We start from the raw sequence: 143435 nt of genomic DNA, 5'->3' as shown, positions 1-143435 counted from the left end.
TGGGGTTGAGGTCAGGGCTCTGTGCAGGACAGTCAAGTTCTTCCACACCAATCTCGACAAACCATTTCTGTATGGACCTCGCTTTGTGCACAGGGGCAGTGTAATGCTGAAACAGGAAAGGGCCTTCCCAAACTGTTGCCACAAAGTTGGAAGCACGGAATCGTCTAGAATGTCATTGTATGCTGTAGCGTTAAGATTTCCCTTCACTGGAACTAAAAGGGCATAGCCCGAAACATAAAAAACAGCCTCAGACCATTATTCCTCCTCCACCAAACTTTACAGTTGGTAGTATGCATTCGAGCAGGTAGCGTTCTCCTCCTGGCATCCGCCAAACCCATATTTGTCTGTTGGACTGCCAGATGGTGAAGTGTGATTCATCACTCCAGAGAACGCATTTCACTGCTCCAGAGTCTAATGGCGGCAAGCTTTACACCACTCCAGCCGATGCTTGGCAATCTTAGTCTTGTGTGCGGCTGCTCGGCCTTGGAAACCCATTTCATGAAGCTCCCGACGAACAGTTATTGTGCTGACGTTGCTTCCAGAGGCAGTTTGGAACTCAGTAGTGAATGCCAAGAACAGACGATTTTTACACGCTATGTGTTTCAACACTCAGCGGTCCCGTTCTGTGAGCTTGTGTGGCTTGCCATTTCTCGTCTGAGCCATTGTTGCTCCTAGACGTTTCCACTTGACAGCCCTTACAGTTGACCGGGACAGCTCTAGCTGGGCAGAAATTTTACCAACTTACTTGTTGGAAAGGTGGCATCCTATGACGGTGCCACGTTGAAAGTCACTGAACGGTTCTACTGCCATTTTTTGTCTATGGAGATTGCATGGCTGTGTCCTCGATTTTTATACACCTGTCAGCAACAGGTGTGGCTGAAATAGTCGAATCCACTCATTAGAAGGGGTGTCTACATACTTTTGCATACAAAGTGTATTCCCAGATAAGAGATGAAAGAGGAGGATCCTGTCAGGCTACAGGAAACACAGGAACACCCCCCCATTATGGCTGCCAGTGTCTTGTTAGGTGGTAAAACTGTCTCTGGATCCACATCCTTCTCTAACCCACCAGCTCATTGAACCTCCAGGGCTGCAAACAGGGTCCAGTCTCCAGTAGCCAAGGAATTCCTATACATCCAGAGACACACCTAGACGCTCATCTAATGTTAAATGTCCCAGTATTTGAGGCACTGGCTCAACTCTCACTGACAGGGTTGAAGGAAAGAGAGGATGTCCAAGGTAGTCCATCTGTACTTCCTAATGGGAATCATCTCCTCCAGAGTTATCACTCTGGTCCTCACCTGCTAAGTGAGATAAATCATCACTAAAGGGACAATCTGCAGTTCAAACAACAACAAAGCAGCCACCCCACCACAGTTCTAGTTAGCAGCTGAGGAATGGGGTTGGGCATCACGTGGCATTTAGAAGTTATATTGTTCAAGGAAAGGAATTATGCAAGAAATGGCGGTGAAAACGATTTTATATTAGGGTTAAGTGTCTTGCGTAACGACAGATTGTTCACCTTATCTGCTCAGGAATTCGAACTAGCATCCTTTCGGTTACTAGCCCAACGCTCTAACTGCTAGGCCATCTGCAGCCTATTCAGGCTATATCCGCACTAAATGGTGGGCCGAAGTTGATCGATCCCAGTCGAAAGATGAGCAGATTTTTTTGTATATGACAGTAAAACATCCTTATGATGACTATAACATTTGTTGGCACTATAAATCCTTGCACACTTAAAAAATATATTTCAACACTGTCTGCTCAGGCAAATCTTCTGAGAGGCCACTTAGCCAATGTATTGAAAGCTAGCCAATGTTACAGTTTAACTAGCCTAGCTAGCTACTGTAAAATGTTGGTTTGCCTTCTCAGGAACCTAGTGTTTCATTAAATCAAATCAAATGTTATTTGTCACATGCGCCGAATAACACAGGTATAGATAGACCTTACCGTGAAATGCTTATTTACAAGCCCTTAACCAACAATGCAGTTGTTGGTTAAGAAAAGAGAAAAGAGTTAAGAAAATATTTACCAAATAAACTAAACTAAAGTAAAAAAAAAAAAAAAGTAACACAATAAAATAACAATAACGAGGCTATATACAGGGGGTACAGGTTAGTCAAGCTCTCTCTCTGTCAGTAAATTACAATTTTGCATTTTTTTTGGCATGGTTATATGTCTCATTTCAAGTAACTAGCTGCAGGCCTAAAGGCCCAGTGCAGTAAAGACATAATTTTCCTTCGTTTTATATACACTCAGTGGTCAGTTTATTAGGTACACCCACCACTCACAAAAATGGTTCACTCACAGACAGTGAGTCACGTGGCCGTGGCTTGCTATATAAAGCAGGCAGACAGGCATTCAGTTACTGTTCGATGGGAATGGGCAAAACGAGGGACCGACTTTGAGCGGGGTATGATCGTCTGTGCCAGGTGCTCCGGTTCCAGTATCTTCATAAACGTCCGAGAATGGTACGACAAACAAAAAACATCCAGTCAGCGGCAGTCCTGTGGCCAATAACAGCTCATTGATAAGACAGGTTGAAGGAGAATGGCAAGAATCGTCAAGCTAACAGGTGGGCCACAAACAGGCAAATAATGGCGCAGTACAACAGTTGTGTGCAGAACCGCATCTCGAAATGCACAACTCATCAGTCCTTGTTGGATGGGCTATTGCAACAGACGACCACACCGGGATCCTACCAGCTAAAAACGAAGAAGAAGTGCCTCAAGTGGGCACATGATCACCAACACTGGACAATTGAGGAGTAGAAAAACATTGCCTGGTTCAACAAATCCTGGTTCCTGTTGCATTATGCTGATGGCAGAGTATTGCATGGTTTGTAATGCTTGTTACTTTCAACAAATGTACTATCAGCCATTCTTTTGTTTGTGTTGATTTGAATAATTAATGCTATAGGTTCAAAATGTATGAAAATGAATCATGCATCAATATTGCAATGTTGCTCAACCACAATATGTTGCATTACAATATTCATTGGACTAAAATGGATCACATTATAGCTATATTAAACATAATTTTCTCATTTCACTTTAATTGGATTGTAATAGATGTTTTTTTTACCATTTCCAATGACTATTCATGCTTAGCCCTACCAGTCAGATGCGCTCCAGCTGTCATTGTCATTCATGCGCTCTCCTCTTGTCTTGAGAAAATAAACGTCTTCATTTTCTTCACAAGTGGCAAACTCATCATGCTTATCACATTTCCATGGCTTTTGATTAAGGTATAATTCTAACGATGTCATACGGTGCTTTTAGAAACTATTCACACCTTTTCCCAGATTTTGTTGTGTTACAGCCCGAATTTCAAATGGATTCAATTGAGATTTTGTGTCATTGATCGACACACAATACCCCATAATGTCAAAGAGGAATCATTTTGTTTCTTAATAAAAAATGAAAAACTGAAATGTCTTCAGTCAATAAGAATTGAACCATTCTGTTAAAGCAAGCCTAAATAAGTTCAGGAATAAAAATGTGCTAAACAAGTCACATAATAAATTGCATGGGCTCAGTCTGTGTGCAATACTCATGTTTAACATGATTTTTAAATGACTACCCCCTCTCTGTACCCCACACATATTATTATTATCTGTATGTTCCCTCAGTCAAGCAGTGAATTTCAAGCACAGATTCAACAAGAAAGATCAGGGAGGTTTTCCAATGGTTTTCAAAGAAGGGAACCTATTAGTAGATGGGTAAAAAAAAGCAGACATTGAATATCTCTTTGAGCATGGTTCAGTTATTAATTAACACTTTGGATGGTGTATCGATACACCCAGTCACTACAAAGCTACAGGAGCTCTTCCTAACTCAGTTGCCGGAGAGGAAAGAAATCGTTCAGGGATTTTACCATGTGGCCAATAGTGATTTTAAAATAGTTATAGAGTTTAATGGCTGTGATAGGAAATAACTGTCGATGGATCAACAACATTGTACCTAATCCACAATACAGTGCACTGGGAAAGTTTTCAGACCCCTTAACTTATTAGGTTACAGCCTTATTCTAAAATGGATTAAATATATATTTCTCATCAATCTACACAAAATACCCCATAATGACAAAGCGAAAACAGGTTTTTACACATTTTTGCTAATTTCTTAAAAACAGAACTGAAATATTACATTTACACAAGTATTCAGACCATTTACTCAGTACTTTGTTGAAGCACCTTTGGCAGCGATTACAGCACACCTGTATTTGGGGAGTTTCTCCCATTCTTCTATGCCGATCCACTCAAGCTCTGTCATGTTGGATGGGGAGCATTTCTTCACAGATGTTCGATCAGGTTCAAGTCCGGGCTTGACGTTGGAGGAGGCTTATGGTAGAGAAACAGGGCATAAAATTAACAACCTCCAAATACCTAGATTTAGGTACTGGTGCGTAGGAATGTCTATTTCACCAGCCATGTTGGCAGGTGGTCAATTTGCAGGGCTCTACAGTGCATTACATGTACAAATAAAAATAGTCAAGTCAAGTATGAGCATGTGCGAGTTGCAATTTATTGTAGAAAAATGCTGCAGTAGCGGTTTTCAAAGTATGTCTGCTGTTTTGTTTCATAGCTTCTAATCACACAAAGAAATATGAATCCCATATCCCATATCAAGCAGCTACACTGCCTGGCAGGAGAGCTGTGCGCTCTGAGTCAAGTGCTGATAGATTCATTTTTGGAGGTGCTACGCACAGGCATAAATTTGTTGGTCTTATTTACTCAAAAGTGTACAAAGTGAGGTGCTGTCCTAGTGTTTCTTGGGTATTTACATGGTTTTGTTCACAAGCTCAGCGGTTTTTCAACATTAGTATGAGTCTGCTGCTTCAGCTGATAGCGAATGGATCCCAAATCTCACGCATACACATGACAGACTTGAGTGGCCTCATTACCACAGTAACCTCCCATCCTTAAAGGGGCGAATGAACATTGTCTCAATCTGATATTCTGATTAAAAGATTAGTCACAAAATATTAAATGAAATTGAGAAACATACCATATTAGTAATACATTTGCTTTAGAAACATTACAAAGCATGGTCATCCATTTGTTTTTGAGGTAATTATGGCAAACAAAATATATTGTCTGGCCAAAAAATCAGTGGCTGGTAGATATTTTCATCTACCTGCCACAGTGGCTGGTGGACCAAAAAGTACATTTTAGTCCTTGTAAAGAAAGTAACATTCCATTCTCTGGCAACAGCTCTGGTGGACATTCCTGCAGTCAGCATGCCAACTGGGGCATTGTGTTTTAGAGTGGCCATTTATTTTCCCCAGCATATCGTGGACTGCAGGAAAAGCGGGGCCGAACTCGCCACCATTCACATTGACGCCGTTGTCATGGAGGGGGTCAAGAGCTTGAAGTTCCTTGGCTTTCCACATCACTAACAAACTAACATTGGGGTAAACACATCAAGACAATTGTGAAGAGAGACTGAAAAGAGAGACAAAGATTTGACATGGGTCCTCAGGTCCTCAAAAAGTTCTATAGCTGCACCATCGAGAGCATCCTGACTGGTTGCATCACCGCTTGGTATGGCAATTGCTCGGTATCCAACCGCAAGGCGCCACAGAGAGTAGTGTGCAGGGGCTCAACCTTCACTAGGGACGGGGGCATGCCCCCCCCATTCTGAAATTGCACATTTGTCCCCCCCAGTTTTATAATTGCAATGTGATGTACAACATGGCACCGGTGTGGTTTAGGACCATGTGGACGCTTCAGAGCTGGTAGGCTGTTTTCCGGTTTCAGCAGGCAGAATTTAGGACCACATGGACACCATAGAGCGTGCAGCCAGGCTGTGTGAAGGCAAAGCTTCTGAAAGGCTGGTGTATAGGACTAGCACGGGAGAGATGAACCGAGGCAGCTGCTGTCTGTGTTGTGCTTTTTTCTCTGAGTTGTAAAAGTAAGTAGAGCAGAAACTGGCTAGTCTTTTGTTGACTGATCTAGCTGGCAAGGTAATTGCTGACAGAAAAAAAGTATTTATTCCCAGTGCTGAGCTATTAGTGTAACTGACATGCAACGTTAGCTAATGTTTCATCCCCTCTTGACTGAAGTGAATGAACTAGCTATTAGCAACTAGTTAGCTAGCTAGTAGCTACCACATCCAGTTCAGCTCTAGCTAGCCTCTAGCTATCTGTCAGGTAGCAGTATCTAACAGCTGTTAAGTGTATGGAAATGCCTTTGTTTTGTCCCATTTCAACATGAGTAAATTTGATGATGTACCATTAGCTAGAGCTAGCCAAAAGTTTGCTAATGTTAGCTAGATCCCTAACTTTAGCTATTATTTTTGCCAAACCATGAAACCAAGACTGATATTCTTACATTTTTTTAAGCACAATGTAAGTTTTTATTAGTCAGTATAGCGATGTAATGTTATTGATCTGTCAGTTTCCCTAGCTAATTGGTAGCCTAGTGGTTAGAGCATTGGGCCAGTAACTGAATGGTTGCTGGATTGAATCCCCGAGCTGACACGGTAAAAAGCTGTTGTACTGAGCAAGGCAGTTAACCCACTGTTCCCTGGGTGCCGAAGATGTGGATGTTGATTATGGCAGCCCCTCGCACCTCGCTGAGGTTGGGTTAAGACACATGTCAGTTGAATGCATTCAGTTGTACAACTGATTAGGTATTCTAGTTTTCACACTGAACCGGTATAAACAGCTCTACAGCCTTCACTGTCATGGTGCAATGTCAGTGCTCATCATGTCTTAGCAAGATCAGAAGGTGACAGCTGTTCCTGCAGGGAAGACCAGTCTACGGAGCTCAGGTGTATTTTGCAGTATATTATAACAATCAGTGAATTCATACAAGTTCAATCTTGAGTTGATGGGTAGGGAACTGGGATTAATGGTCATTTCAATGAATGAGCCATTGATTCTATTCATGGATAACATAATGTATAAATGTACACCAAGGTAATTCTTTGTCATGCCTCATCTGAGCAGGATCAGATGGTGACGGGGGTCTCTTCAGGGTCAGGCAGTCAGGGAAGACCAGTCTGTGACAGGGGTCTCTTCAGGGTCAGGCAGCCAGTCTGTGACAGGGGTCTCTTCAGGGTCAGGCAGCCAGGGAAGCCAGTCTGTGACAGGGGTCTCTTCAGGGTCAGGGAGCCAGGGAAGATCAGTCTGTGACAGGGGTCTCTTCAGGGTCAGGGAGCCAGGAAAGACCAGTCTGTGACAGGGGTCTCTTCAGGGTCAGGCAGCCAGGGAAGCCAGTCTGTGACAGGGGTCTCTTCAGGGTCAGGCAGCCAGGGATGCCAGTCTGTGACAGGGGTCTCTTCAGGGTCAGGCAGCCAGGGAAGCCAGTCTGTGACAGGGGTCTCTTCAGGGTCAGGCAGCCAGGGAAGCCAGTCTGTGACAGGGGTCTCTTCAGGGTCAGGAAGCCAGGGAAGCCAGTCTGTGACAGCATAGAGGTGAACTTTTGCTGATACAACACTTTATTCTCTATGTGCAGCAAACACTGGACCAGCAAGAAGCTTTGAAAGATTGAAACTATTTTTAAGCCAGTCTGACAAACCTCTAAAGTTTATTTCCAAACTGTATCAAGGGTTGACAGAGGATTTTCCCAATGACACAAAACATGACCAACAAAAACATAAGGAAGACCTGGGAGACGCTATTGATGATGATGAATGGATGGCTACAGACATGTTAAATGTCCAGTCACGTTCATATCACCTCAGACATAAATCACAGCAGTTTAAGACCATCCATAGAACGTACTATATGCCAGTGAAACTGAATATCACACACTCAGAAATGGTATTCTTCTGCTGGAGGTGTAAAACACAAAAGGAGACATATTTGCACATGTTATGGTCTTGTGAAGGCTGGCTGAATTTTGGCAGAGTATGTTATTTTATCTCAGCATCTCTACAGATTTTCTATTCTCCCTATTTTTGTTTGCTTGGAAATGTTGTTACTGGAGACTTATCAGAAGAAACTGTGTAACCAAGCATTTATAGAGACTAAGAAATTGAGTGCCATTAATTGGAAGGTTGGTTATCCTCCCACAATGGATGGAAGAAATGTCAAGTTATGCATCACTTGATTTATTACAAGATTAAGGGATAATATACAACTTTCAAAAGGTATGGATGCGACAAAAGCAGTCTGTATTGAAAACATGCCCACGTCAGGGGAGATACCTATTTAGGCAATCCCTAGCTGCTGGGCTGCTCAGTCCTGGCCCCGGGGGTCTACCATACTGTTGGTTGTCACTCTGGCCTTGGCCTAAACCCCATGAAACCAATAACGAATGTTTCACAAAGATCCTAAAGCTGAGTGGGGTGTGTTGGGTTGGGATGCTGCAGGGCCGAGGACAGAACAGGACAGGGGCAGGACAGGGTGACCCAACTATATTGTTTGCAAGTAAAAAGAGCTCTACAGTACTATTAGGCCTATGATATAAATGACAGTAAACAAAAATATAGTTCAGTCTTATCAATCACTTACACATATTTAATAAGGATCTTTTACTTAGCTTGATGACTGTGGGCATTTTTGCTAACTTTTTGTTGTTCTAAATAGATGGCTGGAAGGGTTATATTAGATTGTGTAGAAATGCAGGAAATTAGCTTTAGATGCCCCCAAAAATGGGAGGACCCCCCCGCCAATATAAGTCCCCCCCCAGTTCTAAAATCAAAGTTGCGCCCCAGGTAGTGCGTACAGCCCAGTACATCACTGGGGTCAAGCTTCCTACCATCCAGGACCTCTATACCAGGCGGTGTCTACCCCCAAGCCATAAGACTGCTGAACAGTTAATCAAATGGCTACCCAGACTATTTACATTGACCCCCTTTTTTACGCTGCTGCTACTCGCTGTTTATTATTTATGCATAGTCACTTTACGCCTACCGACATGTACATATTACCTCAATTAACCTCTACCCCAGCACATTGACTCGATACCGGTACCCCCTATATATAGCCTCGTTATTATTTTATTGTTTTTACTTTATTTTATTTTATTAGCAAATATTTACTTACTTCAAAAAAAAATCAGCATTGTTGTTTAAGGACCTGTTGTATTCGCACATAAATCAAATTTGTCTAATGATCATGCTGTTTAAATCAGCTCCTTGATATGCCACACCTGTCAGGTGGTGTAAAGATCGTCGTCCTCCTCGTCTGAGAAGGAGTAGGAAATATCGGACCAAAGTGCAGCGTGGTACGTGTTCATGATGTGTATTTGACTGAACACTGAAATACAAAATAACAACGTGCATAAATGAAACAAACGAAACAGTCACGTGTGGAACAAACACTGACACGGAAAAATAATCACCCACAAAACACAGGTGGGAAAAGGCTACCTAAGTATGATTCTCAATCAGAGACAACAAACGACACCTGCCTCTGATTGAGAACCATACCAGGCCAAACACATAACCACAACATAGAAAAAGGAACATAGACTACCCACCCCAACTCACGCCCTGACCATACTAATACAAAGACATAACAAAAGAACTAAGGGTCAGAACGTGACAGGTGGATGGATTATCTTGGCAAAATGAGAAATGCTTAATAACAGGGATGTAAACAAATTTGTGCACACAATTTGAGAGAAATAAGCTTTTTGTGCATATGAACATTTCTGGGACCTTTTACTTCAGCTCATGAAACTAACACTTTACATGTTGCGTTTATAGTTTTGTCCAGTATATACATATAAAATTCAGATTTTTCAGGGTGCTGCAGCACCCCTACCTCCCGCGGCTACTTAGTCCCCCAATAAATTTGTCTGGCTGACACCAGCTCTCAAGTCCTGGAAAAGGACTGGAAAAGCGGTTTTGTTTTGCTCGCATGAAGCACCGTTAATAAAGAGGCTATTCCCTCAGCAAGGTAGGTCCTGTGTTTCTGAACCCAGAAGAGCTGACTGACTGGCTGGATCAATAGATCAGGATTCGTTCCATTCGAAACTGGGCTATCCAACCAGTGTTGTCTTGAAGTCTAATTAGCATAAAACTTTGGGCATCTTTTGCGCTTAACATGAATAGGATGGATAAATCATTACACACATTTTAAAATGTTAATACAACCCTACATTTAAACGAGTGACATATTAGACAAATGCAACCTGTAAAACATAATGATCTAATGCCTTGCAAGTATCAACTAATGTCAGCTAGCAAAGCTAACTAGCAATTTTCCTCCCAAAACTAGCCCGCTAATAACTTTTGCTTGCTATCAACCCAAAATCAGCTAGATAATCAAATGTATGGTTTAGTTATACATTTACCAATTAGCTAATTATAGGCTGAACATTTCCTTACTCAACCTACCAACATTACAACCAGGAATACGACTTTCCCGAAGCGTAACCTCTGTTTGGACCACCATCCAGGACAATGGATCAGATCCCAGTAGGCGACTCAAAACAACGGCGCCGCAGAATGGGCAGAAGGAGAGGTCAGGCTCCGTAGACGGGCACGTCGCTCACCACTCCCGAGTATACTACTCACCAATGTCCAGTCTCTTGACAACAAGGTAGACAAAATTCGAGCAATGGATGCCTTCCAGAGAGACATCAGAGATTGTAACATTTTTTGTTTCACGGAAACATGGCTCAATCGGGATACGAGTCGGTACAGCCACCCGGTTTCTTCACGCATCGCGCAGACAGAAACAAACATCTCTCTGGTAAGAAGAAGGGTGGTTATGTATGACTTATGATTAACGAGTCGTGGTGTGATCATAACAACATACAGGAACTCAAGTCCTTTTGTTCACCTGACCTAGAATTCCTTACAATCAAATGCCGACTGCATTATCTACCAAGAGAATCCTCTCTCCCCCCCCCAAGCAAACACCTCAACGGCCCTGAAATAACTTAATTGGACTCTATGTAAACTGGAAACCACATATCCTGAGGCTGCATTTATTGTAGCTGGGGATTTTAACAAGGCTAATCTGAAAACAAGGCTCCCTAAATTTGATCAGCATATCGAATGTGTGACCCGGGCTTGCAAAATTCTGGATCATTGCTACTCTAATTTCCACGACGCATACAAAGCCCTCCCTCGCCCTACTTTTGGCAAATCTGAACATGACTCCATTTTGTTGCTCCCAGCCTATAGACAGAAACTAAAACAGGAAACGCCCGAGCTCAGGTCTGTTCAATGCCGATTCCACGCTTCAAAATTGTGTCGATCGCGTGGACTGGGATATGTTCCGGATAGCATCGGACAACAACATTGATGTATACGCTGATTCGGTGAGCGAATTTATTAGCAAGTGCATCGGTGATGTTGTACCCACGGTGACTATTAAAACCTTTCCTAACCAGAAACTGCGGATTGATGGCAGCAAATCTGTAAGCGCGAACCACTGCTTTTAATCATGGCAAGGTTACCAGAAATATGACCGAATACAATCAGTGTAGCTATTCCCTCCACAAGGCAATCAAACAAGCTAAGCATCAGTATAGAGACAAAGTAGAGTCGCAATTCAACGGCTCAGACGCGAGACGTATGTGGCAGGGTCTACAATCAATCACTGATTACAAAAAGAAAACCAGCCCCGTCGTGGACACCGATGTCTTGCTCCAGAGTACCCTCCAAACTCGTCATTAAGCTCAAGACCCTGGGTCTCAACCCCGCCCTGTGCAACTGGGTCCTGGACTTTCTGACGGGCCGCCCCCCATGTGGTGAGGGTAGGAAACAACAACGCAAGGGTGCGTTCTAAGCCCTCTCCTGTACTCCCTGTTCACCCATGACTGCGTGTCTCCAACTCAATCATCAAGTTTGCAGACGATACTACAGTGGTAGGCTTGATTACCAACAACGAAGAGACGGCCTACAGGGAGGTGGTGAGGGCCCTCAGAAAATAATCAGGAAAATAATCTCACACTCAACGTCAACAAAACAAAAGAGATGATCGTGGACTTCATGTAACAGCAGATGGAGCACCCCCCTATCCACACCTACAGGACAGTAGTGGAGAAAGTGGAAAATTAAGTTCCTCGGCGTACACATCACGGACAAACTGAAATGGTCCACCCACAGAGACAGTGTGGTAAAGAAGGCGCAACAGAGCCTCTTCAACCTCAAGAGGCTGAAGAAATGTGGCTTGTCACCAAAAACACTCAAACTTTTACAGATGCACAATCGAGAGCATCCTGTCGGGCTGTATCACCGCCTGGTACGGCAACTGCTCCGCCCACAACTGTAAGGCTCTCCAGAGGGTGTTGAGGTCTGCACAACGCATCACCGTGGGCAAACTACCTGCCCTCCAGGACAACTACACCACCCGATGTCACAGTAAGGCCAAGATCATCAAGGACAACAACCACCCGAGCCACTGCCTGTTCACCCCTCTACCATCCAGAAGGCGAGGTCAGTACATGTGTATCAAAGCTGGGACCAAGATACTGAAAAACAGCTTCTATCTCAAGGCCATCAGACTGTTCCACAGTCATCACTAACATTGAGTGGGCTGCTGCCAACATACAGACTCAATCTCTAGCCACTTTAATAATTGGATGTAATAAACGTATCACTTAAACAATGCCACTTTATATAATGTTTACATACCCTACATTACTCATCTCATATGTATATACTGTACTCTATACCATCTACTGCATCTTTCCTTTGCCGTTCGGCCATCGCACATCCATATATGTACATATTCTTAATCATTCCTTAACACTTGTGTGTTAAAGGTAGTTGTTGTGAAATTGTTAGATTACTTGTTAGATATTACTGCATGGTCAGAACTAGAAGCACAAGCATTTCGCTACACTCGCATTAACATCTGCTAACCATGTGTATGTGACCAATACAATTTGATTGATTCAGCCTTGCATTCTAGTTACTGTAAGTGTTTACTTCTGGCAAGTTTCTTCTTCTTTAAAGTTTTATGACAGACAACATCTATTGGTGTATTGCCGCCACCTACTGTACGGGGTCTTGTTTTTTCATATTATTGCGGTCGGCAAACAAATGCTATAGATGCATGCCACCACCAGGGTTGGGTAAGTTACTTTCTAAATGTAACCTGTTAGTTTTTAGTTACCTGTCCAAAATTGTAATCGGTAATGTAACGTTTGGATTACCCAAACTCAGTAACGTAATCTGATTATCTTGTTACTTTTAGATTACTTTCCCCTTTAAGAGGCATTACACCATGCCCAACCCGTGCGCCATCATGCGCGAATTGATTGTCCCCCCCACACCAAACACGATCACGACATGCAGGTTGAAATATCAAAAACAAACTCTGAACCAATTATATTAATTTGGGGACAGGTCGAAAAGTATGAAACATTTATGGCAATTTAGCTCGCTAGCTTGCAGTTTCTAGCTAATTTGTCCTGGGATATAAACATTGAGTTGTTATTTTACCTGAAATGCACAAGGTCCTCGACTCCAACAACTAATCCACACATAAAAACAGTCAACCGAATCATGTCTAGTCATCCCTCCTCCTTCCAGGCTTCTTCTTTGGACTTTATATGGCGATTGGCAACTAACTTTCATAATAAGGTGTATTACCACAACCGACCTCAGTTCATCTTTCAATCACCCACATGGGTATAACTAATGAGGAGATGGTACATGGATATATGCTTCTAAAAGCCAATGAGGAGATGGGAGAGGCAGGACTTTGCATCTCATTCTGCATCACAAATAGAAGCAACTTCTATTTTAGCGCCTGGCAACGCAGACGCTCGTTGGCGAGCACGAGCAGTGTGGGTGCAGTGATTGAATAACATGTATGTGTACATTTATTTTGCAATGCTCGCGCACGCGTCCGGTTTAGGCAGCGTGTCAGAAGACAAAAATATTTGTTACCAATTGAACAACATCTATTACAGGATAAAGTTTACATAGTTGGTCATATGGATGTTAAATTTTACTTTATGTGTTGGTTGTGTTGGCTTCTTCCAACCCATCGCTTTCTACTACATATAATATAATTAAATTATCTTTACATTAATATATATCATGTATAAGTCCAAAAATGGATGGAGCAACTGCAGATTGCCCCTTTAAGCCTTTCAAAAGTGTGCAAGTTTGTGCATGTCCATTAGGCCTATGGATAAAAAAAATATCAGCATGAATTAGATTGTGCAATAAAAGCCCAACTTCTATTCCACAGGCTGGGATCCGCACTATACAGTTGTTGCAAGAGCGCATTTTTCACTGTCTGTCCACTAGTTTCAAAAACAATGATTGATAGGCAGCTTAAACTTCTTGAATTTAACCATTGAGTTCAAATACACATTTCGAGTTCTGAACAGCCATCCACAACAACCCGTAAGGCGCAAATAGCTAAATGTGAGAGCAGCAGTGTGAGTCACATCAATGCTCTATGTAGATATCAATAAGTAATATCCGTATCGCCGTAGAGTACAATGCTCTCATCCTTACCTCCAAGCGTTTATTGAAATTGGATAATCTTTGGATGCCGACAGCAGACGCACAATTAGAAGACGTACCTTGGTCTGTAGCCTACAAAAGCCTCTTCCTGCTCTTTTCCCGCGATCCGTCAAACACATTTGGTGTGTCATCATAGTGGTCTCTGACTTGGGGTCAGACACTATCACGTGGAACAAGCTTACATTTGCGCCTTTTTTCAATGTTGATTTGAATGTCATAAAAAAACAGAAGTGTCAAATATGTTTTTTCACAAACATCCTTTCTGGATTTAAAAGTAATCCTCGAGGTAATCCAGTTTTTCAAAAGTATCTGTAATCGGTTTACAATATTTTTGTTGGTAAGGTAACATTTACCGTTTTTTTGTAATCCCTTACATGTAATCAGTTACTCCCCAACCCTGGCCGCCAGCTACTGTTTTGGCTGTATACCAGTCCAAATAATTAAATCCAATGTACTCCTTTATTCAGATTCAACTGCCAACGCCCACCCCTACAGGCTCTGGGACCTGAGAAAGAAGAGCATCTTCAGACAGTAATCTTTGCCATGTTTCGGCAGTGAAGTCCTGGAAACCCCAAAACCTTTGAGCAGCAGATACTATTATGTCCAGTTTCTTAGACTTTTTGTTCCTTTGTGCAGTACAATTAATAACATGCGCAATAAACACCATAACATCCACCTTCTTCACAATCAGCATATAAGTTTCCCTCAACGGTTGAGCAACACTGAATCTCCACGGTCAGCGAAGCATCCACAGCCATATCTTCAGCTCCACTCACTCCAACTATTTCACGTGCCTCTGTGTAGGAGGCCTGCTGTATAGCCCTGACCCTTGCCACTTCATACTCCTTTACCCTAACCGGACACTCTGGGGAATTGGGAACGTGGTTGCCATCACAATTACAACATCGTACACCCTCAAACGTTCCCCAGTACCTGGATATTTTAGCCAACAATCTGGTTGCCTCTGCCAAGGCTGAAACTTGGCCGCAGGTGGATCTTCCAGCAAGATAATAACCCCAAGAAGTGGATAGTGGAGTGGTGGTGCCAGCCAGTGGCACTCCAAGGCTCCTACAGAGTCCATGCTGGATATCAGGGTAGGTTCCAGCAATAACCACACCAGTGAAGCCAAGAATTTCAGAGACAAGAACAAGGACTACTTCAACTCACCTGAGGGTGTAGTCAGCCGGCAGTGGAACCTTTTCCGATAATCATTGTCACACTTTAACACCATCTTGCTGTAGCCCGAATTGTTTCAGAAACTAGCATGTCAACTTTTTGAAGCCTATATTGATTATCTATTGAATTCCATCTCATGCATTATTTTATTGTTACTTATCCATTATCATTCAAATACAAAAGTATAGCGTAATGAGTCAGAACTGTAGGTTAATCGATTTAATAATGTATGCACAATGAATACATACAAACATAATTCACCATTGCAATATCTCTGCTCTCTCAATTCTCACTCGCTGTTTAAATCTTGAAACAGATACTTTAGCAGCAGTTGCTGGATGTCCACTTTTGGCCATCAAGTGAAGTCTTGGTAGCATCCCAAAAACTACAGATGGATCAGACTCTGTGGCTGTGGGTGCTGGTTCACGTAGGTAAGCAAGAACTTTGGCATATACCCCCTTCTTTGCCTGATTAGTCCCACTGGGATGGAATCTCCTTCTGGAGGACTGGGGTGTCTCTCCATCGGGACTTGACCGACTTTGTGCCGACTTGTGCCTGGTCCATTGGGGCTTGGACTGATGGTTGCACTGAGGAAGGGGGGTGGGTCTTCTGGAGACATTGTGCATTTTATCATGTTCCTGAAAAGCAAATCAAATTATGTTTGTGTCAAATACTTTTTTTTCTAAAGGCATCTTATAACAGTAGTTTAATCACATGATCTAAATTAGTGTTTGTCAATAAATTCTTAGAGGACTTCAAGGGTCGGATTTAAATAAGTTGTGGTGTGAAACTGCCATTTCCGTTTGCGATATTACAGAACAGCAGAGTACATACTACAACTTTTGTTTTACCACAACGCTGGATGCTCCTCTCCTCTGTTTGATGAACATAACAATAATAAATGCACCTGATGCGACCAGTGATGCTGTTTCACCTTCTGCAGATCTCAGCTTTAATGAAATCATAACTCAAAGCCTCCATCTTAGCTTGTCAATCTTATTGTGAAGCAACATAAATGATATATAAATAAATGCACCACAAGGTGGAAGCAGAGGATCAGGAATGACTGACTGTTCAGCTGCTTGGTTATTTGGTCCCCTTGGAATGGATTGAGACATTTGTGTAAACCTTGGGATTTTTGACAAGGAACACTTACTGGTCTTGTAGTTGGAGATGGTGTGGCCATATTGCCCTAGCTTTACCATGGTCTAAAAGTGTCCCCCAGGAAGTCCAAGATGGGTGAAGTGTACCCATCGTAGAGTGGAAGCAGCATCAGCCTCTGCGCCTGACCGTCGGCAGACCTCCATCTACTTGACTCGCCTGCTGTTGATTCATCATGATGCAAAATGTGTCCTTTACATCTGCAGCTGTGGCGAAGGAGAAGAAGAAGAAGAAATATATATAATATTTTATGCACGTACACACACACGCACACACACACACACACACACACTAGTTGGAGAGGCTGGATCAGCAACCACATTAACATACATAGGGGGTTGGCTTGGTTAGATTCATCTGACTATTATTTAACAAGTTACAGCAAATTTCCAAGCTTATTGGTCTTTACAGCTGCCCAAATGATGTAGCTGTTGGACGATGTCACATTTTTTTGTACTACTTTTCCCCACTTTAAACTGAGTTGGAGTGTGTATCTTTATTTGTCTGTTAAACAAACTCTAGGAGGCAGGGCACAGACTGGTTGCCAAAAAACAGTGTTCATATGTTACTTTATGGTCGCATGTTAACACATCTCAACATCTAGATATGGCTAACCAGGCCATGGCATGGGGTGAACAGTTGCTAGCACAGCTAGTTACATACCTTCATAAGAAGCCTGTTTTGTGCCGTTTTGGTTCCTCTGATGAAATAAAATGCAACATAAAATGGGAGATGGGAGAGGCAGGACTTTCAGCGTGATCTGCGTCAGAAATAGAAAGGAGTTCAATTTTACATGCTGACCAGACCGGATGCGTCGTGTGCGCAAGCATCGCAAAATACATTTAGAAATCCATTTTATTCAATTATTGCAGCTGCACTGCTCGTATGCGCCAACAAGCATCTGCATGCCAAGGGCTAAAATAGAAGTCCTTTCTATTTCTGGCGCAGATCGTGTTGAAAGTCCTGCCTCTCCCATCTCTTCATTGGTTTATAGAAGCAGGTACCCATGTGCCATCTCCTCATTGGCTATACCCACGTGGGGGATTGAAAGACAAACTGTTTTGCCGGGAGTCGTGGTAATGCTATGAAAGTTTAGATACAATCACCATATGACTTCAATGATGAAAAAGCCTGGAAGGAAGAGAGATGAATAGAAACGATTCGGTTGGCCGTTTTATGTGTGAATTAATTTGTCGGAGTAGAGGACCTTGTGCAGTTCAAGTAAAATAACAACTCAATGTTTATATCCCAGGACAAATTAGCTAGCAACAGCAAAGCTAGCTAAATAGGACAAATTAGCTAGCAAGTGCAAGCTAACTAGCTAAATTGCCATACATGTTTAATGCTTTTCAAACTGTCCCCAAATTAATGTCATTGGTTCAGAGTTTGTTTTGAAATTTAACCTGCGTGTCGTGATCGCGTTTGGTGTAGGGGGACAAAATAAATGTATGCACGATGGCGCACTCGCGCAGCTGGTTTGGGTTATGTGTTATCCCTTGGCATCGCAGACATGGCATCGCGAGCAGTGTGTGTGCAATAATTGAAAAACATGGATTTCTACATTTATTTTGCGACGCTCGCGCACGCGACGTGTCCGGTCTGGTCAGCTCATGACCGCTGCGGCACTCGGGAGCCCGTAAGATGTATCATTGTTCTTCTACTTTTCCTGGCTGTCCAAGTACCCAGATGTTGTGAGCAGTTTTGAATATGAATTTAGAAACTGAATTTGAAAACTATATTTGAAAACTGTATCTGAATGGATCTGAGAAATTATAAAACTTTGGTCAACTTGAAATAATAGTTTGTAAACTTGATTCCCAGAAAATGACTGTGATATCTACCATATTGAAACTGAATATATAAATATTGAATTTGAATATTGAATTAAAATATAATTTTTCATCTGAATGCAATATTCATTCAATTCAGTTTCAAATCATTCAAGTTCAATTTAGGAATTTAATGATTAAATTTCTGCATTACAAATTCAAAAATATTAAATTCAAATTCAATATCCTAATATCCTAGGACGTCTGAGTACAAAAATTGGTTAACCACCTAACTGAGGATCTTAATTTACCTTTGCGTAATACCCTAGATGCAGTTGATCCCCTAAGAACAAAAAATATTTGTCACAAAACATTTGCTTCCTGGTATACAGAAAATACAGAGCCCTGAAAAAAGCTTCCAGAAAACTGGATGTCTTCCGACTAGCTTGTAAGACTGTACTGTGCAATATCGAAGAGCCCTCACTGCTGCTCGATCATCCTATGTTTCCAACCTAATTGAGGAGAATAAGAACAATCCTAAATTCATTTTTGATACTGTCGCAAAGCTATCTAAAAAGCAGCATTCAACAAAAGAGGATAGCTTTCACTTCAGCAGTGATAAATTCATTAACTTTATCGATGAAAAGATCACGATCATTACGGACTCTACTTTGAATCTGCGTATTTCTCCAAAGCTCAGTTGTCCTGAGTCTGCACAGAACTCCCAGGACCTGGATCAATGGAGACACTCAAGTTTTTAAAATCCTGTATCTCTTTACACGTTCATGAAAATAGTCATGGCCTCTAAACCGTCAAACCGTCATACTGGACCCTATTCCAACTAAACTACTGAAAGAGATACTTCCTGTGCTTGGCCCTCCTATGTTGAACCTAATAACACATCCAATGGATGTGTACCAAACTCACTAAAAGTATCAGTAATAAAGCCTTTCTTGAAAAAGCCAAACCTTGACCTGGAAAATGTAAAACGCTATTGGCCTATTTGAATCTCCCATTGCTCTCAAAATGTTTTGAACAAGCTGTTGTGCAGCAACTCACTGCCTTCCTGAAGACAAATAATGTATATACGAAATGCTTCAGTCTGGTTTTAGACCCCATTATAACACTGAGACTGCACTCGTGAAGGTGGTAAATTACATTTTAATGGCGCCAGACCAAGGCTCTGCACCTTAATGCTACTATTGACACCATCGATCACCACATTCTTTTGGAGAGATTAGAAACCTTAAGTGATCTACACGGACATGTTCTTGCCTCTGTCTGAAAGATATCAGTTTGTCTCTGTGGATGGTTTGTCCCCTGACAAATCAATGGTAAGTTTCAGTGTTCCTCAAGGTTGCGTTTTAGGACCACTATTGTTTTCGCTATTTATTCTACCTCTTGGTGAGTTCATTCGGAAACACAATGTCAACTTTCACTGCTATGCGGACGACACACAGCTGCACATTTCGATGAAACATGGTGAAACCTCAAAATTGTCTACCCTGGAAGCCTGTGTTTCAGACATGAGGAAGTGGATGGCGGCAAATGTTTTGCTTTTAAACTCGGACAAAACAGAGATGCTAGTTCTAGGTCCCAAGAAACAAAGAGATCTGCTGTTGGATCTGACAATTCATCTTGATGATTGTACAGTTGTCTCAACTGACATTTACTCTTGAGGTACTGACCTGTTGCACCCTCTACAACCACTGTGATTATTATTTGACCCTGCTGGTCATCTATGAATGTTTGAACATCTTGAAGAACAATCTGGCCTCAAATGGCCATGCACTCTTATAATCTCCACCAGGCACAGTCAGAAGATGACTGGCCACCCCTATAGCCTGGTTCCTCTCTAGATTTTTTCCTACGTTTCTGCCTTTCTAGGGAGTTTTTCCTAGCCACCGTGCTTCTCCATCCTCATTGCTTGCTGTTTGGGGTTTTAGGCTGGGTTTCTGTATAGCACTTTGTGACATCTGCTGATGTAAAAAGGGCTTTATAAATACATTTGATTCATTGACTGATTGATTGAGTGTCCACATACATTTGACCATGTAGTGTATTTCCTGAGCTTTCTTATATCTCCTAGATATAGGACAGACACTTCAAAACCTTATTCTTTATAATATATTTTTTTAGTGTATTTTTTAACATTCATGAATGTGTTATTCAATGCCATTCTATGGGCTTGAGTAGTAAAGGCCGAATTCAATGTTTTATATAGATAATTTTTTAATACCTAAAGGAGTCCTAAAATTCAAGGTGATGTTTGCTCTCCAAATGGATAACTTGAAATAACATAATGTAGGTAGTTAAATAATTGAAAGAAAAACATGTTTATTTATGAGCCTAAGTATTTGTGAAATAGGCCTCATGTGAAATCATTGTCAAAAGCGCGAGAGGTACTTTTGCATGTAGGTCTAGATTATTTATGGACTGATCATATAGAAATATCAAAACAGTCTTATAACAACTCCAAAGCAATTGCATGTGGCGCATGAGGAACCACTGACTCACTGCATTGTTCTATTATCAAGACATCTGCTGGTAACTCGTAACTGGTTGCAAGAGATCATGTGGTCTCCTAAATATCTGTTTAACTTGGTGTGACACTGCATGGCTTTTATTTTTAACCAGAAGAGTAGGAATAAAATGTCTCTATTCTCAGCCCTAGATAGCCACCCCTGAGTCAACCTCTACCATAGCCTCCCCTCAGTCCTCTCATAGTGTTTCCTCTGTGGCCTGGGTGATCCTGGCATCTGCTTTTCTCCGAGCCCTGTGCCTCCAGAGCAGGACAACCAGTGAGAGGAGCAACAGGAGCCCCAGGGCCCCTCCGATCAGCCCAGCTTTGAGGGCCACACTGCTGTCCCCAGGGGGCTCGTACATCGTACAGGACCCCTCCTGACGCTCACTGACTCCTGCATTATTCACCGCCACCACACACACCTTTGCCCCCTGCCCCATCCCCCTCACAGTACCACTCCTCTGGTCTACACCAAACAGCAAGGGCTCCAGCGCACCCACCACCACCTCATAATGGGTCACGAAAGAAAAGGGTGCACACCACTGAACCACAACTCCTGAACCGTCCATAGACAGTCTCTTCAGGTAGGGAGCCTCTGGGGCCGCATGGGGCCCACTCACCCCCGGACACAGGCAGCCGCTGGAGGCTGCCAGCTGGGCACAGGGAGGCTGTAGCTCCCGGCAGGGGTCATAGTCACAGGGTTGATGATTGGTGCCCTGTGATGGGGTAGGTGGGGGCTGACTGGGTGGATCAGTAAACGCATCGTAGTAGTCATCTGAGTGGAGGCGCAACAGGTCGTACGTGTCTCCGTTTGGCCTCAGAGGCAGGGTGGCTGTGTGGTTGGTCCATGAGACGTCAGAAGGTGCGGCAAAGGAGGAGGAGCCATTAAGAAGGGCCAGTAAGAGGATTATCAGTAGAGGTGGACAATCCTTATTGGCGGACATGGTATCTGAAGATGATAGAAAATAACACTCCATTAGAGAGGGTTTGACAAAGGATCTGCTTATGAAAGGTATTCGGATGGAGACATACATTTGTATGTATATCTGTACAGTACCAGTAAAAATTTTGGACACACCTACTCATTCAAGGGTTTTTCTTTATTTTTTACAATTTTCTACATTGCAGAATAATAATGAAGACATCAAAACTATAAAATAACACATATGGAATTATGTAGCTACCAAAAAAAGTGTTAAACAAATCAAAATATATTTAATATTTTTCAAAGTAGCCACCCTTTGCCTTGATAACAGCTTTGCACACTCTAGCCATTCTCTCAACCAGCTTCACATGGAATGTATTTTCCAACAGTATTGAAGGAGTTCCCACATACAGTTGAAGTCGGAAGTTTACATACACCTTAGCCAAACACATTTAAACTCTGTTTTTCACAATTCCTGACATTTAATCCTAGTAAAAAGTCCCTGTCTTAAGTCAGTTAGGATCACCACTTTATTTTAAGAATGTGAAATGTCAGAATAATAGCAGAGAATGATTTATTTCAGCTTTTATTTCTTTCATCACATTCCCAGTGGGTCAGCAGTTTACATACACTCAATTAGTATTTGGTAGCATTACCTTTAAAATATTTAACTTGTGTCAAACGTTTCTGGTAGCCATCCACAAGCTTCCCACAATAAGTTGGGTGAATTTTGGCCCTTTCCTCCTGACAGAGCTGGTGTAACTGAGTCAGGTTTGTAGGCCTGACTCAGGGCTTTGTGATGGCCACTCCAATATCTTGACTTTGTTGGCCTTAAGCCATTTTCCACAACTTTGGAAGTATGCTTGGGTTCATTGTCCATTTGGAACACCCATTTGCGACCAAGATATAACTTCCTAATTGAAATTTTGCTTCAATATATCCACCTAATTTTCCTCCCTCATGATGCCACCTATTTTGTGAAGTGCACCAGTCTCTCCTGATGCAAAGCACCCCCATAACATGATGCTGCCACCCCCGTGCTTCACGGTTGGGATGGTGTTCTTTGGCTTGCAAGCCTCCCCATTTGTCCTCCAAACATAATGATGGTCATTATGGCCAAACTATTTTTGTTTCATCAGACCAGAGGACGTTTCACCAAAAAGTACGATCTTTGTCCCCATGTGCAATTGCAAACCCGTAGTCTGGCTTTTTATGGCGGTTTTGGAGCAGTGGCTTCTTCCTTGCTGAGCGGCCTTTCAGGTTATGTTGATGTAGGACTCGTTTTACTGTGGATATTGATACTTTTGTACCTGTTTCCTCCAGCATCTTCACAAGGTCCTTTGCTGTTGTTCTGGGATTGATTTGCACTTTTCGCACCAAAGTACGTTCATCTTTAGGAGACAGAACACGTCTACTTCCTGAGCATTATGATGGCTCCGTGGTCCCATGGTGTTTATACTTGCGTACTATTGTTTGTACAGATAAATGTGGTACCTTCAGGCATTTGGAAATTGCTCCAAGGATGAACCAGACTTGTGGAGGTCTACAATTTTATTTCTAAGGTCTTGTCTTATTTGTTTTGATTTTCCCATGATGTCAGGCAAAGAGGCACTGCGTTTGAAGGTAGGCCTTGAAATACATCCACAGGTACACCTCCAATTGACTCAAATGATGTCAATTAGCCTATCAGAAGCTTCTAAATCCATGACATCCTTTTCATGAATTTTCCAAGCTGTTTCAAGGCACTGTCAATTTTGTGTATGTACACTTCCGACCCATTGGAATTGTGATACAGTGAATTATAAGTGAAATAATCTGTCTGTAAACAATTGTTGGAAAAATTACTTGTGTCATGCACAAAGTAGATGTCTTAACCGACTTGCCAAAGTCATAGTTTGTTAACAAGAGTGGTTGAAAAACGAGTTTTAATGACTCCAACCTAAGTGTATGTAAACTTCCGACTTCAACTGTATACTGAGCACTTGTTGGCTGCTTTTCCTTCACTCTGTGGTCTAACTCATTCCAAACCATCAATTGGGTTGAAGTTGGGTGATTGTGGAGGCCACGTTGCCTGAAGCAGCACCCCATCACTCTCCTTCTTGGTCAAATAGCCGTTACACTTTCTGGAGGTGTGTTAGGCCATTGTCCTGTTGAAAAACAAACGATAGTCCCACAAAACACAAACCAGATGAGATGGCGTATCGCTGCAGAATGCTGTGCTAGCCATGCTGGTTAAGTGTGCCTTGAATTCTAAATAAATCACATACAGTGTCACCAGCAAAGCACCCTCACACCGTCACACCTCCTCCTCCATGCTTTTCGGTGGGAAGCACACATGCAGAGATCATCCGTTCACCTACTCTGCGTCTCACAAAGACACGGAGGTTGGAACCAAAAATCTCAAACTTGGACTCATCAGACCACAGGACAGATTTCCACTGGTCTAATGTCCATTGCTCATGTTTCTTGGCCCAAGCAAGTCTCTTCTTCTTACTGGTGTCCTTTAGTAGTGGTTTCTATGCAGAAATTCGACCACGAAGGCCTGATTCACATAGTCTCCCCTGAACAGTTGATGTTGAGACGTGTCTGTTACTTGAACTCTGTGAAGCATTTATTTGTGCTGCAATTTCTGGTAACTCTAATGAATTTGTTCTCTGCTGCAGAGGTAACTCCAGAGTCTTTCAGTTTCATCATAGAGATTGATTTTTTTTTTGTGACTGCACTTGAAGAAACTTTCAAAGTTCTTAACATTTTTCGGATTGACTGACTTTCATGTCTTAAAGTAATGAGAGACAGTCGTTTCTCTTTGCTTATTTGAGCTGTTCTTGCAAACAATATGGACTTGGTATTTCTTTCAAACAGGGCTCTCTTCTGTATACCACCCCTACATTGACACAACACAACTGATTGGCTCAAATGCATTAAGAAGGAAAGAAATTCCACAAAATGTACTTTTAACAAGGCACACCTGTTAATTGAAATACATTCCAGGTGACTACCTCATGAAGCTGGTTGAGAGCTGTAATCAAGGCAAAGGGTGGCTACTTTGGATAATCTCAAATCTAAAATATATTTTGATTTGTTTAACACTTTTTGGGTTACTACATGATTCCATATGTGGTATTTCATAGTTTTGATGCCTTCACTATTATTCTACAATGTAGAAAATAGTAAAAAATTAAGAAAAGTCCCATGAATGAGTAGGTGTGTCCAGACTTTTGTCTGGTTCTGTATATATTCCAAATGTGTTGTTATTCTTACATTTGTGAATAATGCTTGATTTCACGTGCTGTATGGGATATCGCACATGAGAATTTATTTCCCTCAACCCTTTTTATAAATCAGACCAGCATAGATTGACACAGGGCGGTTGGTAGCCTAGCAGTTAAGAGAGTTGGGCAAGTAACCAAAAGGTAGCTGGTTCGAATCCCCAAGCCGGTAAGTTGCAAAATCTGTCTGTGCCCTTGAGCAAGGCACTTAACCCTAACACTTCTAGATAAGATTGTCTGCTAAAACGTGAATGTGGAAGTGGTTACTGGCACCACCATCATTTGGGATTTAAAACACTAATCTGAAACCCAAAGCTTTGTAATGTAAAAAAACAGACCCAATCCCACAATGAATCCCCAGCCTCCATGAATGTAGAAATTGTAACATCAAGTTTTATGTTATTCATGATGCTTTAGTTTAATATTCATCATACAGTATGACCATACTGTACAAAAGTTCTGCACACACAGTTGCCCTTTTATGTTGAACATTTTGGGAACATTGTGAAGAACTGAGGAATACATCTGCACAGTGGGTTCGAGCCAGGCTTTACACATCTAGCACACAGAACAGCCCTGTCAGCTGCTCCCACTTACAGCAGAGCTGCCAGTGCAATCTCCCCATGATTCTATACAAATATATCTACCTGACTGATTCCCTAAATAAACAAGTATGGATTAATAAACATACTAATCTAACAGCAAGCAGCACACACCAAACAACCATATGTAAGGTTCAGTAGAACTACACTAACAGTGAGAGCGAGACAACCTGACCCAACCCAACTGTATGCCAGTAGTTACAGAGTTAGATGTGTGTCAATAGACTTCAAAACATTGTAGAAATGTTTTCTTTAATAATTCACATAGAATAAGGACTAGACAATAATTTTAGATTGATTCATATTCATAAAAATATCAGTTCACCTGATTTTTCGATAGTCCTTTATTGCTTTCGAAATCTTGCCACCAATGTTTCTTCGCTCTCTTTCTGTTCATTCACTCTCTCCCCCTCTCTCTGGCCCTCGTTTTATACATTCTTCCTAACTCCCCAACAATCACCTCCTTCTTTTCTCCCTCCCCCATCCACCCTTCCCTGCTTTCTCTACCCCCCCTCGCTATTATCCCTCTCTTCCCGCTGCACCTCTCTCTCTGTTCCATGGGGGTTTGGCAATATGTGTGTGTGTGTGTGTGTGTGTGTGCCTCTCGCTTGCTGCCCCTGTATGTGAGGTAACTGCCAGATTAACTCCTATTACATTCCATTGGCATGTGCAGTTTCTTTCAGAGCAGGCCCTGTTCATTAATAGTGCTCTTTCTGCCTGTCAGGGCTGGAGCACAGTGAATGGTTGGGGGTGATTCTGTCTGCTGCCCAGGCTGATTCACACACATCTCTCACCCTCAGACACGCGTCAGTGCTACCGAACACTTCCCCTCAATGGTTCACCTCTCCTTCTCACCCTTTACTGGCTGTATGACTGTCCCAAACACTGGCTGGTTAAGAATGTGTTCAGGGTTTGAATGAGGTCAGATCACCAAATAACTTGACTGGACTCGACCACCTGCTGCTCTGAAATCAAAGCTCAACAGAATAGAATACTTACTTATTTCCACTGAAGAGATAGGCTGAGCTTAACTGTCAAAAGAAAGCAACACTTTGAAACAGTTGCACAAGCTGGACCAAGAGAAGGATTAAGGAAGAATAGCCAATCAGGTTGAGTGTATTGTTTTCTTCTATATTTTGGCATTGTTCTATAAAAAAACACAAAACCAAAATGTTAACTAATGCCCCTATACACTCTTACAAGTAAAGGTGTCAAGAAGAACTGGGGGTTTAAAAGACACTGGGCCTATTGGCTCCGCCCTATGGAACTCCCAGCACGGCCGGTTGTGATACAGCCGAGATCAAACATGGGTCTGTAGTGACGCCATTACAATGAGCCCCTCCTGAGTGTACAAAACATTAAGAGCACCGGCTCTTTCCAGGACATAGGTTGCGGTCCAAACACTTAAAAGACACACCCTTGTCCACTTACCCTCGCCTTATGCCCTTGGGGGAATCCCCGTCGCCATCTTGGAGGGCGGTCCAAATGATTAGCCAAGCAAGGGAAGTAAGCAACATAAGCCCGCCAGCCCTCGTTTTTAGTCGTCTTTGCGAGTGTACAATGATGTTCACTCCGGGGCCGGAAACTCCCCATAATTCAATTCACGACGATTGTACATCCGCGAAGAAAAGTCTGCTTAAACTTAAAAACAACCTCAATAGAGAAGTCAACATACAAGTGTAAGTAAAATCGAACGCAGATAAGTTAGAAATTGTGCTACTAATGCACATGACTGCACAAACACATCGTGTAAAAAGTAAATATGTTTCTGTTTGGTTAGCTTTTGGAAATTGTAGAAATAAAAAAAATTCCTTCTTCAGAAGTTCCAGCTATGCAGGCTAACGTTAGTTAGCTAATTAACTTGCTCGCTATCATACATTAGGAGAATATTAATAATTATAAGTAGACACACGTATAATTGACTGAAGCGCATATAAAGCACCCACTGTGGCTGAAACACAATCATCACGGGATGAACGAGTGACGAATTTCTGTCCAAGGGGGAAAAATTGTATGTCCCTAACATTTATGGTTGAGATTGAATTAGTATAAATATAAACGGTGCATATTATGACTTTCATTAACACGAGAGTTGAATTAGTATAAATATAAACGGTGCATATTATGACTTTCATTAACACGCGACGCAGGAGTCTCGCAGACGTTAGTATCATGTCATGTCAGTCAGACACGTAACGCAGGAGTCTCGCAGACGTTAGTATCATGTCATGTCAGTCAGACACGTAACGCAGGAGTCTCGCAGACGTTAGTATCATGTCATGTCAGTCAGACACGTAACGCAGGAGTCTCGCAGACGTTAGCATCATGTCATGTCAGTCAGACACGTAACGCAGGAGTCTCGCAGACGTTAGCGTCATGTCAGTCAGACACGTAACGCAGGAGTCTCGCAGACGTTAGTATCATGTCATGTCAGTCAGACACGTAACGCAGGAGTCTTGCAGACGTTAGTATCATGTCAGTCAGACACGTAACGCAGGAGTCACGCAGACGTTAGTATCATGTCATGTCAGTCAGACACGTAACGCAGGAGTCACGCAGACGTTAGTATCATGTCATGTCATGTCAGACACGTAATGCAGGAGTCACGCAGACGTTAGTATCATGTCATGTCAGTCAGACACGTACGTAACGCAGGCATCACGCAGACGTTAGTATCATGTCATGTCAGTCAGACATAACACAGGAGTCACGCAGACGTTAGTATCATGTCATGTCAGTCAGACACGTAACGGAGTCACGGCATGTCATGTCAGTCAGACACGTTAGTATCATGTCATGTCAGTCAGACACGTAACGGAGTCAGGTCAGTCAGACACGTCATGTCATGTCAGTCAGACACGTTCACGTAGTATCATGTCATGTCAGTCAGACACGTAACGCAGGAGTCTCGCAGACGTTAGTATCATGTCATGTCAGTCAGACACGTAACATTAGTATCATGTCATGTCAGTCAGACACGTAACGCAGGAGTCACGCAGACGTTAGTATCATGTCATGTCAGTCAGACACGTAACGCAGGAGTCACGCAGACGTTAGTATCATGTCATGTCAGTCAGACACGTAACGCAGGAGTCACGCAGACGTTAGTATCATGTCATGTCAGTCAGACACGTAACGCAGGAGTCTCGCAGACGTTAGTATCATGTCATGTCAGTCAGACACGTAACGCAGGAGTCTCGCAGACGTTAGTATCATGTCATGTCAGTCAGACACGTCAGTCAGACACGTAACGCAGGAGTCTTGCAGACGTTAGTATCATGTCATGTCAGTCAGACACGTAACGCAGGAGTCACGCAGACGTTAGTATCATGTCATGTCAGTCAGACACGTAACGCAGGAGTCACGCAGACGTTAGTATCATGTCATGTCAGTCAGACACGTAACGCAGGAGTCACGCAGACGTTAGTATCATAGTATCATGTCATGTCATGTCAGTCAGACACGTAATGCAGGAGTCACGCAGACGTTAGTATCATATCATGTCAGACACGTAATGCAGGAGTCACGCAGACGTTAGTATCATGTCATGTCAGTCAGACACGTAATGCAGGAGTCACGCAGACGCGTTAGTATCATGTCATGTCAGTCAGACACGTAACACAGGAGTCACGCAGACGTTAGTATCATGTCATGTCAGTCAGACACGTAACACAGGAGTCACGCAGACTTTAGTATCATGTCATGTCATGTCAGACACGTAACACAGGAGTCACGCAGACGTTAGTATCATGTCATCATGTCAGACACGTAACACAGGAGTCACGCAGGAGTCGTTATCAGACATGTCATCATGTCATGTCATGTCAGACACGTAACGCAGGAGTCACGCAGACGTTAGTATCATGTCATGTCATGTCAGACACGTAACACAGGAGTCACGCAGACGTTAGTATCATGTCATGTCATGTCAGACACGTAACGCAGGAGTCACGCAGACGTTAGTGTCATGTCATGTCAGTCACAGACACGTTAGCATCATGTCAGGTCAGTCACGCAGATAATGTCGTTAGTCATGTCATGTCAGACACGTCACGCAGACGTTATGTCATGTCATGTCATGTCAGACACGTAACACAGGAGTCACGCAGACGTTAGTATCATGTCATGTCAGACACGTAACGCAGGAGTCACGCAGACGTTAGAGACACGTAACACAGGAGTCACGCAGACGTTAGTATCATGTCATGTCATGTCAGACACGTAACGCAGGAGTCACGCAGACGTTAGTATCATGTCATGTCAGACACGTAACACAGGAGTCACGTCAGACGTTAGTGTCATCATGTCATGTATCATGTCATGTCAGTCAGACACGTAACGCAGGAGTCACGCAGACGTTAGTATCATGTCATGTCAGTCAGACACGTAACGCAGGAGTCACGCAGACGTTAGCATCATGTCATGTCATGTCAGACACGTAACGCAGGAGTCACGCAGACGTTAGTATCATGTCATGTCATGTCAGACAGGTAACGCAGGAGTCACGCAGACGTTAGTATCATGTCATGTCATGTCAGACACGTAACGCAGGAGTCACGCAGACGTTAGTATCATGTCATGTCAGTCAGACACGTAACGCAGGAGTCACGCAGACGTTAGTATCATGTCATGTCAGTCAGACACGTAACGCAGGCGTCACGCAGACGTTAGTAAGGCGTTGGTATCATGCCATGTCAAGTGGTATGGTTGCCTAGGCTTATATATGTCTCTTATCACCCACCATACCTTTCTGCCTTGCCCCTTGCCCTGCATGTTCTCGTCAGACATCATGATAAGTCATCAGAAGTGTTCACATAATTTGATGGGATAGGGTGTGTCTTTTAAGTGTTTGAACCGCACCCATAGACTGACCCAGTGAATCCAGGTGAAGCTATGATCCCTTATTGACGTCACTTATACAAGCTTTATATGTCTGAACTCAGAATCAAATATGCTTCCTAAAATAATATGTGGGAGAACGTTTATTTTGATTGGCCATTTTCTGTATTTATCAGAATGCCTGATTTCAGATGTGTGCATGAAAACAGTATTATAAGGGAAATTGTTCTTGCAAAGCATGTAAATGTTTTAATCAAACTATTATATTAATCTGAGTACCCAGAGTAATCACATTATTGTATACATTTAACCGTACTCAGTGTAGATGAAGGGGACGCGGCAGGTTAAAGAAGGGTTTTTAATCCTTGAGATGCCAGGCGCACTGGTCTCTTGTATATCAAGAATGGTCCACCACACAAAGGACATCCAGCCAACTTGACACAACTGTGGAAAGCATTGGAGTCAACATTGACCAGCATCCCTGTGGAATGTTTTTGAGTAGAGTCCGTGACCTGACAAATTGAGGCTGTCCCGAGGGCAAAAGGGGCGGGGAACTGAATATTTGGAAGGAGTTCCTTATGTTGGATTTATTCAGTGTAATATTAATATTGTTGATTACAAATAGTAGATAGTAACTTTTCAAACTTTGGAAGTTGCATAGGCTCTTGGGGAACTTCTACACCTCAGTAAGCCTCATTGAAGCTACAAAAATGTCAGCTTTTAACCTTAACATGACAATAGAAATGAACAGGAATGACATTTACTCTAACGGGAAGCCCAAAAAATATACATTTAAAAGCCACTCCCCTATTAAGCCACACCTCCAGTCCAGGGTTCCTACAGGAACCCTTTGCTACATAGAAACATTAAATGTTCCTCCAAGAACCCCACAACTAACCAAAGATGCAGCTGTGAACATTTGACTTGTGATGGTTCCTTGAGGATATCCAGGGTTCCTCGAGTCACCACTAATTCTAAGAATGTAGGGCTGAGATTGCTGAGCCAAATGAAAGTGGCTTTGTAAGAATTGCGATTTGAAAATAAGTAACTGGTGAAAATGGAATTTCTGTGAGACTATGAAGGATTAAGCGCTTTACAATGGTTACAGTTGATCCCAGTTCTCCCATGCCCTCTTCCTCTGTTCTTTGGTGCCTGCAATGTCTAGAGACACTGTTCTACTCAGCAACTGTAAACAAAAACATCAGTTAGAGTCAGAAAGTGTTCATACCCCTTGATATATTCCACATTTTATTGTGTTACAGCCTGTATTCAAAATGGATTAAATTGAGTTTTTTTTTCTCTCACACAATACCCCATAATGACTAAGTGAAAACATGTTTTTAGAAATTTCTGCATATTTATTGAAAATTATATGCAGTAATATCTCATTTACATAAATATTCACACTTTGTAGAGTCAATACTTTGTAGAAGCAACTTTGGCAGTGATTTAAAGCTGTGAGTCTTTCTGGGTAAGTCTCTAAGAGCTTTCCACACCTGGATTGTACCATTATTATCATTTTCAGAATTCTTCAAGCTCTGTCAAATTGGTTGTTGATCATTGCTAGACAACCATTTTCAGGTCATAGATTTTCAAGTAGATTTAAGACAAAACCGTAACTTGGTCATTCAGAAACATTCACTGTCTTCATTGTAAATAGCTCCAGTGTAGATTTGGCCATGTGTTTTAGGTTATTGTCCTGCTGAAACGTGAATTAATCCCCCAGTGTCTGGTGGAAAGCAAACTGTACCAGGTTTTCCTCTAGGATTTTTCCTGTTCTTAGCTCTATTCCGTTGATTTTTTATCCTGAAAAACTCCCCAGTCCTTAATGATTACATGCATACTGCTAAGATAATGCAGCCACAATTCTGCTTGAAAATATGGAGCGTGGATCTCGGTAATACTTTGTGTTGGATTGGATTTGCACCAAACAAAGCACTTTGTATTCAGGACATAAAGTTAATTTCTTTGCCACATTTTTTGCAGCTGTACTGTTGTGCCTTGTTGTGAACAAGATGCATGTTTTGGAATATTTTTTATTCTGTACAGGCTTCCTTCTTTTCACTCTGTAATTTAGGTTGGTATTGTGGAGTAACTACAATGTTGTTGATCCATCCTCAGTTTTCTCCTATCACAGCCATTAAACTGTAACTGTTTCAATGTTGTCACCATTGGCCTCATGGTGAAATCTCTGGGCAGTTTTCTTCCTCTCCAGCAACTGAGTTAGGAAGGACGCCTGTATCTTTGTAGTGACTGGGTGTATTGATACACCATCCAAAGTGAAATTTACCCATCTACCCTTCTGTGGAAAACCTCCCTGGTCTTTGTGGTTGAATATTTGTTTGAATTTCACTACTCTACTGAGCTCAATTACAGATCAATCAATCAAATGTAATTATAAAGCCCTTTTTACATCAGCAGATGTCACAATGTTCTATACAGAAAGATACTTGTATGTGTGGGGTATAGAGATGAGGTATTCATTCAAAATCATGTTAACCACTATTATTTCACACAAAGTCGATGCAACTTAATACAGTTGAAGTCGGAGGTTTACATACACTTAGGGTGGAGTCGTTTTTCAACCACTCCACAAATATCTTGTTAACAAACTATAGTTTTGGTAAGTCGGTTAGGACATCTACTTTGTGCATGACACAAGTAATTTTTCCAACAATTGTTTACAGACAGATTATTTCACTTATAATTCACTGTATCACAATTCCTGTGGGTCAGAAGTTTACATACACTAAGTTGACAGTGCCTTTAAACAGCTTGGAAAATTCCAGAAAATTATGTCATGGCTTTAGAAGCTTATGATAGGCTAATTGACATCATTTAAGTCAATTGGAGGTGTACCTGTGGATGTATTTCATGGCCTACCTTCAAACGCAGTGCCTCTTTGATTGACATCATGGGAAAATCGAAATAAATAAGACCTCCACAAGTCTGGTTCATCCTTGGGATCAATTTCCAAACGCCTGAAGGTACCACGTTCATCTGTACAAGCAATAATACGCAAGTATAAACACCATGGGACAACGCAGCCGTCATACCGCTCAGGAAGGAGACGCATTCTGTCTCCTAGAGATGAACGTACTTTGGTGCTAAAAGTGCAAATCAATCCCAGAACAACAGCAAAGGACCTTGTGAAGATGGTGGAGGAAACAGGTACAAAAGTATTTAATTCCACAGTAAAACGATTCCTATATTGACATAACCTGAAAGTCTGCTCAGCAAGGAAGAATCCACTGCTCCAAAACCGCCATAAAAAAAGCCAGACCACAGTTTGCAACTGCACATGGGGACAAAGGTTGTACTTTTTGGAGAAATGTCCTCTGGTCTGATGAAACAAAAATAGAACTGTTTGGCCATAATGACCATCATTCTGTTTGGAGTGAAAAGGGGGAGGCTTGCAAGCCGAAGAACACCATCCCAACCGTGAAGCACGAGGGTGGCAGCATCATGTTGTGGGGGTGCTTTGCTGCAGGAGGGACTGGTGCACTTCACAAAATAGATGGCATCATGAGAAAGGAAAATTATGTCAATTATATTGAAGCAACATCTGAAGACATCAGTCAGGAAGTTAGAGCTTGGTTGCAAATGGGTCTTCCAACTGGACAATGACCCCAAGCATACTTCCACAGTTGTGGCAAAATGGCTTAAGGACAACAAAGTCAATCTATTGGAGTGGCCATCACAAGGCCCTGACCTCAATCCTAAAGAAAAAGTGTTTGCGAGAAAGGAGGCCTACAAACCTGACTCAGTTACACCAGCTCTGTCAGGATGAATGGGCCAAACATGTTGTGGAAGACTACCCGAAACGTTTGACCCAAGTTAAACAATTTAAATGCAATGCCACCAAATACTAATTGAGTGTATGTAAACTTCTGACCCACTGGGAATGTGATGAAATAAATCAATCATTCTCTCTACTATGATTCTGACATTTCACATTCTTAAAATAAAGTGGTGATCCTAACTGACCTAAGACAGGGAATTTTTACGAGGATTAAATGTCAGGAATTGTGAAAAACGGAGTTTAAATGTGTTTGGCTAAGGTGTATATAACCTTCCGACTTCAACTGTATGAGTCTTGTTCAGCACATTTTTACTCCTGAACTCATTTAGGCTTGCCATAACAAAGGGGTTGAATACTCAAGATATTTCATCTTTATTTTGTAATTACATTGTCAAAATTTTGAAAAACATAATTTTACTTTGACATTATATGGTATTGTGTGTAGGCCAGAGACAAAAAAATCTTTAAAAAATCTCAATGTAATTCTGGCTTTAACACAACAAATGTGGAAAAAGTAATGACGTGAATTCTTTCTAAAGGCTCTGTAAATGACAAAAATGTGGATTCCAAAGGTCAACCTCAATATTAACACGTCATTATGCTCTGAGCTCAACACACCAGTGTTCTACATGAATAGGCCTACCCTTTCTGAAGGGTTGAGAGGTGGATTTTGTTTCTGAACCTGACTTTGGCACGTTAGCAGTCATGTCAAGACTGTCAGTGCCAGCTTCCACCACTCCCTGCCTCAGTTTTATAACACTATGCTCTCTTTGCTCTCATCCTTCCTTCCTGTCTCTGCTCATCTGCTCCCAGGGCCGGTTTCAGGCATAAGCGGCATAAGTGGTCACTTAGGGGCCTCAGGCACTAGGGGGCCCCGATCCTCTTTTTCTTTTAGGAACTCTGTCAGAGTCTTAGCTTACTGAATACACAAGCTGGATGTTCGAAATGTTGTGCATCGGCAGCTTTTATCTTATGTTAGTCACTAACAGTCACTCTATTAGCCATGTCAGCTAACAATGTTTTGATTTGCCAGTTAGTCTAGTCAGCCTTCTAAATGTGTAGTAATCATGGTTGAATCCTGACCGGGCATGCAGGTCACATGCCCAGAGGCTCTGACTGGGCATGTGATTTTGTTAGTCACTTTAACTCAGATATACTTAACATGGCATAAGTCATGGCAAATGGGTAGCATTGCAGGAAATGAGCTGTAAAACGGACATTTTCTCTCTTTGCCCCATGGCAAAATTAGTAGAATTACAGTACCTGACATGTTTTATAACATTTCAAAATTCTCTCTACTCACCAGGAAAATGTGTAGAACTGCAGAAAACATGCTTTAAAACTGCAACATTTTCTTTATACCCCATGGCAAAATATGTAGAATTGCAGGAAATTAACTTTAAAACTTCAAATGTTCTCTCTGCTGTCAAGAGGGGGGGGGGGGGGGCACTAAAATGTTTTGCCCAAAAGGCCCTTTCTGCTCCACACCCCCTTCATCTCTGCACTCCTTCCTTTCTCCATCTCTATTAGTCCCTCCCTCCTCTCTCCACATCTGTTTACGGTTACATTGTGTGGTAATACGGGCCGAGACCAGCTGTCGGGAAAACCAGCCCATATTTCCTATACTACATTTCTGAGAGGTTGCTAGGAACATAGCAGCGCCCTATTCTACACACTTTCCCCTGTCAAAATCCTTTCAATTCTATCATCACTTGTCTCAGTGTGTGTTCAGTTGGGGTATTTTTTTTATCGAGAAATGGGTAACCACCAGGTTACTAGCAAACAGTGTTGAAGAGTAGTGAACTAGTAATGTAACTACATTTTGCAGTAACTTGGTGATAGTTGAATTAAATTCAAATATAGGTAGTGTTTTCAGTAGTTAATTACTTTGTTGCCATGCAGCAGTGTAGCTAACTACCAGAACTACACACTACTCTTTGCAAAACGAAAAGAAAATATGGGTGAAGTAGGCAATAATTTCCTTTCTTTTTTGGCACGAGACCCACCTTATTCTTGTTTTTGTATACTTCTTGTTTTTGTGTTTAATAGGCTCAACTACACATGCTGTTAACATCTGACCCCAAAGTGACCCGTCCTTGCAATGTGAAGTTTATGACATTTCAGATTTACATATGATATTTTTTCACAAAGTAGTTTGGATCTAGTGTACTACTTTTTCAGCTAAAGTGTAGCTTAACTTCTTACAGTGTGAAAAAAATCAGCAGCCTGGTAAACTGTAAATTTCAGAGTAGCTTCACCAACATTGCTAGCTAATACTGCAGATTAATATGAGTAGCCTGACAGGAAGAGGACATGCTCAACTGGGTGGAATGCACAAGCTGTCATAGAAACACCCTCCTCCCCATAAACATAGGCCAGACACTGCTTCATCACATACACAGTGCTTTATATAGGGTTTAATTTGCTTTAGAATTACACTCAATCTGAATAAGAACAGCTAAGACAGTAGACACTCCCAGATGTGAGTAATGCAACCAGTCAATGTAAGGTCTGGAGGATTAGTCAAGACTGGGGTAGAGTTTTGATCAGGTATTTCTCTGTCAGAGTAATTTGCACAATGTTCATTGTTCAGTTAGTGTTAGTTTACAGAGTTAGACAGGAGAGGTGGACTGTTATTGTAGCTGCTGACCAGTTTATTGATTGCAGTGGATCAACAGGGATGAATGTTGACAGGCTCCATCCTCCAGTCTTACCTAGTTCGGTCAAGTTGAATCACTCCAATGAGCCCCACACACACTGACTCCCTAACTCACTGCTCAGACACCCTGGAAAACATCAGGAGAACATTCAGAAGAAGTCGCTCCTTACAGTAACAGTGATTCAAATCAAATCCAATTTTATTTGTCACATACACATGGTTAGCAGATGTTAATGCGAGTGTAGCGAAATGCTTGTGCTTCTAGTTCTGACAACGCAGTAATATCCAACGAGTAATCTAACCTAACAATTTCACAACAACTACCTTATACACACAAGTGTAAAGGAATGAATAAGAATATGTACATTAAAAAAAATATGAATGAGTGCTGGTATAGAACGGCAGTGGGATGGTTAAAAAAAAACATATTTCTCAAGCATGGAGTGTCTGGGAGTGGTCTGAATTGGAAGGAAATTCACATTTTTGACTGCACTGGGTCTTTAAAAAAACAAATTCCAGAGCTCATTCCTGATGTGTGCCGGTGCCGGTGCCGGGCCACAAAAACCACAGCTACCATTTGGAATGGATTGACATCAGACTGAGACTGTGTGATCAGTCACTGAGAGAGGGACAGGGACAAGGGGTCGGCAGCTTCTTACTGAGTGTTGATCGGCAGGCTTGTCGATCTGCATTTGCAGTGTGTAACATTTCTTTATGCAGTTCAGTATACAGCCTCCTGGTGTCTCTTTAGTCACCAGTTAGGGGTGATGAGGGAAGCACAAGAGAAAAAAAAACTATGGCTAATTAGATATTAGCTCAACTAATTATGAACACTACAAATGCACACATCAAAGCCGTACAGAGGGAGAAAAAAGGACTTAGGGGGAATAAAAGCTTTTGAACACCGGGGCTCTGTGATGTATCGTTTTCAGAGGCATTCCATAATGCAAATATTATGGAATGCCTTACGATTTTGAATAACCACACACATGACATCACAGCCATAAAGTGACGGCCTTTGGCTGTATGTCGGGGCGGCGGGGTAGCCTAGCGGTTAGAGTGTTGGACTAGTAACCGGAAGGTTGCAAGTTCAAACCCCCGAGCTGACAAGGTACAAATCTGTCGTTCTGCCCTGGAACAGGCAGTAACCCACTGTTCCTAGGCCGTCATTGAAAATAAGAATTTGTTCTTAACTGACTTGCCTAGTTAAATAAAGGTAAAATAAAAAATAAAAACATAAACCTCCCCGTGGCTTGGCGATGTCACCTGCAGCTTTCAACATGCAGAGCAATGTCATGACAGGCATTGTGGTTGCAGGAACATGCTCCTACAAGGCAATGAGAAGTCACGGAGCAAATGTACAATGTGTGCCGTAAAAAAAAAGAGGAGTAAGTGGAATTAAAATAAAATTGGATTAATGCTCACCGGAAAGCATCACGCTCTGCACCCATCAGTGAGGGAGTGTTACAGTGTTGTATCTGACACCTGCTTTTCTATCTACCTGTTCAGCACAGACCGTAGCCCCAATTTGAAGGTGTTGTGGCCGCACGGCTTCTTACTTACTAGTCGCCATGGAAAAGCCAGCTAATGGGCTGAGGAAGTTCCGCGTCTTTGGCTGACGTTCAAATCAACTCATCAATACACAAGACTGGAGACTTCAATTGGTAATATTATTTCTGTCAGATATGAAATGATCTCCGCTATTTGGTGGATGTGCGCTTCAATGCTACTCATGGAATGAATACGATAAAAGTAGTGGAACACAGCTTTCATAGAACGTTCTTTAACCTTCCCACCCGTCCCAGGCCCCTGGCAGTAGGAGCCCCGTAATGACATGGTCACATGGTTTCTGGGAGGGCTTTTCAGTGTAATTCTATCCTCAGAGTCCAGTGAGCAGAGCAGGTTTAGACTGGATCCCCGGGTGGGCCACTCAGGGGCACACAGCTGGCCCTCCCAGAGACATGTCACACAGCAGACTGAGGGCCTCCAAATAGGAAATCCTGGCATGGATGGAGGGGAAGGGGAAGGGAAAGGGGATACCTAGTCAGTTGCACAATTTAATGCATTCAACCAAAATTCTGCATTTAACCCAACCCCTCTGAATCAATGTTGTGGATAACCGATCCTCAGGCATTCTATCCTGCTCTGACTTCCTGTGTGGTTTAGGGCTGTTTATCTCGTTGGTCTCTCTTCTAACACGAACCACTTCCATAGTGCTGTCTCACTAATTCCAAGAGGAAACAGTCGCTCCAACAGCGACATTTGAAATGTTTAAAATGTTGACTAAGAATAAATGATCAATTCAAATGTACTAATTTCTTATAAAGAACAGAATTTACTGCATTGTAGACCCCAGGTCACAATCATAAATAATTTAGTATTTTGTTCAAACAAATCAGAGATATTGCAATAGTATGTGTTTTACAGTTAGTATAAGAAAGATCTTCAGTATCCTTTATGAACGTTACTGACTCATGGATGTACCAGCGTTCTCATGATTATCCTACCACTAGATGTCATCATGTTCTGCATAAAGAACAGATTTGTACATTCAACATACCGGTTAATCCTCTCTCCTTAGATCCTATTGATTGGTGTGTTCATTAAAAAGAGGAGTTAAATGGGAGAAAAGCAAACAAAAGGACTAAAAATAATTTCCTTTTTAACTGATAATATGAGGAGCTTGGTTACCACGGCAACCAGCGGCACTGCACAGTTATGCAGAGGAGAGCTAAGGAGGCTGATTTTGAGTACTGTCAGGAAGAGAGCAGTATAAAGCACTATTGCCCACACTATGTCAATTTACATATCCTCTATCTACCCCCTCTCGCTCAGCTCTCTCTCAGCTCTCTCTCGCTCAGCTCGCTCAGCTCTCTCACTCTCTTGCTCAGCTCTCTCTCTCTCAGCTCAGCTCTCGCTCGCTCAGCTCTCTCACTCTCTTGCTCAGCTCTCTCTCTCTCAGCTCTCTCTCTCTCGCTCAGCTCTCTCCCCATGGTGACGCTATAAATGAGCCCATCCTGTCTGTTAGATGCCTTTCCTTATGGATCCATCACATGCCTGGGAGCATGCCAATACAGAACCATGTTGTTAATGCCCTTGTCAATAGCAACCTAAACCACTCTTCTCCAGAGAGGGATAGTCAGCTTCCCCAGCTGATGATTACAGTGACCTGGAGAGGGGTAGGGGGTGAAGTTAGGAAGGGGTTGGACTGGAGCACATACCTGGCAGATACTTCAGCGTGTTCTGGGCACCAACACACTGTCTGGTTTGAAAATAAAGCCCCTCTGAGTGAAGCCAGGGTTGTTGTGATGCCCTCTGTCTGATAGGGGTGGCAGGTAGCCTAGTGGTTAAAGCATTGGGTGGGTAACTGAAAGGTGACAAGGTAAAAATCTGTCGTTCTGCCCCTGAACAAGGCAGTTAACCCAATGTTCCCCGGTCGGCCGTCATTGTAAATAAGAATTTGTTCTTTACTGTCACGAACCGGCTCGAAGTCCGTAACAAAAAGGGAGACAACGTGGAGATAATAAATATATTTTTGTTATTCCTTAACTGAAGTAACCTAAATACAATTAACAATGGTGTGTGTAGTCAGTAATCAGTAGTGTCAATGAGTGGTTGCGTGCATAAATATGATAATGAGGGGTGTTGAAAGGTGCCAACGCAAGCAAGCAAACAAACAAACAAACAAACAAAACAGCCACAAAGAAAATCTAACAGTGTGACTGCATGGAGAGAGTCTCCTCAATGAATGGAGAAGAGGTGTATTTATCCTGGGACACACCTGGGCCCAGGTGTGTCCCATGTCGCTGACGACCCTCCCAGCTCCGCCCACCTGTTAAGAAAAACAAGAGCAAAGAGAAAAGCAGAGAAAATTGCAGGTTTTCCTACTTACATCAGAAAAGCAGAACTTAATATTTGGTACAGAAACCTTTGTTTGCAATTACAGAGATTATACGTTTCCTGTAGTTCTTGACCAGGTTTGCACACACTGCAGCAGGGATTTTGGCCCACTCGTCCATACAGACCTTCTCCAGATCCTTCAGGTTTCGGGGCTGTCGCTGGGCAATATGGACTTTCAGCTCCCTCCAAAGATTTTCTATTGGGTTCAGGTCTGGAGACTGGCTAGGCCACTCCAGGACCTTGAGATGCTTCTTACGGAGCCACTCCTTAGTTGTCCTGGCTGTGTGTTTTGGGTCGTTGTCATGCTGGAAGACCCAGCCACGACCCATCTTCAATGCTCTTACTGATGGAAGGAGGTTGTTGGCCAAGATCTCGCGATACAAGTCCCCATCCATCCTCCCCTCAATACTGTGCAGTCGTCCTGTCCCCTTTGCAGAAAAGCATCCCCAAAGAATGTTTCCACCTCCATGCTTCACGGTTGGGATGGTGTTCTTGTGGTTGTACTCATCCTTCTTCTTCCTCCAAAGACGCGAGTGGAGTTTAGACCAAAAATGCTTTGTAAGTAGGAAAACCTGCAAAATCGGCAGTGTATCAAATACTTGTTCTCCCCAGTGGAATCTGAAGGTTGACTTGGTTGCAGTTCAATACTCAGGCTGACAGGAAGAGAATGGGCCATACAAGAAGCATTTTCAATACAAAACAAAGCATTGCGTCATAGAAAGAGAGAAAAAAATAGAAAAAAATAGAAAAAAATCCCTGTGCTCTCACCTGCTTTAGCTGATCAATAACATAGTCAACCTTTCACTGCAGTCTTCGGTGCAATGTGGAACTGTGCACGTGCTTATGGCTTTTACCGGATACAATGCTCATCAACCTCATGCCCAGTTAACCGTTGAATAATTAACCACCATTTTGTCACGCAAGAGGGTTGGCAGCCAAGAGCCGGGTGGCCCAGAGGAAGGCGTCACGGCAACATTTTATTCTGAGAAGTGTTGGCTAACTGCACTGCCCTAGATCCACGGCTGAACACAGCGAGACAGGCCCAGGAGGCTGTGCTGCGCTGCAGCCAGGCTGCCACAGTTTAGTCCCAGGGCTAGGTAGCAGTGAAACCGGTATAAGTGGGCCCCGGCACGGTCCAAGTCATGTCAAAGAGTTTTCAACACTAAATATTAAACTGTGAATATTTAGCATGTAGTGCTCCTGACTCTTGTTATTGTCTAAAACATAATTAAGTGATAATGCCAGACCAAACCCTGCCAATATCCTCCAAACATCGGCTCTGAGGGCAGTATCACTTTTATACAATGGGTTACTAGCATATTCAAATAATGATTGAGGTAAAAATGTTAGATGAATTTATTCATACTATTTCATCCTTCCACGAGATATAGGCCCGACACAAATCTAGGGTTGCTACCCAAGCCGGTTGGTCGTTCGTTCGGTTGCCAGAGACACGACCCTGTCGTTCAGTCTTTCGTTCGTTCTAAATGTTCAATTGCCATACTGGCTGGCAATGTTCTTATCCGTTGCTTGCTAGCTAGTCAACTACGGCCAACTTAAAGATTTCACCTGCCATAGAAAATGTTCTCTCTCGTCATGACACTGTTGTTCAGAGAAGCTAGCCAACAACACAGCTAACACAACCGCTTCAAACTGAAGCTAGAGAGACTGACATCTGCAACATTGTTTCAATATTGAAATTGGATCTCCAGCTGTCCCATAGTAATGAACGTGTAGGGGTCGGGAGGAGACGGACAGGCAGGCAGCTTTTCTCAGCCAGTCGAAATCATGAATCAGCGTCCTTTTTATGGACATACACAAAGAAATGTCAATAGAAAACAGGTCAAACGAAGCGAAATGCAGACAGCAAGGTTATTAACACAAATCTCCGCTGTTGAAAACCAAATGCTAGTCTCAGAGAAATGGGAGATAATGTCTAGATGCTTTTTATGGTGGAGATCAAGTTCATTAATGTTCTGGCTGGGCTGATGAGGCAGTGGATTGAGCAGTGAGATGGAACAGAGTAAATAGGCATTTCGACGTTATAGATTTAGCCGGGTGGTAACTTGTGGAATAGACACCGCCTTGAATGCGGTTTTAACCATTCATCGTCCAGGATTGGACTCAATCGTTGTATAATTTATAAATCATATTCCGGACGCATTTTCCGATTGGAACAAAATGGAAGGAAGAGATAGAACTGTGTCAGATGGGTCTTTGAAATATGATGGAATGAGACAAAAGCTGCTTTTGACTGAACAGAGATGCCAGTTGGAGAGGTAGAAAATCATGACATATGGAGAAATGTGGGTGACACTTGTCAGAATGATTGAAAATCACAAGAAACCCCATCTGATTTTGTCATAACATTAGTGCGGCAGGGAAAGTGGTCCCAATGGTTGATGAAAATGTCAAGCAAAGTAATCATCCAGAAATCATGGATTGCAGTCGATTGTCCTACATGCCCCCCCTCCCCCTACAAGAACAATTAAGCAATACAGACATGGCAGTGAACTGTCATTGTAAGACCCCTGCTGGTTCCTGTGAATCAAAGAATTGTCCAAATGGCTACCAGCATGAGCTGTGTTGTTTGTCAGGGGTACCGCGTACTGGCTGACCCAGAGTGAGGTATCATTGTCAATAACAGCCTCTCTGTAAATATATACAGTAAACCCCTGGCTGTTTATTTAGTTATTCAGACACTGTTCTGTAATCGTCAACTAGCGATCATTGCCACGTTTGCACACATTACGGAAATCATATAGTCACACTGTATGGGTTGGTGAGTGTACAAAGGCTCATTGCATGGTGTGACGTGAGTATCGTGATGTGGGTACTGTACTGGGACTCAGTGATGGGGATGATAAATGACTTGGAATAGGTGTTGTACAGCAGGGAGAGACAGTGCTGACGTGCAGTAGCTCAGGTTGCTGCTGAAATGGAGACACGATACAGACAGTGGTGGGTTCAAACTACAGACAGTGGTGGGTTCAAACTACAGACAGTGGTGGGTTCAGACTACAGACAGTGGTGGGTTCAGACTACAGACAGTGGTGGCTTCAGACTACAGACAGTGGTGGGTTCAGACTACAGACAGTGGTGGGTTCAGATTACAGACAGTGGTGGGTTCAGACTACAGACAGTGGTGGGTTCAGACTACAGACAGTGGTGGGTACAGACTACAGACAGTGGTGGGTACAGACTACAGACAGTGGTGGGTTCAGACTACAGACAGTGGTGGGTACAGACTACAGACAGTGGTGGGTACAGACTACAGACAGTGGTGGGTACAGACTACAGACAGTGGTGGGTTCAGACTACAGACAGTGGTGGGTACAGACTACAGACAGTGGTGGGTACAGACTACAGACAGTGGTGGGTACAGACTACAGACCGTGGTGGGTACAGACTACAGACCGTGGTGGGTACAGACTACAGACAGTGGTGGGTACAGACTACAGACAGTGGTGGGTTCAGACTACAGACAGTGGTGGGTACAGACTACAGACAGTGGTGGGTTCAGACTACAGACAGTGGTGGGTTCAGACTACAGACAGTGGTGGGTTCAGACTACAGACAGTGGTGGGTTCAGACTACAGACAGTGGTGGGTACAGACTACAGACAGTGGTGGGTACAGACTACAGACAGTGGTGGGTTCAGACTACAGACAGTGGTGGGTACAGACTACAGACAGTGGTGGGTTCAGACTACAGACAGTGGTGGGTACAGACTACAGACAGTGGTGGGTTCAGACTACAGACAGTGGTGGGTACAGACTACAGACAGTGGTGGGTTCAGACTACAGACAGTGGTGGGTTCAGACTACAGACAGTGGTAGGTACAGACTACAGACCATGGTGGGTACAGACTACAGACCGTGGTGAGTTCAGACTACAGACAGTGGTGGGTTCAGACTACAGACAGTGGTGGGTACAGACTACAGACAGTGGTGGGTTCAGACTACAGACAGTGGTAGGTACAGACTACAGACCATGGTGGGTACAGACTACAGACCGTGGTGAGTTCAGACTACAGACAGTGGTGGGTTCAGACTACAGACAGTGGTGGGTACAGACTACAGACAGTGGTGGGTACAGACGACAGACAGTGCTGAGAGGGGAGGTAGTGTGAGTGCATGTGGACAGATGTGGACGGATGTGGACGGATGCAGGGGTGGGTTGTACCCTAGGTCAGACTTGGAACCGTGTCTGAGGCATCCCTGTTCCAGGCTTAATCACCACTCAGCCGCAGGGCTGCCTCCCTCCCCCAGGTGCTCTGGCCTTATGGTCCACTAGTCTAGAACACAGATGAGCCAAAATGGTATCCACAAGACCACACTGGCCTTTTCCCTGAGCACGTCTGGGTCTCTGAGAAGAGAACTTCCATCAATTGGCAAGTCATAATGCTTTTATGCTTTACACATGAGTGAACTATTTAGTGAAACCATAATTGTGTTATGTTTTGCATTATGCACAATAAAATTGGGAAAACATTTGTTTTTGAGCAAATTCAAGGTCATTGTGTAGACTGCAGTGAAAAATAATGAAGATGTTTGGGTTTTGATACCAACATGCATTCATTTCTTGCCAAGAGGAATAATTCCATTAGCATAGCAGCAATGCAGTGCACAACTTGCTTTGAAGTTTCAGTGCAAGTGGACATTGTATTGATTAAGTAAATTATATTGCGAATGAATTGCTACAAGTTCCTTTTGTGTGTTCATCCAAGAGCAGCACGTGTAAATGCACTCAAAGTCCATAACTACTTCTCAAGGTTAGAATCGAATGAGGAAAAAGTCCTGTGGTTTGTCTCATGGGCCTAGAATAACATACAAACGAGCCCACACTCTTGTGTATAAAAATTATTCTAGGTAACAACTTCTATATGAATGATTTTTGTACTGTTTGTAAATTGTCATTATAACAGCCTTGTCCAGAAATTCTCTTTCTCATGAAGACCTTAGTGAAATACATCCAGCCAAGCTTACAATATTTTCAAGGAACATTTGACTCAATCCGTTTATTTCACATCAAGTGTACGTGTGATTAATCCATGAGTCTGCAGCCTGGTCTCTGCTGTAAAATAAAGCCTAATCAGTATGTACCCCTGAGACATGAGTTCACAAGTTTTCACTGAGTTCTCCCAGTGTTCTCTCTCCTTTGTGCCCAGGCAGGGTGGCTTCTTCTCATGCCAGGAGTCAGTAGATATGAGATTAATCAGAAGCTTCCTTTGAGGTGACAGAGAGGATTCTCGTAGGTTAAAACAAAAAGAGCAAAGCCACTGAGGGAAACAGAACAGCCCTGTGTGTGTGTTGGTTTGCTTAGCCAATAGCCACAGGGGTCCGCTCCTGTCACAGCAGCACCTCCGCCTGGCCCAGTGTTACACCTATATACCAGTGGAGTCTGGTGGGAGGAACTATAGGAGGACATGCTTATTGTAATGGCTTGAATGGAATAATTGGAACGGCATGGAAACCACGTTTGACTTTATTCCACTTCAGCCATACAATGAGCCTGTCCTCCTACAGCTCCACCCACCGGCCTCCTCTGCTATACACCCTCTGGGGGTTCTCTGATACATTAGCATGGTGACCTCAGAGGACAGCAACATCATTCTCCTCTAATACGAGATCTAATACCAGAAATCTGACAGAGCAGAGTAGTAGGGATTGGAGTGCTGCAGAAGATTTGTGCATGGCTAAAACCCATTTCAGGATTATTCAGGCTATAAGGACACAATGCGAGACCCAAATGCAGACACAGGAGGCAGATGGTTGAGCTCCGATATTTGTTATAACAAAAAGGGTAGGCAAAAGGCAGGTCGGGACAGGCGAGAGTTTGTAAACCAGGTCAGCGTCCAAACAGTACCAGACGATAGACAGGCTCGAGGTCAGGCAGGTGGATTCGGCGTCAGGACAGGCAAGGGTCAAAACCAGGAGGGCTCGGGAAATAACAGAGACTGGGAAAAATAGGAGCGAGGAAAACCGCTGATTAACTTGGCAAAACAAGAGGAACTGGCACAGAGAGACAGGATACACAAGGATAAATACACCGGGACTAATGGGGAAAACAGGTGTCACCTGGAGGTGGGTGGAGACATTCACAAAGACAGGTGGAACAGATCAGGGCATGACAGGCTAAGATATTGAGATAAATATTTCCTCACATGTATAAAACGGCATGGTAAAATGAGGAAACTGTGATAAATGAAACCTTTTCCAATAATATATAATAATTGGAGGATGTGGCGGGAATACAGACAAGAAAATCCACTGAAATACTGTTTATATCCAAATAGATGTGGTGAGGAACTCCATACTTGTTTTGGGTCTGTTGAGTCACATGGTTGGGGTTGATTATTTTGCCGCACTTTTTACAAATGACATACTGCATCAAACAAAGACACAACTGAATTCAAATAAACACAGTCTTTGTTCAGATTAAATTAAATTGGTCAGATAATTGAAAATGATTCATAATGGGTTGTATTCCAAGTAAGTGTGTGTGTGTGTAAATTGGCTTGTGTGTGTCATGGAATCTGTGTAAACGACCGTGCCCCTTGATTTAGTGCCAGAAAAAAGCATTCAGCTCAACATTGAAATGGCCTTGGAGTCAATCACCATCAGGAGGAGTGTACTGATGTGTTAAGAGTATTAATGTGACAGTAGAGTGGTGGGTCCTTCACCATCACATTACTACAACTATCAACACAGACCCCGCAGGATCAATGTTTTATTCACATTTCATCCACACCTCCCTGTCAGCTGGCTGAGGCTATGCTACTGCTGGCTACAGTATGTGATACACTCCCCTTTCAGTTATAGACAAAGGAAGGAGAACTGTCAGCTTTAAAGTCAAGATTCCACCAGAACCCCCCCCCCCAACCTCCTTTACTTAATCCAACTCAAGCAATATTTTGACTGACAATGTCACCACAGTGTTGTGCACGCAAATACATCCAGCAGCCTGAAGAATCTGGGTAATTTGTTGCTTGGGACCACAAGTTTCCTTTTAACCTGTCTGCTCCCTTTCATCTACGCTGATTAAAGTGGATTTAACAAGTGACATCAATAAGGGATCATAGCTCTCACTTTGTCAACCTACGTCATGGGAAAGAGCATGTGTCCTTAACGTTTTGCAGCTATGAACGCTGTGCTGTAAAAACGTATACACTTCCCTCCATCTCCTCTTAAAGGGAGTGAACATGCTGACAGTGGTGTTGAAATACTGCAAGAGGGGTAAAATAAAAAGCAGAGGGTTAGATGGGAGAAACTGGCAGTGTAATTTCCAGCTCCGAGGCACTCCACTTCTCGTTTCGTTCTGTTCCCTTAACGTCGGATTAGCATTTGGGGCACAGCGGCACTCATTAACAAACCAAAGCTACTGACTGAAGGCTGTGTCTAGTCAGGCTCTAGATGCTGCTGCATCGACTGACTAATACGAAGCTCAAGATAACGGGACTCTAATTAGACTGTGATAGCTAGATCTAATATCTCCTATTGGAGATTGATATGTTGAAATCACATACACCCCATTTACCTTTTTCTATTTAACTCTAAAGTAGACAGCAGCCTCTCTGATCCTGTCTGTTGTACCCGCAGACACAAAGTAAGGAAGGCAGCACTGAGGGTTTGGGGAGTCAGAACACACATCTCCCAACAGCCGCTCCCTGCTCCACTCCTCCTTCCCGCTCTCCATGACAACAGCTCATCACGGTCGAACTCTTTTGACCTTTTCACAATCAGTTGTTTTAAGAACACTGAGTATACATGGATAATGAAGTGAGACAGATGCCAACTGTATTGGATTAGAGATCCTGGATGTCATGTTCACTGGGCTGGATGGACAAACTGGGAGCAACTGACAAAGACAAAGGAGAACAAGACTGAAAGAATTTCCCTAAAATGCGGTCATTTCATTGTTTTTTTAATTTATAGAAAATATGTTTACATTAGCATATCATTAATACTGTATTTAACTTTGCCTATTCTCCTTGGAGTAGGATAAATAGCCCCGAAACAATTATATTAATCTCAGCTTAATTCTTATCACTGCAAAAAAAAACATCTTCCCCGCTCGCAGCCACTCCTAATCAATTAAGGCATTACCATATCCAGGTCCGCAGAGAATACAAAAGTATAATGCTCAAGCCTGCCTGGCCTCCTCCCTGTCACCTTGGCCCATTTTAACACCATGCAGAGGGGTGGAGAGAGCAAAGTAACAGCCACACACACAACCAGGATGAGCAAACAATGCATACAACATTACCGTCGGATGACACCCCCCCCCCCCCCCACGCTGCTGTTGCAAAAGTGAAGTAGGCCTACTGGAGCAGCCCTCAAGGAAACTCTGAACAGAACAGATTGGAGACATAGCTGATCTTAAAGATACAGTTAAACTAATAGAAACAATGGGTTTCCTCTCTCTTGGTTGACATTATGAATACATTTTCCCATTCATGAAGGTCACATCTCATCACACTGTACAACAGTAAAACAAGGCCAGAACATGTTACTGTATAGCTGCTATGTGATGGGTTAGGATTTTTATTGCTCATCTCAAATATAATGAAAGGATAAAACTAATTTCACAGTCAAGTGAGAGTCAAGTGAGTCTTCTTTCTCAGAGACCTCTGTGCCCCTCATTAGTGACAGATGAACATTGCCGTTAAGGGTAGGTCATTCAAGCGTAGTGTAATAGAGCACATAATTCCTGAGTAAAGACGACAGGCAATGGCCCTATTGACATCTCTCTGTGAACAACTGCCGGCGCTTCAGCTCGAAGAGTCCCATATGAGTATTCAGAGTGCAGCTGTCGATAAGCAGAAACAACATCTATCAGGAAGGCCAATCCCTCCAGTCCCCCATCACTTTTCCTCAGACCTCCTTCCCCTGTCATCTCTCCTCGTCCCCGGCAGCACCAGCACCTTCCCGTGGTCCCGCAGGGCTCCCAGTCGCCTGCCCTCAAACTGGAGGTTGTGTTAAAACAGCCGAGCACACTACTGGCTTGGAGGTTCAGGAGATGGAGGCATGAGCGAACAGGACGAGGGTAGGCAGTGGAGATGAAGCACATCCACTGGAGGCTGCTGCTCAGATGCACAAGCCCGAGGCACCACTGGATCTTACAGCACTGACATGTTCTCAGTCATACATTTCTACATGAACAATGGTTTTTGCATGATTCAATGCACAATCATGAATCCTTACACGCTCCATCAGAAACAAAAAAAACATCCACTCACCTGAAATTACATTTCATTATCTTCATTTTCTTGCTCCAGTTTGTAGCCGATTTGTTTGTGTCGGACACCATATGCTGCCACTGAGGTTTTAAATGGGCCAGACGCAGGTGGCCAGGTTGTGGGTGACCTTACCGTCTGTCTGTGTGCCAGTTGAGGGGAGCCAGTGGAAGAGGACAACGGTGTGCCCTGAAGCACTGGGCACAGCGGGCAGGAGTCAGCTCAGTGTAGATTAGAATACTGGTTATGATTAGGAATGAGACGGCAGGACACTACGTTTTGACTTCCCATGTCTCTTGAGAACAATAAGCTTTTTCTATTTAAATCAGAGGAAAAATGGTTCATTCTGAGGACAACAATAGCTGAGGGGAGGGGGGTCTGAGGTTACAGCTGCTACTAAAGCAGCATAATGCATGATGTGAGAGATTACTTTCAACCAGTAAAATAGATAGAAATAAACAAAGTGTTTTTTTCATGTGGAAAAGACACTTTGCAGGAGGTTCTAAAACAGATATTTATACCTCACGTCAGTTGACATTAAGCTCGATATGAAGAGAATGCATCAACCATGTGAACAAGTAAATAGCAAGATACTTTGGAGAGACTATTCTTTTTTCCAAAATCTTGTTTATTAAATTTAGAAAACACAATTTTGTTAACGGTTTCATAGCAATAGCAGGAAAGAACTGAAACTGAAAGAAGAGAGGGGGTGAAGGGCCGACCCCTGAGTTTAAAACCATATCTGTGTGGAGCTCAGCTGCCAATATTTTGTCCCTGTGGGGGGTCACCTGCCCCTAACCTGGCACAGACTAAGAGCGTCAGTATGGTCATCAACAGCATGGTTTTTACCCGGGAACACGTCTAAAGAAACAGGACATAGTAAAACTCCAAAGACATCAGGTAGAAAAGTTGAATTGCACTCTTCAGTCACTCTTCAAGTCAAGGTATTTCCTGCCAAAATATACCGAATATGCAACATTAACATTTAATTAGGTTGCCAAACCATATCGGTATGTGGATTTCATCACTAGGGAGGGGGGTTCTGCACAGCTTTGGGAGGAAGGGGTGTATCGGGATGCAGTACAGATGTAGTCCAAAAGTGCAAACAATGTCTATGGAGTGTGGGGGGTTGTGGGGGTGTGAGCGGAGCGGGGTGGACTCCCCCCCACCCCCATTCTTCAAGGTGCTGAGAGGGGTGACTCTCTGGAGGGGGAGCCCATCATGTCCTCTGGGGGAAACACGGTCAGTGTGCAGGCTCGGATCCCGCCCAGCGACTCAGGCAGGTCAAACACTTTGTGCCACTCGTCCTTCTCCGGGTCGTACTTCTGCACTATCTCCACCATGCAGCGGTTGTTCCATGAGTAGCCACCCACCACGTAGATCTTGTTTTCGAACACGGCCACGCCCACATCGCTCTGGCCCCGCAGCATGGCGGCGATGGGCGTCCACAGGTCCAGGGCCGGGGAGTAGTATTCACAGCTGAGCACATCGTCGTAGTCGCTGGTGCCCCGGAAGTGATTCCCCCCGATGACGTAGAGGCGGTCGCCCACCGTGCACATACAGTGCAGGCCACGCACCGTGGTCATGGGAGCTTTCTGAGTCCATTTGTCTGCATCCGGGTCAAAGCACATCAGCTCTTTCTGAAACGTGTCGTGAGTGATTCCCCCTGCAACACAGAACAAAACAGGACCTTGTTAAATAAGGTTGAAAACAGCCCTGGGGTCTAATCAAAAGCATTTAACGGACTGATCCAATGGTACTGTACCGGATGGTAACTCAACCTCGACCTACATTCAGCCCTGCCACGTTGGGTAGCATGGGGGTGTCGGGACGGCCTTGACCAGGCCCTGTTCTGTCATGACAGTCACAGCAATGCGACTGGCCACGCAGAGCATGTTGTAATCCTGAACCCCCAGTTCACTCCCCCCAACCCCTCCTCAGAAACATCAGCCTGCTCTGCCCAGCAACACACACACATACAATGATCCCCATGCTTAGCACAACTAACATACACTGCACACATTTTCTCAGCCACATACTTGCAATAAAAGATAGATGCTATTATTTGTAACACATTCAAAACACTATTGCAGTGCATGTGTACACACATAGGTACTGTAGTGGTGGAAAATGAGGAATAGACATGACACACAGAGCTGAGGAAAAGTGGGGAGAAAAAAAAACAGGACATGTCCACAGGGAAGGCTCAAAATAAAGAGGAACACAATCCCAGCATGCATCTGGGTGGGAGCCAGGCAGCCCACCCCTCCCTGTGCTGTGCAGTGTACGCAGCGCACTGAGGATCTGAAGTACATGCCAAATGGCGCCCGAATCCCTCCAATGCTTCTGCCCACTGATCCCGTTCGCTCTCTCTTTACCCATTTCTTTTTCGTTCTACCTCCCTCATTAATCTACACCGGGCTAGTTTTAAATCAGTGGCCCAGACTAATCAGAAGTCTATAACATCAACCTCCTCCTTCTCCTCCTCCACCAATAGATTAAACACATAGGCAAAAGTCCATTATCTTTATTAAAGTATGTGTGTGTCATTAAAATATTCTCTGAGACAAGAAAGAAAGTCAAACCCACTGATAGAATAGCATCTTGATATGGGGTGTGGTTATTTTCTTGTTGAGCTGCATCTGACTGCCCAAGGTTAGTAGCAGCTTAGAGTAACTGATGTCTCTGGCCAGAAAACTTCAGGGCTTATAATGGCTGAAGGATATGTCTACTGCAGACACATATTTGCAGTGGTGGAAAAAGTACCCAATTGTCGTACTTGAGTCAAAGTAAAGATGCCTTAATAGAAAATGACTCAAGTAAAAGTCACACAGTAAAAATGACTTGGTTTTAAATATACGTAAGTATCAAAAGTAACTTCTATTGCTAAAATATACTTAAGTATCAAAGTATAAATCATTTCAAATTCTGTATATTAAGCAAACCAGACGGCACCACTTTCTTGTTTAATAGGGGCTCCAACACTCAGACTTAATTTACAAACGAAGCATGTGTTTAGTGACTCCGCCAGATCAGAGGCAGTAGGAATGACCAGGGATGTTCTCTTGATAAGTGTAGGAATTAGACCATTTTCCTGTCCTGTTAAGCATTCAAAATGTAAAGTGTACTTCTGGGTGTCAGGGAAAATGTATGGAGTAAAAAGTACATAATATGCTTTAGGAATGTAGTGAAAAAAGTTAAGTACAGATATCCCAAAAAAATACTTAAGTAGTACTTTCAAGTATTTTTTACTTAAGTACTTTACACAACTGCATATTTGTACAGCAAATGTGGAGAGAGGGTAGATTTTGTTTCCATAGACGGGTTGGTTATATAGCCACAAAACCGACACGTGCGCGACTATGGGGCAAAACAGACACGGTTGGCTTTGATTGTTAACATGTAAACTATATTTGGTCTCCAATTTTTGTTGAAATCATAAATAAATATGTACAATGAGAACATCTCTCTCAAATACATCATTACATTTGTTGGTTAGCTAGCTAGCATTTTTGTTGTTGTTGCCATATTAGCGATGACATGAAATCAGTCCAAACACCTGAGAACAAGACATGGTATCAAGAACAAGATGAAACTAGCTGAAACGAGTCACTTACATTTCCCCACATGGCAGTTTCTTGTCATTATTGGTAGCTATCTGGCCATCCAGAATCACAACAACTAACGGACTTCTGCCCCATTGAAGCGTGCGAATCTTTGGTGACACTGTCAGCTAACCCATCTATATATCTGCCAAAAGACAATCTCAGAGACACCATGTTCAGTTTCTTTCCTTTCTTTCTTAGGGTGTAGATCAGCTTTAATATTGCAGATAGATTGTAGCTTTTAAATTAATTACTGCCGTTAATTAAGTTACTCTTATGATCTCAGTTTAACGATAGTAGCTTTCATTTAGAACAAAGACAAAAGAGTTGTCAAAAGGCAATTGAAAGCATTTTTGAGACTTTAACAATATCTTTTTTTTGTACCTTGAAGACAGTAAATGGTTGTCCTTTCAGAGACACTTAAAGGCACCTGAGCTCATTGGTCGCGCTGTCTGGCCCGCTAGATAATATCTCACCATGATTGCCATACACTGGCACATTTATTGATCATTTTATGGTGGGGCTTTGACTCGTCCTAAAAATGTATGACCTGTTTAGAGGAAGTGCAGTACTGGCACAAATGAGACCCAAACAACCGAGGCAGGGGAACACAGAGGAGCTAGACAAAACCAAGGGGTCAGCAAGTTCCAGAAATTATGATAAATTACAAAGGATGGCCAGATGTGAGCTTTAATGTCATTCCCCGGAAGAGGAAGGTCTTTGAACTAGGGCTGGGTGATATGGTCCAAATATCTTATTATGATATTTTTAAAAACTGGACGGTAATTGTATGTTTTGGATAATAAAAAGTTGATGTGCTTTATGAGTAGTGAGACCCTAGGGTGGCAACACATACATTCTAAGTGATTTCAATGGGTCTTTCTTCATTCTGATTGTTTTATACTGTTCAAATTCAACGCAAAATAATTTTCAGCCTTTTCATAAATGTTTGCATTTATTGCACTCGTTTGATATCATTTCCACGTAGGGTTGCACGATATGGGCAAACAATCTAGGCCTTATTTTTAACCAAATGTTGCAATTGCAATTAGACTTGCGATTTAGAGTGAAACACTTGGAAATAGAATGATTATTCTAATTCTAGTTAGAATATAATAGTGGGCACTTTGAATACAGAGTCTGACACGAAAATAGGGGTGGCAGGTAGCCTAGTGGTTAGAGCATAAGACTAGTAACTGAAAGGTTGCAAGATCAAATCCCCGAGCTGACAAGGTAAAAATCTGTCGTTCTGCCCCTTAACAACGCAGTTAACCCACTGTTCCTAGGCCGTCATTGAAAAAAGATTTAAGCCCAACATGGTAAGACAAACTAGCTGATGGCAGATAGATGTAAGAAACACAAACTAATTACAGAACGCTAGTTGATTTATATTAAGAAGCAATGTGAAAACTGCATCGGTGTCATCAACATTGTTGCACGTGCTGCATTGACCATGCAGACTGAACGCAAGTTGTCTTGTGGTCGAGGAACAAAAAAAGCGCTCCTTGAGTAATGGGCGGGGCTAGGTCTGTGTGGAAAGCAGCATGGAGAGAGACAGAGCGGCGAGAGATGACTCAAGTATCTAAGTAAACTAGAGCAATGGACATTACAGACGACATATCACATTTAACAAACCAAACATTCAAATGCCATTGTGGAAGGTAAAGCAAAAACCCAAACCGGTCCGTGCATCAATACTGGTATATCGTAAAATACGGTATAAAGCCCAGCCCTACTTTGAACACGCCGGTACAGTAGGGCTGGGCGGTATACCGTATAAGGGTATTTATTGTTTGATTTGTTAAATGTGATATGCCGTGTGTAACGTCCATTTTTAGTGTTTAAACCGCTACTTGAGTCATCGCTCTCTAGGCTCTCTCGCCCTCTCTCCATGCCACTTTTCACACAGACATAGCCCCGCCCGTCACTCAACGAGCGTATTTGTTGTTGCTTGACCATGAGACACTTGTGTTCATTCAACATGGTTGTGTGACAGTAGTGGTAGTGTGAAGCCGTGCTGGCTGAGTGTCTGAGCCCCCCCTGGGAGTGGGAGCAGAGCTGTGATGGCCAGTGGCTTGACTCAATGTGTCAGCTCCATTCACCTGACAGGATGCCTTCAGACAACACGACAGCACAGCCACCGCCCAGCACCTGATCTGGAATGACAGCAAGACACGGCCTGCACCCCCACGTGGGCCACCTTGCACAGTGAGGTCGTGACCTCTGAGACATGGGGTGGAGCAGGAGGGCCGATCCCCAACAGAGACACGCTGGCTGATGATGTCTCCGTTCCACCCGACTTCCATCACTAGTGAGAGTTTATAAACATGTGGGCTGTCAGGAAAGCTAATCTCGGCATGTGTCCAGTTTCCCTGTAGGAATGCAGCTTGCCCCGGTGCTTGAGGGGAGCTTGTTTAATTAATAAGCTTTACAGTACAGACCTCTATCTGGAATGGTGGAGACACACTACATTCGGAAAGTATTCAGAGACCTTCCCCTTTTCCACATGTTGTTATGTTACAGCCTTATTCTAAAATGGATTAAATAAAATAAAACCTCCGCATCAATCTACACACAATAATGACAAAGCGAAAACAGGTTTTTAGAAATGTTAGCAAATGTATTAAATTAAAAACAGAAATACCCAATTTACATAAGTATTCAGACCCTTTGCTATGAGACTCGAAATTGAGCTCAGGTGCATCCTGTTTCCATTGATCATCCTTGAGAGGTTTCTACAACTTAATTGGAGTCCCCGTGATAAATTAAATCGATTGGACATGATTTGGAAAGGCACACACCTGTCTATATAAGGTCCCAGAGTTGACGGTGCATGTCAGAGCAAAAACCAAGCCATGAGGTCAAAGGAATTGTCTGTAGAGATCAAAGACAGGATTGTGTCGAGGCACAGATCTGAGGTACCAACATTTTTCTGCAGCATTGAAGGCCCCCAAGAACACAGCAGCTTCCATAATTCTTAAATTGAAGAAGTTTGGAACCACCAAGACTCTTCCTAGACCTGGCCGCATGGCCAAACTGAGCAATCAGGGGAGAAGGGCCTTGGTCAGGGAGGTGACCAAGAACCGGATGGTCACTCTGACAGATCTCCATAGTTCCTCTGTGGAGATGGAAGAACCTTCCAGAAGGACAACCATCTCTGCAGCACTCTACCAATCAGACCTTTGTGGTAGTGGCCAGACAGAAGCCATTCCTCAGTAAAAGGCATAACAGCCCACTTTGAGTTTGTCAAAAGACACCTAAAGGACTCTGACTATTCTCTGGTCTGATGAAACCAAGATATCTTTAGCCTCAATGCCAAGCGTCACATCTAGAGGAATCCTGGCACCATCCCTACGGTGAAGCATGGTGTTGGCAGCATCATGCTGTGGGGATGTTTTTCAGCAGCAGGGACTGGGAGACTAGTCAGGATTGAGGGAGATGAACAGAGCAAAGTACAGGGAGATCATTGAAAATCTGCACCAGAGCGCTCAGGTCCTCAGATTGTTGCGAAGGTAAACATTATAGGGTATTGAGCGTAGATTTGATGAGGAATTTAAAAAAAAATCAATTATAGAACAAGGCTGTAACATAACAAAATGTGGAAAAAGTCAAGGGGTCTGAATAATTTCCGAATGCACTGTATCTAAGCCTAACCATTGCCCAGTGCCTCCAGGCAGACGCTTGCCATTTTAGAGAGATGCATGTGCAGTGAAGACTCCTCACTCCACTCAGGATGACACTAAGAGATGCTCTGTCACAAGGAGGGAAGTTGACTTTTTGGTGTGATAATAGTTCAAACACACCAGGACCATTATCCCGCTTGAGATGTTCTCAGTCAAGGAACCCAGATGTGCCAGTCTGACCATAAGCCACATGCCAAACATTGACAGAAATACATAAAGGTTGAGGCGGTAAGCGCCATCAGCCAGGAAGCTAAAATGCCAAAGCTATAGCCACCAGGCCCATGTTGTTCTTCTACTGGAGTCTGAGGCTGGATCAGAGCAGGTGAGGTGCCACTGGGTGAAGGAGGGTTAAGATGTTAGTAGTAGGCTATGAGGTGTCTTTGTTATGCTTATTAACACCGTGCCCAGAGGCCGCGGGAGATTAACATAACCTCACCTGTGTGTTGGAGCTGCACCTCCTGCACAGTCATCAACCCCTCCCTCTTTTCTTCTCACTCCCTCCCTCTCTTTCTCTCTGTACAGCATCACTTTGTATTAGTCACACATCTCCATAAGGCAGGATTTGTTTTCAATCCTATGAAGTGAACAAGCACTGGGCTGACTCCTACAGAGAGACAGGGGATTAGTCGCACCCAAGTCTACCACACAATCACTACTTCCAACCATCTTTACAATACCCCCCACCCCGAAATAGCACAGAGAACTGGACTCCAGTGATGTGATATAGGAGGGAGGGAGGGGTGAGAAGGAGCAGGGTCTGCAGGACTCCACTGTATGACCTTGTAATGAAGGATGCTTTACTGACATCACAGCCCGCTGTTTGGCGACGGACGGATGGCCCACTCTCTGCTCCATCTTATGGCTAATGTGGGACTGAAACGATTAGGAAGCGTGACTGTCAAACATGTGAGGCTTTAGTCACCCACAGAAAACCCACACATCTATCTTGTAGGACACCAGTCACTCTCTCAAAGAGAGCACTGCCATCTGGTACAGTCAGTGGCTCTAAAATATAAGTACAGTCAAATGGGAAAAGAGCCTCCCTCCAAGCCCTGGATCTAATAGGACTAAACTACCCACTGGCATTAGTAACTTGATTTGGAGCCATGTACGTACCCGAAATATACATGTAACCGCCGTACACCGTCCCTGCATGGCCGTAGTGTGGCTCGTTCATTTTGGCGACGTACGTCCACTCGTTTGTCCTCGGGTTGTAGCACTCCACCGTGGCTGCATGGGGGAGAAAGAGAGAGCAGAAAAAAACAGTATTGAGGAGAAAGTAGGTCAAGAGAGAACTAAGGAAAACAAACAGCTGCAAATGAGGCCTTGGAGGGTCTCAGTGTGGGAGCTGCTGAACTAGAGACGTAAATAGAGATCCCCCCCACCAACCACCACTCCACTCCCAAGCCCTTCAGTGCTCACTGCAGTAACTCTAGTCTACACACAGACTAGAGAGGTTCTGGGGCATATTCACTCCCCATTACACAATTAAGGCCTATACGGTAGCAATATTTTTGTATTATGGATCCCCATTAGCTCTTCCAGGGATCCAGCAAGAACTAGTAGCAACGTATAAAAACTAAGGCAGTAACACACAATATTAAAACATTTGGACACACCTACTCATTCAAGGGTTTTTCTTTATTTTTTACTATTTTCTACATTTTAGAAAACTATGAAATAACATATGGAATCATGTAGTAACCAAAAATTGTTAAACAAATCAAAATATATTTTATACTTGAGATTCTTCAAAGTAGCCACCCTTTGCCTCGATGACAGCTTTGCACACTCTTGGCATTCTCTCAACAAGCTTTATGAGTTAGTCACCTGGAATGCAATTTTCACTAATGCTCATGGCTGAATGGAAGCAACTACCCGCAGCAATGTTCCAACATCTAGTGGAAAGCCTTCCCAGAAGAGTGGAGGCTGTTATGGCAGCAAAGGGGGGACCAACTCCATATTAATGCCCATGATTTTGGAATGAGATGTTCGACGAGCAAGTGTCCACATACTTTTAGCCATGTAGTGTATCTATATATACATTTTTTTACATTTGATTTTAATGCTTGTGTGAGGTACTTTATGGATAATAGAGTTCCATGTCGCCATGGCTCTGTGTAGTATTGTGCACCTCCCATAGTCTATTCTGGACTGTGAAGAGACCTCTGGTGGCATGTCTTGTGGGCTATACATGGGTGTTCGAGCTGTGTGCTGGTAGTTTAAACAGACAGCTCGGGCATTCAACGTCAGTACTTACAAAAACAAATCGTGTTGAAGTCAATTTCTCCTCTACTTTGAGCCATGAGTGATTGGCATGCATATGATTAATGTTAGCTCTACGTAAACATTTAAGGGCCAGATGTAATTTCCCCAAGTCCATCTTTGTGGCACCTGACCACACGTCTGGGCAGTAGTCTAGGTGCGACAAAATTAGAGCCTGCAGGACGTGCCTTGTTGATATTGTTGTTAAGGCAGAGCAGCGCTTTATTATGGCCAGACCTCTCCCCATCTTAGCTACTGATGCATCAATATGTTTTGACCATAACAGTTTACAATCCAGTGTTACTCTAAACAGTTTAGTCTCCCCAACTTGCTCAATTTCCACATTATTCATTACAAAATTTAGTTGAGGTTTAGGGTTTAGTGAATGATTTATCCCAAATGGTTATAGTTTTTGAAATATTTAGAACTAATTCCCTGCCACCCATTCTGAAACTGACTGCAGCTCTTTGTTAAGTGTTGCGGTAATTTAACTCGGTGTAGTAGCTGATGCGTATAGTGTTGAGTCATCCGCATACATAGACACACAGGCTTTCCTCAGAGCCAGGTCATTAGTAAAGATTGAAAAAACTAAGGTGCCTAGATAGCTACCCAGGGGAATTCCTGATTCTGTTGGAGAGTCTACCATTAAAGAATACCCTCTGTGTTCTGTTAGACAGGTAATCCACAACATAGCAGGGGGTGTAAAGCCATAACATCTACGTTTTCAAGCAGCATACTTTAAATCGATAATGTCATAATCCGCACTGAAGTCTAACAAAACAGCTCCCACAAGCTTTTTAAAATAAATTTCTCTCAGCCAATCATCAGTCATTTGTGTAAGTATTGTGCATGTTTAACCTGTTGAGTGTAGGGGGCAGTATTTTGATGTTTGGATGAAAAACGTACCCAAATGAAACTGCCCATTTCTCAGGCCCAGAATCTAGAATATGCATATAATTGTCAGATTAGGATATAACCACTTTAAAGTTTCCAAAACGGTCAAAATATTGTCTGTGAGTATAACAGAACTGATATTGCAGGCGAAAACCTGAGGAAAATCCAACCCGGATGTGCTGTTTTTCCTGAAAGCTCTCTGCTCCATTGCCTGCCGTCGCTCCATTTTAAAGGGATATCAACCAGATTCCTTTTCCTATGGCTTCCACATGTTGTGAACATTTTTTAGACATCGTTTCAGGCTTTTATTTTGAAAAATGAGCGAGAAAGATCACATCGCGTCATTGTATGGCTGGGTGACAGCAGTGTTTTGCATGCGCAACAGCTTGGGGCAGACATTTTCTCTCTCTCTCCTATTGAAGAAGCGATTATATATTGCAAAAACAACCTGAGGATTGATTATAAAAAACGTTTGACATGTTTCTACAAACTTTACGGATACTATTTGGAATTTACGTCTGCTCCGTCGTGACCGCTCGAGCCTGTGGATTTCTGAACATAACGCGCCAACCAAATGAAGGTATTTTGGATATAAAAATAATCTTTATGGAACAAAAGGAACATTTATTGTGTAACTGGGAGTCTCGTGAGTGCAAACATCCGAAGATCAAAGGTAAGCGATTCATTTTATTGCTTTTCTGACTTTCGTGACCAATCTACTGTCATGACGTTGGCCTGGGGGTAGGTTTATGACAGTCATAAATACCTCTTCCTCCCCTTTTTCCTCTCTCTACCCTACTGATGTTACATTTGAAAACCCCTTGGTTAACAGAGATTCTGGGAACATCAGAAGGTGGGGGAAAATGAACTATATTCTGGTAATCTGAACAATTGAACATATGCGGTGGTACTTAATGAATATCATGTCAGTTCGGTTGTCATCTGAAACATTCTCATCAATGATAAGATGACAAACTCTACAATGGAAAGTCTACACATCAGAGTTATCGGATTCACATGGAATTGTTGTTCAATTTAAATGATTGAATATGAAATTATTTGTGATGGGATGAAATGTGATTTTAGCTTCTAAAATGTGAGATTTGGGTTTTCATAAGGTTAGGGCTCTGCTCAATCAGTGGCCCACCCCTGTGAAGTGACAGGGGTTATAAAACTTTTCAGACACACCCTTCTCGCTCCACTATATAAAGCCTTGACGACAATGTAACCTCCTGTTCCGAGGATGTGAGGACGACGATCTGATGTCAGAAGGGTTCAGATAATAACTACAGAACGAAGCCAACATCAGCGTGAGCTTTGGTTGGGAATGGTATGAATTTTGAACTCTTATTCACTACAGAAGTGATACCTCCTAGCCCTTGAGTTAGCAACAGCAGCTGCAAACGAGGGTTAGGAAGGAACAGACAAGAGTATCCCGTCTATCACACAACGATGTTACTACAACGTATCCAATTGACCACCAGAGACATTCTTCAAAGGACAAAGGACTCGGTTTGGCAACACGGCCTTCCATCTACCAACAACCTACTGAAGCGCAGCTCAGAGTAAATATTTATTGCATTTTCCTTTACCAAATGGGCGGTAATTTAGAATGCATAAGATACTCTATTTACGATAGCACAGCTTCTTCCTTTGTTACTCAGTCTTCCCGCTCTTTCACTCAAACCCAGCCCTTTTCTTTTGTGTAACAAGCTGTCATATCTGTTCCGCCCGCTAGGGCCGTTTTCCTTTATGACGTAATTTGTAATCAAGTTATGATTAATTATGTGTACGTGTAATTCTGTGTGATTAGTTAGGTATTTAGTAAATAAATAATTAACCCCAATTTTGTATTGCTGATTCAACTTGTTAGCCAGGGTTCGTGAAGATAACCAAGAATTTACAACTTTCAGATGAGACCAATTTAAGGTGACGATTAATATTGACTGCTAGTGATGTAAAATATTACTAGGTCTTTAAGAGTTTATTCGGAAGATAACAGCTCTATAAATATTATTTTTTGGTGCCCCGACTCTCTAGTTAATTACATTTACATGATTAGCTCAATCAGGTAATATTAATTACGTAGAAATTATTTTATAGAATAGCATGTCATATCAATTAATCCGGCATAGCCAAAGACACGACACTACTTGGCTGCTAGCTGTTTGTAATGTTTCGTCTGCTGAGAGAGATGTCCTTACATAAACGCTTGGTATGCTTTCATCGAAAAGCCTTTTTGAAATCTGACACGCCAGGTGGATTAACAACGAGCTAAGGGATGGGTGCATCAAGAAGTTAATGACCTTCTCTATGCTGAAAGTTTGTTGTTAATTTATTTACTGATCCTCAACACTGGGGCCCCACAAGGGTGCGCTCTCAGCCCTCTCCTGTACTCCCTGTTCACCCATGACTGCGTGGCCATGCCCGCTTCCAATTCAATCATCAAGTTTGCAGACGACACTGCAGTGGTAGGCTTGATTACCAATAATGACGAGACGGCCTACAGGGAGGAGGTGAGGGCCCTAGGAGTGTGGTGTCAGGAAAATAACCTCACACTCAACAAAACACAGGAGATGATAGTGGACTTCAGGAAACAGCAGAGGGAGCACCCCCCATCCACATCGAAGGGACAGTGGTGGAGAAGGTGGAAAGTTAAGTTCCTCGGCATACACATCACGGATGAACTGAAATGGACAGCGTGGTGAAGGCGGAGCAACAGCGCCTCTTCAACCTCAGGAGGCTGAAGAAATTTGGTTTGTCACCAAAAACACAGCAAACTTCCTCACACTTGACACTGAGGGCAAAAGGCACTTAGAATTATTCAGTGATGGTGTAGGCTAGCCTGAGGGCCAGACTGGGATGTTCACTCTACACTGTCTGGGCACTCGATTTGTTAGGTCAGAAAAAGATTTGTCCAATCATGTTTCCAGACAGAGTTAAAAGCTGATTTCTCAAGCTGGCTGGCACACAGGCGGACTGGTAGAGGAGTCTGCATATGTCAGTTAGAAATCATAATGTAGCCTAAAGGAGAAACTGGGCTGTCCAGGCAATGAGGTCAAACACTCAATCAACCTATTTCCTGGTCACAAGAGGCAATAACCCTGACCTCGCAGTATTGATAGGTTTACCCAGTTAGTGAGTGTGTGTTCCTGCCTGTGGCAAATGGCCCATTGTTCGTGAGGGCCCTAGGTCTCCATAGGTGATCTCCTAATGCTCTGATTATATCATAGTCAAGAGGATCTTCCTGGACCCTCCACTCTCTTCACTGATGTGCTTTGTGTGCCGAATGTGAGAGTAAACAGATCCCAAGAGTAAAATCAGCACCATGTTGGCACAAATAGACTAATTCCTGGCTGAGACTCAATATGGGCTTACTTTGGGTCTAATCCAGGCCCAAATAGAAAGAGCTCTGGCTACAGCTCTGACATAGAAGTCCCAGTGAACCAAATGGATGTACTCCAATTGAAAGCATCAACAGCGTAGGGCCATAGCGTTCACATTAGACCTACATCACGTTTCATCGTTCTCACGTCACAGATATTTGATGTGAGAACTTGTCAAAGGGGAGGCAACCTAGGCCTTATTAACAGTCCAACTCATTCTAAGAAGAACAAATATATTTTAAGGAATTTTACTGGGAGACTAAAATAGCAGCAGCAGGCATTAGTGATTCTTTAGAACAACAGAAATGAGTCTGCTGTTTTTTCTCTATCCCCCACTAAACAATAACTGATGACGTGCAAGAATGCATTCTGAAAAATAACCAAACCTAATACATTAAATAATAGGTCTGTCTCGCTACCAAGTACATTTGCACTCGTCTCCAGAGTGCTTGGTGCTTTAAGGTATAAATGCAAATGAGTGCTCAAGAGCTTTGGTTGCATGCTGCTATATTTACAAGAGCTTCCTACATTATTGAAACAGAGAAAGCAGTGCTGTCATTGTTCCTCCCATGTTTGTACTCTGGCTGTCCTAGTAGATTGGATTAATATGACAAGCTTCCACAAGGACAGTTATTGAGAGTGGCCATAGAGGTATTAACAGTATTAACCTGCAAATATAACCATGTCATCCATCATAACTTTGGTTTAACACATATGTTTGTGTGTGTCACAGCCCTGACCGAGGGGGGAGCCTTTTAAGTTCTTTAAATCTTTTCAAATAAGATGACAGAACCTGTCACAAATCGAGGTTTCAAAACTCTCTTTGCTCCGCATGGTTACATCATAAGGATGTACAAAAAGCTCAAATCTGTGCTGCGTCTGAAACAATTGATAGAATGTCTGAGTGGCAGACTGGCTTCCGGAGGATAACAGGCAGTGACCAGCACAGGAGACTGGTGCTGCTTTTCACTAGTATACACCCCTGGGAAATGGGTGTTTCATAGGTAGACACTGAGGACTTGTGAAGAGCAGAATCAACAACCTCTGCATAATCAAACCTGTTGCTTTGTGAGATGTTAACCATCGAAGACGTAAACCCGTGTTCACAGTTAGTCATTGTTATGTAAGTGCAACCCGAAAAGTAGGTTAACGGATAAATTGGTCAGGTTCTATCAAAAAGCCCCAGCGGTCTTACTTTGACGCCAAGTCAGAGCAGGTCCACTGAGGCTATGACACAGTGAGTCCCAGGATCCAGGCCGTGGAGGTGGAAACACTAAACTCTGAAGACTTTCGGTAAAGCACTGGTGTAAATCCTCAAGGAAATGCACCATGGGTGAGTTGAGTGAATATCCATTCTACCCGTTCAGAGTGAACTAGTGCACACACACACACACACGCAGGTGGGCCATGAGAAGCCACACCCACTGTGGTAATTACAGACCAGAGCCCAGAGGAGAAGAGCGGATAGCATGACCTGGCCAGCCTGTCCCATGGGCTCTACAATTAGAGGGTGGCACCACTCTGTGGTCTGCACTCTGCAATTAGGTGCTGACTAGGTGCTGGGCTGGGCACTGACATCAGCTCAGTGTTCTGGAATGCTACTTACAAACATTCCACTTGCCCGTCTCCCTGGCTCTGACTACCTCCCCTTTCTCCTCTCCTCTTCCTGTTGTTGCTTCTGCTGCTGATGTTCACAGGGTCTGGCTGCAGCTGGTCCTCCCTCATCTCATACTACACTCTGGTCCAGGGCTATAATCATAATCACACAGCCATGCCACATGTGCACCTGTGCTACACCATTTTGCTGTGAATTGGTTGGCATCTATGCTGATACAATGCTACATTGTTACAGTGTGCACCTTGTGCTTGCCTATGACCATTTCCAATGAAATGTCCTTTCCGAACATACCCAGACACCCATACAGAAGTATGTGGAGTTGGCTGTTTCAGCCACAACCGTTGCTGACAGGTGTATAAAATCGAGCACACAGCCATGCAATCTCCAAAGACAAAAATTGGCAGTAGAATGGGCTTAATGAAGAGCTCAGTGACTTTCAACGTGGCATCGTCATAGGATGCCGCCTTTCCAACAAGTCAGTTTGTCAAATTTCTGCCCTACTAGAGCTGCCCCAGTCATCTGTAAGTGATGTTATTGTGAAGTGGAAACATCTAGGAGCAACAATGGCTCAGGTAAGGTAACACAAGCTCACAGAACGGGACCGCCGAGTGCTAAAGCGCGCAATGTGTAAAAATTGTCTGACCTCGGTTACAACCTCACTATCGAGTTCCAAACTGCCTCTGGAAGCAACGTCAGCACAATAACTATTACTTGGAAATCCATTTCATGAAGCTCCATGGCTGAGCAGCCGCACACAAGCCTAAGATCACAATGCGGAATGCCAAGTGTTGGCTGGAGTGGTGTAAAGCTCGCCAGCAGTGGAAACGCCTTCTCTGTAGTGATGAATCACGCTTCATCATCTGGCAGTCCGACGGACAAATCTGAGTTCGGTGGATGCCAGGAGCAGTGGCGGTTCTAGCTTGTGTGGCTCCCTGGGCGAACCCCCCCCCCCCCCAAAAGCACCATTCCGCACTAACTGTAATTTTTATTCAGACATTTGGAACACAAATAAATATTCATAACACAAAAGAACTATTTAAATATCAAAATGAACTCAGCAAAAAGTTAACATACCTTTTTCAGGACCCTGTCTTTCTATTCATTGTAAAAGGTTTAAACACTGTTTCCCATGCTTGTTCTATGTACCATAAACAATTAATGAACATGCACCTGTGGAACGGTCATTAAGACACAAACAGCTTACAGACGGTAGGCAATTAAGGTCACAGTTATGAAAACTTAGGACACTAAAGAGGCCTTTCTACTGACTCTGAAAAACACCAAAAGAAAGATGCCCAGGGTCCCTGCTCATCTGTGTGAACGTGCCTTTGGCATGCTGCAAGGAGGCAGATGTGGCCAGGGCAATAAATTGCAATGTCCGTACTATGAGACACCTAAGACAGTGCTACAGGGAGACAGGATGGACAGCTGATCGTCTTTGCAGTGGCAGACCACGGGTAAAAACACCTGCACAGGATCTGTACATCCAAACATCACACCTGCGGGATAGGTACAGGGTGGCAACAACAACGGTCCGAGTTACACCAGGAACGCACAATCCGTCCATCAGTGCTCAGACTGTCTGCAATAGGCTGCGAGAGGCTGGGCTGAGGGCTTGTATGCCTGTTGTAAGGCAGGTCCTCACCAGGCATCACAGGCAACAACGTCGCCTATGGGCACAAACCCACCGTCGCTGGACCAGACAGGACAGGAAAAAAGTGCTCTTCACTGACGAGTCGCGGTTTTGTCTCAGCATGGATGATGGTCAGATTCCCGTTTATTGAAGGAATGAACGTTACACCGAGGCCTGTACTCTGGAGCACGATCGATTTGGAGGTGGAGGGTCCGGCATGGTCTGGGGCGGTGTGTCACAGCATCATCGGACAGAGCTTGGTGTCATTGCAGGAAATCTCAACGCTGTGCGTTACAGGGAAGACATCCTCCTCCCTCATGTGGTACCCTTCCTGCAGGCTCAACCTGACATGACCCTCCAGCATGACAATGCCACCAGCCATGCAGCTCGTTCTGTGCGTGATTTCCTGCAATCAGGAATGTCAGTATTCTGCCATGGCCAGCAAAGAGCCTGGATCTCAATCCACTTGAGCACATCTTGGACCTGTTGGATCAGAGGGTGAGGGTGAGGGCCATTCCCCCCAGAAATGTCTAGGAACTTGCAGGTGCCTTGGTGGAAGAGTGGGGTAACATCTCACTGCAAGAATTGGTGAATCTGGTGCAGTCCACGAAGAGGAGATGCACTGCAGTACTTAATGCAGCTGGTGGCCACACCAGATACTGACTGTTACTTTTGATTTTGACCCACACTTTGTTCAGGGACACATTATTCCACTTCTGTTAGTCACGTCTGTGGTACTTGTTCAGTTTATGTCTCAGTTGTTGAATCTTGTTATGTTCATACAAATGTTAAGTTTGCTGAAAATAAACGCAGTTGACAGTGAGAGGACGTTTCTATTTTTGCTGATATTTTTGATATATTCACAGTATTACGAATGAACTGTGGTTTATTTGGTAGCATTTCGTAGTGTGGCTGATTTTACTAATTGCATTAGTACTGTACAAAGTTAGAGGTGCGGTATTTGATAGATTCGCCCAACTCTACCCTACCTCGGGCTTCCAGTAGGGAGACCTGAGGTCAACCTACCCCCGCCTCCCTCCCCATCTCGTACTTCTGAGTGGGAGACCTACCCAGACAGTAGCCTGCCAAGCTCACAAACTAAAATCAGGGCACCCACTCTGACAAGGTTAATTGACCCACAGTCCCATATGGTGACATGATATCGTGACGTGCAAATGAGCGATAGAAAACCGGTCGCGCAAATATCACCATTTTTTTGTACAGGCACCCCGTGCCGCCCTCGGCAAGATGCCGCCCTGAGCAGCTGCCCATGTCGCCACTGGCCAGGAGAACACAATCTCCCCAAATGCATAGTGCCAACTGTACAATTTAGTTGAGGAGGAATAATTGTCTGGGGCTGTTTTATATTGTTCGGTCGATGCCCCTTCATTCCAGGGAAGGGAAATATTAACGCTACAGCATACAATGACATTCTAAATGATTCTGTGCTTCCATCTTTGTGGCAACAGTTTGGGAAAGGCACTTTCCTGTTTCAGCATGACAATGCCCAGCGTGCACAAAGCAAGGTCCATACAGAAATGGTTTGTCGAGATCGGTGAGGAAGAACTTGACTGGCCTGCACAAAGCCTTGACCTCAACTCCCTCAAACACCTTTGGGATGAATTGGAACCCCAACTGTGAGCCAGGCCTAATCGCCCAACATCAATGCCCAACCTCACTAACACTCTTTTGGCTGAAATGGAAGCAAGTCCCAGCAGCAATGTTCCAATATCTAGTGGAAAGCCTTCCCAGAAGAGTGGAGGCTGTTACGGCAGCAAAGAGGGGACCACTTCCATATTAATACCCATGATTTTGGAATGAGATGTTCGACGAGCAGGTGTCCACATACTTTCAGCCATGTAGTGTATGTTGCAGCATTAGAGCAGGACTAAAAGCAGAGTAATAAGCTGTGCGTAATCATTTAAACTCACCCAGCTCCCCCGCAGCGTTGCGGCCGCCCACAGCGTAGAGGTGTCCTTTGAGAGCGCTGAGGTGGAAGAAGGTGCGTTTCTCGTTAAGGCACGCTACCTGCATCCACTTATTGTAGCGCGGATCGTACCGGAACACCGTGTCCACCGCCGTCTTGCCTTTGGTGTCGTAGTTGCTCTGGCCCCCCACCACGTAGAGGAAGTTTCCGATGACGGCGATGCCGTGCTGGTAGCGCGGTGCGTCCATTGGCGCCAGCGCCTTCCACTCGTGGGCCTTCTCGTCAAACAGGCGCAGCTCCTTACTGACCACCAGCTGCTGGCGCAGGACGCCGCCCAGGGTGACCAGGTGGCCGCTGTCTGAGCGGATGGCCGTTCTCTCTGACTGCATGACTGGCTGCATGTAGGGCATCATCTGGTAGTTACTGGCCTCCAAGAGGAGGTTGACGCAGGTGTTGTCGGTGCGCATAAAGTCCACCGTTTGCACGTGGTTGATGAGCTCCTGGGGGTTCATGAGGGGGAAGCGGATGTTCTTCATGAGCTTGGGGGCGTGGTCCATGCGTCCGTCCTCATAGCGGAGCCAGCGGCATGCAGCCTTGAACAGGTCCAGCTCGCTGCAGTGCTTCAGACTGTTACTGGACAGAACGAAGGCCAGCCGCTCAAAGGGCAGCTTGACAAAGTCCCCCGTACCCAGCAGCGAGGGGAAGTTCTTGAGGATGAAGTTGTTGACGTATTTGTCTACCTCCGTGAGGTTGTATGCGTTAGCGATGCGCCCCACCTCTACACAGTTATCCAAGGACACCTGCAGCCAAGGAGAAAGGGAAAGCAGTGAGAAGCAACCACTCGTAATCACACACCAACTTTTGCTTAGACCCGTGGTCTAAAATAAAATAAAAAGCTCCACTGCAGGTCCCCACAAGCAAAATAGGGCAAATGTGACAAAGTAGCGGATTATAAAAATATAAAAATAAAACCTTTTTTAGGTGAACACGCCATTTTAGACCAGGTATTATAAACCTCAGGTCTTAGCAAAAGTTAACAAGTATGGCCCCAGTGTTTTTATCCCAGATCAAGTCCAAATGTAGACATTAAAGTAAGCGGGGGGAGGGGGGGGGATGAGCAGGCTGTATGAGCAGGCTGTGTTAGGCTCCTTACCCCAGATATGAGAAAGACCTTGCAGAAGTCGAGCACAGGTAGGATCTGGAGGAAGCTGGCTGCCTCCAGTGTGTCCTGCAGATTCTCCATGTTGAGAGACAGCTTGGCCGTGTAGATGAAGTCTATGATCTTCTTCAAGCCTATACGGTTGACACCATGAAGTTTGATGCACATTAAATCCTGTTCCTTCATTCCACCTGAGTGATGAGGAGAGAGAAAAGACTAAACATATTACATAAAGTAGGGATGTGCATCTATCCCTTTCAAGATGATTTGATACGTATCTAGATACATGGGCTCCGATAAGATGCAGGAACGATACATTATAGTTGAGAAATTGTTATGTGCGATTCGATTTGTTTGCATAAACACATTATTTTTCCCATTCTAAATTCGAGCTCATGAGCTGGGCCTCTCTGAGCTGACTTCTCTGTGTGTGTGTTTAAATGATGTATGTCTATTGTGTATACTATTTAGGCACCTGATCTGAGCCGTAAGGGAGGCTAAGCATCTACCACCCCACTACCGCTATCAGATTGTAGTGACTACAATTCAAATGACAGTTGTCTCTGGTAGCTTACTTTTAAGTAAAGCACAATTTTGACAGTGCCTTTAATATGACTTTTCATCTGAACTTTTGCCTGGACTTGCCTGTGCCTCATGAATTTGGGTACTAAACGCGCAAACAAAAATGAGTTATTTGGACATAAATTATGGACTTTATCGAACAATACAAACATTTATTGTGGAACTGGGATTCCTGGGAGTGCATTCTGATGAAGATCATCAAAGGTAAGGGAATATTTATAATGCTATTTCTGACTTCTGTTGACTCCACGACATGGCGGGTATCTGCATGTCTTGTTTTTGTGTCTGAGCGCCGTACTCAGATTATTGCATGGTTTGCTTTTTCGAAATCTGACACAGCGGTTGCATTAAGGAGAAGTAGATCTAAAATTCCATGCATAACACTTGTATCTTTTAGCAATGTTTATTATGAGTATTTCTGTAAATTGATGTGGCTCTCTGCAAAATCACCGGATGTTTTGGAACTACTGAACATAACGAGCTAATGTAAACAGATTTTTTTATATAAATATGAACTTTATCGAACAAAACATACATGTATTGTTTAACATGAAGTCCTATGAGTGTCATCTGATGAAGATCATCAAAGGTTAGTGATTAATTTTATCTCTATTTCTGATTTTGTGACTCCTCTCTTTGGCTGGAAAATGGCTGTGTTTTTCTGTGACTAGGTGCTGACCTAACAATCGTTTAGTGTGCTTTTGTCGTGAAGCCTTTTTGAAATCGGACACTGTGACTGGATTTACAACAGGTTTATCTTTAAAATAGTGTAAAATACTTGTATGTTTGAGGATTTTTAATTATGTGATTTCTGATGTTTTGAATTTGGCGCCCTGCAATTTCACTGGCTGTTGGCGAGGTGGTACGCTACCGTCCCACATATACCAGAGAGGTTAACAAGATTTTTGAATGACTACCTCATCTCTGTACCTCACACATACAATTATCTCTCTAAGCTGCATCAGTGGATTTTAAATACAACCCTCACAAAGGGCACCTATTGGTAGATGGGTAAAAAATATATTGTATTGATATATTGTATATCCCTTTGAGCATGGTGAAGTTATTAATTACACTTTGGATGGTGTATCAATACACCCAGTCACTACAAAGATACAGGCGTCCTTCCTAATTCAGTTGCTGGAGAGGAAGGAAACTGCTCAGAGATTTCATCATGTCCTTAACGATTAAAAGCATATCCATAACATGATGTAAGCCACCACTACGCTTGAAAATATGGAGAATGGTACTCAGTCATGTGTTGTACTGGATTTACCTTGTTGCTAACAGGATGCATTTTTATTCTGTACAGGCTTCCTTCTTTTCACTTTGAAACAGTTTAATGGCTGTGATAGGCGAAAACTGAGGATGGATCAACAACATTGTAGGTACTCCATAATACTAACCTAATTAACAATGTGAAAAGAAGGAAGCCTGTACAGAATAAAAATGCATCCTGTTTGCATCAAGGCACTAATATTATACTGCAAAAATTGTGGCAAAGCAATTCACTTTTTGTCCTGAATACAAAGTGTAATGTTTGGGGCAAATCCAATACATCACATTACTGAGTACCAGTCTCCATATTTTCAAGCATAGTGGTGGCTGCATCATGTTGCGCAGGAGGCTGAAGAAATTCGGCTTGTCACCAAAAGCACTCACAAACTTCTACAGAGGCACAATCGAGAGCATCCTGGCGGGCTGTATCACCGCCTGGTACGGCAACTGCTCCGCCCTCAACCGTAAGGCTCTCCAGAGGGTAGTGAGGTCTGCACAACGCATCATCGGGGGCAAACTACCTGCCCTCCAGGACACCTACACCACCCGATGTTACAGGAAGGCCATAAAGATCATCAAGGACATCTACCACCCGAGCCACTGCCTGTTCACCCCGCTATCATCCAGAAGGCGAGGTCAGTACAGGTGCATCAAAGCTGGGACCGAGAGACTGAAAAACAGCTTCTATCTCAAGGCCATCAGACTGTTAAACAGCCACCACTAACATTGAGTGGCTGCTGCCTACACACTGACACTGGCTCAACTCCAGCCACTTTATTAATGGGAATTGATGGGAAATGTTGTAAATATATCACTAGCCACTTTAAACAATGCTACCTTACTTACCCTACATTATTCATCTCATATGCATACCTATATTCTGTACTCTATATCATCGACTGCATCCTTATGTAATACATGTATCACTAGCCACTTTAACTATGCCACTTTGTTTACATATTCATCTCACATGTACATACTGTACTCGATACCATCTACTGTATCTTGCCTATGCTGCTCTGTGCCATCACTCACTCATATATCCTTATGTACAAATTCTTTATCCCCTTACACTGTGTATAAGACAGTAGATTAGGAATTGTTTGTTAGATTACTTGTTGGTTATTACTGCATTGTCGGAACTAGAAGCACAAGCATTTCGCTACACTCGCATTAACATCTGCTAACCATGTGTATGTGACAAATAAAATTTGATTTTGATTTTATTTGATGTTATGGGTATGCTTGTAATCGTTAAGGACTGGGGAGTTTATCAGGATAAAAAATAAACGGATTGGAGCTAAGCACAGGAAAAATCCTAGAGGAAAACCTGATTAAGTCTGCTTTCCACCAGACACTGGGAGAATTCATCTTTCTACAGGACAGTAACCTAAAACACAAGGTCGAATCTACACTGGAGTTGCATACCAAGAAGACTGAATGTTTCTGAGTGACCAAGTCACCATTTTGACTTTAATCTACTTGACAATCTGTGGCAAGACCTGAAAATTGTTGTCTAGCAATGACTAAGAACCAATTTGACAGCTTGAAGAATTTTGAAAACAATTCAGGTGTGGAAAGCTCTTAGAGACTTACTCAAAAAGACTCACAGGTACAATCACTGCCAAAGGTGATTCTAGCATGTATTGAACTCAAGGGTGTGAATACTTATGTAAATTGATTATGTCCGTTTCATTTTCAATACATATGCAGACATTTCTAAAAACATGTTTTCACTGTCATTATGGGGTATTGTGTCAATCTGAATTCAGGCTGTAACGCATTAAAATGTGGAATAAGTCAAGGGGTATTAATACTTTTTGAAGGCACCGTAGATAACAATAACCTAACAAATTACATCAACTTTAAAAGCCCAGTATCATGCAAGCCATTTTAGCATGCTAAAGGTGCCGCGCAGATGTGCAAAATCAGGAACAACGCGCCAAGCTGGGCACAGTGCGCAATTTTTTAAAATATTTTTTTTCTTTTACCCCTTTTTCTCCCCAATTTCGTGGTATCCAATTGTTTTAGTAGCTACTATCTTGTCTCATCGCTACAACTCCCGTACGGGCTCGGGAGAGACTAAGGTTGAAAGTCATGCGTCCTCAGATACACAACCCAACCAAGCCGCACTGCTTCTTAACACAGCGCACATCCAACCCGGAAGCCAGCCGCACCAATGTGTCGGAGGAAACACCGTGCACCTGGCCACCTTGGTTAGCACGCACTGCGCCCGGCCTGCCACAGGAGTCGCTGGTGTGCGATGAGAAAAGGATATCCCTACCGGCCAAACCCTCCCTAACCCGGACGACGCTAGGCCAATTGTGCGTCGCCCCCCGGACCTACTGGTCGCGGCTGGTTATGACGGAGCCTGGGCGCGAACCCAGAGTCTTTGAGGGCACAGCTGGCGCTGCAGTACAGCGCCCTTAACTACCACTGATATAGGGTTGTTCGGGAAATGTAAAATTACTTGTGAATCAGTGACTGTCAAAATAGTTACATACTTATTTTGACACTAAAGAAGAGGAAGCATCAGTTGTCACAATAGAGGAGGTATTTTCAGAAGGTAGAAAGAAAGCAACATGAGTAGAAACAAAATGTGGATTGTTAATTTTAATGGCATCGGACCGAGGCTCTGCATCTGTCCTCGTGCTCCTAGACCTTAGTGCTGCTTTTGATACCATCGATCACCACATTCTTTTGGAGAGATTGGAAACCCAAATTGGTCTACACGGACAAGTTCTGGCCTGGTTTAGATCTTATCTGTCAGAAAGATGTCAGTTTGTCTCTGTGAATGTTTTGTCCTCTGACAAATCAACTGTAAATTTCGGTGTTCCTCAAGGTTCCATTTTAGGACCACTATTGTTTTCACTATATATTTTACCTCTTGGGGATGTTATTCGAAAGCATAATGTTAACTTTCACTGCTATGCGGATGACACACAGCTGTACATTTCAATGAAACATGGTGAAGCCCCAAAATTGCCCTTGCTAGAAGCATGTGTTTCAGACATAAGGAAGTGGATGGCTGCAAACGTTCTACTTTTAAACTCGGACAAAACAGAGATGCTTGTTCTAAGTCCCAAGAAACAAAGAGATCTTCTGTTGAATCTGACAATTAATCTTAATGGTTGTACAGTCGTCTCAAATAAAACTGTGAAGGACCTCGGCGTTACTCTGGACCCTGATCTCTCTTTTGAAGAACATATCAAGACCATTTCAAGGACAGCTTTTTTCCATCTACGTAACATTGCAAAAATCTGAAACTTTCTGTCCAAAACTGACGCAGAAAAATTAATCCATGCTTTTGTCACTTCTAGGTTAGACTACTGCAATGCTCTACTTTCCGGCTACCCGGATAAAGCACTAAATAAACTTCAGTTAGTGCTAAATACGGCTGATAGAATCCTGACTAGAACCAAAAAAATTGATCATATTACTCCAGTGCTAGCCTCCCTACACTGGCTTCCTGTCAAAGCAAGGGCTGATTTCAATGTTTTACTGCTAACCTACAAAGCATTACATGGGCTTGCTCCTACCTATCTCTCTGATTTGGTCCTGCCGTACATACCTACACGTACGCTACGGTCACAAGACGCAGGCCTCCTAATTGTCCCTAGAATTTCTAAGCAAACAGCTGGAGGCAGGGCTTTCTCCTATAGAGCTCCATTTTTATGGAACGGTCTGCCTACCCATGTCAGAGACGCAAACTCGGTCTCAACCTTTAAGTCTTTACTGAAGACTCATCTCTTCAGTGGGTCATATGATTGAGTGTAGTCTAGCCCAGGAGTGGGAACGTGAACGGAAAGGCTCTGGAGCAACGAACCACCCTTGCTGTCTCTGCCTGGCCGGTTCTCCTCTTTCCACTGGGATTCTCTGCCTCTAACCCTATTACAGGGACTGAGTCACTGGCTTACTGGGGCTCTCTCATGCCGTCCCTGGAGGGGGTGCGTCACCTGAGTGGGTTGATTCACTGATGTGGTCATCCTGTCTGGGTTGGCACCCCCCCTTGGGTGGAGATCTTTGCGGGCTATACTCAGCTTTGTCTCAGGATGGTAAGTTGGTGGTTTAAGATATCCCTCTAGTGGTGTGGGGGCTGTGCTTTGGCAAAGTGGGTGGGGTTATATCCTTCCTGTTTGGCCCTGTCCGGGGGTGTCCTCGGATGGGGCCACAGTGTCTCCTGACCCCTCCTGTCTCAGCCTCCAGTATTTATGCTGCAGTAGTTTATGTGTCGGGGGGCTGGGGTCAGTTTGTTATATCTGGAGTACTTCTCCTGTCCAATTCGGTGTCCTGTGTGAATCTAAGTGTGCGTTCTCTAATTCTCTCCTTCTCTCTCTCGGAGGACCTGAGCCCTAGGACCATGCCCCACAGGACTACCTGATATGATGACTCCTTGCTGTCCCCAGTCCACCTGGCCGTGCTGCTGCTCCAGTTTCAACTTTTCTGCCTTATTATTATTCAACCATGCTGGTCATTTATGAACATTTGAACATCTTGGCCATGTTCTGTTATAATCTCTACCCGGCACAGCCAGAAGAGGACTGGCCACCCCACATAGCCTGGTTCCTCTCTAGGTTTCTTCCTAGGTTTTGGCCTTTCTAGTGAGTTTTTCCTAACCACCGTGCTTCTACACCTGCATTGCTTGCTGTTTGGGGTTTTAGGCTGGGTTTCTGTACTTTGAGATATCAGCTGATGTACGAAGGGCTATATAAATAAATTTGATTTTGTGGATCGATTCGTAACATTTGAATACATTTTCTGACTGTTGCATGCTACATTTGGATCAGTTTGGGGTCCGCGGACCGATGCAGTCGTGTCTTCAACATTTGAATTGGGGAACGATGTGTATCAGTGCATTGTTTACGTCCTTACGATAAAGGCACCAGTCAGATAAAAACGTAATAGCATTCCATAACAGAATCAACAGGCACCATTCCACTGAGCTTTCACATACCTACCATTATGGCTGCATGTAAAGGAAATGTATTCACCAAAAGCCTGGCGACTGTTGTATAATTTAACCAGAGAGGGTTGTGGGTCGCAGTGAAAAGCCTTTGCTCAGCATCTGCAGCAGAATATTATTACCGGCTTAAACAGTGACCTCACTTCCCTCTAAACACATCTGGGTCATTCCACCAACTCGGTGCCTTTTGAGAAGTGCAACTTGGTCAAAAAAACATTTGATTTCATCTAATTGTAACAGTTTTGGACATGTAGGACAAAACTAATAAGACCAACTACAATCCATTATAATCTCATTGATGCCTGGCGAGCACATAATCCTAAAACAGTACACTTTCTACTTAAACAGGCATATATCATTTCACAAATCGATTTCTGACACCTCTATTTCCTTTAATCAAGAAAATGGCTGACCACTTCAAATGTCAGAATTTCCTAAAAGAGCAACAACATGGTGTTTTAACGTTTCATTACTACAATATCCTACATTCTGTGATCAATTTGAAATTGAAATCAATGAATTCATAACAGTCAATAAAAATGTTGATGACCCCCGGATGTTATGGGATGCCAAAGGTTTTATTGAAAATAATGCAACTGCATTTGCTCCCGAGTGGCGCAGTAGTCTAAGGCACTGCATCTCAGTGCTAGAGGTGTCCCTACAGACCCTGGTTCTATTCCAGGCTGTATCACAACTGTCCATGATTGGGAGTCCCATAGGACGGCGCACAATCGGCCCAGCGTGGTCCAGGTTAGGGTTTGGCCGTTGTAGCCAATCATTGTAAATAAGAATTTGTTCTTAACTGACTTGCCTAGTTAAATAAAGGTAAAAAAGAAATTGTGCATCTGAGTTGAATAAATCACAATTAAAGAAGATATCAGAATTGGAAACGTTAACTGCGTTCTGAACAAACACTCATCAGACCAGGTAGCTATTACTCTTTCCAAAGTCAAGACAGAACTTAAGTTATTGATAAGACAGAGAGCAGAGTTTGCCATCCATCAAATTAGACTCAACCATTACTTCCATAGTAATTGTCCCAGTTGTTTATTGGCCATCAAGATATCCAGTAATGTTCAATTAGCTGACATAGCGGAATTACAATCAGAACCCAAAATAATCAAACATTCTCCCGCTTCTATAAAGAGCTGTACACCTCTGATTGTAAATCCACACCATACCAGACTAAGCCCTTTCTAAAATAATTAAGAAATCCACTTTTCTCAACAGAGAAAGCAACCTCGCTGGGAGCCCAAATCTTTCTTAATGAACTCAAAAGGGCATTGTAGCATGAATAAATGCAAATCACCTGGTCCATTTACATTTTTGGAGCCAATTATGTCCACTATTGCGCGAAAGGATTAACACAGCCATTCACAAAGGTTAATTTGGGAGAGATATGAATACAGCACTAGATTTCCCTTTTATTAAAAAAGGTAAGGATGCCACCCAGTGTTATCACTCTCACTCCTGATCTTGGATAAACAAATATTAAACTGTTTCCCAAAATGTTGTTTGTTTCGAGACTTACTTACCAAAATTGGTCCACACGGACCAAAGCAGTTTTGTTAAAAAACATCTACTCTTGGATAACTTCTGTCCATTATTACCCATCTTAAATATGGTCTCTCCTACTGCCCTGGAAAGGGGTGGTCTTCACTGATATATCCCTTAAACAATGCAGTTCTATTATTGCTCACCTACTTTCTATTTGGGGCAAAATTGAAAAACAATGTAACTATAGGAATCAAAATGGCATGCCCAATATTTCACAATAATGCCTTGCGATCTGGAGGGCGGCCTTTTGCATAACCCCAATGGTCCAAAGGTAGAATCAGTACCTTTGCAGATATCATGGACAGTAATGGTTTGAGAACATTATAGGATTTGAAAGACACATTACAAGCAACTCCTTTTTTTCTATATTTACCATTTAAGTCAGCTATGCTGGATATGGAGTTCCTTGGGAAACCCAACTATCGAACCATCCAATGATAGAATTTATAAATAAATTATCTGGCTTCCCGAAAGGACTGATCTCTAAATTATATAAACAACTTTTGGAAAGCTCAATCTGGGCTAGCCATAAAAAAGTATGATCCACAGAAAATGGAAAAAAATTCAACTTGGCTTCCCGTAAAAGGAACCATCAACTTGTACATTTTAAGTTTGTTCACAAACTTTAAAACACTAAGGAAACACTTTACGATGAAATTGGCCCCAACTCTCAACTGTTCACTGTGTCCCTTAAATCAGGTAGGCACATTCCTTCATATGATGGGCTGAGTTGCATCCAAAGAACACCATACCTACTGTGAAGCATGGGGGTGGAAACATCATGCTTTGGGGCTGTTTTTCTGCAAAGGGACCAGGACGACTGATCCGTGTAAAGGAAAGAATGAATGGGGCCATGTATCATGAGATTTTGAGTGAAAACCTTCCTCCATCAGCAAAGGCATTGAAGTTGAAACGTGGCTGGGTCTTTCAGCATGACAATGATCCCAAACACACCGCCCGGGCAACGAAGGAGTGGCTTCGTAAGAAGCATTTCAAGGTCCTGGAGTGGCCTAGCCAGTCTCCAGATCTCAACCCCATTGAAAATCTTTGGAGGGAGTTGAAAGTCCATGTTGCCCAGCAACAGCCCCAAAACATCACTGCTCTAGAGGAGATCTGCATGGAGGAATGGGCCAAAATACCAGCAACACAGTGTGTTAAAACCTTGTGAAGACTTACAGAAAACATTTGACCTCTGTCATTGCCAACAAAGGGTATATAACAAAGTATTGAGATAAACTTTTGTTATTGACCAAATACTTATTTTCCACCGCAATTTGCAAATGAATTCATTAAAAATCCTACAATGTGATTTTCTGGATTTCCCCCCCCTCATTTTGTCTGTCATAGTTGAAGTGTACCTATGATGAAAATTACAGGCCTCTCTGACTAAATACTTTTTTGCCCCACTGTATATGAAACTGCAGTTGAAGGATATTTACCCTCACTACATCTATCCAAGTCGTTTCTATTTGCGTCATTAGTGAGGCAGTTACTTAGCTACAACAAGATGAAATACAGAAATGCATTCTGGGAATAAAAAAAGTATGTTCACCAAAGTGATGAATGCAATAATTGTGATGTCTTATGAAAAACAAACCTTATTATAAAAAATGTAAAAAGCACAAGGTAAATCAAAATCTTAACCCATTGGGGAAATGAGCATGTCTAATTCAAGGTATGGTAGCTTATCAGAATGTAGAGATGACAGGGAAAGTAAAAATCCTGGAGGATTCATGCTGTGCTTCAAGAAAAGGAGCACTTTGGGGGAAGACAACCAGACAACACAATGCTATCAGCTGCAGAGCCAGAGTAGAGATTGATTGACGGACGTGTGACAAGCAGGCTAATCCTCTGATTACTCAGTCTGTTAATCAACATTAAACACAGTATGTGGACGTCCCATCCCGTGCATGCTGCTGTGGGTCAGTGAGAGGTGGTGAGAGAGATGGAGGCATAACAGCTTACCTGTGAACATGGCTTTGAAGTAGTCGCTGGAGGAGGCCATCATGGCGCGATGCACTGGGAAGGCTTCGTCTCCGTCCCCCGCCACCAGCGTGACATCACACAGTAATCCCTCTAGCCTCAGCTGGTCAAATCCCTGGGAGGGGGAGAGAGAGAAAGAGGAGAGACCAGCCTGTTAGAGAGCTGCTCTTTGAGGCCTCCTGAGTGGCGCAGCGGTCTAAGGCACATAGGGGAGGGTTTGTCCAGATGGGACTTCCTTGTCCCATCACACTCTAGCGATTCCTTGTGGCGGGCCGGGCGACGACAAGCTGACTTCGGTCGCCAGCTGGATGATGTTTCCTCCAACACATTGGTGCAGCTGGCTTCCGGAAGCAGTGCGGTTTGGCAGGGTCGTGTTTCGGAGGACGCATGGTTCTTGACCTTCACCTCTCCCGAGTCCATATGGGAGTTGCAGAGATGGGACAAGACTGCAAACTACCAATTGGCTTCCCACGAAATTGGGGAGAAAAGAAAAGAAAGCTGCTCTGTGTACTGTGTGGAGAGACCACGTCTGTCCTGAACCAGATTGGTATAAGGCCTGCCTTTTTCTAATGATCCAACAAGCTTTCAAATCATAACAACTTTGAATTTAGCTCAGTGATAGTTGCTGTTAAACTCTGAAAATGTTCAGCCACGGACAGTTGGTAGCAAGCCGACAGCTGTCAATCGATAGAGAAACCTTGCAGCGACGACAGAGATTGGCACAATCTTATTTTCTGACTTGAGCAATGTGTTGAATCACACGTGTACACCCACCCAGTACTGTGTTCCTAAAAGAAAAAAATCAACACTCTTCAACAGCAGGTATAAAAACTATTCCACCAGTTAAAAGGCTATTACACTGTTGAATCGGGACATTAGAAGCACTCTGCCTAACAACACGTCCACACAACACACCTCCATCATACTAACAGGTTGTGGAGTACAAACAGTGTGAACAGGTCACACATTGATGAGTCCAGTAGCTTTCTGCCAGCTCCTGCCTGGCAGCCCCCATCTCTGTGACGACCTTCACGTGTGGACAGAGACTGGCATGGACCAAGCAGGCCAGGCAGGGCACGGAGCCTGACTCACTGGTGCTGATGCTTCATCAAACAGCTGGAGCCCAACACGCTGAGCCACTGTCTGTCTGCACTGAAGGAGTCACTACCATCGCTCTATCATCCCCTTCAAAATTACAGCTAACTAGCCGACATAAATAATAAGGGATTCCATATCCATTTCAATTGTCATCACATTTTCTTTTTATCATATGCAGAAGACATCTCGTTCTATGCGTGCGATGAAAAAAGTAGGCCATTTCAAGTAGAGGGAACAACAGTCATCTCCATTATTTTAATCCAACTTCATGAAAGATATCCGTTTGACAACTCTTTGTCGAGAACATAACAGTTTTCAATGTTCTTAGAACATAATTCCCTTCTTCCACAGTGAATCAATTGAATAATTCACTGATCATTTTCCTCAATAAATGCAGCGGATAGGTTTGAAAGACAAGTCTTATCTCTTAGACAGCTTGCACACACGACCCTGATTTATGTGCTTTGCCCTCCACGCGCATCGCATTCTGACTTTAGATGTGCCAGTGGTTAGAGTGGGAGAGACCTTGATTTTTATAAGATTTGTTGGTTTTTAAACAGGATAGTGAAGGCTAAACCCTGATGTGCTTATAACAAGTTTGACATTAGTTGTAAAAATTCCATAATGTTAGGTAGAGCAAAGGAAGAAATGTGTGCAGTGCTTGAAGATTGCAAGTGTGAAGGAGAAACGACGTGTGATTAAGAGTTGCACACAATTGCCTAGAAGAGATTGTTTGAGACAGACGCGCATGATTGGTGCTGCACATTGTTGAAGATCTGCACAGGAACAACTTTTCTGTGTTTTAAAACAGAATTTTGAACAGACTGAAACAAAACCAGGGTAATTTGTGTAATTTTTTTGTTGTGTTCAGAAATGTCTAGATATTTATTGAGTTGGGTAAAGGCATCTTTGTCTGGCAAAGTTTCAGACGCCATACAGACATATTCAGGTCCATAATTATCACGAGCCAAAACAACTGCATAACAAAATATGCATAAAAACTACTGAGATATATTATATGCAAATTATTTTATACTAATACAATTGCTCAGAGAAAGCGATTTTGTCTAACAAGCAATTTAAAAAATCTAAAAAAGATAGGGGTGACAATAATTTTGACCCCCATCTTCATTACTCTAGCACCCTTCCATTGCGAGGAGAATGTCCTCTTCAAACCACAGGTTTCAATGGGGTTCAAAGTCTGGACACAGAGATGCATTTTTTGTTGTTGTCAATTAACCATTTCTTTGTGGATTTTGATGTGCGCTTGGGGTTGTTGTCTTGCTGGAAGATACACTTGCGGCCAAGTGTCAGCCTCCTGGTTATCTTTGCAAACTACTTTAATTACCTTTTCATTGGCAAGATAAGCAAACTTAGGGATGACATGCCAGCAACAAACGCTGACACTACACAAGTATATCGGACCAAATTATGAATGACAAGAATTGTACTTTTGAATTCCGTAAAGTCGGCGTGGAAGAGGCAAAAAAATTAAGGTCTATCAACAATGACAAGCCACCAGGGTCTGACAATCTGGATGGAAAATGACTGAGGATAATAGTAGACGATATTGCCACTCCTATTTGCCACATCTTCAATTGAAGCCTACAAGAGAGCGTGTGCCCTCAGGCCTGGAGGGAAGCTAAAGTCATTCCACTACCCAAGAATAGTAAAGAACCCTTTACTGGTTCAAATAGCCAACCAATCAACCTGTTACCAACCCTTAGTAAACGCATATGAAAGAATTGTGTTTTAATGCAATGCTATTTCACAGTAACAGAATTTCAGCATGCTTATAGGGAAAGACACTCAAAAAGCACAGCACTTACACCAATGACTGACGATTGGCTGAGAGAAATTGATGTTTTGGCTTTTACCCCCTGCTATAATGTGGATAAAGAGTTACTTGTCTAACAGAACACAGAGGGTGTTCTTTAATGGAAGCCTCTTAAATATAATCCAGTTCGAATCAGGAATTCCCCAGGTAGCTGTTTAGGCCCTTTGCATTTTTTACATTTTTACTAACGACAAGCCAGAGTGTCTATGTATGCGGATGACTCAACACTATACACGTCAACTACTACAGCGACTGAAGTGACTGCAACACTCAACCAAGAGGTGCAGTTAGTTTCAGAGTGGGTGGCAAGGAATAAGTTAGCCCTGAATATTTCTAAAACTAAAAGCATTGTATTTGGGACAAAACACTCACTAAACACTAAACCTCAACTAAATCTTGCAATAAATAACGTGGAAATTGAGCAAGTTGAGACAACTAAACTGCTTGGAGTAACCCTAGATTGTAAACTGTCATGGTGAAAACATATTGATGCACTAGTAGCTAAGATGGGGAGAAGTCTGTCAATAATAAAGCAATAATAACACTATCAACAAGGCAGTTCCTACAGGCCCTAGTTTTGTCACATGTTGACTACTGTTCAGTAGTGTGGCCAGGTGCCACAAAAAAAAGGAAAATTGCACAGCTGGCCCTTGGATGTACACAGAGAGCTAATATTAATAATCTCTCCTGGCTGAAAGTGGAGGCGAGTGATTTCATCACTACTTTTATTTATGAGAAGTATTGACATGTTGAATGCACCGAGCTGTCTGTCTTAACTACTGGCACACAGATTGGACACCCATGCATACCCCACAAGACATGCCACAAGAGGTCTCTTCACAGTCCAGAACAGGCTATGGGAGGCGCACAGTACTACATAGTACATCAAGTAACTCATGCCAGCAGTAAAAAAAAACACCTTATGGAACAGCGGGGACTGTGAGGCAACACAAACATTGGCACACACACATGCACACACACACAGATTTAGTACTGGAGTAGGGGCCTGAGGGCACACAGTATGTTGTGAAATATGTGAATGTATTGTAATGTTTTTAAAAAAGTATAAACTGCTTTAATTTTGCTGAACCCCAGGCAGAGTAATAGGGATCCATAATAAATACAAATTCAGGTAGAATTGTATGAATTTTTCTTATTGTTTTATCGGAAAATGGATTTAAACATTAAGACATTCTTCCCATAAAAGTTGGACAAATCTCTCATCATTAACTTTACCGAGTAACTGGACATTTTAGCCAAAAACCTGGTTGCCTCTGCCAGGAGGCTGACACTTGGCCGCAAGTGGATCTTCCAGCAAGACAATAGCCCCAAGCATTAAAAATAAACATTTTGCAATGGCCATCTCAGTCTTCAGACGTGAACACCATTGCAAACCTGTGGTTTGAATTGAAGAGGGCAGACCATAAGAGGAGACAAATGATATCATGGATCTAGAAAGATTTTGTATGGAGGAATGGTCTGAGATCCCTCCCAATCTCATAAAACATTTTAGAAAAAGGTGCCAATAATTTTGACCCCTCTCTTTGAGATTTTGTTTTATTACTTGTTAATAAAATCTTTTTCACTGAGCAATTGTAATAGTATAAAATAATAATATATCTATAATGTACAACTCAGTATTTTAATTACTTTATTCAGTCTTTTTTGCTAATCTTTATAAAAGGCTGACAATATTTATGGACCTGCCTGTATAGCTATCATTTCAATCAATCACAGGACCTCTGAAGGCATATTAAAATGACCCTGGCATATTTCATTAGGGCCTTTAAGAGGTTCATCAATCTGTCCATCCTTCCCAGCAGCACCATCTCTCAGTCTCTCTCCACTACTACTCACCTGAAGGACCACTGAGCTGTGCGTGTTGCTCGTAAAGAAGCGAGTGTTTCCGGTTTTTGAAGCCTGTAGGTGGGCAGAGATGCCCATGTCACCACACCCCTGCGACACTTTCATGTGAGGGTCGTCGTCCTCCACGAGGGATCTTTAGGGGAGGCAGAGGGAGGGGGAAAAAAGGGAGAGAGGGAAAGGGACGTTTAGCTTACAATCATGCAGTACAAGCATGGATTTACATTAAAATCAACTCATTGAGTGTGGTTTGTATGCAGATTCACGAGCCTACATGATGAGAGAATGTTGAGATTTTCCTGATAATTCATGCACAGCGGCTGAGGAAAGGGGTTTTAGGAAAAAAGGTCAATAGATACACAGCACAACAAGGGGAGAGCTTAGTTAAGACATTTGCGTTCTCCTAATCAGGCATAGAACATGATTTAAAATGTCTACATTAACACCAAACAATACACAAGGATGCTCACACACACCTGAAAATGGTGCTTATATCCAGGGATGTAAGGACAGGCAGTCACGCTACAAGGCAAAGGTAACTACGAGCTAAGAGTAAACATCCCCAGCCTGGTCCCTCCCTGCAGCAGACCTCGCCAGCTTTATTGTTGTTGATGGCAAGTTCTCAAAGTGCTATAGCTAGGCTATTGTAAAAATATATATATGGATCGTTTTTTAAATTATTTATTTAACTAGTAGGCAAGTCAGTTAAGAACAAATTCTTATTAACAATGACAGCCTATGTATAGGTTCATTATCATTTCTACATACTTTAGATTTGGTTTTAAGTTTAAGTTTACACTAAAAGCATTTTTCCCCTCTCGAAAATGTGTATGATATATATACACACACACACACACACATACACATTATCATTCAAAAGTTTGGACAAACCTACACAAGGGTTTTTCTTTATTTTTACTATTTTCTACATTGTAGAATAATAGTGAAGACATCAAAACTATGAAGTAAAAAAAAGAAGTGTTAAACAAATCAAAATATATTTTATATTTGAGATTCTTCAAAGTAGCCACCCTTTGCCTTGATGACAGCTTTGCATACTCTTGGCATTCACTCAACCAGCTTGGACAAATTGAGCAATTGGGAGAGAACGGCCTTAGTCAAGGAGGTGACCAATAAACCGATGGTCACTCTGAAAGAGCTCCAGAGTTCCTCTGTGGAGATGGGAGAACCTTCCAGAAGGACAACCATCTCCGCACCAATCAAGCCTTTATGGTAGAGTGGCCAGACGTTAGCCACTCCTCAGTAAAAGGCACATGATGGCCCGCTTGCAGCTTGCCAAAAAATAATTTGCACTTAAAAGACTGACTATAAAAAACAAGATTCTCTCGTCTGATGAAACCAAGATTGAACTCTTTGGCCTGAAAGACAAGCGTCAGGTCTAGAGAAAACCTGGTACTATGTCTATGGTGAATCATGGTGGTGGCGGCATCATGCTGAGGGGATGTTTTTCAGTGGCAGGGATTGGGAGACTAGTCAGGATCGAGGGAAAGATGAACGGCGCAGAGTACAGAAAGATCCTTGATGAAAATCTGCTCCAGCGTGCTCAGGACCTCAGAATGTGGTGAAGGTTCACCTTTCAACAGGACAAAGACCTTAAGCACACAGCCAAGGCAATGCAGGAGTGCCTTTGGGACAAGTCTCAAAGTCCTTGAGTGGCCAGCCAGAGCACAGACTTTAAATAAATAGAACATCTTTGGAGAGTCATGAAAATAGCGGTACAGCAATGCTCCCCATCCAATCTGACAGAGCTTGAGAGGATCTTCAGAGAAGAATGGGAGAAACTCTCCAAATACAGGTGTGTCAAGCTTGTAGCTTCCTACCAAAGACTCGTTACTGTAATCACTGCCAAATGTGCTTCAACAAAGTACTGAGTAAAGGTTGTGAAAACATATGTAATTGTGATATTTCAGTTTTTCATTTTGATCACATTTGCAAACACGCACGCACAGTGTATTCAGAAAGTATTCAGACCCCTTGAATTTTTCCACATTTTGGTATAAATGTAAAAGAAAATCTAATATCTATTTTTATGGACAAAAAATTCCCAGGACCAAGACCCACCTGGACACCTGCCACAACCTACAAGTGGGTCCGTCCCACAGATTGGGAACTATTGCTCTATGCAACACCAACGCAACATCTCGTTAACTAAAGCAACTTTAATTATGCCTACAATTACTGGAGACTGGTGTTATCCACTGGTTATTAGGGCATGTCCGCTAACTGACCATGAGGGTCATATTAACTTCAGAGTTACGGCAGAGTTGCAAATTAAAAGCCATCTCTCACACTGGCCAATAAAAAGAAAATATTAAGATGGGCAAAAGAACACAGACACTGAACAGAGGAACTCTGCCTAGAAGGCCAGCATCCCAGAGTCGCCTCTTCACTGTTGACGTTGAGACTGGTGTTTTGCGGGTACTATTTAATGAAGCTGCCAGTTGAGGACTTGTGAGGCGTCTTTCTCAAATTAGACACTAATGTACTTGTCCTCTTGCTCAGTTGTGCATCGGGGCCTCCTACTCTTTCTATTCTGGTTTATCAGTTTGCGCTGTTCTGTGAAAGGAGTAGTACACAAGCGTCGTACCAAAACTTCAGTTTCTTGGCAATTTCTCGAATGGAATAGCCTTTATTTCTCAGAACAAGAAAAGACGGACGAGATTCAGAAGAAAGGTCTTTCTTTCTGGCCATTTCGAGCCTGTAATCGAACCCACAAATGCTGATGCTCCAGATACTCAACTAGTCTAAGGAAGGTCAGTTGTATTGCTCCTTTAATCAGCACAACAGTTTTCATCTGTGCTAACATAATTGCAAAGGGTTTTCTAATGATCAATTAGCCTTTTAAAATGATCAACTTGGACTAGCTAACACAACGTGACATTGGAACACAGGAGTGATGGTTGCTGATAATGGGCCTCTGTACGACTATGTAGATATTCCATTAAAAAGAATCAGCTGTTTCCAGCTACAATAGTCTTTTACAACGTTAACAATGTCTACACTGTATTTCTGATCAATTTGATGTTATTTTAATGGACAAAAAAAAATATTTTCTTTAAAAAACAAGGACATTTCTTAATTCTTAAGTGACCCCAAACTTTTGAACGATTGTGTAAATCAAAAAAATCAAAAATAAAATTGACCACAGTGGCGGCCACTGATTGGCTGAATACCAGGGCTGGAGGTGGTTGGAGTTGTCAATAAAGCAGCATGACAGAAATATGAAGTTTTCGAAATACCGGCAAATTTCTTTCGGATGATATATAAAGAGATCTGTGCATTTGAATAAGAGCATAAATACACCTTTTGCATATCAAAAACCGAATGACCACTACTGCACATGCTGCCACTGTTTTGAACAGATTATATTATATTATTTAGAACGAGCAGCCAGTTCACGAACGAGTGCACCAGGGAGAACGCAACAAGCAGATGCAATAAGTGAACCTCCCCCCAGCCCCTCTTGGCAGTGGACAGAAATTCTTTACGTTTTAAAGTTAATTTCATGCAATTCTACACGTTATTTATTTCATTTCAGGGTTTCTCTCACGACCCCATTATCAAATCAGGTGATCCCACATGGGGACGTGACCCCTAGTTTGGGAAGCGCTGTGTTAACCTCTTGAAACTCTAGGGGCGCTATATCATTTTTGGATAAAAAGACGTGCCCGTTTTAAGCGCAATATTTTGTCACAAAAAGATGCTCGACTATGCATATAATTGATAGCCAGAACTGCAAAGATATTCTCTGTGCGTGCCCTAGAACGTGAGCTACAGGCAAAACCAAGATGAAACGGCATCCAGGAAATCAGCAGGATTTTTGAGGCTCCGTTTTCCATTGTCTCCTTATATGGCTGTGAATGCGAGAGGAATGAGCCTGTCCTTTCTGTCGTTTCCCCAAGGTGTCTGCAGCATTATTTTTCCATGGAATTCAGAGAAGAAAGCAGGCGAACGATATATCAATGAAGAGATATGTGAAAAAACACCTTGAGGATTGATTCCAAACAACGTTTGCCATGTTTCGGTCGATATTATGGAGTTAATTCGGAAAAAGTTTGACGTTGTTGGTGACTGAATTTTCGGTTCGTTTCGGTAGCCAAATGTGATGTACAAAACGGAGCGATTTCTCCTACACAAAGATTCTTTCAGGAAAAACTGAACATTTGCTATGTAACTGAGAGTCTCCTCATTGAAAACATCCGAAGCTCTTCAAAGGTAAATGATTTTATTTATTTGGTTATCTGGTTTTTGTGAAAATGTTGCGTGCTAAATGCTACTCAAAATGCTAAGCTAGCTTAGCATACTCTTACACAAATTAGTGAATTGCTATGGTTCAAAAGCATATTTTGAAAATCTGAGATGACAGTGTTGTTAAGAAAAGGCTAAGATTGAGAGCAGGCGCATTATTTTCATTATTTTCATTTTATTTGAAAGCGTTAACGTTACATTATGCTAATGAGCTTGAGGCTATAACTGTATACAGGTTTTTTTCATAGCCAAACGTGAACAAAACGGAGCGATTTGTCCTACACAAATAATATTTTTTTGAAAAACTGAACATTTGATATCTAACAGAGTCTCCTCATTGAAAACATCTGAAGTTCTTCAAAGGTAAATGATTTTATTTGAATTATTTTCTTGTTTTTGTGAAAATGTTGCTGGCTGAATTCTAGGCTTATAGCTATGTTAGCAATCAATACTCTTACACAAATGCTTGTTTAGCTATGGTTGAAAAGCATATTTTGAAAATCTGAGATGACAGTGTTGTTAACAAAAGTCTAAGCTTGAGAGCAAATATATTTATTTCATTTCATTTGCGATTTTCATGAATAGTTAACGTTGCGTTATGCTAATGAGCTTGAGGCTATAAATAGAATCCCGGATCCGGGATTGCGCGATGCAACAGGTTAAAGACACGATACGATGATCATCCAGGACTGCTAAGTCTCTAACGAATGGAAGTCGATGAGCCAGTCAGGGGGTCAGGTGATACTATCAGGTATGTTTCTACAGAGAGGGGGAGATGGATGGCCTAGTGGGCTCTAGATAGCGGTTGTTCAGGGTCAGCACCACCACAACTAGATGTGGAGGAGTATTCATGGCTACAGGATCAGGAGCAATCACACTGACACACAGCGTACTGGTACATTTACCCTGTCAGGTGGTAAGTCGGAGAGGCAGCGAGGAGAGAGTGGGTTGTCCAAACCACAAAGGAGTGTTGGTGGCTGCCGGAACGAAACAAAGAGAACAGCTAGAGCAACCCAGTCATAAAATACATAACTCGGACTCCAACCAACAGCACGAAACAAACAAACACAGACGTCATCGGAAGTTTCATCCATCAACAGCCGATTTTTAGTGAAAACACCAGACACACACACACTGACACGCTATGCTACAAACACATCCGTATGTGACTACAAATATGCACTGACGAGGCTACACAAATTTTTCACAGAAATAAATACACAAAAGTCAGTTAGGCCTATATCAAATCTTCTGCTGTGTGTGTGGGTGGTGGATGGCAGTTTTCTTTTTTATTAACAAGATGTTTAAACATGCCAAGAATCATATGCTTTATGGAATGGAGACCATGAACCATTTCTTAGTAATACATCAGGGAATAATTAATTAAATTGGTTAAATTGGATGGGGGTAGGCATGCGATGCGTCTTAATTGCTTTTGTAAATTGGATGATGACTATAATGAAAACTTGCATCTTAAAGGCCCAATGCAGTATGTTTTTCTCAATATCTAATCATTTCTGGGTAACAATTAAGTACCGTACTGTGATAGTTTATTTTTGATCATTTTAATTGAAAACTAAAGTAGCTTCTTAGCAAGAGCAATTTCTCAAGTGAGAATTCTGCTAGGACTGTCTGAGCATGGTCTGAGTGGGGAAACTGAAAACTAGCTGTTATTGGCAAAGTGGTTTGGAACTCTTTCTTTTGGCCTATGAACTAATTTGTCACCAGGAAGGTAAAACCTCTATCCCAAGCCTCCCGAATGGTGTAGCGGTCTAAGGCACTGCATCGCAGTGCCAGAGGCGTCACTACAGATCTGGGTTTGATCACTGGCTGTGATGCAGATGGTTGCGACCGGGAGACCCATGAGGCGGAGCACAATTGGCCCAGCATCATCCGGGTTAGGCTGGCTGGGTTGCCCTTCGCTCTCTATCCTATCAAAACAGGCTGAAATTCCAGGTGGCTGTTACACTAAAAGGGCATTATCATACTTTTCACAGTATTATTCAAACCTCATAGTGTGCTTAGAAAGATGGGAATCTGGCAAAAAATAGGAAATATCCAAAACCTCTATATATAACTATATATAAAAACACAGGACATATAATGTTTGACTGCACTGGGCCTTTAAGAGCAGCAGACTTTTTATCAAATGGCTGTTAGTGAACAGTGTCTATTTCCTCTCATTCACGCATCTGGTTGAGGGATTTTTTTTTTTTTTTTTTAGAAGTGGGATAGTATTGGATTAAAACTAAACCTACAGGAACAATGGCAGGGAAACAGGAAGTTGTCGCCCCCCTTGGAGCAGGGCAGTGTAAACAGAATAGTCTCGTTGAGCCAACACTCCTACAATATAAATGCTAATAGCAGAGCAATGTTTTTAAAACAACTTAAATGTTTAGACATTTTCCTAATATTTGAGACTTGTTTTATTGAGTTTATACCTGAAATTGCTTTAATTAACAGGCTGTTACATTCTGAAAATGTTGCAGTAGCTGCCAGCTGCACTGAGCCACATACAACTATGGAAGCCCATCTCCACAAACAAAAATTAAAAACAAGTCAAATGCAGATCATACAAATAGGAGATGTTTTTTAATTTGTAACATTGTGTGGTGATTTCAGAGGTGGCACCACAGGTCTCAGAGTGGTGGGTGGGTAATTGTTTTCCGGGGGGCAACAGCGTTTTCCTGGTCTGGTAGTAGGCTAACCGAACCAACTTCGGACCCTAGTTGTAGCATATGACATAGTAATAAATCACAAAAAAAACGTTTTATATGGGCTATGTCATTTTTTTTTATATGGGCTATGATGGGACCAGATTATTTGTCTAATCAGGTCATATGGTTTAAAAAACTCCTGGCCCAACTGTGCATGAAAAAATTAAAACCCTTTTTTATTTTTATTTTATTTAACTAAGTAAGTCAGTTAAGAACAAATTCTTATTTACAATCACAGCCTAGGAACAGTGGGTTAACTGCCTTGTTCAGGGGCAGAACGACAGACATTTTGCCTTGTCAGCTCGGGGATTCAATCTAGCAACCATTCGGTCACTGTCCCAACGCTCTAACCAGCCCCTTTACACAAACAAAGAGACCATTTCGATTGGACAGTGAAACTGACAGGGCTGAGCTTGCTGCATGCAGGGTTGCATTGTATATACTCATACAGTTATCAGAATGTTGTTGATTGAATACTTTCAGTCAATCATTTTGGATTAACCCCTAAGGTCGACCTCCGTGCCCCCGCTGAAATCTATTTAGCGTAATAAAAAAGAAAGTCACCATAAAAATATGTCTGTTTGAATATAAACCAAAAATAATTGCCTATTTTAGGCTATAAATACATAGCTTAGGCTATTAAAACATGACCTTGCCTTTTCCCTGGCCAGGCCCAGAACGCATAGGCTTCTCTAGACTACCTGCAGCTGTGGTTGTTATCAGTAGGCTACAGTTGACCAGACTGAAGCACAGACTAATTGTGCACGTTGACAAACATGAGGCACTTTATGTGTTTTATGGCGGGTATGAGCTTCCATATCAAACAGCTCGTTGCAGTGAATTCACTTATACCCACGTTTTCAGTCGCAACTGTTATAAGTGAATTCACTGCAACGAGCTGTTTTATATGGAAGCCCATGTTAGTCTGTGCTTCAGTCTGGTCAACTGTATCCTGGTGCTGCCTTTTTTATTTATTTTATTTGATCTAATCGACCAACTTCATTCAATTATTTGAATTCCATTTTGTGTTTTTGGGAGGGAGTGAGCTCAATGCGCACATCCCAGTTTCTCTAGAGATGAATCAGATCCAGCTTAAACTGTAGGTAGGGAGCTGTTTCCAAAAGGCCAATATTCTACTCAGTTTAGCGCATAAAACGTGGTAATTAACTACAATGACCATAATCCTTTGCGCATCTACTTGACCGGTCTTTGTTTCTTTTACGCCTGCTACAGAAGAGAGAAGAATGACCGATCGTCCGGTGATATAGAGAGCTGCTGTTGCTTCGCGAGCTATCTCTAGCTGAAAATACATGATCTAAGTGATTAATAGTTGGTATTCAGTAGTCATAAAAATATGCCTTATTTACTTTGAAGAACTACAAAATAGGGATTTGGTCAGAGAGCATAGGCTGCAGCTCTATAAAGATGAGATGACTTGGAATTAAATCATAAAGTATTCAAATAAAACAAATATAACATACACAACAACTGAAATACTGTATTACAGTTAAGTGAATAAATGATGGGTAATAAGTGATAAGCAGTAATGGACAGCCACGACCACCATGGGACTTGTAATTTTTTTATTGTGTGTTAGAGCAGTCAACCCATATAATGCATAGTCCCTATAGTGTTTTAAGATAATCTAAACCAAAAACCGTGATTATTTTTGAACCGAACCAAAACGACCTCAAAAAGCACTGATCGTTCAGCACTAGTCTCTATGCACACTCACGCACTCCAACACACACACATTAATTTGCACACACACGCATAACATGCACACACATTTATATTGACTCTTTTGTACTGACTCTACACACACACACTTACATTCATTCACGATATACGCTGCTGCTACTCTGTATCATATATCCGGATGCCTAGTCACCCTACCCCTATACATATCTACCTCTATCACTCCATTATCCCTGCACATTCTAAATATGCTACTGGAACTGACCCAGTGTACATGGCTTAATAACTTCCTTGTTTTTATTTCTATTTTGTGTTATTTTCACTATGTTGTTCACTGCATCGTTTGGTTTAGAGCAAGAAAGGCATGTCACTGTACGTGTGCACGTGGCAGTAAAACGAGAAACTTACCACATGTCATGATTTGCATGACATTGATAAAAGTGAAGCCTGGTTTGTTGCAATGTTCTGAGGTAGACCTACTGTACTTTTGTATTTGCATGAGCGGGTCAATCGTTCATTTTTTATGGGATAACGTTACTTGATGAAGACTTGCTTTTAGCAACTCTGCGCTTTTGTCTTGAAGCTAAAATGTAATGAGTGTAGCCTACAGATGAGAAAATAAACCCTTCAATTGTCTGCACATGCTTGTGAATTATTGCTTTATTCAAGAGTGTAATATGATTTGGTTGCATTATTCAATAGCTTAGTGTAATATGTTTCAAGAAGAAACTGTCATTGTTGAATAGTTTGTGCTTGCTGGCTAGTGGCTACTGTGATATTTAGTCATTTAGAGCTGATGACCAAGAATGTCGCGTTGCCAGCGACAACTACATGTAAGGCAAGGATGTAATGTGAATTTAAAACTAGAATTATTTTTCGCCACTCCGCTCCTCGGACTCTCCTTCATATCTCTTAGTGGGAATAGTGCCTTAGAATATCAAAATAGAGACAATCCCTTTACAGAACTGCAACAAAGAAACACACAATGCCACTACCACCACAAACACCAACAAAAGATAGCTAATTGTATCCCCCCAGGGAGCTGGTTATCAGTATAATTAAATGGCTCGATACTGTGCAGCACACCACACCAATCAAAGCTGCAAGTGCGAGTTTAAAAATGCTGTAGTTTGAGAATTGTTCCCCCAAACACCAAAACAGGTTCAAATCAAATCAAGCTTTCATTATCCAGCAGACATGGAACGCAACGCAATATGCTTTACAGGAAAAAAAACAATGATACCATTTGCTACCTGGGCTGCACCTCATGATGGAAAAAGCCAACAATTAAACCCTGCCTGTGTCATCCTGTGCCATATGACTTCCAGTCCAACAGTACCACAAAGGATGGAAAAAGACCATGGGAAACCCAAATAACCTCCGTTCTCCTCTACTGTATCAACGTTACAGAGGCAGACAGTGCACCACTTTATAAAACCAGGACTTTGTTTCAGACAGGTGAGAGAAACAAGCAGCACAGTACCCAAAATAGAGAATTAACATAACATATTTCAATCATTCATAATGATGAACTACAGCGTGTTCCAGGTACTGGTGAGACAAGCAGCTGTGATGTGATTTCATGTCGTGCCAGACCTTCTGCTCCCTACGAATGAGATTCACTGAAGAACTTAGCACATCCCAGTCTTTGATTTACCCAACATCCCTTTTAACTTTGTTGGACCCGACGGTCGCCTCTTAATTAAGCTTGGAGGGAGCGGCCAGATCGAAACAGAAAGGTGTCTTTTTACTTTTTTTATCCAACTACCTTTAAAAACCAGGACGTTGCTGACTAGAACTAGACGGCTGTTAGTATCCATATGCAAAGAAAGCACCAAGCACTCGAATGAAGGGAAAAACAACATTGATTCATTTATAGAAAATGTTAAGTGCATTACAATACCAGCTTTGAAGTCACTCCGAATGTTTAACTTAAACAAAAGTAGCTATGGTGTAATACAAACAGCAGACACTCTTACTAATAGGAGCGCAAACAGATGCCACTCCATTGTTAAGACGACATAGCAGCTACAAACACTGTTTGATTGATCCTGCAACCCTCTGGTATCATCACCTGCTATATCATTTCACTACATGCAATTTGAGTGAAGGTTGGTGAGTATCTATTGAGAAAGATTATGCAAAGACCATTGACATTCCTGATATGAAGGAGAACACACTTCCTGAGGTTTTTCAGTCGCCCAATACGAGTCATCACATCATGCACCAAATTGTGCTTCCTGTGAAACACCAAGTCCTCCAGCATTCATCCAGCAGTATTATCAGCAGATTTTCGGCTTTCATAATTTAAAAAGTCAGGAAGAAAGATATGCTAATGAAGACACAGAGCTGCCATCCTATCTGAGCGGTGTGGAACATAAATAAACCTTGGGGGTGAGTACAGTTTATGAGCAAGAGCCACACAGAACACACAGCGGCATATATTCTCAACTGACTGTCTCAGTGGCAGACGGCGCTGCATGCCTTTGACAACATTTTCTCGTAAAAGGCCAATTCTATTAAGAGACTTACCAACACCAACCCTCTCCAATCTCCCCCACCTGCACAGGCCTATATCCATTCACATAGATAAGACATTCGAACTTCAGCCAGCCTTCTATTTATATTTCTGTAGAAAAGGTTAATTGCAGCCATTTTGTGAACACAAAGGTATGATTCATCAGAAAACACTGTCAGGGGAGAGAGAGCAAGGAATCTGAAATTTAGAGAAACCTTTCAAGCATTATTACTTTAGTGTTGAAGATCCTGAGTATTGTGTAACCACATTTAGATTGGGTTTTTGAGGATGTGTGCTAGGGCACAGAACATGTAGGCTTGATGAGTATTGGAGTGTCAAACCAGGAGAAAATGTGGTACTATTGGGTTTAGCTGCCTACCACAGTGGACTGGGGGGTCCTATGGCATTGATGACATTGCTGTACCTGCCAGGGTAGATGCACACTCCACACAACATTAATACAACATTAATGTAAATGCGGTGGAGGGCCGAACAGATTTTTTTGTTTGTCAAAATCAATGTGGGCCAGAAAAAGGGCAGCTATTTGATATACATACTTTCTATCTAGTTTCAGATTAGTTTATTTACCATTTTTCTTAAATAACTATTTTCCCTCGGATGCTATTATACAGGGCTTTTTTCCAAACCAGGAAATCAGGGTGTTGTGCTTCTCCATACACCATGGGAAAAAAAAAAACACTTCTGTTTAATTTCTTGTCAATAACCTTATAATTAAGCCTAGTAATGAAACGTTAGGCCTATGATGTCATTTCCTGAGCAGATCGTACAGCTTATACTAATTCGTCTTATGGCCTTGTCTTTCAGTGGTTAACACAGGGGCCGAACAATCCTATGGACATTGGCTGAGGAATACAGATGGGGAAATGTTTAAGAATGATTATATAGTGCAAGTGTAAACAACTGAATATCATTGCTGGTTTTACCAGTGTCCTTGAGGCGAGGATGAAACGAACTGTTAAGGACTTGGAATTGCCTTGAATTCCCATTGAACTTCCAGTTATTTCATGGCTTCCGGGCAGTGCACCTTTGCCATTCCTCCCAAGCATGAAATCTGCACCACAGGCAGAGGCTATATTTAGGCCTGAGTGAGATCACTGCAGACGAACACAGACCAGGCTCCATAATAATCTCCAGCTAACACACAGTCACACATTAGTACCCACCAACTCTTCCTAAAATACCACCCTGTTCCTGGATCTCTGGTTATATGTTAGCATACAGACATCCACACATGCTGCTCTCTCCACGTTGAAAACGGCCATATCTAGAGAAAGGGGAGAAGCTACGCACACAGATGGAGGCCATTCCGCTCTGTTACAGTAGGCTACATGGAGGAACCACAGAGGAACCTATAATGAGAGGGCTAATGTCACATCAGACCATCTAAAAACACATCACACAACGTATAAAAGTCAAAATAGTAGCTGGGCAGGGCATGGCTCAGTATTAAATGTTACAGTTCCACTCGTTATGTTTGTCATTTTTACAGGGGAAAGGCTATTTTGCTGTCCTAACGGAAGAGACAAAGAGCTATATGCAATGGTAAAATATGTTGGTTTATAGCCCTAGCCTGTATTTTAATGATGATTGAGAACCTAAATATATCATGTGAGAATTGGTGGCTTCAGCTTAAATTAAGCTTATAAGCAACACCCCATCAGGACTGGGGTCAAGTCCATCTCAATTCAAATCAATTTAGGAAATAAACTGTTTTATATACAATTACAGATACAGTTATGGTAGATGTTTTTGGAAGAAAAGTTGAAATTGACTAATTGAAAATTATTTTCCCCATGCTGTCATTTTTGGTTTAGTCTCGAGTCAGTGCACGTGAGTGCATTTATGTTCTGGAATGATTAGGCTGAACATATCTCAGGCAGAGAATTGATGTAACAGTAAAACTGTGCACATTTAGACTTAATACATTGTTATTTTACAGATTTACCTGCCATGCCATTTACCTCAAACACTGAACACTAGAACACTGAAGGTATATTCAGAATGTTGGGTACTGTGGGAATTTCTCAGTGTTCTATATGTTAATATAATGTGTGGATAGGAAAATTCATACATTCCATGCGTCTGTTTACTTAAGGGAGTTTACTCAAACAGGGCATAGACAACTGGAATTGCAACAAAAGGTACAGTATATACATTCACTCAGAAGGCATCTCTCTGGTTAACTCATGATGTGCTTTGCTAGTCATGTAGGCTACATACTGCATTCAGAATTGAGACATTTTATGGTAATAATCAGCAATGAATGATACAGAATGCACCTTTCAATATCTAATATAAATGATCTATCTACTGTATGGTAAAGAATATGGAGACCGTCTCAATTCTTCTTGCTATAAAGAACTACAAACAGAGAAATTCCATTCAAAATATTCTGATAAAATGAAGCCAAAAACCACACACATTCATCAACAACCATGAGCCTTTCAATCTAGCCTGAAGCACGACGCAATGTACCAATGTGAGTTTTCACTTGACACGAGCCAGAATTGGCAGCATTGATATGGTCTTTGCTCCTGAGGATGCCAGTCCTCCAAACCAAATTAAGCCAGGTTACTGTTCACTAGTGAGGAGATAACCTGATCCCCACCATTTACATTCAGCTAGCCTAGCAGGGTGACTGACAGAGGACATGATAGGGGGGCATCTCTCACACAGAAGGGGGATATGGAAGGAGGAGAGCCTGGAAGCACCTTCCCTATTCTGCCCTCCCCCCTCCAGAGAAGCAGCAGCAGTAGCAGCAGACGACAATAACTCCTAAACCAGGGTGCGCCAGACGCCCTGACAAAGGCATGCAGCCTCCTCCCAAGCTTGCTGTGGCGGCCAGCAGTCTTTGCCGGCGGATAAATACAGCCCCAAGGAGGGCGGAGGGTGGCGGACGTGTTCCTGGCCCCTGAAAAATCTAAATGGGCCACGCCATGGATAATGAGCCACACTGCTCTAGAGGACAGTGTTCCGCTAGTTGGCCAGGCACAAAGGAGGGTATTAAATCGACCGCTCTCGACACGCAACAATGCTCCCATCATATTCCGCCCAATTAGGTTGCAATGAGAGAGGGGGACAGAACAACAACTGAAAAAGAAAGCAGAAAATACACCACCACCATAGCATGATGTGCATAACAAATGGTTACTTATTAAGATGTGATTGCCATTTCTGTCTTTACTCACATGTAGGCAGGAGAGAGAGGCGAGGACCTGGATGTCTTAAGAACTGGCACTGGGAATTTCCAGCTGACAGGAGAACCGCTTTTCCATTTCAACGGCATTTTGTTGTCACCAGCACGGAGCTACAGCGCTAACAACGGCAAAGAGCCTTTCCACGAACAGGCTTCCAGCGAGGGCTTCCATCCCACTCTGCCCACTCGGATCAGAGGGAGGGAGAGCAGCAGCGACAGGGGTGGAGTGGTACAGGCAGCAGCAGTGCAGGCTACACACAGGTTTATGACACTAGTGGCAGTAGTGAGAAGAAGCCAACGGATCCTATCTCCTGTGCCTACTGGGCCAACTCACAGTCATCTCCTGTTAGAGGGGGAAAAGCTCTCCGGTCCTGTCGCCCTTTGAGGCTGTGCCAACTCTAGCCCAGCAGCTCAACAACAGTGCCACCTTGTTAAAGGAGCGGCGACTGCAGTGCTGGGCTTGTTATAGGGAGAGGTGGAGGGAGGAGTAGATAAAGGGAGGGGGGAAAAAACGCTAGCATCTGCCAACCCTTAGAGAGCAGTGCCTAAAATACTACTAGTTTACACTGGGATATAAAAAGGAAAGAAAAAAATTACATTTGGATTTCTTTGAGAAATATCAAAGTAAATTTGGAGTCACGTGATGAAATGTGTCATCGTCCCACTACGACTGGTCGGGAAAGCATGCAGTTTATTAGGCTACAGACTAAATAAATTGTGAACTTCACAGGGTGGTGAAAGTGTGCAAGGTGATGAACTTGATGCTCCTTTCCAATAAATATCGAGGTTCTTATTCTGGTGACATGATCATCGATGCTTGGCTGCCGTTAAATAAAAATAATCTCGCTATTTTGTCCATAATAATGTCATCATGAACGCTATAGGTGGTCTCTAGCTAACAGATAGCGCTGGTGGCTAACAGTCTCTGGCTAACAGATAGCGCTGGTGGCAAACAGTCTCTAACTAACAGATAGCGCTGGTGGCTAACAGATAGCGCTGGTGGCTAACAGTCTCTAGCTAACAGAGAGCGCTGGTGGCTAACAGTCTCGAGCTAACAGATAGCGCTGGTGGCTAACAGTCTCGAGCTAACAGATAGCGCTGGTGGCTAGAGCGCACGTGCCACTACCAGAGTGGGCACACTCGCTATACAACGCAAGCATTTCAGAGTTAAAAACTCAGTAGAGTTCAAATAAGATGAAAACCTATTTAACAGCAAGAGGTATTTCTATGTGCACTACGTTATCACGTACAGCCATTTATCTGCAACAAGTCAATATGATGGAAACATCTCTTGTTTTTACGCAGATTTTTGAATTGTTTGCATGAAAATCTGTCGCCAATTGGATGGAAACCTAGCTAGTGTGACTTCACACACACCTGCATAGGTGTAATTCCAAGTAGGACAAAGAGTATATCATAAAAATATCATTACAGTTCTATGGACTACATGGCCCCCTACATCTTTGGAGGGAATGTATATTCCCCACTCCGATGAGCCTAATATGCAAGCATGGCAGATTGTACACTGGTATACACAATGAACATGCCATCTCTCATTCCATTGGATTCATCCAGTTAGATTGCCCCCTCAAAATTTGTCCCCTGCATGGCTGTCATCCACCGGGCCCTCTAGCAGGAACACAGTGTGCAGTCAGCCTTGGCCTTGCCTGAGGCAGTCAGCTGATCAAGATGAAACACTGAAACTCCTCTCCTCCTAAGACCAACATCCACCCAAGCACAGAGAGCAAAATAAAAGCCAAGAATAGAGCGTTGTGCAGCTCATTTCCACGATTACAGTTCCTCTTGTCTGAAGAGCTCTGAAGGCCCTGTCAAGAAATCTATAGCAATGTCATTTCCTGTGCGCTACTTCCTTTTGGCAAGCCCGCTCTTTAGCCCTTTGTTTCAACACACATCTCAAATCTCTTCTACTCACAACGTCGTGAAAAATGACCCCTTGTGGAGCTGTGTCCCAAGCTGGGACCCCTATAGTCAATCCTCTCCTGCTCTCTCACTCTGGAGCCTTAGGGAATGTCTTCCAACCTGCCCGTAATCCCTCCCTCTAGGTTGACTCACTATCTCGTCACACAACGAGGGAGAATATCACAAGTAGAACCACTGCAGGTATTTTCACAGGAGCCATGTCGTCTTGGGCCACTTCTTCACTGTGGAGTTCATTCAACAGAGGACACAGCCAGGTCTGTCAGGCAGGGTGGTCATGTGCTCGGTCTCGGCCTGTGGTTTCAAAGGGTGGCAGGGAGAATCTTTTTTAAATCTTTTTACAGACAAAGGAAACCAGGGGATTAAAAAGCCTTTTGTCAGATGAGTGGGGATGGTGCTGAGCCAGATGTCAGCACATTTTTTTTTAAATGTAAAAAATGATGAATGGTGTCTGTCTGAGTGAACAAAGAATGGTTGAAGATGTTCATTCAACAAACACCAACACTGCCTCCGGATCAGAAAACTGAGCTCCACGTGCAGGTTACAGTAAACTGCACTACAGCCTGTTTCTGGAGCACTTAAGCTACAACTCTTTATTTAGACACATACCTAAATCAAATTGGAGAGGAGAGGGAAAACATCTCAACATGGATTTGTCATGACACCAGATAGTCCTAAATGCAGAGTTGCACATTTAAAAAGACTGCGCTAATTATTTCACAATCATTGCAATGTTTCATCACGGAACCTATACCTTTTTCAAAAACAGAATGTCAGCCGAACATCTATTGAAGAAACTGCATCATTGTTACCACCACAAAGCAACTGTTTGACTTCTGCCCTGCCAGCCACAACTGAACAGCACTATAAAGAACAAGACAGGCCGGGAACAAAGAGGGGAGGAGGCAGCAGTGATAACCTGATCCTCCATAACCAAATACCTCCAGCTTTTACAGTAAAGCCTGACAATGGCTGCATTTATCAGAGCCACGGTGAGCATCGATCTGTGGGCTTCTTTCAGAGGCCATTAGGGCCGCGGCGAGAGCGATAGAGAGTGCACGAAAGCGAAACTCCTGAGCTCTGCAGACACACCAACCCTGGAAGACAGGCCAAAAGTCAGGAACACACCCTCACTGTGCTGGAACACAGCTGTACTCTCTCGGAGTCTCGCTATAACACACACCCCATCACTGTTCTGGCAGGAACACACTGTACTAAAAGAACACATACACTGTATTAAAGGAAGTGTTGACCATCCACACACTTGCTTGTCCATAAGATTGTTGTGCATTGCTTTTTGTGCACCATGCCTATGTCTGACATTTGTACTGGCCAGTAGGTGTGTGTACACGCCTGTATGAGCATAAGAGGAACAAACAAGACAGCCCTCAAGATTCTGACTCTAGAACAGACAAACGTATACCATCTACTGGATGCAGAAGGAACTGTGCCTGTCTAAATACCAGACACACCCTCAAGCAGCTGACCGCACATGCTGTCACCACACAGTGTGGTTCCTCATCCCATCTTTTACATTTTAGTCATTTAGCAGACACTCTTACCCAGAGTGACTTACAGTAGTGAGTGCTGTGAGAGAAATTACAAGGTTATGTTATAATACGGTTATTGCATCAAATGGTTGTTTTATGGAATAGAATAGTGGGTTCTTAGAACATTTTCATCTGTGTATGTTCTACTGAGGATGGGCCTCTGGGAGATTTAACACTGACAGGAGATTTACCATGTCTTTGGGTGATAAGCCTAACAAGACCGCATTCCAGAACATGAGTTAATGTTTCTGTACTGGGGTACCAGGGGAAAATGCCTCCAGAATGGAGTTGTGGTACCAGGGGGAAATGGCTCCAAGATGGAGTTGGGGTACCAGGGGAAAATGCCTCCAGAATGGAGTTGTGGTACCAGGGGGAAATGGCTCCAGTATGGAGCTGGGGTACCAGGGGGAAATGGCTCCAGTATGGAGCTGGGGTAAATGGCTCCAGTATGGAGCTGGGGTAGGGAAAAATGGCTCCAGTATGGGTTGGGGTACCAGGGGGAAATGGCTCCAGTATGGAGCTGGGGTACCAGGGGGAAATGGCTCCAGTATGGAGTTGTGGTACCAGGGGGAAATGGCTCCAGTATGGAGTTGGGGTACCAGGGGGAGATGGCTCCAGTATGGAGCTGGGGTACCAGGGGGAGATGGCTCCAGTATGGAGCTGGGGTACCAGGGGGAGATGGCTCCAGTATGGAGCTGGGGTACCAGGGGGAGATGGCTCCAGTATGGAGCTGGGGTACCAGGGGGAGATGGCTCCAGTATGGAGCTGGGGTACCAGGGGAAAATGGCTCCAGTATGGAGTTGGGGTCCCAGGGGGAAATGGCACCAGTATGGAGTTGGGGTCCCAGGGGGAGATGGCACCAGTATGGAGTTGGGGTCCCAGGGGGAGATGGCACCAGTAAGGAGTTGGGGGGCCAGACCCTGGTCTCTACACAACGAGAACAGTTTTACAGCAGATACTGTCTGCTGTGAATTATAAGTATCTTTCATACAAATCTTAGCCTTGTGACCCATTCCACACATCTGTTGTTTGTCATGTAGACTGGAGGGGGTGTATCTTGGCTATAAAAGACCTTTGAACCTTTGTCGTCTCGGGCTCTCAACGAATCACCTGAGAGTGATTTGTCGACCAGCCATCATTATCGTAGAGCACTCAATCGATTCACTTTACGTGTGTGTGTTGTATTGACCTGCTCCCTTATTATTAAGTGAATAAAGATTTAGTTTAAGTATGACTCTGACTTGTTAAGTTAGTCTCTCGTAATTTGATAGTAAAGAAATTAACCACCACAGTGCATACATTTTTTGTACTGGTCCCCCGCGGGAATCAAACCCACAACCATGGTTATTACAAGCGCCTTGCTCTACCAACAGCCAAATGGGTTAATCACATCTATCAATCTATCCAGCTGTCACAGGAATGGAAAAACATTGATGACACCAAAGTGAAGAGCCCAGAGGGCACAGGTGATCAAATCAATCAAAATGTCAGTTATAAGTGATTTAGAATCGCTCTCCTTCAACAACAACACTCTGCTGTCTACATTTGGATAGATTCAACTAAGAAAAAGCATGTACAAAACTAAAGCAAAGGCCCTAAAAGCCATTGATCAGAAAATAATCTGCATTTGGCATTATCAAAGCATTTCTGAGTTGAGAAATAATTCTGCTGAAAGTGCTAGTTGAGAGAAACTCACCCAGCGTAGAAAATCTCAAAGACTGTGGTAGCGAAAGCAGAAAAGGGGCGTTAGCCTGGCATCAGAGGGATCCGTGATGAAAGCAGAGGCCCAGCAGGTGCTGAAGACGGAGGAGCTCTGCTGAGGGGTGCAGCAGCAGCAGGCAGCTTAGAACCAAGCTACAGGAGCCTACCTCTACCCAAGGAACACACGATGAATGCCTTCTCACATTCTCTGTTTTGGAACATCTCCTTTTTAGTCATGATCCACTTTTAGTCAAACAACACAAACTCTGGCTAGGCCCAAATAAAACAAACCAAGGAGTAGTGAAATAGTACTGGTACTAGTATTAGGTTTCACTGATTGTTTTACCTTTCACCTTAATGGTCTATGAGATTTATCTTTCTTAAACATCTTTTAAGTGGGATGCAGGGGTGCTATTGGTTAACTGTTAGTCGTTGAAAATACATTTGACCAGTCATGGTTTTCAGTCTATAGGTTAATTTGCATAATTAAATTGGTGACAGAATTCAACAACTGGAAAAGTGTTGGAGTCGACTGGAATTAGTATTTAGCTGAAAACAGTCATGTACAGTGAGTGAGTTTATTGAGTTAGAAAGTAGCTTTCTTATGTCAGCTAATGGCCGTCTCTAGCCACGAGCAAGACAGAGTGGTGACGCGTTGCTTGGCTAGTCACAGACACAGGCTGCAGGGAGCAATGGGAGAGAGAAGCAGCACGAAGCAGCTAACAAGAACAGCTACAGTATTAAGCTAGCAACCAAAAAGGTTTCACAGCATTTCTCTCCTGTTCTACTGGTTTTCATATCAATTTTCTTTCATTGTCCAGAAGACAAAGGCACAATCCTAGTCATATTAACAACCCATCCTAGTTGTTGCATATTTACATTTCCCTCTTTTTACGTTTCAAACGGATATCTTCATCTCTGTCACATAAAACGGCTCGAGTCAGGTGCTTCTTTGAGAACAGCGTTTTCCCACATATTCCATTTTTGCAAATGTTTGAAAATGATATAGCACATTGAAGTATTACATTGACTGCTTCATTACAATAGTTCCATGTTCAATAATATGAGACGATAGGCTTGCTATTGTCGCACGTTTTTTAAGCTCTTACTTAAAAAGGTCCGTTCCTTGTACCCATGCATAGCTAAATCAACACCGGGCACACCATAACTTCAGACACTAGCGAATGGAGGACCAAATCACCTCCAACTTTTGCAAATTAAGTTTTGCAAATAAATACTCCCTTCTAAATAGCTAGCTGACCACCGATTTTTATTACAATTTAAATAAGTAAAGTTAAGTTATGAGAGTTTTCAAAAAAAATATGTAAACATGTTGTGGGACACGCGGTATTTTGTAAAGTTCGACTGCGCGACAGACCACACTATTTAATGTCCAACTTTTTAACCCCTGAAATATAGCGAACAGATTTGCTAATGTTGCTAGCTTAGAGTACTATGATGGACACCTTCACTTCTTATGAGAAGCACTTGGAGGAAAGTGGGTGGAGGGAAAAACCCAGACAAATCTAAAACTACAACGAGTCTCGGTTTTGTAGCAACCAGAGCAGGCACAAAGTGCTGGCTCCCCTGTACCAACAGGCTCTAGGGACCAAGGAGCACATTACAGTGCTGGCCTGCTTCAACGCAACTTGGGAGGACGTCCCCCCCATTTATCTACCCCAAGTGTTTCTACACACTGAAGTATAACCCCTTGTATGGACAGTCAAACTGTAGCTACATTGACAGGGACCTGTTCAAGAAGTGGTTTCAACACTTCATTCAGCATGCAGTCTAGGAGCGTCCTCTCCAATGGGCACAAGAGCCACATGGACCTGGAGGTGCTCGAGGCGGCACTAAGGGAGGGCTTATACTTCCACCACACTGCACCCATGTCCTGCAGCCGCTGGACTTGGCACACTTTGGCCCTTTAAAGGCTAAGTTCTTCAAGGTATCTGGAGTCCTCAGCCATTTTGACCACTTCCTACATGGTAAACAAATCAGAATTTGCCAGAGTATTCCGCTACCCTACCAGGACTGCAAGAACATGCACTCTGTAGTGGAAGGGTTTAAGAAGTGTGGCCTCTTCCCTTTTGTCCCTTCAGCCATAGAAGGGACCCGTTTCATGTAATCTTGGTCCCAACAGAGTCCTAGCACCGCCTCTCCTGGAACCAGTAGCACTGTGCCGTCCATCAGCACCTCCTCTCCAGCGACCACAGGGGGACACTCGGCCCCTGCTCCAGTCCCAGCCTCTGCTCCAGTCCCAGCCCCTGCTCCAGTCCCAGCTCCAGTCCCAACCGTCGAAGACAAGTTGTTCTGCTTCCACGAGCACATCCAATGTTAGCATCAGTAATTCTACATTTGTTGTTAGCCCAGCTAGCATGGACACTGACAGTTGTGAATCTGATGCAGCCGAAGAGCTACTGCCCCCTTACCCGGGAAAGCACCGAACAACAGACAGGGATGTTGGACCATCGAAGAGGTGCAAATATGATGACAACTACATTGATTTGGGGTTCACTTATATTGGGAGTAGTGCCTTTCCTTAGCCACAGTGTGTTAAATGTGCAAAAGTACTTTCTCACAACTCGATGAAACCTTGCGCAGACATTTAAAAACAAAACATGGCAATTTGAAAAATAAGCCATGGGAGATTTTAAGCGAGAATTAAGACGACTTTCGAGTAGTAAGACATGTATAAAAGCAACAGCTACCATTAATAAGAAGTGTCTAGAAGCGTCTTATATGGTGAGCTTCTCTGTCATGCCGATGCATGGAAAATCCCGCCAGCTCTACATTATTTGTGTTGTCGTTTAGTCACGAATCGTGAGACATAAGATATTACAAATTTGAATGTCCCGTTGATAGGATATTCTTAATCATAGATCATCCATTTTATTTTCAATTTATTGCAAGTTGGCCAATAGTATGGATGGTAGTGGAATTTTACTCACTCGCCTACGAATACTCAGAAGGCAACCCGACCTCCGCCCCCCCTTTTCCTCCGTCTATTCTTCTTGCAAATGACAGGGATTTGGGCCCGTTCCCGAGAATGCAGTATATCCTTCACGTCGGACTCGTTAACCTGTCTTGGGCAGGGGGCGGTATTTTCACCTCCGGATGAAAAGCGTGCCCAAATTAAACTGCCTGCTACTCAGGCCCATAAGCTAGGATATGCATATACAGTGCCTTGCGAAAGTATTCGGCCCCCTTGAACTTTGCGACCTTTTGACACATTTCAGGCTTCAAACATAAAGATATAAAACTGTATTTCTTGTGAAGAATCAACAACAAGTGGGACACAATCATGAAGTGGAACGACATTTATTGGATATTTCAAACTTTTTTAACAAATCAAAAACTGAAAAATTGGGCGTGCAAAATTATTCAGCCCCTTTACTTTCAGTGCAGCAAACTCTCTCCAGAAGTTCAGTGAGGATCTCTGAATGATCCAATCTTGACCTAAATGACTAATGATGATAAATACAATCCACCGGTATGGGGGCCGAGTACTTTCGCAAGGCACTGTAATTAGTAGATTTGGATAGAAAACTCTAAAGTTTATAAAACTGTTAAAATAATGTCTGTGAGTATAACAGAACTGATATGGCAGGCGAAAACCCGTGAAAAATCCAACCAGGATGTACTATTATTTTGAAAGGCTGTTTTTCCATTGAAAGCCTATCCATCATACAAAGACTTAGGACCCAGTTCACAATCTCTATGGCTTCCTCAACATGTGACCAGTCTTTAGGCATTGTTTCAGGCTTTTACTCGGAATAATGAGGGAGATACACCATGTTCAATGAGAGGACAGTGGAAATTTCCAGATATGAACCAAGCACGTGATAGGGAGCGCGCATTTCTTGTTTACCTTTTCCATTGAAGAAGCTTTTGTCCGGTTTAAATATTATTTATTATTTATGACAAAAACAACCTGAGGAATGATTTTAAACATGGTTTGACATGTTTCTACTATCTTTTACTGTACTTTTTTGCCTTTTCGTCTTGGTGTTGAGAGCGCGCATTGTGCCTTTGGATTTCTGATCTAAACACACCAACAAAACGGAGGTATTTGGACATAAAGAAGAACTTTATCGAACAAAACAAACATTTGTTGTCTAACATGGAGACCTGGGAGTGCCACCAGATGAAGATCTCTCATTTTAATGCTATTTATGACTTTTGTGACACTCTCCTTGGTTGGAAAATGGCTGTATGGGTTTGTGTCTAGGCGCTGACCTAACATAATCGCAAAGTGTGCTTTCACCGTAAAGCCTTTTTGAAATCTGACACAGCGGTTGCATTAAGGAGAAGTTTATCTGTATTCGTATGTTTGACACTTGTATCTTTTATCAATGTTTATGATGAGTATTTCTGTTATTTGATGTGGCTCTCTGCACTTTCAGCGGATGTTTGTTTAAGACAATGCATTTCTGAACATAACAAATTAGGTTTTTGGACATAAAGATTAACTTTATCGAACAAAACACACATTTATTGTGTAACATGAAGTCCTGTGAGTGCCATCTGATGAGGATCAAAGGTTAGTAATTAATTTAATCGCTATTTCTGACTTTTGTGACACTCTCCTTGGCTCGAAAATGGCTGTATGGTTTTCTGTGACTAGGTGCTGACCTAACAATCGTTTGGTGTGCTTTCGCCGTAAAGCCTATTTGAAATCGGAAACTGTGGCTGGATTTACAAGAAGTTCATCTTTAAAATGGTGTATAATACTTGTATGTTTGAGGAATTTTAATTATGGGATTTCTGTAGTTTTGAATTTGGCGCCCTGCAATTTCACTGGCTGTTGTCGAGGTTGTTACGCTAGCGCCACACTTGAACCAGAGAGGTTAACCTTTCTGGCGCAGGTGTTCTGCAAGCAACCCAACTCGACAACATCCGGTGAAATTGCAGAGCACGAAATTCAAATTACAGAAATATTTAACATTCATGAAAATACAAGTGTCATACATCAAACTAAAGCGTAACTTCTTGTTAATCCAGCCGCTGTGTCAGTTTTTCAAAAAGGCTTTACAGCGAAAGCATAACATGCGATTATCTGAGCTTCAAAAGTACTGGGGACAATATAAATGAGGGGAGACAATACATCTACATACCTGAAGCACTGCCCTTAAATACAACAAATATTATGGTCGTGAAAATGACGAGTTAGACGTAACAACAGCTACTGTTATTTTATTTTTTAACAGTATACTTCGGTAGTCAGAGCTCACAGTCCTAATATACCATAGGCCTAAATGCACTGACGCAGTTAGAGCAGAATCTGTAACATAAAAAGCGTTTCCAGCTGAGGCACTCCACTAAAATCTTCATGAAGTGCTCTGAGAAGACAAAATCCCTGAACAGCTGCAGCAACACACAAAAAGGCACAAAGGACAGGGGCTTAGAGAAACCTCGCTGACACTACAGCAGAGCCAGAGAGGACACAGAGAAAAGATAGTCAAGAGAGCAGCATCATTTATGCAAAAAAAATTGTCAACAGTCATGATGTTGTGAGTAATCTCCCATGGCGCTCCACAATCACACAACTTCCTACTTCATTAGCGTTACCGATGGTAGCTGACTTGCGGATAAAAATCCACTCACAGCTTAAGGCATTAGTCACCTGGTACAAAAACAACACATCCTATAGAGGGGCCTGGAGACAGGCCCAAAGAGCAAAGTTAGCCCACACACACACACACACTGAGCTGCATGAACACTGCGTACTTAGTCCATGTTTTTGACTCACTTTAAGACATAATTATGAATGTTAGTTAACAGGAATGTTCCAGTTCAAATACAGAAACTGAATAATGCAAATTATGTAATAGGTAGTAATTGCAATGATCAAAATAAAATACACTATTTTTAGTTTAAAACTAAAATGTCCATCTCTGTCCTTGAGAGAAAGAGCAAACCTGACAGAAAAAGGAGAGAATACATTTTTTTCATCATGTTAGTCTAACTTCACATTCGGGTTGGGGCGGTATCCACATTTTCATACCCTTTCTGTACCATAACGGGGTGTACGGTATTACCCAATGTGCACACAAGGGGCACCATTTAAAAAATATATATAAATAATAACAGAATTATTTGGGGACGCACAAAACAATTGAGGCAACATGGATCTTGATCCAGGAGGGGATTGAATGAGTCTGCTGTAACCAAGAAGCTTGATCTTGACAGTTAGCAAACCAAATGCATAACTGGAGCCCTGAGCTGGATATACACAACCAGTCAAAGGTTTTAGAACAACTACTCAATTCAAGGGTTTTTCTTTATTTGTACTACATTGTGGAATAATAGTGAAGTCATCAAAACAATGAAACAACACATATGGAAGCATGCAGTTACCAAAAAAATCGAAATATATTTTATATTCTTCAAATAGCCACCCTTTGCCGTGATGACAGCTTAGATTTCTTAGTTATATTTAACTTATTAGTTATAAGCAGTGGCGCCACTGCGAGGTGGGAGTGTCCCAACACCAAAATAACATTTTAAACGGTATTGAAAATCATACCGTCGGTATTTCGAAATATACCGTTTATACCGTATACCGGGGTATCGCCAAAACCTACTTCACATACTACTTAAGAGATGAGAGAGGATTATAATCGGTTGCTGAAATTGTACAGTGAAGTCCTTTAGTTAGTTGAGCTGAAAAGCAAGTGTTTGAAGTTACACATTCACACATAACATGAGAAAAGCAGAAACTGCTAAGATGAGGCACTTCAGACGAAAGTGAGGAATGTTGATTGATCGTGTATAGATGCAGAAAAAAAGTTGGACATACATTGCACAGTACCTGTCGTGCAGTCCGAGGGACATCGTCTCCCCTCTGTGTACAGGGTGCTCCATGCCCTCGCCAAAACCACACCCCTGAAAACAGGTCAACAATACATTAATGATACTATCCGGACTCTTCAAAGGAGGGTAAGTGCACCGATTAAGCCGACCAAAAGCTTAGGCATTTGTAACATATACTGCCCTAAGTCCTGTAAGAAAAGATGAAAGATGAATCTCTCATGTGAAGTTTTATGACTTGACTTAGACCATTTGTTTATGTACAATAAATATATTTGATAAAATATGTATAAAGTCCAGACTGGGTACTGAATGTACCCTTTAAGCTCACATTTAAAAATATATATATATTTTAATTAATTTCCAAATGTTGCAAACTTAACCTGACATTTATGTAAACTTTAATTATAATAATCGCCCCTAAATGTATTTTTCATGCCAACCAGTACACACCTGATTCTACTAATCATAGACTTCAATCAAGACTTGAATAGATGAACAAGGTGTGTTACTGCTTGGTTTGAACAAAAACCTGCACCCGCACCGCCCTCTGTAGATCAGACGCCATGGACAAAGAACATAACACAAACAACTTTTACTTAATTATCTCAAAGCTGGCTCACATTTGCTGCAGTCATATTCTTGTTAATTAGTTCAACGTGTCTTCCTAAAGCCTGTCTGAAGACAGTTTCATATCTCCCTCTCTACTGTTGTATAGAAACACCTGTATGAGGGACAACAATATGACAATGTCCCGGACTGCTTGAGTAGTCGTCCAATAGTCATCTGCTTGTCCCTCATTTGTTTCTATTTTTGCCAACTACTTGTATGTCTTCTTTCTCCAATATCCTTCAACTCTGGTCTTCTCTAGAATTGCAAAGGGTTGGAAACTTACCAGGAAATTTGGAAGTTAAATAACTCAAAACTCATCAAAAAAGTTATACGCTAACAGTGAACCTTTTTTGTGGGACACACATAAGGCAATTCTAGGTCTTGTGGCATATTTTGGTTAAACTATCCCCATTCAATGGAATTGCAATCCTCTGCATGCACAGTGCATTCTTCCATCACATGTACAGCTGATTCTCAAGATCTTGCACACTAATGAGATGCTATTGAGCCCAAACTACTACACTGTGAGCCAAAGACTACATGCTTTCTGGTAAATTTTTAATAGATATTTTATATGACATATTTTTTTGTTAACTAGTAAATAGTTGACTACAGCAAAGTATGTTTAAATCATTTCTAACTTAATTTCTGCTAGTTCGTTTTTGCTACCATGTGGGTTTAGCTTGCTTGAGCCTGCTAACTGAAGAGTGTTAATTCTCCTGTTTCCATACATGTTTCATTTGAAAACATTTATCTTACAAAGGAGTTGTTTAAACTAACTGTTTAACTATTTATCTGTACATGGAATTGTATTAGGGTTTAAAAATATATTTTTTCACTAATGTTTACAGGAAAATGCCACATGCATGATCTGATGTGTGGAGACATTTCACTGCAGATAATGTAGAAGGAAAAGCTGTGTACATTTGCAAATACTGTGCCAAATCATATGTGAAGAATGCAACAAAGATGCAGAATGATCTGGCCAAGTGCATAAAGTTCCCTCAGCGCTCACAACAAGCAACCTCTGACAAAAGTCCCTGTATTATAAATCAGACACCTTACCGATAGCAACAACTCATGGTCCTCCTGGAATCAGAAGTTTTTTTAACTCAATGGAGGAACGTAGTCAGAGAAATGCTGATGAATGTCTTGCTCGAGCTGTGTATGCAACTGGTTCACCTCTGACGCTCACAGGCAATGTGTATTGGAAGTAGGGTTGCACATTTTCGGGAATATTCAGAGGTGGAAACTTTCCATGGGAATTACTGGAATATATGGGAATTAATGGAAATATATGCGAACGTAATATTAATACCATTTAAATGTAATGTTTTTTGCATTGGATACATTTACCATATCATTTGGAGACCAAAACATTTTACCTTATCATAAGGAGACATAATTGCAAATGATTAAATCATTCCAATACAAATAAAAATACATTTAGTTACGAATTGATCTTTAATTAAATGAGTTGACTCGTCACATGGGATGATTTCACTGAAGAACAAAAGAAAGAGACTGTTGAATGATCCACAATGATCCATCGCATCTCCCAAAAACATTTTCAACATACATCTGTCAAATGATAGTCTAGAAACTAAAGCTTTGGTTGTCTTCCTCTCTGGCTTCCATGTCTTCTCCCTGGACCTCCTCCATGTTCACCTCTTGAACATCAGACTGTGGCCTCATCTTCATTGTCACTTTCCAACCTTGTTGAGGATGGCTGTTGTCAGGCTCAAAAGCTTCAAACTTGCCCAGGTGGCCACCAATTGTGCAACTCTTGTATTGGTCAGCCTGTTGCATGCTTTGGTGTGTGTGTTCCCAAACAACGACCAGTTGCGCTCTGAAGCGGCTGATGTTGGTGGGATATGGCGGGTGATGGAAGCCACAAGGGAAAGAGCCTCAGATCCACAATGTCCCTTCCCTCAGATCCACAATGTCCCTTCCACCAGGTGGCTGATGAGATATGTTGGTACGACTGCCATATTGCATCTCCACCCCAAAGCCCTTGCTTGGAAGTGCACTTCGCCAGACTGCCAAGAACCTTGCCCTCGTCCAGGCCACATTGGGGTCCAATATGTACGCTGCGGCGTGTATGGGCTTCAGGCAGAAGTCTTGGCGCTTTTTAATGCATTTCAGAACTGCAGTTTACTCTGCTTGGAGCAACAGTGAAGTGGGCAGGGCAGTACAGATCTCTTACATCTGCAAGCAGAGTCTGAACATCAGACAGGATGGTATTGTCTCCCTCAAATCAGTGCAATGGCTAATCCTATAGGTTTTAGGAGTTTCAGACTGCTTAACACTCTCTCCCAAAATACATCATCCAGGAGTATCCTCTTGATGGGGCTGTCCATATCGGCAGACTGTGCTATGGCCATTTCTTGGAGAGACTCCTTCCCCTCCAGGAGACTGTCAAACATGATGGCAACACCACCCCAACAGGTGTTGCTGGGCAGCTTCATGGTGGTGCTCTTATTCTTCTCACTTTGCTTGGTGAGGTAGATTGTTGCTATAACTTGATGACCCTTCAAATACCTAACCACTTCCTTGGCTCGCTTGAAGAGTATATCCATTGTTTCAGTGCCATGATGTCCTTGAGGAGCAGATTCAATGCATGAGCAGCACGGCCAATGGGTGTGATGTGAGGATAGGACTTCTCCACTTCATACCAAGCAGCCTTCATGTTCACAGCAGTCACCAGCAGTCACAGCAGCCACCAGTGCAAATACCTTCTGTGGTCCACGGTCATTGATGACTGCCTTCAGCTCATCTGCAATATAGAGGTCGGTGTGTCTGTTGTCCCTTGTGTCTGTGCTCTTGTTGAATACTGGTTGAGGGGTGGAGATGTAGTTAATTATTCCTTGCCCATGAACATTCAACCACCCATCAGAGATGATTGCAATACAGCCTACTTTCTCTATGATTTGCTTGACCTTCACTTGAATTCTGCATCCAGAAAATGTGTAGATGTCTGGTTGGAGGTGTGTATGCGCTGAGCGAGTTTGTTGTAGCAAAATGGATGCGGAGGATGTGAAAAAAAACTTGAAGTGGGTGAATGTTTACTGGTTGCTCAGGAGGGACAGGGGAAGTCAGATCTGTGGAAGACATTTGACATAGTTGTGGAAACTACTGATCCAGAAAAAGGAGGGTATGGCCTCCTGGGTGGCGCAGTGGTTAAGGGTGATGTACTGCAGCGCCAGCTGCGCCACCAGAGACTCTGGGTTCGCGCCAATGCTCGCAATGTGTTAAGAAGCAGTGTGGTTGGTTGGGTTGTGTATTGGAGGACGCATGACTTTCAACCTTTGTCTCTCCTGAGTCCGTACGGGAGTTGTAGCGATGAGACAAGATAGTAGCTAATAAACAATTGGATACCATGAAATTGGGGAGACAAAGGGGTAAAAAAAATAAATTATAATAATTTTAAAAAGGAGGGTATACAGAAGGAGCAAGCATTTCCTGAGTATTATGTGTGCCCAACAGTTGCTGTTAGATTACAAATAAAACATTTGACCATTTTGAACAGTGTACCAGGTAGTCTGTTCTAACAAAAACAAGAGATATAAAGCAGACTAAAACATTTGCATGCATTATTTATTGCTTAGGATAATTATTTGAAGCTCCTTTTGTTATTTAATTATAAAACTAAAATGCTCGATTGCATTTCAAAGCATGAATGTCTCGTATGCTGTGTGATGGCATGAATTAACAACTTATTAACACAGTAGCCTATAAGAAAATATAGGCCTAAATCAATTACGGAATTAAGACTAAATAGGACACGATCTTAGGCCTACAGCTCGATGGTAGTTATACCAAGGATACTATACAAAGCCTACTAATAATAACGACATCACTTATTATAATGATGATCATGATAAGGAGATCAAGAGAAAGGGAGGCTATAGGAGCGAGAGCTGCGTGCATATTATGTATAACAAACAGGTGCTGTTAGATTACATTTTTCTGTCTGTTTGGAACAGTGTAAACAACACTAAATACATAAGTAATAGCAGTCTATTCTCATAAAAACAATTATAAAGCCTTTATTTATATTTATTTTATTTAACTAGGCAAGTCAGTTAAGAACAAATTCTTATATTCAATGACGGCCTACTAAAAGGTCTCCTGAGGGGACGGGGGCTGGGAGTAAAAATAAATATAAGACAACACACACATCACCACAAAAGAGACACCACAACACTACATAAAGAGAGTCCTAAGACAACAACATAGCATGGCAGCAACACAAAATGGCAGCAGCACAACATGGTAGCAGCACAAAACATGGTACAATAAATATATTGTCGTTCTTTTAACGTAACGTTACGTAATCAACACTGCTAGCTAGCCAGCTAGCCCCGAATAGCAGCACTGTAGAAACTATTACACTCGACGGAACGACTTGATTAGTGTAGTGTCAACAACGTAGCCACTGCCAGCTAGCCTACTCCAGCAGTACTGTATCATTTCAATCATTTTAGTCAATAAGATTCTTGCTACGTAAGCTTAACGTTCTGAACATTCGATAAGTGTAGTCCACTTGTCATTCCAATCTCCTTTGCATTAGCGTAGCCTCTTCTGTAGCCTGTCAACTATGTGTCTATCTATCCCTGTTCTCTCCTCTCCGCACAGACCATACAAACGCTCCACACCGCGTGGCCGCAGCCACCCTAATCTGGTGGTCCCAGCGCGCACGACCCACGTGGAGTTCCAGGTCTCCGGTAGCCTCTGGAACTGCCGATCTGCGGCCAACAAGGCAGAGTTCATCTCAGCCTATGCCTCCCTCCAGTCCCTCGACTTCTTGGCACTGACGGAAACATGGATCACCACAGACAACACTGCTACTCCTACTGCTATCTCTTTGTCCGCCTACGTGTTCTCGCACACCCCGAGAGCTTCTGGTCAGCGGGGTGGTGGCACCGGGATCCTCATCTCTCCCAAGTGGTCATTCTCTCTTTCTCCCCTTACCCATCTGTCTATCGCCTCCTTTGAATTCCATGCTGTCACAGTTACCAGCCCTTTCAAGCTTAACATCCTTATCATTTATCGCCCTCCAGGTTCCCTCGGAGAGTTCATCAATGAGCTTGATGCCTTGATAAGCTCCTTTCCTGAGGACGGCTCACCTCTCACAGTCCTGGGCGACTTTAACCTCCCCACGTCTACCTTTGACTCATTCCTCTCTGCCTCCTTCTTTCCACTCCTCTCCTCTTTTGACCTCACCCTCTCACCTTCCCCCTACTCACAAGGCAGGCAATACGCTCGACCTCATCTTTACTAGATGCTGTTCTTCCACTAACCTCATTGCAACTCCCCTCCAAGTCTCCGACCACTACCTTGTATCCTTTTCCCTCTCGCTCTCATCCAACACTTCCCACACTGCCCCTACTCGGATGGTATCGCGCCGTCCCAACCTTCGCTCTCTCTCCCCCCGCTACTCTCTCCTCTTCCATCCTATCATCTCTTCCCTCTGCTCATACCTTCTCCAACCTATCTCCTGATTCTGCCTCCTCAACCCTCCTCTCTTCCCTTTCTGCATCCTTTGACTCTCTATGTCCCCTATCCTCCAGGCCGGCTCGGTCCTCCCCTCCCGCTCCGTGGCTCGACGACTCATTGCGAGCTCACAGAACAGTGCTCCGGGCAGCCGAGCGGAAATGGAGGAAAACTCGCCTCCCTGCGGACCTGGCATCCTTTCACTCCCTCCTCTCTACATTTTCCTCCTCTGTCTCTGCTGCTAAAGCCACTTTCTTCCACTCTAAATTCCAAGCATCTGCCTCTAACCCTAGGAAGCTCTTTGCCACCTTCTCCTCCCTCCTGAATCCTCCTCCTCCCCCTCCCCCTCCCTCTCTGCAGATGACTTCGTCAACCATTTTGAAAAGAAGGTCGACGACATCCGATCCTCGTTTGCTAAGTCAAACGACACCGCTGGTTCTGCTCACACTGCCCTACCCTGTGCTCTGACCTCTTTCTCCCCTCTCTCTCCAGATGAAATCTCGCTTCTTGTGACGGCCGGCCGCCCAACAACCTGCCCGCTTGACCCTATCCCCTCCTCTCTTCTCCAGACCATTTCCGGAGACCTTCTCCCTTACCTCACCTCGCTCATCAACTCATCCCTGACCGCTGGCTACGTCCCTTCCGTCTTCAAGAGAGCGAGAGTTGCACCCCTTCTGAAAAAACCTACACTCGATCCCTCCGATGTCAACAACTACAGACCAGTATCCCTTCTTTCTTTTCTCTCCAAAACTCTTGAACGTGCCGTCCTTGGCCAGCTCTCCCGCTATCTCTCTCAGAATGACCTTCTTGATCCAAATCAGTCAGGTTTCAAGACTAGTCATTCAACTGAGACTGCTCTTCTCTGTATTACGGAGGCGCTCCGCGCTGCTAAAGCTAACTCTCTCTCCTCTGCTCTCATCCTTCTAGACCTATCGGCTGCCTTCGACACTGTGAACCATCAGATCCTCCTCTCCACCCTCTCCGAGTTGGGCATCTCCGGTGCGGCCCACGCTTGGATTGCGTCCTACCTGACAGGTCGCTCCTACCAGGTGGCGTGGCGAGAATCTGTCTCCTCGCCACGCGCTCTCACCACTGGTGTCCCCCAGGGCTCTGTTCTAGGCCCTCTCCTATTCTCGCTATACACCAAGTCACTTGGCTCTGTCATAACCTCACATGGTCTCTCCTATCATTGCTATGCAGACGACACACAATTAATCTTCTCCTTTCCCCCTTCTGATGACCAGGTGGCGAATCGCATCTCTGCATGTCTGGCAGACATATCAGTGTGGATGACGGATCACCACCTCAAGCTGAACCTCGGCAAGACGGAGCTGCTCTTCCTCCCGGGGAAGGACTGCCCGTTCCATGATCTCGCCATCACGGTTGACAACTCCATTGTTTCCTCCTCCCAGAGCGCTAAGAACCTTGGCGTGATCCTGGACAACACCCTGTCGTTCTCAACTAACATCAAGGCGGTGGCCCGTTCCTGTAGGTTCATGCTCTACAACATCCGCAGAGTACGCCCCTGCCTCACACAGGAAGCGGCGCAGGTCCTAATCCAGGCACTTGTCATCTCCCGTCTGGATTACTGCAACTCGCTCTTGGCTGGGCTCCCTGCCTGTGCCATTAAACCCCTACAACTCATCCAGAACGCCGCAGCCCGTCTGGTGTTCAACCTTCCCAAGTTCTCTCACGTCACCCCGCTCCTCCGCTCTCTCCACTGGCTTCCAGTTGAAGCTCGCATCCGCTACAAGACCATGGTGCTTGCCTACGGAGCTGTGAGGGAACGGCACCGCAGTACCTCCAGGCTCTGATCAGGCCCTACACCCAAACAAGGGCACTGCGTTCATCCACCTCTGGCCTGCTTGCCTCCCTACCACTGAGGAAGTACAGTTCCCGCTCAGCCCAGTCAAAACTGTTCGCTGCTCTGGCCCCCAATGGTGGAACAAACTCCCTCACGACGCCAGGACAGCGGAGTCAATCACCACCTTCCGGAGACACCTGAAACCCCACCTCTTCAAGGAATACCTAGGATAGGATAAAGCAATCCTTCTCACCCCCCTTAAATGATTTAGATGCACTATTGTAAAGTGGCTGTTCCACTGATGTCAGAAGGTGAATTCACCAATTTGTAAGTCGCTCTGGATAAGAGCGTCTGCTAAATGACTTAAATGTAATGTAAATGTAACATTATTGGGCACAGACAACAGCACAAATGGCAAGAAGGTAGAGAGAGACAACAATACATTACACAAAGAAGCCACAACTGTCAGTAAGTGTCCATGATTGAGTCTATGAATGAAGAGATTGAGATCAAACTGTCCAGTTTGAGTGTTTGTTGCAGCTTGTTCCAGTCGCTAGCTGCAGCGAACTGAAAACAGGAGTGACCCAGGGATGTGTGTGCTTTGGGGACATTTAACAGAATGTGACTGGCAGAACAGGTGTTGTATGTGGAGGATGAGGTGTGCAGTAGATATCTCGGATAGAGGGGGGGGGTGAGGCCTAAGAGGGTTTTATAAATAAGCATCAACCAGTGGGTCTTGCGACAGGTTTACAGAGATGACCAGTTTACAAATGAGTATAAAGTGCAGTGATGTGTCCTATAAGGAGCATTGGCAAATCTGATTGCTGAATGGTAATCTAAAACAGAAATATCTTATTTACATAAGTACTGAAACCCTTTGCTCTGAGATTGAAAGTTGAGCTCAGGTGCATCCTGTTTCCATTGATCATCCTTGAGATTTTTCTACAAATTGATATGAGTGGTAAATTGGTAAATTCAAATGATTGGACATGACTTGGAAATGCACACACCAGTCTATATAAAGGTCACACAGTTGACAGTGCATGTCAGAGCAAAAACCAAGCCATGAGGTCGAAGGAACTGTCGGTAGAGCTCCGAGACAGCATTGTGTCGAGGCACATATCTGGGGAATGGTACCAAAACATTTATGCAGCATTGATGGTCCCCAAGACAAGTCAGGATATAGGCAAAGATGAACGGAGCAAAGTAGAGAGATCCTTGATGAAAACCTGCTCCAGAGCACTCATACTGGGGTGAAGGTTCGCCTTCCAACAGGACAATGACCCTAAGCACACAGCCAAAACAATGCAGAAGTGGCTTCGGGACAGGTCTCTGAATGTCCTTGAGTGGCACAGCCAGAGCCCGGACTTGAACCCGATCTGACATCTCTTGAGAGACCTGAAAATAGCTGTGCAGCAACGCTCCTCATCTAACCTGACAAAGCTTGAGAGGATCTGCATAGAAGAATTGGAGAAATTCCCGTAATACAGGTGTGCCAAGCTTGTAGCGTCATACCCAAGAAGAGTCAAAGCGGTAATCGCTGCCAAAGGTGCTTCAACAAAGTTCTGAGTAAAGGGTCTGAATACGAAAGTAAATGTAATATTTCAGTTCACATTTTTTATAAATTTGCAAAAATTTCTAAAAACCTGTTTTTCCTTTGTCATTATGGGGTATTGTGTTGATGTGGATAAAACAATTTAATCAATTTTAGAATAAGGCTGTAATGCAACAAAATGTGGAAAAAGTCAAGGGGTCTGAATACTTTCCGAAGGCACTGTATATGGCACATTTAATAGCTATGCTATTGATTATAGAGCTAATTAAGTTGGGGTTTCCTCACTCTCAATTAGGCTAAGGCAAGGGCTGTTTCCTCATCTCTGCTGACTCCCACGCATTGTTCTCAATCCCAATATGCTGGTTAATTTTCCTATTATGCACATACCAACATGGGGAAAGATGCCAATTCTACGGCGCACGGAAGATTATGTTTCAGAACCCCGGATAACGACGGTATCCAACACAGGAGAAAGATAATTTGTTATAAAATAGATTTATTGTTGTTGCACCATTATTTTTTACATAATATAACCATATGCAATTTCACTTAGTGATGGACTGTGCCACCCCGACGGCCTCCCCAATGGTTTAGTCCACTGAGACAAACGCGAATCAGACAGGTGTCTTATACACCATGGAAATGTTTTGCGACTGCTCGACTAAACAAATCTCGGTCGGCAAACAGCCTATCAACCAAACAATTGACTAGTAAACTAAATGGGGTCAGCCCTAACCTAAACCTGAAGAAAAAACATTTATGCTGATGTTCATTGAATATTAGGGATATAAACACACAATCCCCATGTGTTTCAACTCATAACGGGCTTGATAGGAGCATACTTGGCTTACGTAGAACAATAATGATATGGTAGGAAAATACAGAACTCAATTTAAACATCACAGAATGAATTCATTCCAAGTGGTTTAAATCAAGAACAAAATCCATATCCAGCTACACATAATACCCCATAACGACAAAGTGAAAACATGTTTTTAGAAACGTTTTCAAATGTATTTAAAATGAAACAGCCATATCTCATTTACACTAAGTATTCACACCAGAGTCAATACATGTTAGAATCACCTTTGGCAGGAATTTCACTCTGTCCTTTAGGTTAGCATTGTGCAGTAACTACAATGTTGTTGATCAATCCTCATTTTTCTCCTATCACAGCCATTAAACTCTAACTGTTTTTAAGTCACCATTGGCCTCGGGGTGAAATCCCTGAGTGGTTTCCTTAATCTCCGGCAACTGAGTTAGGAAGAAAGCCTGTATCTTTGTAGTGACTGGGTGTATTGATACACCATCCAAAGTGTAATTAATAACTGAATAATGCTCAAAGGGATATTTAATGTCTGCTTCTTTTTTACCACCCATCTACCAATAGCTGCCTTTCTTTGCGAGGCATTGGAAAACCTCCCTGGTCTTTGTGGTTGAATTTCACTGCTCGACTGAGGGACCTTATATATAATTGTATGTGTTGGGTGAGTAGTCATTAAAAACCATGCAACTTATGTGACTTGCTAAGCAAATTTTTACTCCTGAACGTATGCGTGCCATAACAAAGGGGTTGAATACTTACAGGCTGACTACACTGTTCGCGTCGCATGCGCAAGCGTTGCAAAATCAATTTAGAAATCTATATTATTCAATTAATGCTCACGCGCACCAACGAGCATCTGCGTTGCCAAGAGCTAAAATAGAAGTCCGTTCTATTTGTGACGCAGATTTCACTGCAAGTCCTGCCTCTCCCATATCCTCATTGGTTTATACAAGCAGATACCCACGTGCCATCTCATTGGTTATACCCACGTGGGTGACTGAAAGATGAACGATATCGCTGGCGGTAATGCACCTAATTATTTTGCCAATCGCAATATAAAGTCAAGAGAAGAAAAAGCCTGGAAGGAGGAGAGATAACTAGAAATTATTCGGTTGACCGTTTTGTGTGTAGATTAATTGGCGGAGTAGAGGACCTTGTGCATTTCAGGTAAAATAACTCAATGTTTATATCCCAGGACAAATTAGCTAGCAGCAGCAAACTAGCTAAATAGGGCAAATTAGCTAGCAAGTGCAAGCTAGCTAGCTAAATTGCCATAAATGTTTAATACTTTTCGACCTGTCCCCAAATTAATATAATTGGTTCAGTTTGTTTTGATATTTTAACCTGCGTGTCATGATCGCGTTTGGTGTGGGGGCGCAAAATAAATGTATGCACGAAGGCGCGCAGCCGGTTTGGGTTCCGTGTTAATGACTCAAGATATTTCAGCTTTTCATTTTTAATTAATTTGTTAACATTTCTAAAAACATTATTCCACTTTGACATTATGGGATAGTGTGGGTATGCCAGTGACACAAAATCAATTTTAAATTCATGCTGTAACAACAAAATTGTCAAGGTGGTGAATACTTTCTTTAGGCACTGTAACAGTCACTAACGTATTAATAAAAAAACAATTGGCGTAGAATAAAAACTGGTATAAACTGGTTGAAACATTAAAGGAAAACCTCACCCAAAACCGATATTTTGGTATATGTTTCATTAGTCCATTGTTGATATAGTCTAGAGGTTGACCGATTAATTAGTGCCATTTCAAGTTTTCATAACAATCTGTAATTGGCATATTTGGACACCGATTATGGCTGATAACATTACACTCCACGAGGAGACAGGCTGACTAACTGTTACGCGAGTGCAGCAAGGAGTCAAGGTAAGTTGCTAGCTAGGATTAAAATTATCTTATAAAAAACAATCAATCTTAGCATAATCACTAGTTAACTACACATGGTTGATGATATTACTAGTTTATCTAGCTTGTCCTGCGTTGCATATAACCGATGCAGTACCTGTTAAATTTATCATCGAATCACAGCCTACTTCGCCAAACCGGTGATGACTTAACAAGCGCATTCGCAAAAAAAGCACTGTCGTTGCAACAATGTGTACCTAACCATAAACATCAATGCCTTTCTTAAAATCAATACACAAGTATATATTTTTAACCCTGCATATTTAGTTAATATTGCCTGCTAATATGAATTTATTGTATTGTGTGTCACTTCTCTTGCGTTCTGTGCAAGCAGAGTCAGAGTATATGCAGCAGTTTGGGCCACCTGGCTCATTGCGACCATTTCTTCCGAATAAAGACCATAATTAATTTGCCAGAATTGTACATAATTATGACATAACACTGAAGGTTGTGCAATGTTACAGCAATATTTAGACTTTGGGTTGCCACCCGTTCGATAAAATACGGAACGGTTCCGTATTTCTCTGAAAGAATAAACATTTTGTTTTTGAAATTATAGTTTACGGATTTGACCATTATGACCTAAGGCTCGTATTTCTGTGTGCTTATTATTTTATAATTAAGTCTATGATCGGATATTTGATAGAGCAGTCTGACAGTCATGGTAGGCAGCAGCAGACTCATAAGCATTCATTCAAACAGCACTTTCCTGCATTTGATAGCAGCACTTCGCTGTGCTTCAAGCATTGCGCTGTTTATGACTTCAGGCCGATCAACTCCCAAGATTAGGCTGGCAAAACTATAGTGCCTACAAGAACATCCATTAGTCAAAGGTATATGAAATACAAATGGTAGAGAGAGAAATAGCCCTATAAATTCCTATAATAACTACAACCTAAAACGTCTTACCTGGGAATATTGAAGACTCATGTTAAAAGGAACCACCAGCTTTCATATGTTCCCATGCTCTGAGCAAGAAACTTAAACGTTAGCTTTTTTACATGGCACATATTACACTTTGTTTTATTATTTACACCAAATTTAACATTTCATTATTTATTTGAGACTAAATAGATTTTATTATATTAAGTTAAAATAAGTGTTCATTCAGTATTTTTGTATTCGTCATTATTACAAATATACACTGCTCAAACAAATAAAGGGAACACTAAAATAACACATCCTAGATCTGAATGAATTAAATATTCTTATTAAATACATTTTTCTTTACATAGTTGAATGTGCTGACAACAAAATCACACAAAATGTATCAAAGGAAATCAAATTTTCAACCCATGGCGGTCTGGATTTGGAGTCACACTCAAAATTAAAGTGGAAAACCACACTACAGGCTGATCCAACTTTGATGTAATGTCCTTAAAACAAGTCAAAATGAGGCTCAGTAGTGTGTGTGGCCTCCACGGACCTGTATGACCTCCCTACAACGCCTGGGCATGCTCCTGATGAGGTGGCGGATGGTCTCCTGAGGGATCTCCTCCCAGACCTAGACTAAAGCATCCGCCAACTCCTGGACAGTCTGTGGTGCAACGTGGCGTTGGTGGATGGAGCGAGACATGATGTCCCAGATGTGCTCAATTGGATTCAGGTCTGGGGAACGGGCGGGCCTGTCCATAGCATCAATGCCTTCCTCTTGCAGGAACTGCTGACTCATGAGGTCTAGCATTGTCTTGCATTAGGAGGAACCCAGGGCCAACCGCACCAGCATATGGTCTCACAAGGGGTCTGAGGATCTCATCTCGGTACCTAATGGCAGTCAGGCTACCTCTGGCGAGCACATGGAGGGCTGTGCGGCCCCCCAAAGAAATGCCACCCCACACCATGACTGACCCACCGCCAAACTGGTTATGCTGGAGGATGTTGCAGGCAGCAGAATGTTCTCCACGGCATCTCCAGACTCTGTCACGTCTGTCACATGTGCTCAGTGTGAACCTGCTTTCGTCTGTGAAGAGCACAGGGCGCCAGTGGCGAATTTGCCAATTTTGGTGTTCTCTGGCAAATGCCAAACGTCCTGCACGGTGTTGGGCTGTAAGCACAACCTGTGGACGTCAGGTCTTCATACCAACCTCATGGAGTCTGTTTCTGACCGTTTGAGCTGACACATGCACATTTGTGGCCTGCTGGAGGTCATTTTGCAGGGCTCTGGCAGTGCTCCTCCTTGCACAAAGGTGGAGGTAGCGGTCCTGCTGCTGGGTTGCCCTCCTACAGCCTCCTCCACGTCTCCTGATGTACTGGCCTGTCTCCTGGTAGCGCCTCCATGCTCTGGACACTACACTGACAGACACAGCAAACCTTCTTGCCACAGCTCGCATTGATGTTCCATCCTGGATGAGCTGCACTATCTGAGCCACTTGTGTGGGTTGTAGACTCCGTCTCATGCTACCACTAGAGTGAAAGCACCGCCAGCATTCAAAAGTGACCAAAACATCAGCCAGGAAGCATAGGAACTGAAAATTGGTCTGTGGTCACCACCTGCAGAACCACTCCTTTATTGGGGGTGTCTTGCTAATTGCCTATAATTTCCACCTGTTGTCTATTCCATTTGCACAACAGCATGTGAAATTTATTGTCAATCAGTGTTGCTTCCTAAGTGGACAGTTTGATTTCACAGAAGTGTGCTTGACTTGGAGTTACATTGTGTTGTTTAAGTGTTCCCTTTATTTTTTTGAGCAGTGTATAGCAGTGTGTTATATACATATATATATATATATAAATAAATCGCCCGATTAATTTTATAAAATCGGCCGATTAATCGGTATCAGCTTTTTTGGGTCCTCCAATAATTGGTATCGGTGTTGAAAAATCAACCTCTAATATAGTCCCAAAATGTTTTGCATGTCAGCAATCAAGTTTTCCAGATATGTAACAAATACACAAATCCCGTATGATGCATTTTGTTTATTATTATTCCAAAGATGGAAGTGGGCTTAATGGGTACGCTTACCCGATATTAAGATGACAATACATCATCAATACATCATCATACATAGTATAGACTACATAACCCACTTCGCCTATACGAATAGGCCTAAAGAAAGTTTGTGAAGTGTTTGGAACATGAATGACAGGTTCAGTCCTATCCAACTTCTCCAAGCAAAAGCAGAAGCTCAGGACAGCGAGATTGCAAACTGAAATGGCCAATCTACACTCTACTTTAACAGTTGTCACCTCCCTTGCCAACACTGACTGACTCCAATCCAAACCCTGTTCCCCTGTTTAGTTTCAAAGTCATAAAAGCAACAGGCTAGCTACTCCGCTCCTGCAGTGCATTTGTTTCAAAACATAAAAATAGTCTATCAAAAATCTACATTTAAGACTTTCATTTCATTATCTATCCTAGTTAATTTCATTAGAAAATATCTTCAATAAGAGAGATATGGTCAATTGTCAATACAACACCATGAATACAAACATCTCTCCACCAGGCCAGGTTAACAGAGCTCAACTCTGCCTCGCTTTCTCTTTTTCCATGTATTAGCGGCATGAGCATATGGCCTTTCTATTAATATTTCAGACTCATATTTTGGGGTGTTGTCTGCCATCTGTCCTCCCTGCACCCCACTGTTCAGCATGGTCATGATTACAGTGGATATCAGATGGGGTGATAATTGCAGCACAGCCTGTGTGAGTAGAGTTCACAACCCACAGAACTAGGCAGACAGTGGGACATATGAAGAGAGGAGAAAGAAAGTGAAGCGCTAGTAACTAGCGCTAATAATACAGCTGCTAGTCTGCTACCTACAGTGGGGAGAACAAGTATTTGATACACTGCTGATTTTGCATGTTTTTCTACTTACAAAGCATGTAGAGGTCTGTAATTTTTATCATAGGTACACTTCAACTGTGAGAGACGGAATCTAAAATCCAGAAAAATCACATTGTTTGATTTTTAAGTAATTAATTTGCATTTTATTGCATGACATAAGTATTTGATACATTAGAAAAGCAGAACTTAATATTTGGTACAGAAACCTTTGTTTGCAATTACAGACATGATTAGTTTCCTGTAGTTCTTGACCAGGTTTGCACACACTGGATTTTGGCCCACTCGTCCATACAGACCTTCTCCAGATCCTTCAGGTTTCGGGGCTGTCGCTGGGCAATATGGACTTTCAGCTCCCTCCAAAGATTTTCTATTGGGTTCAGGTCTGGAGACTGGCTAGGCCACTCCAGGACCTTGAGATGCTTCTTACGGAGCCCCTCCTTAGTTGCCCTGTCTGTGTGTTTTGGGTCGTTGTCATGCTTCAAGACCCAGCCACGACCCATCTTCAATGCTTTTACTGAGGGAAGGGAAGGAGATTGTTGGCCAAGATCTCCCGATACATGGCCCCGTCCCTCCTCCCCTCAATACGGTGCAGTCGTTCTGTCCCCTTTGCAGAAAAGCATCCCCAAAGAATGATGTTTCCACCGTCATGCCTCACGATTGGGATGGTGTTCTTGGGGTTGTACTCATCCTTCTTGCTCCAAACACGGCGAGTGGAGTTTAGACCAAAAAGCTCTATTTATGTCTCATCAGACCACATGACCTTCTCCCATTCCTCCTCTGGATCATCCAGATGGTGAACTTCAGACGGGCCTGGACAGACGGACCTTGCGTGCGCTACAGGATTTTAATCCATGACGGCGTAGTGTGTAACTAATGGTTTTATTTGAGACTGTGGTCCCAGCTCTCTTCGGGTCATTGACCAGGTCCTGCCGTGTAGTTCTGGGTTGATCCCTCACTTTCCTCATGATCATTGATGCCCCATGAGGTGAGATGGAGCCCCAGACCGAGGGTGATTGACCGTCATCTTGAACTTCTTCCATTTTCTAATAATTGCGCCAACAGTTGTTGCCTTCTCACCAAGCTGCTTGCCTATTGTCCTGTAGCCCATCCCAGCCTTGTGCAGGTCTACAATTTTATCCCTGATGTCCTTACACAGCTCTCTGGTCTTGGCCATTGTGGAAAGGGCTTAAAGAAAAACTAACAGGTCTGTAAGAGCCGGAATTCTTACTGGTTGGTAGGTGATCAAATACTTATGTCATGTTGTTCTCCCCACTGTATATACCTAAGGTGACAACACCTGTGGCAAATTGTATAGGACCAGGACGATACCAGTATTGCAATATTTTTCCATGGCAAAAATGAAAATACCAAGCAGACCAAACTTGATGATCCTTTAAAAACCTGCTGTAAGTAAAATACTGTGTGCTATATCTTGGAAAACAAATACGTGACTCTGGAGGATAACAATGTTTGTTTTCAACATGAGGACTGTTTTCCTAAAGAAGCTAAATCTGCTTTGTGTATTGTTTCCTTCCTATGATACTAACGAGTATCCCGATACTGGTATCGTCCCGGACCTAATTGTACAACTGCTGATGAAACTAACACTGTAAAAGTGTGAAGAATGTGATCAGTCACATCTCCTGATAGTTGTTGGTTGAAAATATATTTAAAAATCAACAGGTTTGCATGTGTGGGAGTGTCAGCTTTTTTATGGTGACATCCCCATGCTTTGTTAACCTCTCTGCGCACGGAACCCTGTAGCGGGCTGAAATTCCACAACATACGGTGACCGCTACATAAATAGTCATATTAAACATTCATGAAAATACAAGTGTCTCACATGTATCGAAAGCTTAGAATCTTACTAATCCAACTGCGTTGTCAGATTTTAAAAAAGCATTTACTGCGAAATAATACGATGCGATTATCTGAGCATAGAGCCCCATAAAAAAAAAACAGCACAGGCGTAACAAAATCAAACTGCATTAAAATAAATTGTTTACCTTTGACGATCTTTGTCTGTTTGCAATCCCAATTGTTACACAATGAATGATTTCTTTTGACAAAATCTGTTTTTATAGCCTAACACAAAACATTTTGTGAACCGCTTGTGTCGTGAATTCTGTCTCATTCCATTTTCGATGACACATTCGAGGGTAAATACCCAAACAAAACGTGACTTCTCCAGTCATGTTTGGTTTCATTGCAATCAACTGGTTTGTTGTGTAATACAACCAAACGTGATGGGCCATTTCGCGGGACGTATTGACTGAAAGAAACCGATTTGAAGACAAGTAATGACATCACTGTGCACCAATGATATGACCACTGTTTCGTTGATTGACTGTATTTTAACCCAATGACCACTGATTGTCTTGAGCCAGAAATCTTTCTTGTTTGTAGGTGACCAAATAGTTATTTTCCACCATAATTTGCAAATAAATTTATTACAAATCCTACAATGTGATTTTCTGGATTTTTTTTCTCTCATTTTGTCTGTCATAGTTGAAGTGTACCTATGATGAAATTTACAGGCCTCTCATCTTTTTAAGTGGGAGAACTTGCACAATTGGTGGCTGACTAAATACTTTTTTTGCCCCACTGTATGTATGTATGTATGTATGTATGTATGTATGTATGTATGTATGTATGTATGTATGTATGTATGTATGTATGTATGTATGTATGTATGTACATACATACATCTACCTTTGGCATAGATTACAGCCTCGAGTCTTCTTGGGTATGACACTACAAGCTTGGCACACCTGTATTTGGGGAGTTTCTCCCATTCTTTTCTGCAGATCCTATCGAGCTCTGTCAGGTTGCATGGGGAGCATTGATGCACAGCTATTTTCAGGTCTTTCCAGAGATGTTCAATCGTGTTCAAGTCCAGGCTCTGGCTGGACCACTCAAGGACATTCAGAGACTTGTCCCAAAGCCACTCCTGCATTGTCTTGGCTGTGTGCTTAGGGTTGTTGTCCTGTTGGAAGGTGAACATTCATCCCATTCTGAGGACCTGAGCACTCTGGAGCAGGTTTTCATTTTGGATCTATCTATCCTCTGTTCATCTTTGCCTCGATCCTGACTAGACTCCCTGCCACTCTACCACAAAGGTCTGATTGGTGGAGTGCTGCATAGATAGTTGTCCTTCTGGAAGGTTCTCCCATCTCCACAGAGGAACTCTGTCAGAGAGACCATAAGGTTCTTGGTCATCTCCTTGACCAAGGCCCCTCTCCCCCGATTGCTAAGTTTGGCCAGGCGGCCAGCTCTAGGAAGAGACTTGGTGGTTCCAAACTTCTTCCATTTAAGAATGATGGAGGCCACTGTGTCCTTCGGAACCTTCAATGCTGCAGAAATGTTTAGTAGCCTTCCCCAGATCTGTGCCCCGACACAATCCTGTCTTTGAGCTCTACGGACAATTCCTTTAACCTCATGGCATGGTTTTTGCTTTGACAGGCACTGTCAACTGTTGGACCTTTACATATGTAGGTGTGTGCCTTTTATTTAATTCATTTTAGAATAACGCTGTAACGTAACAAAAGTCAAGGGGTCTGAACACTTTACAAATACACTGTAATTGTTACCCATAAATTATTTAATATTTATATAAAAACAGCTGCATTTGGGTCTTCAATGAGTTACACAACTCTTCTTACTACTAGTCAGGAGTATATTAAAGTAGGCACTAGAAGTCGACCGATTAATCGGAATGGCCGATTAATTAGGGCCGATTTCAAGTTTTCACAACAATTGGAAATCGGTATTTTTGGGCGCCGAGTTACCGATTATTAGTTTATTTTTTTACACCTTTATTTAATCTTTGTTTAACTAGGCAAGTCAGTTAAGAACACATTCTTATTTTCAATGACGGCCTAGGAACGGTGGGTTAACTGCCTCGTTCAGGGGAAGAAAGACAGATTTTCACCTTGTCAGCTCGGGGAACCAATCTTGCAACCTTACAGTTAACTAGTCCAACGCAATAACGACCTGCCTCTCTCTCGCTGCACTCCACAAGGAGACTGCCTGTTACGCAAATGCAGTAAGCCAAGGTAAGTTGCTAGCTAGCATTAAACTTATCTTATAAAAAACAATCAATCATAATCACTAGTTAACTACACATGGTTGATGATATTACTAGATATTATTGAGCGTGTCCTGGGTTGCATATAATCTGACTGAGCATACAAGCATAAGTATCTAAATATCTGACTTAGCGGTGGTAGGCAGGCTCATAAGCATTCATTCAAACAGCACTTTCATGCGTTTTGCCAGCAGCTCTTCATTGTGCGTCAAGGATTGCGCTGTTTATGACTTCAAACCTATCAACTCCCGAGATGAGGCTGGTGTGACCGAAGTGAAATGGCTGGCAAGTTAGCACGCGCTAATAGCGTTTCAAACTTCACTCGCTCTGAGCCTTGGGGTGGTTGTTTCCCTTGCTCTGCATGGGTAACGCTGCTTCGATGTGGTGGCCGTTGTCGTTGTGTTGCTGGTTCGAGCCCAAGGAGGAGCGAGGAGAGGGATGGAAGCTATACTGTTACACTGGCAATACTAAAGTGCCTACAAGAACATCCAATAGTCAAAGGTTAATGAAATACAAATGGTATAGCGGGAAATAGTCCTATAATAACTACAACCTAAAACTTCTTACCTGGGAATATTGAAGACTCATGTTAAAAGGAACCACCAGCTTTCATATGTTCTCATGTTCTGAGCAAGGAACTGAAACGTTAGCTTTCTTACATAGCACATATTGCACTTTTACTTTGTTTTTGCATTATTTAAACCAAATTGAACATGTTTCATTATCTACTTGAGGCTAAATTGATTTTATTGATTTATTATATTAAGTTCAAATAAGTGTTAATTCAGTATTGTTGTAATTGTCATTATTACAAATATTAATTTTTTATATATATTCTTAAAATCGGCCAATTTAAATCGGTATTGGCTTTTTTGGTCCTCCAATAATCGGTATTGGCGTTCAAAAATCATAATCGGTCGACCTCTCATAGGCACTGTCATATCCGCAGTGAAACAAGGGCTGGGTCATGATTGTACTCTAGTCTACCCTAAATGCAATTGATTGGAAATGACTCGGGACTCTATTCGCCTAAATATCCAAGCAGGACTGAAAGTTAATTCTCTGGCATCTTGCAAAGAAAATGAAATGCCTCCTGATCTTGAAAGTTTCCATCTGAGGACATGCTTATAAGTAAGGCTGAGACAGGAAAGGACAACCTTCTAACACTAAACTACTAGGCCATCAATGGGACAAAGTAAACAAGGTTCAACCAAGACAAAAAAATAAAAAATCCAAGCAGTGGCCCTCTTTAAAACATGTCCTTCAGTATCCTGACAACATAGTCACTAACGGCACATTACTTGATATTTGTAGCAGGTAAGTGCCAAGGGCCCTTCGTTTAACTGTGAACACTGTGTAGCCTATTTCCTCCAGTCACACAATACAGTAGTCCCAAAAAAACATCCAATATGGCAAACAGAGGGAAAAAAATATTAAGTCTGGTTAGCCTTTAATAACCTGCCCCAGTATCTGTGCATTAGAGATGTTGACTATGACGTGTCTTTCTCTAACACCCTCGGCACGGTTTCTCAAAAGCGATGGAGCTTTGGCTCACAAGTGTTTAGGGTGCATCTTTCCTACAACAGCCAGGATGTAACATGTGTTTAACAAAACACTATACAGGGAGAACAGTCACTAGGTGCGTTGTTGGAGCAAGTGTCCATACTGATAGGATCCAAAGAAAGGAAGCGCTGCTCTCGGATCAACATTGTCCATTCAAATCTTTACTTAACATTATAATTAATTCACAATACTGATGACGGATTAGCTCTTAGAAAGATATGACCATCTAAATCAGCAAATATTGAGGCTGCTTATTCCCAAATAATAATAATCGCTAAATCACCGATTTAGGCTACACATCATGAAATGTATTGGGACAAATTGCAATATCAAAATATAACTCGATTGAACATGAAATGTATTTCAATATGATTGAAATCGGCGTATAGCCTACTGTTTTTATATTTTAATGCAGTCATCTCGAGTTTCATTTGAAGCATATTTTTGAACACGTCGCTTGTGTGTATCAATTGCAAAGACATTTACAACTTAGTATTTGTAGTCACCTTTGTTCTGAAGTTAGACGTTACAAAGAGACAAAGAAACCATGTGATTCTATGTTTAGAAGGGGATCTGCGGTGTATAAAGTGACATGAAAGAGAAAAAAGCATCTAACGATGGAGGCTATTTGGAGGTGTACCTGTGGATGTATTTCAAGGCCTACCTTCAAACTCAGTGCCTCTTTGCTTGACATCATGGGAAAATCTAAATAAATTCAACAAAACCCTCAGAAGTATTTTTTTTTAGACCTCTACAAGACTGGTTCATCCTTGAGAGCAATTTCCAAAGGTAATTGGCCTGAAGGTACCATGTTCATCTGTACAAACAATCGTACGCAAGTATAAACACCATGGGAGCACGCAGCCGTCATAACCGCTCAGGAAGGAGACACGTTCTGTCACCTAGAGATGAACGTACTTTGGTGTGAAAAGTGCAAATCAATCCCAGAACAACAGCAAAGGACCTTGTGAAGATGCTGGAGGAAACAGGCATATCCACTGTAAAACGAGTCCTATATCGACATAACCTGAAAGGCCGCTCAGCAAGGAAGAAGCCACTGCTCCAAAACTGACATGAAAAAGCCAGACTACGGTTTGCAACTGCACATGGGAACAAAGACAGTACTTTTTGGAGAAATGTCTTCTGATGAAACAAAAATAGAACCGTTTGACCATAATGACCATCATTATGTTTGGAAGAAAAAGGGGGAGGCTTGCAAACCGAAGAACACCATCCCAAACGTGATGGTGCTCCCGAACAAGCTAAAAATCCTCTTTGCCCGCTTTGAGAATAACACAGTGCCACAGACACGGCCTGCTCCTGAGGATGGGGGCTTTCGTTCTGCTTGGCCGATGTGAGTAAGATACTTAACCGTGTTAACCCTCGCAAGTTTTATTTGTTTACTTATTGCCTTACCTCTGTTATCCTACCTCATTTGCACACACTGTATATAAACTTTTTCTATTGTATTATTGACTGAATATTTGTGTATTCCATGTGTAACTCAGATTGTGTTGCACTGCTTGGCTTTATCTTGGCCAGGTCACAGTTGTAAATGAGAACTTGTTCTCAACTAGCCTACCTGGTTAAATAAATAAATAAATTTAAAAAAATATATATATATATATATTTTAAAGGCTGCCTGCCCAGTCGGCATCTCTAGTTACATACTTTGAGCATGCGCAGACCAGCTGGCTGGAGTGTTTACAGACATATTCAAACTCTACCCATCCAACACTGCTATCTCCACATGCTTCAAGATGTCCACCATTGTTCCTGCACCCAAGAAAGCAAAAGGTAACTGAACTAAATGAATATCGCCCCATACCACTCACTTCTGTCTTCATGAAGTTCTTAGCGAGGCTAGTTAACCTTGTGTGTAGGGGGCAGTATTTTCATTTTTGGCTAAAAAACGTACCCATTTGAAACTGCCTATTTCTCAGCCCCAGAAACTAGAATATGCATATAATTGTCAGATAAGGATAGAAAACACAAAAGTTTCCAAAACTGTCAAAATATTGTCTGTGAGTATAACAGAACTGATATTGCAGGCGAAAGCCTGAGAAAAATCCAATCAGGAAGTGCCTCTTATTTTAAAACTCTGTTCCTATGCAAGCCTATCCTCCATTTAAAGGGATACCAACCAGATTCCTTTTTCTATGGCTTCCCTAACGTGTCAACAGTCTTTAGACATAGTTTCAGGCTTTTATTTTGAAAAATGAGCGCAAGTGGATAGGTGGGGGCTCTCAGAGTGAGTTTTTGCGCGACAGAGTAAAGCCGCCAATGTTCCTCCCGCTGTTATTGAAAAACCTACACACTCGGTTGATATATTATCTAATATATATTTTAAAAACAACACGATGATTGATTATAAAAAACATTTGACATGTTTCTGTGGACATTATGGATATTATTTGGAATATATGTCTGCGTTGTCGTGACCGCTCTTTCCTGTGGATTTCTGAACATAACGCAACAAACAAACGTTGGTATTTTGGGCATATAATAATCTTTATGGAACAAAAGGAACATTTGTTCTGTAACTGGGAGTCTCGTGAGTGAAAACATCCGAAGATCATCAAATGTAAATGATTCATTTGATTGCTTTTCTGATTTTCGTGACCAAGCTTCCTGATGCTAAGTGTACATAATGCAATGCGAGGCTATCGATAAACTTAAACAAATGCTTGGATTGCTTTCGCTGTAAAGCATCATTTCAAAATCTGAGACAGGTGGATTTACAAAAGGCTAAGCTGTGTTTTGCAATATTGCACTTGTGATTTCATGAATATTAATATTTTTTTGGTAATATTATTTGACTGTTGCGCTATGCTATTCAGCAGTTGCTGACGAAAATGATCCCGCGAAAGGGATGGGTAGCGTCAAGAAGTTTTTAAACAGGTCAACATTCACAAGGCTGCGGGGCCAGACGGATTACGAGGACGTGTGCTCCGGGCATGTGCTGACCAACTGGAATGTGTCTTCACTAACATTTTCAACATGTCCCTGATTGTAATACCAACATGTTTCAAGCAGACCACCATAGTCCCTGTGCCCAAGAACACAAAGGCAACCTGCCTAAATGACTACAGACCTGTTGCACTCACGTCCGTAGCCATGAAGTGCCATTGGTAATGGCTCACATCAACACCATTATCCCAGAAACCCTAGACTCACTCCAATTTGCATACCGCCCAAACAGATCCACCGATGATGCAATATCTATTGCACTGAATACTGCACTTTCCCACCTGGACAAAAGGAACACTTATGTGAGAATGCTATTTATTGACTACAGCTTAGCGTTCAACAACATAGTACCCTCAAAGATCATAACTAAGCTAAGGATCCTGGGACTAAACACCTCCCATCTGCAACTGTATCCTGGACTTCCTGACGGGCCACCCCCAGGTGGTGAGGGTAGCTAGCAACACATCTGCCACTCTGATCCTCAACACTGGAGCTCCACAGGGGTGCTTGCTCAGTCCCCTCCTGTACTCCCTGTTCACCCACGACTGCATGGCCAGGCACGACTCCAACACCATCATTAAGTTTGCAGATGACACAAGAGTGGTAGGCCTGATCACCGACAACAATGAGACAGCCTATAGGGAGGTGGTCAGAGACCTGGCCGGGTGGTGCCAGAATAACAACCTATCCCTCAACGTAACCAAGACTAAGGAGATGATTGTGGACTACAGGAAAAGGAGGACCCGAGCACGCCCCCATTCTCATCGACAGGGCTGTAGTGGAGCAGGTTGAGAGCTTCAAGTTCCTTGGTGTCCACATCAACAATAAACTTCCTTGTCCAAACACAACAAGACAGTCGTGAAGAGGGCACGACAAAGCCTATTCCCCCTCAGGAAACTAAAAATATTTGTCATGGGTCCAAAGATCCTCAAAAGGATATACAGCTGCAACATCGAGAGCATGGTTGAGCACTGGTTGCATCACTGCCTGGTACGGCAATTGCTCGGCCTCTGACCGCAAAGCACTACAGACGGTAGTGCGTACGGCCCAGTATATCACTGGGGCTAAACTCTGATTTGACTTAAATTTGCATACGGCCCCAATAGATCCACAGACGATGCAATCGCCATCGCACGGCATACTGCCCTATCCCATCTGGACAAGAGGAATACCTATGTAAGAATGCTGTTCATTGATGACAGCTCAGCCTTCAACACCATAGTGCCCTCCGAGCTCATCATTAAGCTTGGGCCCTGGGTCTGAACCCCATCCTGTACAACTGGGTCCTAGACATCCTGATGGGCCACCCTCCAGATTGTGAAGGTAGGAAACACCTCCACTACGCTGATACTCACCACAGGTGCCCAACAAGGGTCCGTGCTCAGCCCTCACCTGTACTCCCTGTTCACCCATGACTGCGTGGCCATGCACGCCTCCAACTCAATCATCTAGTTCGCAGATGACAACAGTAGTAGGCCTGATTACTGACAATGATGAGATTGCCAGGGTTCTCACCTCCTCCCTGTAGGCTGAGTGGTGCCAGGAAAATAACCTCTATCAACAACATTTAGGAGCTGATCATGGACTGTAGAAGACAGCAACGGGAGCACACCTTCATCCCAATCGACGGGACTGCAATGGAGAAGGTAAAACCCTTCAAGTTCCTCTGTGTACACATCACTGACGATCAAATGGTCCACCCACACGTTTCTTCAACCTCAGGAGGCTGAATAAATTTGGCTTGGCCCCTAAGACCCTCACAAACTTTGACAGATGCACCATTGAGAGTTTGGCTGTATCACTGTCTGGTACGGCACCTGCACCGCCCGCAACCGCAGGAATCTCCAGAGGGTGGTGCGGTCTGCCCGACGAATCACCGGGGGCACACTGCCTGCCCTCTAGGACACCTACAGCACACGATGTCACAGGAAGGCCAAAAAGATCCTCAAAGACATCAACCACACAAACCACAGCCTGTTCACCCCACTATCATCCAGAAGGTAAAGTCAGTACATGTTAGAGGTCGACCGATTAATCGGAATGGCCGATTAATTAGGGCCGATTTCAAGTTTTCATAATCTGATTTTTTTTTACACCTTTATTTAATCTTTATTTAACTGGGAAAGTCAGTTAAGAACACATTCTTATTTTCAACGACAGCCTAGGAACGGTGGGTTAACTGCCTTGTTCAGGGGCAGAACGACAGATTTTTACCTTGTCAGATCAGGGATTCAATCTTGCAAACGTATAGTTAACTAGTCCAACGCCACCTGCCTCACGAGGAGCCCGCCTGTTACGCGAATGCAGTAAGAAGCCATGGTAAGTTGCTAGCTAGCATTAAACTTAATCAATCATAATCACTAGTTATAACTACACACGGTTGATGACGTTACGAGTTTATCTAGCGTGTCCTGCGTTGCATATAATCAATGCAGTGCGCATTTGCGAAAAAGGACAGTCGTTGCTCCAACGTGTACCTAACCATAAACACCAATGCCTTCCTTAAAATCAATACACAAACCTGCATATTTAGCTAAAAGAAATCCAGGTGAGCAGGCAATATTAACCAGGTGAAATTGTGTCACTTCTCTTGCGTTCATTGCACGCAGAGTCAGGGTATATGCAACAGTTTGGGCCACCTGGCTCATTGCGAACTAATTTCCCATAATTTTACGTAATTATGACATAACATTGAAGGTTGTGCAATGTAACAGGAATATTTAGACTGATGGATGCCACCCGTTAGATAAAATAAGGAACGGTTCTGTATTTCACTGAAAGAATAAACGTCTCGTTTTCGAGATGATAGTTTCCGGATTCGACCATATTAATGACCTAAGGCTCGCATTTCTGTGTGTTATTATGTTATAATTAAGTCTATGATTTGATAGAGCAGTCTGACTGAGCGATGGGAAGCACCAGCAGGCTCATAAGCATTCATTCAAACAGCACTTTCGTGCATTTTGCCAGCAGCCCTATTGTTTGACTTCAAGCCTACAAACTCCCGAGATTAGGCTTGTGTAACCGATGTGAAATGGCTAGCTAGTTAGCGGGGTATGCGCTAATAGCGTTTCAAACTTCACTCGCTCTGAGACTTGGAGTAGTTATCCCCCTTGCTCTGCATGGGTAACGCTGCTTCGAGGGTGGCTGTTGTCGTTGTGTTCCTGGTTCGAGCCCAGGGAGGAGCGAGGAGAGGTACAGAAGCTATACTGTTACACTGGCAATACTAAAGTGCCTATAAGAACATCCAATAGTCAAAGGTATATTAAATACAAATGGTATAGAGAGAAATAAACCTATAATAACTACAACCTAAAACTTCTTACCTGGGAATATTGAAGACTCATGTTAAAAGGAACCACCATATGTTCTCATGTTCTGAGCAAGGAACTTTAACATAAGCTTTCTTACATGGCACATATATAGCACTTTTACCATCTTCTCCAACACTTTGTTTTTGCATTATTTAAAGCAAATTGAACTTGTTTCATTATTTATTTGAGGCTAAATTGATTTTATTGATGTATTATATTAAGTTCAAATAAGTGTCCATTCTGTATTGTTGTAATTGTCATTATTACAAATACATTTGAAAAATCGGCCGATTAATCGGTATTGGCTTTTTTGTCCTCCAATAATCGGTATCGGAATTGAAAAATCATAATCGGTCAACCTCTAGTACATGTGCATCAAAGCTAGGTCTGAGAGACTGAAAAACAGATTCTATCTCCAGGCCATCAGACTGTTAAATAGCCATCACCAGCCAGCCTCCACCCAGTACCCTGCCCTGAACTTAGTTACTGTCACTAGCCAGCTACCACCCGGATACGCAACCCTGCACCTTCGAGGCTGCTGCCCTATGTACATAAACATATAACCACTGGTCACTTCAATAATGTTTACATACAGTTTCTCATTTCATATGTATATACTCTATTCAAAATTGCTCGTCCTAATATTTAGACATTTCTTAATTCCATTATTTTACTTTGAGGTATGTGTATTGTTAAATACTACTACACTGTTGGAGCTAGGAATTCAAGCATTTCGCTACACCAGAAATAACATCGGTGTAACATGAAGTCCTATGAGTGTCATTTTTGTGTGACCAAAAAAAATTGGATTTTGATTTGAAACCCCATGACACCACCTATTTCAGTAAATACATCCACCACCTAGACCAACATTAAATTACAAACAAATCATTAACATGAGAAGGCCTTCTGACGGATGCTGTACAAACTGTGCATAGCAATTGAGTGGGCCACATTTCAGATGTTCAAGATCATTCGCTAAATGTGTCAGTCAATTCCAGAGACGAGGAGCAGCGAGGTGTCTAGCTAGACTGTCATCTGAAACTGGAGAAATTAAGGGACAGCGCCCACTCGATATCATAGTTTCAATTTCATATTCTTATCCACAGCTTGTTTCTCAAATCTCACGCTTCTTCGTGACTGGGTAAATCTCATCATTCTCCATGCTATGCTTCACCGGCGTTTATACTAGCGAACCAAACAGATAACATTAACGAGCTAGCTGCTGTACAGTCAGTCCAATGTTAACTATTAGTCCCGTCCCTTAGCCGCAAAGGAACCCATGATTTTTTTAATGTCACCTTTATTTTAACAGAGTTATGTTGAGACGAAGGTCTCTTTCACAGCTGAGCCCTGTATACACAGGATAGTCCGGATAGCCATTGCATGTAGGACATTTATTGTAAACTTTGGAAATTTAGCAGACTAACGTTTGCTTGCTAATTGTTTAGCTACCTAGCAAGCCCACCACTGCTCTGAAAAGCTGAGCGTTAGCTAACTAACGTTATAGCTATAGGCTGCCTAGCTAGCATTAGCAAGTTACAACAAATATGTATTACAAACATTCATGGTGAAGCAAGTGAAAAGCTTGCTAACGTTCAAATCAAATGGATTCACCACATAACGTTACTTCGTAAACAACAGGTGAAATGTTTACATCAGGGCAATAATAAAGACATGTGGAACGTATTTTAACCTAGCTAGCTATATATCGTGGTTTGTTTAAACCTGTTACGCAGTATCAATTTATACCAAGTCGCCGGGAGAGATAATTTGATGGAAAGACAGCTCAAACCATACAGCATGGCTACCAGTCAACATAGCTAGCTAGCGAGCTTCATCTGAAGCTACTTACTTCTCTAGCTAACGTTAGTTAACCATAATTGGCAACTTTGGGTTGCGTTTTATGTTATATTCAACTGCTTACATATAAAATACACTCAGCTATTAAATGGCGAAATTCCTACCTGCAACTACGTGATACGTTCCTATTTTTCTTCTTAAACCCTCAAATCCACTCATGGATCTCACTAAGGTCCGCCTCCAGCATAACAAATGAGGGGATTCGATTAATCCGGCCCCGGTAGACGAATCTTGCACCGGCGAAAATGGATCGCATTCGTTTTGGAACCGGGCTGTCTCCCGGGAGTGAGCCAGGTACCAGTTTAAATGAAAACTATACTGAACAAAAGAATAAACGCAACAAATTCAAAGATTTTACTGAGTTACAGTTCATATAAGGAAATCAGTCAATTGAAATAAATGAATTAGGCTGTGTAAATCATATGCCAACCCACATGGGAGCCAGGTCCACCCACTGTAGAGCCAGGCCCAGCCAATCAGAATGAGTTTTTCCCCACAAAAGGACTTCATAACACACAGAAATACTAAGGTCCTGGGCTGGTGTGGTTACACGTGGTCTGTGGTTGTGAGACTGGTTGGACGACTGCCAAATTCTCTAAAAAAAAGTTGGAGGCGACATGCGGTAGAGAAATGAAAATTGAATTATCTGGCAACAGCCCTGGTGGACATTCCTGCAGTCAGCATGCCCATTGCATGTTCCTTCAAAACTTGAGACATCTGTGGCATTGTGTTGTGTGACAAAACTGCACATTTTAGAGGGATCTTTTGTCCCCAGCACAAGGTGCACCTGTGTAATGATCATGCTGTTTAATCAGCTTCTTGATATACCACATCTGTCATGTGGATGGATTATCTTAAATGCTCACTAACAGGGATATAAACAAATATGTGCCCACATTTTTTGAGAAATAAGCTTTTTGTGCAAATTAACAATTTCTGGAAACTTTTATTTCAGCTCATGAAACCAACACTTTACATGTTATGTATCTTTGTTCAGTATATTTAATGGAAAAGAGATTGTATGTTTCTGGAGGCTGCCTTGTCAGCCTGGTCTCATAGACAAGACGTAACATAGTAAAGTGAAATCCTGGGGTCCACACAAAACACAAAACATTACATAATACAGAACATGAACAGCTCAGACAAGAACAGCTCAAGGACAGAACTACATCGATAAAATAGGCACATGTAGCCTGCATATCAATATATACACACAAACTGAATAGAACAAATAGGGGAGAGGCGTCGCTTTATCTGGTTTTTGAAACCGGGTTTGCTGTTCAATTGAGCAATATGAGATGAAACGGAGTTCCATGTGGTAATGGCTCTATATAGTACTGTATGCTTTCTTGAATTTGTTCTAGATTTGGGGACTGTGAAAAAAGCCCTTGTGGCATGTCTGGTGGGGTAAGTGTGTGTGTCAGAGCTGTGTCTAAGTTGACTATGCAAACAATTTGGGATTTTCAACACATTAATGTTCCTTACAAAAAGAAGAAGTGATGAGGTCAGTCGCTCCTCAACTCTTAGCCAAGACAGACTGGCATGCATAGTATTTACAGTGGGGCAAAAAAAGTATTTAGTCAGCCACCAATTGTGCAAGTTCTCCCACTTAAAAAGAT

General features: G+C 42.8%; 2 protein-coding genes across 6 annotated transcripts; both read right to left on the bottom strand.

The window, feature by feature from the left end:
* Positions 1-15779: 15779 nt before the first annotated feature.
* Positions 15780-26294, bottom strand: LOC135550387 (LRRN4 C-terminal-like protein). The gene is made up of 5 exons (XM_064981135.1): positions 26151-26294; positions 18817-21978; positions 17400-17496; positions 16732-16942; positions 15780-16213 (listed from the first exon to the last, which is right to left on the bottom strand). Exon 2 carries the CDS (start codon positions 21971-21973, stop codon positions 21227-21229), a length of 747 nt encoding a protein of 248 aa, XP_064837207.1. The 5' UTR covers positions 21974-21978; positions 26151-26294; the 3' UTR covers positions 15780-16213; positions 16732-16942; positions 17400-17496; positions 18817-21226.
* Positions 26295-50882: 24588 nt separating this feature from the next.
* Positions 50883-142002, bottom strand: LOC135550386 (kelch-like protein 13). Of its 5 annotated transcripts, none has more exons than XM_064981130.1 (8): positions 141921-142002; positions 112005-112090; positions 85589-85730; positions 80779-80911; positions 70428-70624; positions 69279-70074; positions 58668-58781; positions 50883-51929 (listed from the first exon to the last, which is right to left on the bottom strand). In XM_064981130.1, exons 2-8 carry the CDS (start codon positions 112067-112069, stop codon positions 51442-51444), a joined length of 1935 nt encoding a protein of 644 aa, XP_064837202.1. In that variant the 5' UTR covers positions 112070-112090; positions 141921-142002; the 3' UTR covers positions 50883-51441. The 5 variants fall into 5 exon arrangements, with proteins under 5 accessions (XP_064837202.1, XP_064837203.1, XP_064837206.1 ...); XM_064981131.1 differs by having other exon boundaries at positions 112017-112090; XM_064981134.1 differs by lacking the exon at positions 112005-112090 and having other exon boundaries at positions 141921-141986.
* Between the last annotated feature and the right edge of the window lie 1433 nt (positions 142003-143435).

This window comes from Oncorhynchus masou, chromosome 12 (assembly GCF_036934945.1).
Source record: "Oncorhynchus masou masou isolate Uvic2021 chromosome 12, UVic_Omas_1.1, whole genome shotgun sequence".
In the NCBI taxonomy this organism is placed as follows: Eukaryota; Metazoa; Chordata; class Actinopteri; order Salmoniformes; family Salmonidae; genus Oncorhynchus; species Oncorhynchus masou.
This window is presented reverse-complemented; position numbering and strand designations above follow the sequence as displayed.

Coding starts and splice junctions, on each gene's coding strand:
- LOC135550387 (XM_064981135.1), bottom strand. CDS start 21,973: ATGTCCGCCAATAAGGATTGTCCACCTCTACTGATAATCCTCTTACTG.
- LOC135550386 (XM_064981129.1), bottom strand. CDS start 100,103: ATGCCGTTGAAATGGAAAAGCGGTTCTCCTGTCAGCTGGAAATTCCCA. Junction 85,731..100,005: donor CCTCTCTCTCCTGCCTACAT/GTGAGTAAAGAC, acceptor CCTCCCCTAAAG/ATCCCTCGTGGAGGACGACG. Junction 51,930..58,667: donor CGGTTACATGTATATTTCGG/GTACGTACATGG, acceptor TCTGTGTTGCAG/GGGGAATCACTCACGACACG.